The following is a 103,693-nucleotide window of genomic DNA, read 5'->3' on the forward strand; positions in this document are numbered from 1 at the left end:
AAAACTGAAAAAATATATATACTTATATTAACAATGGCATAGAGGAAATGATATGGTAGCATACTTGGGATCCTAGCACTTGGGAGAGAGGTGGAGGCAGCAGGATGACAAAGAAGTTCAATGTCATCTTCTTTACATAATGAGCTTGAGGCCCGCCTGGGATACATGCAACCTGCCTCCAAGGAAGGAAGCAAGGAAGAGTGGATGGATACAATTTTTTTTTTTTTTTTTTTAATGAAGAAAAGCCTGGCCTGTTTCATCGTCACCTAAGCATCAACACTGTTGTGGAAGCCGTACACTGAAGACTAGAACCTGAAGCTGGGAGAGGTGAGGTGACTTCAGAAAACTGACCACTTGTTAGCTGAATCACAGGATCCCAGAGACCCCTTTACCCTGTAAAATTCACTTTCCGTGAAAGTGTCTTTCAGCCCCTGAGAGAACAAAGAGCTCCATGGAGTCCTTACAGTACTGAGTTCCGAACAAGGAGCGTGGGGTTAATTCTGAGAGTGGTGATTCTTTAGACAAAAACCTTGCAAACAGAAGAACTGGTAACTCGGTGATTATTATTAAGCACTAATAAACATTTTGAAAATGGCAAGACATGTTATTAGTTCATAAACAGAATGGCAGGCATAAAAAGTATCTTGGTTTTTATCTCTAAAGGCATCAATGTTTTAAGTGACCGCTGGTCTCTTGGTGTCCATCTGGGGACCCCCAAATTAAGCTCCACTTGCATGAGGGAGAGGGTGAGCAGAAAATGGACCTTAGAACCTCCCTCTGCAGTATGCCCTCCACCACAGAGAGATATTGGCGGCTAATGGGCTGAAAAATAAATAACATTTACTGATACTTCTGCTCCTCAAGCATCGTGGCAGCATCTTCAATATAGATCTTTCTTAACTCTCAAATGATCCCTTAGGGGAGAATTTATCATTGCCGCCCCCCCCCCCCAGTTATAACGGGGAAACGGGATTGGAGGATGTAAGACCATAAGGTAATATCAGAAAGCCCAGGGAGTCTATACTTGTAGACTTAGGAAAATACACCTTGCCAGGACCACACCTAAGTCCACTCCCAAGGACCAGGGAGGCGTCTAAAGAGACATAGCTGAAGTCTAAGGGTAAGTCTAAGACATATCTGAGCATCGAAGAACTGAGATGTCCAAGACCCCTTCTTTGGCACCGATCTAATCTCCCTCCCCTTGCACCTTGCACTGGATGATTATAGCCCCCAGCGAATACGGACAGGACCCTTTTAAAGTCAACATACTCTTAGACGTAAGGAAAAGGGGGAGCTAGCGACAGGACCCCTGGGGAGTTTACAAGTCTGGCCTCCCTGGGTTTTACCCCTGGATTGACTGGCTTGGGTTCTCCATACAATGAAACATCTGCAAGAGCAAACTGGTGCTTGTTTTCTAAGTGGTCCAAGAAAACCTTGTCTGCGTGTTGACTGGGCTCTTAGAGAATGGAAGGGACTTCTCTCAAGGATAGCAGAGGCCAACCCTGGCATTGAGGCACATGGGTCCTGCTATGGCAACCTCCTCGGCCAGACCATAACCATCTGGACAGCTGTGTCCCCAGCCACACTCAACTGCCCTGGAGTCGTATTTTCTGCCTGTCCCTGTGGCTTGCTCCTCTTGTCACCTGGGAAGTCTGTGTCTTCCTTTCTACCTGCACAACCTACCCTTTTGAGGCCGGGAATCTTCCTTCCAGACACGGTAGCTGTCTGCCCTCCTCTCAAGGGTACTCCAGAGTTTTATTTTCTCTTACTAAGTGGCTTTGAAACATGGTGAGGCAAGGACCCCACCCCACCCCGCCCTTCCCGCTAGGGACACTGCTGTGTCTATGGAATTCAAGATTCTCCCTCTGTGCTCTGGGTTACCGCTTGCCTGGCCCCCTTCGGGTGTGGCCCAGCTAATCAGAACGACGATGGTCTCTTTGTAGAGTGTGAAGGGTGCACTGTCAGAGGCTGCAGTCCTGTTTCTACGCAGGCACTCGGTGCCTGACACGCCAGGGAAAGGTCTGCGGCGCCGCGGAGCGTGGTGCAGGATTGCCCTGCTCCCACCTCTGCGCACAGACCCTTTTCAAGCTGGCGCGTGCACACAGGCCAGGATGGAAGGCGCCATCCTAACTTCTGCTGTGAGCAGGTGGGAGGGAAGAGACGCGAGAGGTATTCCATTGGTTGTCTGGGAAAATCAACTGCACCTTCCCCTCACTTGCACAGGATCAACTTTTCCCACCCCTTAGGGTGGGCATTAGTACCTTGGGGCCTGAGCCGGAACGCGGGAGCCCAGGGGTCCCGTTTTCAGGGACTCTGGCTCTGCTCAGGCAGCGGGCCCTCCTAGACACCGCGGAAAGTGCTTTATAGTGTCCCGTATCCCTCGACCTGGGCTAGTGAGCCTGTGTCACGACTGCCCGGCTGTCCCGCTCGTGGCGCTGTGGCCGGCAGGTCCCTCCCCCCCTCCCCGCGGGCCCGCACGTGCCGCACCCCTGCGGGTCGAGCGCGGGTCCCGCGGTGGCGCGGCTGAGCCGAGCCTGCCGGCGGGCAGAGAGCCATCCGCCGCCGCATCCCGAGCGGGGCAGCGGCGCGATGCTGCGCTGGAATGAGGAAGCTTGGAGGCGAGGGGAGGGCCCGGGCGCGCTGCGCGCGGGGGTGGCGGCGGCGCGCCGAGCGGGCCCGGCGCGGGCGAGCGGGCTGCAGCCGCGGGCGGCGCCAGCAGGTACGGCCGGTGCCCGCCGCCGCCCGGAGTCCCTCGGCGGCCGAGCCCGAGCCCCGGTGTGGCTGCAAACTTTGTGCGCGCGCGCGGCCCGGCAGGTCGCGGAGTTACGGTCCCGCAGCGGGACCCGGCTGCGGGCGCGGGGACGGGACGGCGCCTCTCTCTCTGAGTCTCTCTGTCGGCCCGGCCCGGCTCCGCGTCCCCGCCGGTGTCCCGAAGCCGCAGGCGTTCGCGCGCGGGGCCCGGGTGGGCTGTGGGACCAGCAGAGCGGGAGGCGGGTCGCGTGCCCCAGCCCAAAGTTTGGTGCGGGGCTCGGGGAGCGCGCTCCGGGCGGCCGCAGGTGGCGGCGCGGGGACCCGGGCCAGGTGCGCTGCCCGCGGGCGGCGCTGTCGCGCGGGACGGCCGGGCGGCCCGGGGGCTCCAGAGCCGGGTCGGAGCCGCGGGGGGCGGGGAGTGCGGCGAGAAATGGGGAACAATGCGAGTGAGCAACTTGAGGAAGTCATTGTGAAAGAAAGCTGGGAATTGCTCGGCCGCCAACTTAGCAGGGCACTCTAACAAGTGCCTGAGCGGCCGCGCCCGGGCCGGCACAGCGGCAGCCCGGCGCAGAGCAGCCCATCCCGGGACGCTCGGCCCAGGCGGGCAGACACCCGGTAGGTCCCGCGGGGTGCAGGAATCCCATATTCCCGGCTGCTCTTCACGCCCCAGGATCAGTCTTGGCCCCCAAAGCGCGGCGCACAAATCCACGTGAGTCTTTTCAAATTAAATTTCAGTAGGAAAACTTGGGGTAACTGATGGATTTTTTTTTAATCTATATAATTAGAAGTAAGAAAGGAAGGAGAGTCGTTCGAAATTCATAGTGCCCGTGTCGCTCACGTCTATCTTCTTTTTTTTTTTTTTTTCTTTCTGAGGACTGCTATGACTTAAGTCAAAACTTCTGTCATTTTAGGTTGGGGCTGCAGGTGCGAGACCAGGCCAGCCTGAGGCATTTCTGAGTAACCCGGGGCCCCACGAAGAGCATGTCCTGCTATGTTTAGGCTTATATCGACATATCTAGAGAGATCACAGAAGCCAGCATTTTCAAAGTCACGGGGAAAGACTCCTTATTTTTGATGCTGCGAGAGCTATTAGCTTTTCTGGTAAGATCCTGTCTGAGTTTGCTTTGTGCAAAACAGAAGTGATCTGAGTATTGAAAGCGTACTTTGCTCATCGCACAGCGTGACCCCAGGTCAGGAAACTATCACAGAGGCATCAGGATGCTTGCAATTTATTTGAAATGTGTGTTGTTGTTTTGTTTTTAATTGCCAGGCATCACTGGTGATTCCCAAGGAATCTATGAGCTTTTGCTTTCCTTCTAATTTGTAAGTGCAGGATATGGCATCCGGTGACCCAAAGGGGTACCAATTCAAAAGGTCTGAGCCAGAAGCAGTTTCCATTTTCTTTCGGTCTGAAGCCCACCAAGAGTGAATTTTAACGTACGGTTTTGCTCAAGTTACCCACGCATAATTTCTATTCTCGGTGCAGACAAGTATTTCATCTTTGAGCTGCCTTGTTTTAAACTTCCGTAACCAAAGTGGTGTTTGGGAAATAGGAATTTACTGGCCCAACCTACCTGTAAAAAAAAAAAAAATGTTTTTAATTGTTGAAAATGTGTAATATGTATAATGTTTTTCATAGACATTGAAATGCTTTTAATGATTGGTTCGTTTTGGTTATGAATTGAGAGGAAGATGAAATCTGTAAGAAAACCCCAGCGCCTGCTTCAGCTTCTTTGTTTGAAGATATTTGTTCTATGAGATTACTTGAATTCATTCTTTTTCTATGAAAGTATTAAAGTAAAAATTTAAACATTATTCATATTATGTTAGTGTGTGTCCAGATCATTTCAGGGACAAATCAGATTATTTGGCATGTGACTCAAAATTTAAACGGGGACAAATATCCATGACAAAAGATTCATCTGCTTACATTGGATCAGCACCCTTTAATACACAGAACATGATGAGGACATAATGTAGGCACATCCATGTAAATAACAGTAGAGCATTTTTATAGACTGTACAATTTGTTTTGATAAAACATGTATAATTTCAACTTTCCCCACAAACATGCATGGCTGTTCCTTTTTAGCACAGGATAAAATGTGCTTCCAAGGCTTACAGTGCACTATTGCTGATGGCCAAAATGTTTTGAGTCTAATGACTTTGGATTTTTGTTGTTGTTATTCCTGGTAATAACTGAAACCTAGAGTTAAGAAATTCCAAGGTACTTGTTTGTTTAATACATTGGTGTTTTAATTGAAGGGCCAGACCCCAAGTATCCCCCCAAATTTAGAAGCATCATAGCAATAATAGCCCACCAGGGTGGCTACACAAGCAGACAGGGGCTACTAAGAAAGTGTGAGAGCATGGTGTTCGCCTCTTTGGGGAAGTTTGTATGTTTTCTCCTAAAGAGAAAGCAAATGGTGGCTGTTCCTGCAGCATTGCCATTGTTGAACAATCAAGATCACGCTGAAGTCATTGGCCCAGAGGTCTAAAGCCTGGCAGGGACGTAGGCCCCCGAATTTTCTTTACTTCACTCGAGGCTGAGTATAAGGATGATGTTTCTTTGGTTTCGGGAAGTTTTTTCCTTGATTTGAATTTGTGTGTTTTATATTTAGTTAATATAACTGCACTTCGTTGCTGAGAATGTCAGAACTTCTGAACTTCGAGAGGATCATATATCAGGATTATTTATATTGACATATAGGAAATAAATTACATGTGCACGTTTGTACGCCTGCTTGCACGCGTCACACACACACTCGTGTGGCGTGAGAGAGGCTTGAAAGAAGCAATGGAAGAAGTTTTCACATCAAATAGACCTGTCATGAGGGATAAATTTCCTTCATCTTATTTACTTTTCACTTTTTTTTAAGTATAACATAAAAATGGTTTCTCTGTAATGGCAATTTGGGTGTGGATCATGTTAGTTTTATAATACTAGGTAATTTTGAGTGGTTGCCAAGTTTTGCACATTCGTGTACTATTACTGCAGTTAGTCAAGATCCATCAACTCTAGTGAGAATAGCATTATATCCCCTGGAATATTTGACAGTTCAGAGCAATCTCTCTGTAAAATAAGCTTGCCATGTTCTGAGGAAAATGATGGAAGTGATTTCAGCCTCAGAAGGCAAGCCAAGAGCCTCTGACTTCCTTGGGAGCCATTAGCTTCCGATGCCTGTTTTTAAGGCCAGCAAATATTTTGGGACATTGTGGTTCCTCCTTTTAGCTGTAGCTCCTGCTCTGGCTAGAAACCTATGAACAGGACTGTTCTCTTTTCTAGCTCTCTCAGGCTTCTTCATTTCATAGGTTCATCGTGTGATCATTACATTTTATAGAAAAACACATGAAATTTAAATGCAACAGGTGATCTCTCCTGGGGATACAGAGAGAGAAACAGAAATCCATTTCACATCTCGGAAGAGATCTTGATCATTGCTCAAAAAAGGCACACACACTTTTTTTTCTTAATCTAGGCTTTAGGATCCATCACGGTGGTGCTGATGAAATATTCACACCCTTGTTCTCCATGTAAACCTCTGCTTCCTCACATTCCTTTCAATTTAGTAACTAGCTTTATACCTCAGCTTATTCTGTCCCATTGTTGGAACATATGTTCATGTTCTTAGAATTTCAGTGCCACCTCTTTGATAGTGTTTGTTTGATGTAGCCCTTAGCTGCAGGATGATAATGTAACAATTTTGTTTAAGACTTGTGTAAGCATTTTTTTTTTTGCGTTCAGTACCACCTGTTATAAGTGAACTATGTCAGACAACAAAGTATGATTTACGAAGTATTTCTGAGGGGAAAATGGGTGTTTGCCCTGGTTTTAAGGTATCCTGCTATTCTTCGTGAGAAGGTCCCAAGGGGATATGATATGTCTGGCTGAGGCACAATTTAAGGACAACTGGCAAATTATTTTCATTGGCATTTTCCCATTTTCATGTTAGACTGTGATAAATAAATGGATACCAGGGTGTCTTCAGCCAACCAGCTGCCGATTAATGTTAAAAAAAAAAAAAGAAAGAAAAAAAGCTGAAAAACCAAGTCTCAGGCATGGGAGCCATTGGCCTTTTCCTTTGCAGGCCTGGCCCTGCTGCTTTTCTCCCATGACCATTTCTCGCCAGGGGGAAGTCACAATTCCTGTTGATTAAAAGAACACCCCTTTCCACCCTCTGTCTGACAAATCAGACATCCGAATGATTTCTGAACTCATTTTGGTTAGGACAGGAAGCACAGGCTCCCTTCCTGTGTGTGCTTCCCTGAGAGAAAACTAGCTTCCCTCCTTCTTTGCATACTTGGGCTACTGGTTCCACCTATCTCTGAACCCCAGTGGTGTGTGAAGGCGGCAGTGGGACCTTGGAGGAAGAGGGATCTGAGGCCCACCCAGGGACCAGGGTCCTTCCTAGGTGGATACTGAGAGGAGACTCAGACCAAGGCTGGATTTGTGTGGCAGAGAGAGGCAGCTCTTGGTTGGCCTTGGGGAGGCACGAGTTTGGTGGTGAGTGTCACGTCGTTTGGCTTCTTGTGTTTGCTTGACTTGATCTAGCCAGTGTTCCTTCCATTTCCTGCCAGGGGTTTTGGCGAGCAGCCTTCATCCAGAGCACCTCCCTGACACCCCTGCCCAGCTCCCTGTCTTGCGGTGATGGAGAGCATCATTAGGCTCCATCTGTGTGCTCTGCTCTGAAGTTAGACCCATGCTCCACCTCCTGATGGCTTGTGGCACGGGGCCACGGCTTAATGAATTGCTTAAAATGGGCCCTAATTAGAGCAAAAGGGCTTTCTTCATTTTTTTCTCAATCGAGTGTGCAGTGATTCATTTTTCTTCAGGAAACAGCTCACCTCTGCAGCAAATATGACACTTGCCACCATTTTCAAAACAAAAGTTTAAGCTGATGGGTGGAGGGTTACGTGTAATAGACTACAGAGTCTGAAGAGAAAGCTGATGCTGTCCCAAGCTGTTTTCCTTTCTTTCTCACATTCTCTCCTTTTTCTTTCCTTTTTTCTGATGTATGTGTTATTTTGGCTAAACTATTGAAACAACCAATTCATGAAGAACATTCTTCGTAGTCCATATATACACACATACATACATACATACACGTAGATACATCAAGTAAATTTTTGTGTGTATGTGCTGTGTTTTTTGAAATTCCACACTGACTCTACGCTGTATGTCAGTTTCTGTTATGTTCAAACTGTTGGAAGATGAACAATGTGGTTTGGAATAATCTTTTGCCAAAGCTAGCCATTCTCTGAGGACCACCTTAGCAGGTTTTGATAATTTTCTGTCATATCACATTTTCACTGGTAAATTTGGAGCAAATAAAATCCCACAAGATAATTCCTTTGACCTAATGGGTGGGATATTTAATTTAGCATCTTTGAGAGACATGAAAATGAGGCACTGACCTTTTGCAAGCTTACCTGAGGCTCCCTGAAATGTGCCCCAATGCTTTTAGTGGAAACTAGAGAAAGCCATCGACCCCCTAGTGCAAGCCCCACTTTCAGCCTGAAAAAAGTGACCTTCTCTCCCTTGTTTGTGTAGAGTAGAAAACTAAAGTGATATTCAAAGAGACCTGTTGTAAAAAAAAAAAAAAACAGGTAAATTGTGTATCCCACTTCATCAAATGAAAACCAGCTTTTAATTGCCTCAGGTCCTTAAAGCAAAGGATGTCCATTACTTTTTTAAACATGGTTTGGAAAGGTCTAGTTCTTTCCCACCAAGAATGTGTTGGTACTTTATCATGAGGTTATATATGTCTGACTGAATTTAAAGGATTTCAGTTTTATTAAGAGCGTGCAGGACTTTTGTCGAAGTTGTGAACTTTTCTAAAAAAGACTTAGAGCATGGAAAACTCATTGTCCTTGTCAGCTGGAAGACGGCAGAACAGTCCTAGCTGGCACTAAAACTGAGCTCCCCTGCATTTGGCTTTCTAAAGGACAAGAGCATTTTCTGCCCAATTATAAATAGACACGCTGATTTTTGTAACTGTACAAATGAGGAAGTTGTGAGGTTCCATAAGGTTCAGCTGATGACCCTTGTCTCCTGGGTTTGCATGAGGATCCTTGCAGGCTGAAGGTGGAGGATGATAAAATCCATCCAAATGGCCTGGGTTGGGTGGACACACATTACATCTCAATCTTGTTCATGATGCATGGCTTTGGCATGAAAGTCTTGAGGATGCCCCCTGGTCTGGATGAGAGGACACTGCTACTGAGCCGTATTATACAATGAAATTAAAAAAGAAAAAGAAAAAATGAAGTTCCTTGGGATCCGACTGGAAAGCCAATGTAGATAGTCAAGTGTTGTTTTTCCTGTCGTTATTCAGTTTATTGTCCATAGTAGCTATTAGATAACTGATTTTTCCCTCTGTTGACGCTACAAGTGTCTTGTTTACCCCATCAGAAGTTGAGTGAGCAAAGTACTAAAGCCCTTAAAAGTACTAAAGTCCTTAAAAGACCATGATGTGATTTAGGGAACTCAATTTTTTAATCTAAATTAGAATACTGTGAACACAGCTTTGAAATGAGAACATATTACATGTTAATATTTTAATAGTTTTTATTCAAAAGTTATTTCATTTTAAGTGATGATAATTGAATTTTACAGGTGCTGTGAATAAAGCTAACATCAATTCCAGTGCTTTAGGGAAAATGGACACAGAGTTCATGTGGCCTACCCTAACCGAATAACAATCAGTAATCTGTCCTCCTCTCGGAAGCAGAGACTAGATGCTCCTTATTATGTCTGGGGTATGCCACAGTGGCCTTTTATATTTCAAATGATAAGAGGCCAGTGTTTGTCTCAGTGAGCTCAGTAACGATTCTGACCTGGAACGTGAACAGTGTCCCATCTTGTTGAGACGATAAGTAAAATGAAAAGCAATGTAGGATGGTACCTGGGAAGAACTGCTCAGTATCAGCAGCGAACAAGCCAAGTCAGACTGCCTTCTCGGTTACATTTGCTCAGTGTGCACGTAAGGCTTCCTGAACAATAGGATGATAGCTCAGTGAAGTTCTGCATGGTTTAACTTCTTTAAGCCTAAACAATGTAAAGCCTTGGGCAAATAAGCTGGCCCAGACCCTTTTAAGCAAAGTAGAGTTGTAGAAACAGCAGCATCAGAGGTAAACTTTTCTTAATGTTATGGATGTACAAGTGGGGTTTTTCCCACCAGATATAACTTTAAGGTTGTATTTTCAAGTGTCCACTTGACAGAATTTACTTGTATGTCTATGTAATTTCACTGCCAAAAGTCACAATGAGATACTGTGTGGTTTTATTTTTGTTGTTGTTGTTTTGATTTGTTTTGTCTTTTTGTAACACTGCATTCCTTTACCAAATTAAAAAAATAATAATAATGTTGTAAGTTTGTACTTATCTCTTTTAAAACAAACTAGAGCTAATAAAAGCTTGGGAGAACAGGGCTCTGCCATCTCTTTTTAACAATTACAAACCATCAGCACTTTGGGAACTATCTGTGTGAATCAGTCTTGTGGAAGCTGTTGCTGTATTTTAAAGATAGAAATCTCATTTGTGCTACATTTCCATTCTCTCACACTACTCCAGGCCATGCATAATGGTCTTCCACAGTAAGAGGGCAGAAGAAAATATTTCTAAACTTATACTTTTTTTTTTCCCTTAAGTGATGAAGTGTGAAAGGCAATTTATATTTGAGGAAGTTCCTTGCGAAGTGGGCAGTGACGATGGTCCAAATCAGAAAGCATGTTAATTATAACTGCGTGTCTCACCTCCGTTGCTGTGAGTGGGTGGCCGGTGTGTAGGATAGACAGGAAACATAGCTTTGTGTGTGAACATGGCTTACCTGAGGGAGGAGAGAGCAAAAGTAACACTGACTGTCATGCCAGGACACTTGTGACCCTCTTGTCCCCAATTCCATTGTCGACATTTTTTAAGCAGTCTTTCTTGTATAAATCCACCATCTTTCCTTTTTATTACTGTAGCGCGGGGAATTCACCCTGTTGCCCAGGCTAGGCTGAGACTCATAAACTCATACATAGCCTGGGCTGCTCTGAAACTCACATGCCCCTTTGAAAGTCCTGGGATTACAAGTGTGAGCCACGGTGCCTGGTTCCACCATTTTCTCTTACATGGCACAGAACAGGTGTTCAGTCATGGGTTTTTATCTTTATTTTGTGCTGTCTTTCCTTCTCTCTCTCTCTCTCTCTCTCTCTCTCTCTCTCTGTCTGTCTGTCTCTCTCTCTCTCTCATGTGTGTATGGTATGTGTGTATACATGTTCATGTATAGGTGCACCTGTGTGTGAAGGCATGCAGTGTATGTGCAAAGGCCAGAGATCAAAATGGAGAATTTCCTTCAATCTCTCCCCCTATGTCTCCAGGCCAGAGTCTGTCCCTAACATCTAGTCTCACAGATCTTTCTGTCCCCACCTCCCTAGCACTGGAATTACAGTTGCCTTACTAGACTTTCTCTGTGGATTCCTGGGATTAAACTCAGTTCCTCATGCTTGCCTGGCAGGCGCTTTATGGACTGAGGCATTGCCTTGGCCCCTTGGCTGTATTTTTTTTTAAGACTTCTGCACTTCCCTTTGACCCTTCTCCTTTTGCATATCAGTTTCTGCCCACAGAGGGAAAAATGTGAAGCCAGGGCTGCTCATCTGAGTGATTTGCCCTGGAGAAGGTTCACAGAACAAACTGCTGGAACCTTCTGCAGCTTAGCTGAATGTGGGAGGAGGGGTGTGCTGAACACTAAATTGGATTCCTGTGCTCCTGTTTGAATCTTGTTTTTCATTGTTATTTGCACCAGCAAAGCTCTGGGAAATAATCATGAAAATGTGTAGATTGGCAGCTAATTTTTGAAAAGAGAAAAGAATCAGAGATGAAATAGGAGTGAGTGCTCAGAAGTTTTTATGTTCTCCCAACCTGTTTTGTCAAATTGTTACGCAGAGCTAGAAGGTCTCTTACTAGATACAAAGACTTTGAATATTGCTGGCCTTTCTCTTGAAGCATTCCTTTTGAAAAAATACAGTGTAATTCGCAGTGATATGATAAATTTGCAAAAATGAAATCTTCAGTGTACAGATGAAAAGACATGTCTCTCACAGAATAATGTGTTTTATTAAAGAGGTCTGTGACCTAGGCATTTTTAATAGGTTATAGTCTTGGACTCAACCCTGCTCCCCATACACACTCACACACACACATTTACTTACTGCCATCAGAACAAGCACTATTGAGTGTCTAAGTAGCTAGTTCCAAGTATCCCTGGGGCAGCTTCACCAGCCATAAAGAAAACCACCAGGCATGTGTGTGTAACTAACTGTACAACCAGAATTTAATGGTGCTTCAGAAGTTCCCTTATGAAGTTTGTCTGGGTTTCAGGCTATTGAAAAGAGTGAGTTTATATTCTTGCCAAATATAAGTGGCTGCTTTTTTTTTTCTATCAGGCATGTGGATCTTGTTACCACTGTGTTACGTTTCTGGAGTTTCTAGAGCAGAAGGCAGATAGGGCCCTGAGTTCAGAGCTCAGCTCTACTGTTTGTTGGACATAGCCTTGGGCAGGCAAGTCTGCTCTCGGCCTTAGTCTTCTGTTCTGCAAAATAGAAATGAGAAAGCAGATCTCGTTGACAAATAGCCATTGGATGCTAGCTCTATGCTGGACTCTGAGCCAAGCTGTCCAATAAAATGCTGGGCAAGGCAGGGTGTTCACAATCTCAGAAAGCTTAACAGTTTAGCTCTCAAATGGCTCACGTATAATGGGCTGCCTAAAAGGTGCCTGTGTTTTTCCTTTTTTTGCTGTAGTTAAGGTCCTCAAAATATATATATACATACATACATACATACATACATACATACATAGATATAGATATAGATAGATATAGATATAGATATATGTATGTCACTGCACATATGTGTGTGTGTGTCACTGCATATCTATAATATATGTCAGCAGAGAGATAACTAGGCAGTTTTGGGAGAGGGGAGGGCATTTTCCTTGAAAATAAATACAAAAGTTAACGTACAGTGTCTGTAAATCTCAGAGGACATTTTTCAAAGCTTGTGGAAGTACAGTACAGGCCAGGTAACAGGCTAATATCTACCGAGCTCTACTCCTGCCTGCAGCAAGCTTTGTGTGCCATGTGCTTAGCAGTTCTCTGATAGCCATACCATTTGGGAAACTTGAAAAGAAAGACGTTTGTGGTTTCTGACTGGTATCTAGTTTTTCATTTTGATGTAATAAGTGTAGGCTCAGCTTGTGAAAACTCTGGAAAGGGCAACTGAGTTATGACATCAAGCACCCCCATGGGGAGAGGTGCTTGCTGTAAGAAGACCTGCCGGTGCCTCTTGATGACTTGTGTGGTCCTGAGCTCTAGTAAGCCCTCCTCTGGGCCTTGCACATTAGAAATGAGCCAGCACTAAGGTAGACCTGGCCTAGCAGCTTACCTGGAGGCAGCAACTGCCCAGGGCTGTTAAACGCTTCTCCCAGGAGCCAGCCAGGTTCCAGCCTGGTGGCAGTGGCCTCTGTGTGGCAAGAGGAAAGGCCCCTGCTCTCCCAGGAAGACTTCCATAGTCTTTAGAAGCACTGTGTCTTTGCTTCCTGCCTGGTCCCCACAGCAATGGGGCCCTTCCTTTGCATTCTGAAACCTGGCACCTATCTTCCTACCCTTCAGGGCTCTTCTCTAAGGTTGGAGATGTGTTGACTCCTATCTGAACCAAGGCAACGAAACCTGTTTGTCTCTGTTTAATCAGAAAAAAAAAGAGATAGAGAGAGAGAACAGACAGGAAGAGAGAGGGACGGGAGGGAAGAGAGAGAGAGACGCGGAAATAGAGATGAGAAAATAGTTAGATTAAAAAAGACAGGAAATGCAAAGAGGTCTGGAGGGATGGTGGGTTATGAGGGAGGCCTCAGTGCTCACTGTCCTAAAGGGCCAGCCTTGGGCAGCCTCTGTCATGCTGGCCTGCACTTATCTCTGCATCTATTTCCCTTTGTGCAAGACTCAGAACTGCTTGCTCCAAAGAAACAATAAAAGCATTCATGTTTAGAGCTGCACAGGCGAGAGCTACTTTACTGAAACTGTGGCACTTTCTCCGTTGGGTTGGCTCTTACCTGAGATTGTTTGCTTTTCCCATGAAAAGTAGACCACCACTACACGTGTCTGTGATAGACTTATTCCTTCTGACACCCACGCTGAGACCTGAAGATACTAGCATTTCAAATTGGTCAAAATTTGGGAAAGCATGCCATTAATTCGCTTTAGTCATTAACTCCTTTTAGTAAATGAAAGCTCCTCTTTTTTTTAAAGCTGAGACCATAACATAACTGAGCTTAAAAATCTTAACTTTTTAAAAGTTTTTAAAAATGTATTCATTTCTGATTGTGTGCGTGTGTGTGTGCATGCACACACGTACATGTGGAGGTCAGAGGTCAGCCTGTGAGAGTCAGTTCTCTTCTTCCATCATGTGGCTCCTGGGGAATCAAACTTGGGTTGCCAGGCTTGAGGACATCACATTTATCTGTTGAGACATCTTTCTGGCCCTTTAAATCCTACCTTTCCCCCTTAGATGCTCTGCATTGCTTCTCCATGGCAGAAGAGGTGCTTTGGAATGTGTTTCGTAAACAGCCCCTGGTAGTCAGAGTGGTACCCAGGGATGGGTTAGAGTCCTTCATGATACTTAGGATGTCCTTGGTAAACTTTGCCTTGAGAGAGGCCAAATCTATCTCTCCCTCACTCTGCCACTGGTAGATTACTTCCTCAGTCTTTACCCAAAAAGGAGCAGACCTTTGGTTTTGGAAAGTTCGAGGGGCTTGTGAAGTCACTGCAGTGATGTCAGACAGGTCCGGGTGCAGAATTCATAGGACATGGGACAGACTAATTCCAACCCTTAGCTTAAAAAGTATCAACTAGCTGAAAGTGTTGTTTATGGTTGAACTTTAAACAAAGCAAGGGACCACTATATGAGTTACAAGTCCAGAGAAGGTGAGATTGAAGATGTGCATGAAAATCAAAGTGAGGTAGACTGTATCACAAGGGTCCGCCTGTCCTAGTGGGCAGGATATCTGTCTCAAAGGGACCCAGCAGAGCAGCCATGTGCTGAGGTGAGCTTCTAAGATCCTGAAAGGCACCACTTTTGCCACAGTGCCCACAGGGACTTGATCCAAGTACTGTCAGTGGTCTCACTTCTCTGTCCCCAGAACCTGAGAGCTGCCTCCTCTGCCCATGAAATGACTGTTCAGAGAAGGGCAGGCACTCTTACTCATGGCCCTTATAAAACGTGTTTTCCTTTGAACTGGAAGTAGCTTCAGTGTATTATACTGGGCTGTCATCTAGTGAATCCTTTAATACATAGACATTAAAATATAATTAATGATGGTACTCTGTAGAAGTTAAATAAAAGTTGATATTAGAAAAATATTTTAGCAGCTCCTCTGGAATATGTTTAGTGGTCTATTTTATCAAAAGCATAAAAACACACAGACAAAAAGCTAAACGTTAAAAATATTATTAGTCCCTAAGTAGTAGAACTTACATGAGTTTCTTACCAAAAAAAACTCATTTGCATCACAAAAAGTTCAAAGCTCACATTACAAACATTTTGTGTTGAGGTCACTAAGTTCTGTTTCACCAACCAGCACTAGGGCATCTCAGAGCTTATAATGAGCTCCATAAATCGGTGTGTTTGTGGCCAGAAAGCCACAGGAATAAGGTCTCAGCTCTCACTAGCGCAGCCCAGCCCCGCCACACAGCCAGGCCTCTCCTGAGTCCACCTTTATCACTGTTCTGACAGTTTCTGAAGAATCGCATCCTTTTGCCTTTTCCACTGAAAGGCTGTAGGACTCTGGCACTAAGCTTCTGGCTACTCTTGTACTGGCAGTGATCTTCTCTGGGGCTGCTCTGTCTCATTTCAGTGGCTGCTGGGTCTTCATTGCAGGTCTGAAGCATATGTGTACTCCAACAGGACCTTTGTCTCCCTGTGGTCCTGGCGCTCTCCTAAGCCCCATATCAGTTCAGAAAGCAGGGCTGCTATTTATGTCTTCCTTATGACTAATGATACTCTTCAAAAAAAATACATATTCCATCCACATGTACCATAAAAAATGTTAAAGATAAAAAGATATATAAAGTTTTAAATGTATATAGATATCATATAATTACATATATAGCTACATATGACATGCATATACATGTATAATACATGCATATATGAATATATGCTACATATATATATATATATATAATGTCTTACACATGATTCTCTGTTGTATAAAACTATATACATATGTGTTACTGCCCACACAGTTTCCCAAACAATTGAAATCCCCCATCAGTTTCCAGGTCTCTGTTAAAAGCAGGCCTTTGCCCATATCCCATAGCTGAACCAAAGACATGGTGGTACCCAGAGAAAAACAAAGGGACTTGGCTTAGACTCCACAGTCTAAGTCTGTTGGCAGGGATAGCTATCTAGCAGAGCATGATGAGCAGATTCAATGAAGTCGCCCCAGAATCTGCTGGACATAGATTTCTTATCAAGCTACTGGGTGTTATGTACTAATAATATAACATCTAAGGGTACCTGAGTGCTTTGAGATGTGGCCCAGGAGCCACATCCCACGGCCTTCATTTCTTTCCCTCTGGCTTTCTCCCTGGCATGGCCACTATAGGACAGCCTCTTACTATGGGTGTTTTCAGCTCCAACCAAGATGAGGAGCCAGCCAGAGGCCTGCAAAACAGGAAGTTTGGGCCCTCTCCTGGCTTGTTCTGTCACTTCTCTCTGTGAGAGGGTGCTGGTGGAATCTGAGGCTATTGCTGAGGAGTGGGAGACAAGGACAGAGCTTGTATTGCCCATCTGCCAGGCTGGAGGTGTATTCATTATTGATGGAGGTAGTGCGTTGCTGTTCAGATATGCAGCCAGCCTGGGTAAATGAGACATTCTTCAGCAAATTGCTTCGTTTTTTGATTGCTGATTGTACGCGTGTCACCAAGCTGACTCAAGGTTCATCGATGCATGCTCAGTAAATTAGAAAGAACATAACTATGGATCAGCCAAGAGAATGAATTCTGTGCCTACAATGACCCAGGGCCATTTAATTTTCTGCTTAATTTTGTTGCAGTCAGTTTGCATTTTGGGTTATTATGCAGTAGGAAATTAACAATAAATAACAAATTTGGTCCTCCTGTGCTTGTAATGATATTTTTATAAATCTTTGTAATGCTGTTTTTTAAAGGATCAAGGTCTGTGCTAGTCTGATACTCCAGCAAGTATGTGAAGAGGAAAATGCATTATTCTTACCAGATAGCCTTGTTGTTAAAGAGTGTAATTTCTCTCTCTCTCTCTCTTCCTCTCTTTCTCTCTCTCTCTGAATTTTTGCTTTAAACTAAAATCCATTTCTCTCTTTTCTTTCTCAGATAATCTGAAGACAATGGATGCTGACGAGAGTCAAGACATGTCCCAAGTTTCAGGTGAGACTGTGGGTGATAGATGTATGTCCAGAAGTTGTCCTGACCATGCTTGGGGGAGCTAGCAAGGCTGCCATAAAAGAAAAGACCTGAAGACATGTGTGTCAGGGTTTTCTTCAAATTTTAAAGCATCCTAATTTGAGAACCTGAACATAAAAACCTCCCAAACTAAATCAGTTATAGTGTTAACTCTGAAAGCGACTCAAAAAGGATTAAATACTGTACTTTTGGAGAAAACTATAATGGCTTTGTCTACCAAACATCTAAAACGCATGCCAAAGTGGCATTTAAAAGATAAAGGATGGGAGAGGAAGAGGAAGAGACAGCAGCATAAAAAGAAAGCATAACCACCAACCGGGCCCAGTTCAGAATCTGAGCAGTGACCAAGTGTAGAAGGCAAAAACATGGCTGCCTGGGTCTTCTCATCTTACCAGACCTGGAGAGTGGAATACTACAGCTAGTAGAAAGGTGGAGTCAGGTTCCAGGCTGTCCAGTGAGGCAACACTGAGGATGGGCCATCCAGCAGATCCTGCCCTGTTCCTGTGTGCATATGTGTATGAGGCCCATTCCCTCCTGGCCCTGTATCTGGACAGTACCTGGAAGCAGAGTTCCTGGACGAGGAGGTTTATTCAGTAGTTCTGTTTCAGAGCCTCCAGGCAATTCCCCAGTCCCAGAAGCATGACCTCTATATGGCACTGGTCAGTCTGCCATCTGTGCCTTGGCCGCATTGCCTCCTCAGTTCTGGAGAGGTGTTTATGTGTTCACAGGTTTACATTTTGGTCCAGATGGGTGGTCCTGAGGGAACCTATGCTCGATATGTCATGCTGCTGGGCTCACTAGAGGACCTCCATGTCTACCCCTCTGGAGATGGGCCTTCAGCAAGTCACATGTGTTTCTCCTGCACTCTTCCTTTTCTTTGTCAGCTTTCAAGCTTAAATTTCCCACAATGCAAAGAACAATGAATGGCCACTTTTAAAAGGTTTCGACCTGTTGCCTTCCTAGTTGAGAGTGCTCTGTCAATCTGGTTTTAACTATGCCAAAAAAAAAACTTGTTCATGTGATACAGTTTACCCAATTCAGTTTAAGGAATCCATCTTAAAAATAGACTCTTACAAGTGGACAAAACATTCAAGCACACATTTACTGTGGTGTTCTCATTAATACTTAAACACTATGGCATGTGCACTGACCTGTACCCTCAGCTCTTAAAACCAAGGACAGTGGGAACATGAAGGTGTGGAAAGAAATCTGAAATGTGCATGAAAATGGAGATGATACCAGTGGGAAAATAAGATAAATTACACATATGTGTGCATACATACATTCTTCATGCTTGAGTAGACAGTTACAGAGATTCTGGAGGGTGTATGTTAACCTGGACTTCCCCCCAGAAGCTGAGTGTTAGAAGAAAGACTGGCCTGCTTGAGGGAGCACAAGAAAAGAGACGTATCTCTTTTAGAGTTAGACGTATTACCTTTTAGAGTTATTTGATTTTTTTTTCTTTTATGCTTCTTAAGCAAAACAGTAAAGTGAAGAGATGCTTTTTAGCTTGTCACAGCTACTTACCCATCCCCCAAAGCCCAGAAAAACAGTGTGTGTGAAACATAACTAAAGGAGGAAGATGGGCTCTACTTATGGAAGACCTCACCCTCTGGACTCACCCCTTACAGCTGGATTGCTTTGAATGTCACAATAACAGGGATGTTGAGAAACTTCAAGGGCAAGAACAGCCCCTCTTGTTGGTTCTGTTTCTCTGCTTTTCTCCACTGCTTTGACCTCAGAGGACTTCTGAGTTTATGTTTTACAAAATGCACTCAGTAGGGGTGAGAACTCTTGGTGCCCATGGCACCTACTTTCTTGATGTTCTAATGTCAAAACAATAGGCTAGAGAAGAAATCAACCCAAATGCCCATCAGTAAATAAATGGATAAAGTGTGGTATGTGTATATAATGGAATACTATTTAGTTATAAATGTTGGAATCCTGTCATTTAGGACAACGTGCATAGAACAAGAGCATTACGTTAAGTGAAATAGTCCAGGCACTAAAGGTCAATGGTATGCACACGTATGCTTGCGTGTGTGTGTGTGTGTGTGTGTGTGTGTGTGTGTATACATATACATAAAGAAGCATAATAAAAGAATAAGTCAATAAGGTAGGACCTTGAGCTGATTCCTAAAAAGTGAACAAAAAGCAAAGAGGAAAGGAAAAAGCATTTCAGACAGAAAATGCCATGATATTTTCAGTGCTTCACAAAGATTATAGCAATTTATTGAGGTAACATGGCAGCAACACAATGTTAATAACAACAACAACAAAAAGAGCATCACAAAGGAAACAGAGCCCCTAACCTAAGGCTGCATATCTTTATATAAGTCTTCATCCCATGTTACAATTGCATTTTCATACTTATTTGTAGGATCATTTCCACGTTTTACCCCATGAAGGACATGCCATTGTGTGTTCAATACTGTTTATAGTAAGTAAGCAGTATGATTATGTTAAGTGACTTGTGGATGGATTGAATAATATTTGAAGATTTCTCTAAAAAGGAGGCTGAGGGAATAATTTCTGCCAGAGGCCAGAGAGTAGAGGAGGATTCTAATGGAGAAGTTGATCAGTGGATACAAAGCCAGAGGAGGGATAAACTCCTGTGTACGTTTGCACAGTATGTTGACTGCTCTTGGCAATAATGTAGCATATCTCAAAATACCTAGAATACAGGATTCTGAATCTGCTCACGAGAAATGGTCTGGTGTGGTGGGTGTGTCACCCACACATATGTATTTGAGTGTTGCACGCTGAATGCATGACTGAAATCTCGGACATCATACTATACCACATAAACATGAACAATTATTGGGTGTCAGTGAGAAATGAAAAACAATAAGGATGCAAACACCCTCTAGCCTTGAAAATTACCTCTAAAATGCTAACTATGAGGAATAGTCAATAATCTCTTTTTTTCCATTTTGATCCCAGGGCTTGCAAATGCCTTGGTTCCTTGAACTTCCTTTTCTTGCCCTTAACATTATGCTGAATGCTTCATGTACTGTGGGCTGCTCTAAAAGAGAAGACAGCTAGGGGCAGGGACAGCAAGACAGCCTGAAAAACTCCTTCACTCTCCTTTTTGTTTGAAAAAGTTTGGTCTGAAATTTTCCCTGTATGCCCATAGCAAAAGAATGACCCTCTCTCCAACCCTGATGCAGTTGCCAAGTTCTGTTTTTTGAATGTTCTAAGCAATGGTTAGTGCATCCATGGAGTGTGTCACACTTGGGAAAGAATTACACTTCTTTTATACTTTTATATTTCTTTAAATTTCATAATCTTCAATTCAAAGCCATATTTCCTTCTTTGTCTGCCTAGACTGGGAAGAAAGTAGGAAGGATACACATTTGGCTAAAAAGGAGTTAACTTGTTTGTTTTGCTTTGTTTTTCTTGCAGCCCTGGGGATGGAACCCAGAGTTTTGCTCATGCAAGGCAAGCATAGGATTCTCCCTAATATGTATGATACTTAACAAACACAGTCCTCACGAGGCCCCTGTTTTCAAAGCCTTTGGGTTCTTCTTCCCTGGAGTGTACCCTAAATGTGGATGGTGCTCCAACTGATGCCACCTGTGGGTGGGGACAATCTTAGAGGTTGACAAGCATTGCAGATCATGCTCACTGACTTGAGCCCATTAGTTGTGGTAAGCTTACTGATAGGAATTGTCTCTAACTTGCAGGTGTGTCCAGCCTTATTACACTGTCTCCTACAGAGATCACATTCAGGGACAATGCAATTAAGCTACAAAATAATCACCAAGAACCCCTCAATGTTTTCAGCATGTTTACAGATTGGGGCACAAAATCTCTCCTGGCCTATAGTCCTCAGACTTGAGGTTGAACACATGTAAATCTAAAGAAAGCTGTCATTTTCTTCAGGCACTCCTCACTAACTTTTTTATTGAAGCTACTTTTCCTATCTTTTCTTCATTAGTATTTTCAAATTACTCGTGCATTTAGATTGCACTTTTGTGTGCCTTCTAAGGAAAGAGGCAGTCTATGTATGGGAAGAAGCTTGTGGAAGTTGTAAGACCGTCTCCACACCCATTTCTGACTGCAGCTGTGGGACCCAAGCCAGTGTTCTTGCCTCCTGAACCATGGTGTGTCTCCTATAGCAGCAGGAACTCTGCTGCTATAGCAGCCAGTGAATCTCTGAAGCTTCTCTGGCTCCCATCACCTGAACTATGTATTTGATATTTTCTTAATGCTGTTTGTAATGTATTTGTTGGAACGTGCACACAAGTACACCCTGTAGACATACATAATCTGCGTAGGAAACAAAGGAGCCTCATATATATTAAATAACAAAAGTATCCTACCTAGTTGATCCTAGTAAATCACATTGATTGAGCACTCTGAGTGACCCAAATACTATTCTAAGCATTTTCTCATTTTCACCTTACAAAAGCCCACTGCAGAAGGACACCATTATCTCCACGTTGTAGGAAGCTGAGACCCCACCCATAAGAAATTGACACGAAGTCCCACAGAGAGCCAGGGAGAAAAAGTACTGCAGCCTAGGCTATAAGCGTCTCCTCTCTCTAGGGTGGTGGTTCTGTAGTAGGTGCGTTTACTTACCCCTGGGATTATGTTCCCTTAGTTCTGTCTGCATATTAAAGATGCATGCCTTTGGGAGAGAATCCTAGAGCTTTGCCGGATATCTGGGTGAATTATAATCCACTTGAGAAATCATGTACTTTTAGCTTCAGATTAAGGGAACAATTGCTTTACTTTGACCACAAAATCTTCTCAAAGACATTACTTGACACATAGGCAACAGGCTATTAAGTATACATTGGTATGTTTATAATTTAGCCAGAAGTTTTGTTTTCTAAGCAAGTGAAATTTTACTTGCCTTTTTAGAGTCATTCCACTTGACTTATTAACTCTTACTGTCTTGCTTTCCCCACCCCACTGCTTGTGCTGCCAGTAAAGGTATGTACAAGCTATGTCCTGTGCTTCCATGGGGAACTTCAGGTTACCAAGCCATACCACGCGTTTAACAGGTTAGCATTCATGCTCATTGTTAATTTTATTTTCACCATGGATTTCTGAACTATGCCCAAGTCATGAATTTTTAACCTCTGGTTATACCTGAGGAGAGAATTCTAATATGGTGGCCATCTCTCCCTTCCCATCAGTTCTTCAGTTGCTTTAATCAGACCTGTATACCAGGTCAATCATAATTGGGATGTGTTGGCTTTACCTAGAACTTTCTTTTTGAAAGAAATAATTCAAATGGTTAGTAGGGCAAAAGCCAATATGGACAGTTATTTTTGCCTATCAGGAAGGTTTTCATGAAACAGTAAGTTTTTCCCCAGGAAGACCTCCCAGCAGTAAAAGAATGCAAAGGTCCTTGGACACAGAGCCCCCAAGGTGATGAATATGTCTGCAACATAACTCACACTGGGGGGCTTTTAGGCAAATCAGAGGACCTCTTAAAAACCATCAGTGAAGCTGGGGTGAGGCAAGGCTGAATTAATGTCGCGCCCTTGGCCACCACATGAATACATCCGGTTTTGCTCCTTCAGGTCTGGTTTCGTACTCCATGCCCCTATACACATGGGGACTGATCTGTTATTTTTCCTTCCCCCTGTGTGGCTTCTTCTGCTCTGAGAGTTCCTATTGATCACTCCAACCCACAGTATTTTAGAATCATGATCCCTACTGTTTCATTACACCAAGATGTAAGATCGGGGACACTGGTGAGCCAGCCTTTTAGTGTAATAACTTGAGCCAGTTGAGATTCTTAGGAAGTACTGTCGTTGCTATGAACATGATCCATAAGATGTAGTTTATACTGTTCTTTCAATGGTGGATCAGCCACACTTTTAAAAATGGATAGCTACGAATTCTTTTGCATGTGATTCAGCACGAATTGGACTGAAAGTATGTTGTGTTTTTATTGGCTCAGCCTTGATCTGTATCACATACACACACACACACACACACACACACACACACACACACACACACAGCTTTAGTGTTGCATGGCATTTCCATGGGCCCAGAAGCATCATGGATGACACCGAAGTTATTACAGGAAAGATCATCATAACAAAATAAGTCAAAGCGATTTCATTTCTCCTTCTCCAGCTCCCACTCAACACTAATGGCAACTGGTTAATCACGGGGCCCCACCGCTCCATACACTATGTATGTGCTGACTCTTATAACAGCTTCTTAGGCTGTGGCACTGTTGCCAGGGGCCCTGCTCTCAATTTCTTTTCTTTTATTTTTTTGTTTGAAGTTACAATGCAATTACATCATTCCCCTCTTCCCTTTTCTCTTTGGAGGTTCATTACTAGCCTTTCAAAAGGCAAGTGGTGTGTGACTCTGTTTATCCAGCCTTCCCCTTCCTCACTCCAATGTCTACATTATAAAGAAGATCTGTTCAATAAGAATTTTATGTGGTTGTCCTCTTTCAATATCTTCCTAAAGTTCTCAAACTTTGAAAACCTTTATTCTGGGCCATGACTCTGTATGCAAGTAAGAGCTGTTAAGTGCTCCGTATACCTTCTTCTGCATTCTCTTGGTTAGAGCTTTTCCTTGCTTATTGCAAAGATGAGAACCAATGCCACAAGTCCAACTACTGTTACTTTAAAGGTCTTCTATTTAAGGTGAGAGAGACAGTGCTGACTAATGCACCAGGACTCCAGCATAACATGAACACTTTCAATCAGTCTCTCGAGGCTTCTGTTTTTCTTTTGGGAAATTATAATCTTACCCCATCTTTAACTATTTATCTTGCATATCAGCTAGCCAAATATACCCAATAATGCTCTTTCTGAAAATATGCCAATTGCTCTAATCACAGATAACCTGGGTTATTACATTGTGATGTCTCTTTCTTAGAGATTGTAACACTATTCCCCAAAGCATGTCCTCTACAGCTTCTATTTTAAAGATTCCAGTAAAGCTTGTCTCGTGGATTTGTTTTACTGCTCTTATCCATCTCCTAAAATGTTGGTGCATTTCTTGTGAGTTGATCCAATCTCCATGTCTGGTCATGTTCTCAGAAATTTTTACTGATTGATGTGTTGTTTACATATGCTCTCGAAAAGTCTGGGCTAGTGTCTGTGGGAAGGTCATTTTGCCTGTAGGGCCAAGTTACCAACTCAGCAAGCACACATCTGGAGTAATGGTGCTCTGGTAGCCTACCTTCAGGATCTTGAACCAGCCTTTCCTTTATAAGTAGCTACAGTGGGTTGGTTAGCACAGGCTTAGTGCCTCACTAACCGTGTCTCCTATGTGGTTTGTGTCTGTTACTCCCTTTAAATCAGCTCCAGAAAGGTGAGCACTTTCAGCGTTCCAGCCTCCATGAGAAAAGAGTATTTACTACCAGTGACAGCTTTACTGTGTTGATCTCAATTTCCCCAACCCTAAAGGAGCTAGACAAACTTCATTCTAATCCAGCCAAAGATTGCTGGGGAGAAGGGATTACCAGAATGAGAAATGAGGGGAATGAGACGGTAACCAGGAGTGACAGTGATCAAAGAAGCTGTGTAAAAATGTATGAGATTGTCAAATAATAACAAAGAAGGGAGGGAGGAATGGTGAGAGAGAAAGTGGAAGAGAGAGATAGTCAGAGAGAGAAAACCCTACCTTTTAAATGTAACTAACTTTTATCTTTGTATGGAATATGAGTTTTCCAAAGCCTGGGAAGAGTCTCAGGGATATAGCTGCCCAGCAGTAACACTTCCAGAGACATATATAATGGTGATCTTTAAGGATATATCCAAAAGTTGGCTGGTAGGATGTTCAGTACAGTATTGTTTAAAAGAATAAGATAGAGGCTGGAGAGATGGCTCAGAGGTTAAGAGCACTGCTTGATCTTCCAGAGGTCCTGAGTTCAATTCCCAGCAACCATACGATGGCTCACAACCATCTGTAATGGAATAAGATAGAGGCTGGAGAGATGGCTCAGAGGTTAAGAGCACTGCTTGATCTTCCAGAGGTCCTGAGTTCAATTCCCAGCAACCATACGATGGCTCACAACCATCTGTAATGAAATTTGGTGCCCTCTTCTGGCATTCAGGTGTACATGCATGCAGAACATTGTATACATAATTAAATAAATCTTTAAAAACAAAAGAAAAAAAGAATAAGATATATAAAAAAAATAGGGTCAAAAATAGCAAAAAAAAATGGAACTAATTCCTCATGTTTCCGTTATAAATAAATTGTAGAAATAGGTCTGTATCACCAAAGTGTATTGAGAATATCTAAAAGCTGACTTTCTTTGAAAACTGACATCACCACATATCAATGTTCATGTAGAAATTTAGCACCAGGAATAGCTAAGGTCACAGATGCTGTTATGTCTTTTGTTGTTGTTTACCTTTTATAAATCTTTGTTCTCTGATATTGATTTAGTGCTTGGCAGTGATCCTCATTCCTAAAAATAAATGTTGGTCCTAACAGAGCAGTACTAACTCAAAGCAGGTACCCCTTCATGCTGCCCTAGTGTGCCATCAGGGTGAATCCCGGGCACTAAGCGTTTCTCAGCAGCTGACAGCACCTGCCAGAAACTCAAGCTCTGATTTGTGTCTGCAGGGAAGGAGAGTCCCCCAGTCAGTGACACTCCAGATGAAGGGGATGAGCCCATGCCTGTCCCAGAAGACCTCTCCACCACCTCTGGAGCACAGCAGAACTCCAAGAGTGAGCGAGGCATGGGTAAGTGGGTCACCCCTGCTGGCTGAGGCATTTGCCAGTTAGGAAATGGCTGCTGTGTAGGTTAAGGTAGGTGTAGGTTCATTCCCTCTTTGTCCTCTGAAGTCAGTCACTTAATATATTTCAGGGTTTCCTAAATTTGGGACTTGAGCAATCTGTTTTAACTAATGTGTTTATTTTTAAGGTTGTTTTCTGTTGATTGCAAGTGATTTTGGTGTTACTATGTGCTGTACTACTAGCTTGGTTAGGTACCTTTTGAAACATATTTACATAAATTTAAATGTTAGTTAGATCTCCTTTGTTTAGTCCAGGAAGCACCCCGTGTGGTAGGGGTTGCTTTCCAAGGTAACGCAGGCATAAACAAAGCTCAGGACCTGCCTGTGGTTCTCATCACAAAGCAAGAGGCTCTGTTCTGGGAAACAGAAGAAACCCCTTTGACCATGCCACACAGGGAGAGCCCCTACTTCAGAATCAGCCTACTGACTTGGTTCTCATGGAGAAAGAGGTGGGCTTGCCCTGAAATTCCACAGGAGCTGTGGGATCCTCTGCAGAATCATCATGCTGTGGACATGCTTTAGGGAACTGAAAACAACAAAGCTGGTTCCTGGAGAGCAGGGAAGATGTGTGTATTTCACTTGTTGCAGATGAATAGGTCATGAGGGCCCACAAAATGCTTGTCCCTTTGACCATGCAGTGTGAGAGGGGATCATCCATGGCTGGTACTGCTGCTGGCTCCTTCAGATGGCGCCCTTTGCATCCTGAGTCAAGCACTCAGTCCCCGGTGTATTTGGTATGGACAAAAGCCCATTGGACTTCCACTGGACTTGTCATTTCCAAGGGCTCCTCTCCCTGACGATCAGTGTGTACAATTTTAATTCAATTTCCTTTCAGGATGAAGTTTAGAAGGTAGAAATTTCAAACTTGAGAAATTAAAATGCCTGGTAAGCATTTTGGCCTGGCTTGACAGTAGCAGTTGACATGGCCCTGAAGACAGGGGAGGCTATTTGAAGTGAGCATCATGAAATAAGCAAGCAAAGGTTCTTATGGACAGCTAGAGGCCAAAGAATCACTTGCCAGAAAAGCCAAGCGTGAAAGCCCAGAGTACAGACAGGATGATACAGGAAAGGTGTGAGAGGATCTGCTACAGAAGTACCGGCAGTCATACTACATTGTGGCTATCTTGTCCTAAGTGATTCTTGAAGGTAATCCACCTGTTTCCACACGTAGGCTCTAAGCTGTGAATTCTGTAGCTTGTAGAATATAACATTTAGTAGAATGGTGAAAAGATAACATGTAGGGATATTCACAAATCAAAGGAAATAAAGTTGAAGCAATACCTCGACACACTATTTCCTGGGGTGGTTCATGAGAACCAAGGACTAAAAAGGACGGTGGACCAGGAGTCGGAAGAATCTGGGGAAGGAGCAAAGGGCAGCAGGAGGAAGCACGCTCACGGTGGAAACAGGGAGTTAGTTGGTATGAGGGAAGTGGTCATGCAAGAGAGCAAGTCTCAGTAGGGGTATATCTCAGATTCCTAGTATCTGGCTGTGAGCCTCAGGACAGAGCTTCTCATCTTCTCAGGGCCTCAGTTTCCTCATGTGAGCAAGAACAGCTAACGCATGCCCCAGAATGGCTTTGTGGGCCAGACAAGAAAAGAAGACAGAAGTGAAGATAAAAATAAAAGATCGGGAAAGTGTGTGTTATACACTGCAAGATTTACAGGCCTGGAGAAAAGGGGCCAGTGTGGTTTCAGTAGTGAGCAGAGTACAGGCAACAGAGCATAAGGAAAAGATGAGTTTGTTAATTAAAAATGAACCCATAATATCAGCAAATTGAAAATAGTCAGAAGAGAAAGAAATGTGTTAGAGTAGGACAATGCCAAAGGAGAGACTGACTTCAAATGGAGAGTGCGAGCCCTTGGAGGGTATAGTCCACAGATGCACAGTGAGGGCTGGCCAGCATGGAGGGTAGAGCAGGTTGGGTCACTCATGGGTGAGACTGGAAAGTGATGGGCCTGCTGTTGAGAGCTGTGAGCCATAGCGGGAGGCTCTAGCACCAGCCAAGAACAGTAAGGAAACCAATGGTAGGACATGCTAGGAACCAGCCCCCAGCTGGTTAGTGGGTCATTCCCAGGATTTGAAAAGTTAGGGTTTCACATACTGCTGCTCTATCTAATAATGAAGAAAGGACACTGTAGATCTATATCTAAATACTAGGACAATGACAGCCAGAAGCAGAGCAAGACAAGCACTGGTATTGGGCCTCCATTTTCTTCAAAGTTTGAAAGAAGAAATAAAAGATGTGAAGTGCTGCTTGAAGAATTTAAGTCAGACCCACAGGAGAACTTTCTGGAAAGTGGGGATTTAGTCATCAGAATACTTAATGACACTGTGGCTTGTTCTTCTGAAGTGGTCTCTTTAATTATGAGAGAACTCTCAGCTCTCTGAAGTGGTTGTATCTGAAACCATTTGAAGCTGAGGAAGCACTCACTGACCTCTTCAGGCAGCCCTGAGTTTACCAAATCTTGATTGTTTGCTGGAGGGAGGGCAGAGCCCAGCTGAACTGACACAGAACTTCTAAGGCCCTGTAAAAGCCTTCCTGTGGGGCAGTGTCCAGGTTGATGCCTAGAGAGCAGAAAGGCAACTTTTAAAAGAAAAACAATGGCTCTATACTCTCTTCCTTTGCTCAGTAATACTTCTTCCTTCTTTCTGGTGAGTTTCCTCCTGGTTTGGGTTTGCTCTTGCCCGGTGTGGCCTGGAAGGGACCAGAGCTGTGCTGCCATCCCCACCTGGCAAGCTGTTGACTATAGCCACACAGTGAGAGTTCAGAGGGCCATGCTATGTTAAATGCAGCCATAGAGAAGCTGGAGCAGAGGGAGAAGGAAACCAGGAGTGCAAGGGGGGGTTCCAGGCTGAAAACACAAACACCCTGAGAAGGCCCAGCCAGTGTGGGGCTTAGCATAGAATCCAAGGGAAAAGCTAGCAGAAGCATGGACACCCACGGCAGAACAGGAAACAGAGTGTTGCAGACCAAGCTGCCGGTCTTCAGGGAATGTTAGGCCCTTGGCTGAGCATTAGGACCACCAGTGCAGAACCCAGACAGAAGGAAATGGGATCGAACTCTGAGAGGGTACATTTTAGGAAACGCATCTTTTCAGTCTCTGTTTGAGTGTATCTCAACCTGATAGTCATCTGCCAGCTCTGAGAGAGGCTGACCCTATGTACAGCTTCTGAGTGCTTGGGCTGTAAAAAACAAAATGTACATTTTTCATTCCTCTAGGAATCCTGAAAGAAATAATGAAGTGTATGCAAATATTGATCTTGGTTTTTATTTTGTTTGGCTGCTTTGTTTTTTCTTCTTACACTGACTCATTACACTGGCTCAGGCATGAGGACAAGGCTGTAGCAGGAACTATAAGCAATCATTTCAAGTTTTCATTGCATATAGAACATATACATGATAAGGACATTTAAAATAAATTTTCATCACTCTGTTTTAACTGATTGTCCTGGTGCCAGTGTCCTCTCCTGTGGGGTAGGGAGGTATTTAGTGTTGGTTTTGGTTGGCATATAAAATCTGTGTTTCACTGTGGCATTGTCAAACATACTACAGCCCCAGGCTTATTCACCCCATCACTACCACCTTTGCCTTTCTCCTGTCTCCACGGTCACCTTTAGGCAGGCAAGGGTGGTTCTCGGGGTGGATGGCACGTGAGGATTCTCTTAGACCTGAGAGAGGGGAGAGGGGCTGGAGTTTCTCAGGACTGGAAGAGAGACAGCAGGCCTGGCTGGCGAGTGGGCAGCTGGCTTCAAGTACGGATATGAGTCCTGCTATCTAATCAGCAGCTAGAGGAAGTTGTTTTTATCAGTGAAGTGCATCTCCTCTGAAGCGATAGCCCCATTTCAGCTTGGAAGAAGCATTATCTAGCAGCATCTGAGCAGCTACAGCAAGTGCAGGGACTGAAGGTGCGAGCAGGCAGTGTCTCCAGGCTCAGGAGCTGCCACCACCTTAGCTGCTGGGCTTCTCTGCTCTGTCTGGGGAGGACTGAAGTATGTAGGTTGGCTTCCTGTGGGCCTTGCTTTCTCTTTCTCCCTTCCTTGCTCTTCTTCAGAGATGAATGATCTGTACTATGGTTTCAACAGGGCAGATGTGTAAAATTCTATGCTATTCATAATGTAACTTATTATCTCTACCTTGGAGTGCTTGAAAAAGCCAACGGGAGCCCCCACAGGCATATCCCAATCAGCTGAGAAGGATCCCCTGTTCATGAATTTCTCAAAACATGTGATAGTAAGTAGTGTTACAAAAACTATTTTTCTGCCTTCTTTCTCTTTCCATGCTTGGCTCAAGAGGCTAGTGTGTGGCTGAGGCCTTGCCTCCATCAGAGGAATGTGAATTGCAGACTGCCAACCAGGCCTTTAGCCTTCTGCATCTCCCTTAATCTCTCAACCAGCAGGAATCACAATGTTCCTCACAGAACTTCCTGACAGTTGGCTATGCCTGAACTTTGAAGTGACTCTGCATATCTCCTGTCCTCCTAGGGTGGGCTTGGGTGTACAACAGGGAGACTGGGCAGCAGGAATTTAAGGCTATTCCTTGGAGGAAATGGAAACTGATTTGTGTCTCTCAGGACCTGTGTGTGCATGGTTGCTTCTGGTTTATGTGCTGTGTGTGATGGGTGGATGTGTGTTTGTGTGCATGAGAGATACGTGTGTGCTTGTTCATGTGTTCCTGTGTGTGGCATGTCTAGATATATATGTATATTTGTGCACAATGTACAGTATATGTGCATATGGGTATGTGATGTTTTTATGCATGTGTATTTGTGGGTGAGATAATAAATATGTATGGTATGTATCTATGTATGTGTGAAGTATGTGAGGAGTGTATGTGTATATACATATATCTGTACTATGTGTGCATATATGTGGTGTGTTTGTACATGCTATGTATATGTATGGTATTTGATGTGTGATATGTGGTGTATATGTATATCTGTGTGATATGTGTGTGCTATATAATGTGTGTGTATGTGAGTGTTTGGGATGGTATTGTATGGTGTATACATGACATTGTATATTACATGGTGCATGCGTGTGTGTATCCAGCATATATTTGTAATGAGTGTAGTCTCATTTGTATTTGTATGATGTGTAGCAACATGTGAGCAGCATATCTAGTGTATACGTGGTGCATGTTATTTGTGTGGTATGTGTTTGGCATGTATATATGCTTATGTGTGTGTGGCTTGTTTGTGGTGTGTGTGATTTTGTGACATGTACGTTTATGTCTTGTGCAGAGTGTTTATGTGTGGGGTACTATGTGGTATGTACACGTGTGGTATATGTTATTTGTGTACAGTGTGCAGGGGGCTTCTGTGTGGTATGTATGTATGTGGTATTTATACGTGTGGCTTGTGCAATTTGTTTAGTATGTATGTTGTACACAGTGTTTGCATTATGAGTGTGGCATCGTGTTTGTGGCACATATGGTGATATGTATATGTGCTATGTGTTGTGAGGTGAATGTGTGGTTGTTGCTTCTTAAAATGTTTATCACACTTATTTTGGGGAGTGTGGGGGAATGATATGCACATGCCACTGTGCATGTGCAGAGGTCAGAAGACACCTTGCACGAGTCAGTGCTCTGCTTCCACCGAGTGGGTCGCAGGGATGTAGGTCAGGTCATCAGGTTTGGCAGCAAGCACCTTTGCCTCCTGAGACATCTCACTGCCCTAACTGTGTGGAGCTTGATGGTACACCACAGCTGTTTTCTTGGAGATTCTTGCTGTCAGCTAGATCCTTGCAGATAGTTAGAGGCCCTGGTTCTCATGTGTCCTAGCTGGACAGCTCCATGGGACCACCATCTCCGCACCTAGAAAATGAGGGGTTCACCTTACCAAAGCAAAACATGCAGGTTATACCCTGGCATGGAGTTCGCCCCATCCAACCCCCATTGTGTTGTTAATGTCTTCATGTTGTGCCAATGACAAAAGTGACATCTCATCTCAATTGGGTGACCCTGTGCCTGAGGCTCCTATTAGCAAGTGATTTGGGACAGAAGCCTTGACACTAAACCTGACATGAAATCACACAATGGGTCCCAACAAAGGGTAACTCGAGGTCCCTAAAGGAACTTTAGTAACTTCCTGTCTGAACCATTAACTCAAACTCCTGGGCATAAGAGGCCTAAGACAGCTCTGCTGAATGCTGTTGGAGAGAGACTACAGACAGACATGCTCATGGAGGGTCAGGGGAGAGCATGGCCTTGCACTTTGGGGTAGCCTCTTTCTGCACACGAAGGCCACTCTCTACCCACTCACCCCATTGTATTTGTAGACTGCTGACCATAAGTCCTGGAATTCCTTTAGTATCTGACCCAAAACAGAGACACTTATGTGCAAAGCATAGCCCCACCCCAACCCCTGCTGAATTCATTTTGGTACTGTATAGACGTAGTTTGGGTCAGGTCCCAGCATTGTGTAGGTTGTCTGGCCCTCAACCATGACTGACACTCATCAGATCCCAGTACTATTCCTAAAACCATTTAGTGTATAAGTCAGGCTCTGCCACTGCCTTGGAAACCTTGGAACTAAAGAGAAGTGGGAGTGTGCTGACTGTATTACAATGTTGCAATGATAAATTCACAAGAATATAAGTTTCTCTTAGGGTCTATATGCAAGGAAGAGTTCTTCTAACTGGGCTGAGGATTGAGGTTCACAGCAAGATTCTGATTCATGGAAGAGCTGGTATCAGGAGTATGAGAGAAAGCCAGCCCTACTTTGACTGTAAGAGGGGTTGAGGAGAGAGGGAAGGATGCTTAGATGCAAAAGAGTAGAGGCACTGAGGTACTGGAGGATCCCAGCAGCTTGGTTTTCGGTGTGAGCAGTGGAGTTGCAAGGTGCCTTTCCCAACGTGTTGGCCCAGGTGATGGCCCCAGAGTCTCTACATGGGAGAGTTTGCTCTCGTGATAGCAGTTGTTGGGAATTTTTTGTTTTCCTGGAGGAGTGTTTGAACCTGTGCCAGGAGGTGGTGTGGGTAAGAAGAAGGCTTGTAGAGGTGGTGTTTGTCTACTGACTTGGCATAGGTCTGTGGGTGTAGTTACCAACCACAGTGATTGTGGCAACAGTGACTATACTGGGCAAAGTGGGGAATCCAAAGTTGATTAAGATAAAATCTAACAATGGTTCTGAGCCAGTGAATTAGCTAGAATGTAGGGATGGAAGAAGCAGAAGTTCCATCTGTGGATAAAGTTAGCTAGGTCGGACAATGTGGGGGAAACCCTGGGCACACATTGGCAGCCTTGGGGGAACACCAGCCTTTAATAGTATAGAAAAAGAGCTATGGTAAGAGACAGAGAACAAGCCCTGTGGTTCAGGTGAAGTAGAATTTCTAAGAAGAATTGTAGCATGGAAGCTACAAAAAAGACATTTAACAAAAGGAGAGGAGAGGTCAGGCACGAGGATTTGAAGTTGGGAGGAGGAAACATGGCAAAATCTGATGCTCACCACGTTCATTACTTTAGGTTGCTGATTCACAACGGCACAACTACTATTTGAGGCAGAGGGGCAGAGTCTTTGTGGGAGGCTGTCCCTGCCACATCAGCAATGGTGCTAACCCACCCGAGTCCCTGTGATACCCACACATCCCCATAGAGCTGCCAGGTGAGAAACTGACTGAAATGCCGTCCGATGCTGCCCTCAGCATCCCCCACACATGAGAGCTTTCATGTTCACACAGGCCACCTTCGGCTGGTTAAGACTTTTTATTGTGGTCAGAATTGTTCCAGAAGCCAACGTAGAAATTAAAAGTATATAGTAAAGAAATTTGAACCAAAAAAAAAAAAAAAAAAAGATGCCAGACTCCCACCTCGGATGTACAGCTTTTCCTCTCTGTATCTCCAGATATGCAATTTAACTGTGGAGAGTGGTTTGTTTCTATAAATAAAACTTAATAGTGATCTTATCTTCCCTTTACTCTGACTACCGAAATTCAAAAATCACACCGCGCTCCATTAATTTACGGAGAGAAGTGAGGAGGAATCTAAGATTAAAGGGCTCTGAACAGATAGACAAACGCTACTTTCTGTTTCTGGGTTTTGGTCTGTCTCAGTGTTATTTTCTGCTTTGTTCTCTGTGTGTTGAAAGACTCGGTGGCTCTGTATGTAGAGCAGTCAACTGACATTCCGTTAACTTTCCTCCTGCATAAGGTTTCAGAAAGAAATGGAAAAAAAAAAAAAAAAACAGGTTTTGTGCTGCGGTTGCCAGTTGCCACCTGTCCTCCTATCTGGTTAGGACATTTTTCTGATTTGGGAAGTGTAAATATAACCCAGAGAAAAAAAAAAAAAAGCTTCCCTTCCTTTTATGCAAAAGTAGAAAGGTTTAAGCACAGACGTCAAGCCCTGCCCATCACCCTTCAAGTTTGCACAGAAGCAGTTGAGCACAGTGCAGATGCCTGCTGGGGGAGGAAAAGGGTGCAGGGAAGTTTTCCTCCTAGGGCCCTGAGGGACTGAGTCCCAGTTTCTGGCCTCCACCACATACACTCAATCTTAAGTCTTTTGTTGGGAATATTTTTTTAGGATAAGAGAAACTTAGGAAGAATTCAAAATGTGTGCTCCAGTCAGCAGGGAGCCAGATTGGATCAGCTGACTGCAACACATTCATTCATGCTGCCGGATTGTTATTGAGCAGCTTGAAGTCCCCCATGGTTAGAAGTATTTACACCACAGACATTGGCCAATGCTACAAATTAGGGATTTTTGTTTTGTTTTGTTTTAGTTTGGTTCGGGACTTGAGAGTTGCCTTAATACAATTTTCATATCTTGACAGCTACCCTGAAGTGTAAGGGAGCATATATATATATATATATATATATACTTTTTTGATAGCTATCTGTGTCCTGTAGGGTAAATTTTACTCACAGGAATTGGCTCCCAGTGGCTCTCTGCTGTTGGTATCACCAAATGGGGCCTCCTGCAGCAACGGCCCTCTGTCTCTTAATGAACAGAACAGTCCTTTTGAATCCATGAGTTATGTTCAACCCAGCCATCAGTACACAGGTCAAGAGGTGAGTTCCCTCACCCGTCCCTACAGCTGTGGTGATTGTGAAGATACTTTCTCAGTAAGGCTTCACAATATGCAAATGTGGGGGAGAATGATCAAAAGCTCAGTTTACCATGGAGGGACCAGGGACTCCTGAGGCCCTGAAGCATCAGAGGCTTGCTGGAACTCACTTCTATGGTAGAAGAGCCATTTGCCCTGCCTTTCTCAGGAGTCAGGTCAAGGCAGCCATCGCTGGCCACAGGACCGGGGTATGTCTTTGCAAGGCTGGCTGCCAGGAGAGTACTTCCCCTACAGGGGATGTGGCTGCAGGCTGTCAATTTCCACTGAAGTCACCAGGCCAGGATTCCAGGGAAGCACTGAACGTCCAGCATCTTCCCCATCCAGCAGGGTGTGGGCTGTGATCCTGTTCATCGATGGATGGCTTCCAGGCTGACTCCTGCTGCCCGGCAGGGTTCAGGCAATTGCGGACATTCACTTATACCAAATGAAAGACTGTTAGCCTAGAAGTGAAACCCTGCTGAAATGAGAAAAGGACTTTTATTACAGCCCTGCAGGCAGCTATATGATTATTGTTATTCTTAGAACCTGGCAAAATGTTGAGTGCTTTCCCAATGTCTGTACACTCCACTTGAACTTGGTGGCAATAAAAATAAGAATCAGCAGTGACCCCCAGAGCACTTCTTCGGCTTCTGTTTGCACCAGAATGTGTAATACTGATGATTAACTATTGCCTGGTGTGGTAACCACTTGTTTGATCCTAGTATGACAGTTGAAGCAACCTTTAGGGAAATTAGTGTTGGGTGGAGAATGCTGAGACCTAAGTGCAGTGGCTATAACCTTAAGAAGAGGATGCTGTGTTGCTGTAAAGTCAAGTGCATCTACTTAGAGGTGTGGAGGAGGGCGACTTCTCCATCGTCCTCACACTGGTTTTGACGTGCCATTTTGTGCTAGCGGCTATGAAACCACCTGTGAAGGGTTTGTGCTTCTCGGTGTATTATTTTAGCAACTGCTTTTACTTTTGGTGGAATGCCTCTTGAATGTTCACCCTCATCTCGAACTGCTCTGTGTCTACACCACATGCATGCCCACAACTGCTGTCATCCCCTAAACAGACAGACAGATAGGCTCACCCCAGCTCTAGCCTGTGAAGCACAGCCATGAGCAGTCCTTGTGCGAGGTTAGGAATCTCATTGATGAGTGGCAGCCAGTTTTTCTGGAATTCACCTGTGCATCAGTCTCCTTTCCTAGAGTAGCACTATCTGCTGGAAATGCAGCAAATTAATGTTATATTATTGCAAATATATACTCACCGTAAATAGTTTTTTTTTTATGGAAATGTTTACTTTTCCTTTGGACTAAGTGTTTGAGCCCAGTGTATATTTGATGCTTATATCATATCTCAGTTTGAATTGGCCACTTTTCTTATCCTCAGGAGCCAACTAAGCCAGCCATTTGGAGGGGCTTGATTTGTCTTTCCCAGTGCTGTGCTCCAGCACTGAGCAGTAGCCCCTGGCGTCAGGCAAATGGATCTTGAGAGTTCCTGCGAAAGCATATAATTACACTATAGAAAAGTATTATGTGAATGCTTGCTGAATTTTACTGTCTAGTTTTTCCACACTTTTGCTCAGTCTAAGTCCTGTCCTATTTGTGCTCTAGATATCAGCATTTCAGCATTAGGCCTCATAGGCATTCGCTTCCACACAGATAGCAGCTGCTGAAGAACAGCAGTAACCTGGAAAACACAGCCACTTCCCTGAATCCAGAACACTCACGTGTGACAAGGATCACTTCTAACTTTTATTTCCATCCCTTCATTTTGTTCTCATGTCCTCCTGTATCTTGGCATGAGTCTATTTATTTAAATAAATCTCTTCAAAACATGACAGGTGCTTCATAGCACATTCCAGAAGAGTACCACTGGAAACGGCTACCAGCAAACCTAGCCTCAGAAATACACTATGACTGCTGTGAAACTGGTTTTGAAAAATAAAATTTTAAAAAATGGTGGCACTGAATCCTCTTGCTACTTCCTAAAAAGAAAAAGAAAAAGAAAAAAAAACCTGCTGCAACCTGATGAAGCAATGGGGAGGAAGGGGTGTTGGAAAAGGATTTTTAAGGGAGAAATAGAGGCGAACTTCCTTAAAATGAAGCTTGGTGTTTGCACCAGCAACCACTGCAGTCCTGAAAGCCCAGGCACGGACGGCTCTGGCATTCCCACCCTTCGTGCTTCACCCCATGCCTGAGCTCAGCATACATAGACCCCAGCCTTGCAAGCAACACTGCCCACTGTTCTTCTTACAGTTCAGGAGACAGGGTGTGTCCCTGTGCCTGTGGTTGCTGGGTTTCCTGAGCACACCATGATCCAGAGCACAGAGATAGGATCTGTAGTTGTGGCTTTGTATTATTGTCTTATGATTTTCCCTCCCTACCTCACTCTCTTTCTCCCTCCTTCCCTCGCTTCCTCCCCCTCCTTTCCCTTTTATGTCTCCCTCTTCTTTTCTGTCATCTTTCCCTCTTCCTCCCTCTCCTCTTTCTTCTCTCTCTCATTCCTTCCCTCTTTATTCCCTTTCTCTCCCCTCCCTCCCCTTCATTCTTTCCCCTTCCCTCCCTCATGCTTACCTTCTTCCTTTTTCCTCATTCTTTGTCTTCTACCCTTGCCTTGCCTCCCTCTTTTTACTTATAATTTTCTTCCTTCCCTTCTTCCTTTCCTCCCTCCCTCCTTTATTCCTTTCTTTCTTCTTCTTCCTTCCATTCCTTCAAACATGGTGATCATAGATACATGGTCATCAAAATTTGGTTGCTTGTGTGGATCTAAGAACCAATAGATGGATAGTGTTGCACTGGGCTAACACTGCTCAGGAGGCACAAGCAGGACCATCATGAGTTGTCATGATGTAACCTGGTGTAAGCCTTGTTGTCATGAGTAACCTGAAGCATCTTTAGGTGCCCATTGGTGGTAACTAGCAGAGTCAAAGCCACATTTCTCAAGGTCACTAGCTCTTGTTTTGTTTGTTTGTTTGTTGTTTGCTTGCTTGCTTGCTTTCTGATGTGTTAGTCCAGCACTCCTGGTTCAGGATTTACTGTGGTGAGATAGTCTAGCTAGTTATATCACAGAAAGCCTGCTATCAAGTAAATAAAAACAGGGAACGTTGACTTTGCTGACTACTTCAGACTATGAACCCAACTTTATTGTAGCAGATTTTGAAAAAGAAGTAGATTGGGGTATTTTTTCCTTCTTAGTTGTGAGAATTAAAAGAAAATCTGAATGATTAGTGGCCTATTCCTCAAACCTGTGTAGCCTCCAGAACTTCCAACCCCTGGAATGAGTGTCATGAGTGTCACAGATGGACAAGAACCTGTTCCTTTAAAGAGTTAAATAAATATGCACCACACCTTGCTGCTGGTGGCTTTTCAGAGCTGGAGCTGAAGGGGGGAATGTGAGTGGCTTCAGCATTTTGGAGGTCGAGAGACACCTGAGGCAGTTTTGAGACAAACATGTTCACAGGCACCCTTCTATGCAAAAGCCACCAAGTTAGGAGATATCACTGAATGTACCCTTTGATAGAAAAGAGGAAAGGTGCAGGAATAGAGAGACAAGAAAATAACAAGAGAAAAGTAAGAAATAAAATATTGAAGAATATAGCTTGTCCCACAAACTATTCTGTTGGTTTCAGACACCTAAAATTTATTTATTTATGGAAATAGTTAGCTAGGTGTATTGAAAGTCATAGCTGCTTTTATTGGATCTTCTGATGGTGATGTGACCATTCTCCTGGGAAAGGCAAAAACTGTCATATGTTAGAAAATGCCATGTGACAGTCACTGATGGTATCTGCTAGTGTGTGGTAGCTGTCTACATCTGCAACTAACACTGTGGATGATCACGTGGGGATGAAACCACCTCAGATGCATTTCTTCTTTGAAAATATCCATGTTATTAAGTGATGCATTACTGCAATCTCTTCTGTCTGGACATGGATAAAACATGCAATGGATATGCACAGTTGGCCTTAAATGCTAATGCCTTTCTCCCACTCCCAGTACCCACAAAACAAAGTAAACAGAAGCACAGCTTTCAAGCAATATCATGTTGCTGCTGTGCCGAGAGTTGGGTCCATGAAACACACGGGATGAAAGGCCACCCAGACACCGTGTGGACTCAGCAGTCCATTTAAACCCATCAGTGGGCAGGTCGCTCACTGTAGGTGCTGGCAGCATGGGGGATGAGACCTTTGCTTCTGTCCACATCATCTCTAGTTTCACATGAGTGAGAGCTCTTCCAGTGGCAGGTGAGACATACTAAAAGGACCGCTAAATGCCCCCTTCTTCTGTCTAATTATTCCTTTCCTTGGAATGTAGCAAACACACGGAGCAGAAACTACCGTACATTTGCCTTGCCTCTCGCCACTCTCATTCATTAAAGGGAGCTTGCCTGTGTGCGTCTATCTCTCTTACATAAATGTGCTGGCAGACACCATGCCACAGCTAGCCTTGACTCTCCAGATGGTTCACTAATAATGATCCGTGAACTCATCACTTCTTAAGCACATGTTCACTGTTTATAAACTTAACAGTTCTGAGGGCAGAAGGTTGAGTAGAAAGGCCACCGCCTCCCTTGCTCTTGGTGTGCTACCAGAATGTGTGAGAGTTTTGCAGCCATGCCCTTTGTCCTGTCGACCAACAGCTCATAAGTCGTTTCCCCAGCAGAGATGTGAAGACACACATAGCTCTTGTGCATCCTGGAACATTTGACATTTGGCTGAGCAATGGAATCTGCTCGTCTTTGTCATCTTGCTTAGTTCCATGTATCTCAGCTCAGTCTGTGGAGGTCATTTGCAGCTGCCAGACAAACGGACATTGTTGAATAAGACAGGATCCCTGTCCTTAAGAGGTTCATTGTCACTACATAAGATGGCTGAAACATCCCTTTTTTTTCTGTTTTGATAGTGTGATACTCCGTGGATAAAATATGGAAACGATGAAATTAACATTGCTAATCTGCTAAGAGTTTTGTGTTGATCCCTGCTCCCCTGCACAACACAGACACCTGCAGGAGGAACTAGCTTATGGACAAAGCTTAAAGTCAAAGTCATGTCTTCAAACCATTCAAAATGCGGTTCTTTAAAGGGACCCAAAACACCTTCATACACTTCAGTTAAAGGAGTAAAAATATCTAACTGCCCCCCACTCTTTTCAAACCTCCTTTTCCAGTGAAGGTTGTTTTACAAGGAGATTTCCCTGTCCAGTCTTGTATTGAGTTTCCTTTTTACTTTGGCAAATTGATTTTCTCCTGAAATCCAGGGTTTCTGGGAGTCGGATGAAAGGTGTGGTGCCATGCCACATAATGGGTCAGATCATTCACGAGCAGATGGTATGCTGTAAAGGCAGAACAATTTCTTAGAAAGTTTAAGTGAAAGGGGAACCAGGTAGAAAGCATGCTTGGTAGCAACAGTGAGTGGAGAAGGCTGTGGCTGTGGTCCAGCCCTCCTGGTTTGTGTGAAATACCATTACCTGGCTGCTGCTGGAGGGTCTTGCCAATTCTTCAGACCACAAAAGTTTGCTTCAGAGAAAAAGGAGCTGGACAACAGGGCAGAATGTTTTTCTATAATCAAGGTGTAAATATTTAGCCTTCCCAATAGTGGAGAACTCCCACTTTCAGTGGACTAGGGGAAGGGGATGAGAGGAAGAGGGAGGGAGGGTGGGACTGGGGGAGTTGAGGGAGGAGGCTTCAATCAGGATATGTAATGAATAAATTGTGAAGAAAAAAATGAAAAAAAAAATTATAAATAACAAATATTTTGCCTTACGTTTAAAAAGAATAACACAAATCCCAAGATTCTCCTGATGTATGCCAGGGCATTTCCAAGAGAATGCATTTGCTTGATTTCCCATCTTTCATTCATATTTTCACACTGTTAAACACTGCCAGAAGTTGTTTGAGTTTGTCAGAGAAGTCAGAAGTCTCAAACTGTTGCATCCAGGGATACCACACTATCTTTTCCGAGCCACGGGGGTCTCAACAAGAAGGACAGGAGAAGGTGTGCTGATCAGAGATACCCCATAAATGGGCTGCTAGTGCATTCTCACCTCAAAAAGGAAATCAGGAGTGGGGTATACATAAGTTGTCTAGGGCACATTCTTTGAGGTAAATAGCACTTCTCTAAGGTGCTGCTTCCCCACCACTACGGCATGAAGACTTGAACAAGGGTGAAGTGGTTTTTAAGACTGTGAGCATCACTCACAGCAAGCAGGGCCCCTACCCACTGCAACAATGAGCTAGGCCATCACTTTGTTTCAAGTATCACCAACCAGACCCCTGTACCTGATATGGTCGCGGTCAGAACGGCTTCTGTAGGTAGATGGTGGAGTAAAACAAATGAGATAGGATGGAACAGCTTCAACGAGTCCTTGTTATGTGTGATGATATTACCCAATCTTTCAAAAGATGTACCTGCGCTATGCACGGTAGCTAAGAGATGACACCCTGAACAATGTACAGCTAACTGCAGGAGAGGTAGTGCCTGAGGCATGTGGAACATGGTTGCTGGAGGAGACCTTGCCTCTGTGATGCAGATGGGTGACTCCAAGCACATGTCCAAGAACTCAGCACAGGCTGGAAGCCTGGCACCATGCTTGCTTACTTGGCTGGTTTTCTGATCTTTGAATCTCCCAGGACTGTGAACCCACACTTTCTAATTCTTTAGGCTGTTAGTGACTTTTCCTTTAAGTCTATGTGTTCCTAACCTTTGTTGCCATCCAAAGAACAAATACTTGCTAAAGGGCATTCTGAGGCCGGATATTTACCATCTAGTCTAATCTTGTTTGGAACATACTTTCCAGGCATATAATGAGGAAAATGGCATAGAATGAGGAAAACCTGAGCTTTTCTGAGGGGGTGGGATTTAAAAAGAACTGCAATACACACAACAAGCAAGGGGAGAAACCATGTTGGTGAGACATATGTAGGGTCTTTAGATGATAATGGCATATTATGTGTCTTCAAATATGTCAGAGGCTGGCCTGCTGGCTTTGGCCTAGGGGCTGGCTGAAAGCCGCTGAAGGATGGTTGGCGCCAAGGATAGTCTTCCACAAACCCATTTCACAGCCATGAATATGTAATGTTGAGGCTCACTGGGGTGGCTTTCTCTTGACCAAATAGTCCCTAGTGTAAGGCATTTGTTTTGTTACAGTCGTCTCCAAAATAAAAAAAAAAAAAAAATCTTAGAGCATGCCTCATACTTATTAAAATCAGCCATGGCTAGGCTGAGGCAGGAGGATTCTAATGTCCAAGCCAACTGGGGCTACATAGCAAGATTCCATCTTGAAAAGGAGTGGAAAACTGTCACATTGAAGGTACTGATTCTTATATTTTATCATCTTTGAGTGGCTACAGGTGTGGCCCAGTGGTAGAGCACCTGTCTAGCCCTGGGTTCAATCCCCAGTACTATGAAAACACAAAGAATGGGTATACTATGGAGTTGATGGAAAATAAGCGTGGAACATTTGAAAACCAGTTACAACTTGAGTCAATTCTCTCGAAACAAGAGGGCCTGTGTGTTTCATTTTATAAATGTATTCAGAGAGCCATAGGGTGGAAAGAATCGAAGTGAAATAAAAGAAGCCAATTGTAAAAGACAGCAGGATCCCAAACCGGGAGAAGTGCTTCAGCAGATACAGAGGGCCGTAGGCAGGGCAAGCAAAGCGGATAGAGGCTGCCCTGGAGTGGACTTGGAGGTGGGATGCTCATAGCTTCTGGGTGCTGTGGCATCAGTCTCAGAACTCAAGTGTGAAATGCTGAGATATTAGACCAGGTGGGACCACGATGCATTCTGTACCTGTCTCCTTAAGCTATGAGTCTGGTCCCTGATACCTCGAAAAGACTATGAACTTTCCTCCTCGCCACTGGTCCAGCCCCTTTGACTGTCATAGTAGGTTTGCAAGCTTTGGTTTGCACCCTCCTGGAAATCTAGTGCGCTGATGAAAAAGCACCTCCCACCTCTCTACCCAGCTCCTTAAAGAACATCTTCTGCGAGGGACCCTGCACTGCACTGCAGACCCTCAGGCCCTCTGTGCTGCTCATCATCTCACAGAGATGCTAACCTTGCCCACAGAGCTCTGCTCACTCCTGACCGTTAGAAATGTGTCACCAAAGTGTGAAAACATGTACGCTTGTTAAACTTCCCATCATTTCTATTCTTTTGATCACTCTCATTTGCATGGGTTACTCATAAATGGAGATCTTGGGTATGATTTGTACAACTGCCCCGTTGTCAGTCTGTAGAAAAAGCCTTCCTGGGTGGGTTGGCCTCTGGTGCTGCTTCATCGAGTGCTAGATGCCAGTGAGTCACAGGTGGTGCCACAGGCAGCTGGCCTGGAGCCAGAGGCCGAGGAAACAAAGTGTGCATTTGTTTGGCACAGTTACAGGTTTCAAACCTGCTTTGTAATGTAAGCCTCTGGACTAAGGTGTTCTCTCAGATTTCCCAGTTATTTCATTAATCTGTGTGTTAACATCTCTGGATAACATCCTAGACGGTGACTGAGAATAAACTCTGAGTTCAGGCTGAGGAACTCTGAACTGCCTGCCCCTTGGCAGTTGTTCCGGAGTTGTGCCCTCTGTTAGTTTTTGTGATGTGGTGAATGGTTTGTGAACTTCACCATTGTGTTCTCCGTGATACTAGAGGAGTGGGTCGAGCCATAATATCAATACGACGTCTGTGTTTAAAAGGAACTCCTAACACACAGCTTAACAACCTTGATTAAACTTAGCTTTCATGGTTACACCTTAAGGTTGAAACACATTTCATTTCATCATTTCCAAGAAGTGGCTCTCAATGCACCCATTTCCTGTTTTTAATCTCTGTTGTTCTATGTTCGCTCCACATCTACTTTTGCAGTGGCACAGCCCTGGAAGTCAATGTCAAACTCTTTTGCCCCACCTGAGATTTGTGCCTTTTGCACATAGCTGCCGTCCATCCTCAACTATCTCTGCACAGATCCGTGAGAAAGGGCTGGCTGTTCCCTGGTGTCTGAAATGTAAGAGCCAGTCATGGAGTTCCTCATCACAGCAACAATGTTGTGTCGTGTCTGACCCACAGGCTCTCGTGCTTCCGATGTACCACAGAGTGTCTTTAATCAGTCACTGAGGTGGGGGTGGTGTTCAAGACCAGAGCTTTCTAAACTACTTAATCTCACCCCCATTCTATTTCCGGAGCACTTGAACCACTATGTGTAAAGAATTTTCATTGAATGTGCATGATACCTCCTGCCCTGAATGTCTTTAAAGATGTACACTGTTGTTATAATGATGAAGTTATCATTACATATGGTATTCAACTAAGCCACACTGCACACCTCCATTCATTTATCCACTCCTTCAGCAAGCATTTCTCTTGCTTCCCCTGTAGCAGGGGCATTGACCTGAGCTTTTCACTTCTGTTCAGATTTCAGATGGTTAGGACCCTGGGGGCAGAAAACATGCTGATGTTTGTTAGCTCACAGGTCCTGCCCTTCACCAAAGAAAAGCTGCTTTACCTCTGGAGCTCTTGGCCATTGCCTGAGTAATTGAATTGTCTTCCTTGTTCTCATGGTGAGTTCTGTCTCTTACTTTGTTAAAGTTCTGAAGATTAAAATAAGAAAGTGTCTTTTTCACAGGATGGTATGGAAAGAGCATGCTCGTCCTCAGAGTGGGCATCTCAGGGATTTGCCTGGAAATGCATGAATTTTAGCTCAGGACTTTGCTAGTCCTGGTGTTTGGCTCTCCTCTCTTTCCCGTCCTGGAATCCTTTTCATTGCTTGGTAGAGATGGATGTGAATAACTAACGAACGAGTGAGCAGAGTGATGGTAGCAGGGGCCAGCTATGGATCTGCTGATCTTCTCAAGAGTGTACATTACTAACTTAGCATTTTAAGGTCAGGCTGCAAGGCTGGCACGTTCAGCCTCTGATCTCTCTGGATTCTTCCTAGTTAAGCTTCTGTAGTATCTCTGTCACTTAAAACAGAAGCCTCCAAGTTGACATGAAATGCAATCGCCTCCTTATCTGATGCCCAGGTGTGTTTTTGTATTTGTTAAGAATGTGTTTTACTTGGACCCCTTCCCCGACAGAGCTTGGCAGCATCAGTATCACAGACACAAATGTTTCATCACTCCAGAATATAGCTTTGCAAATTTCATGCCATACATATTTCCCCTCAAATGTTTTAGGTTTTAAACTTTGTTGTTGGAGAATGAAGTGGCACTTGTGGGTGGCATGTGGCCTTGCCTTGTTTTCACAGTCAGATCTCTTCATAAAATCACAAGACAAAAAAAAAAAAAAAAAAAAAAAGATGGGAGTTTCAAGAGGCTGTAGCAGGACAGGCACACAGGGAGAGACTGCATTCCTATACTAGCAAGTATTTGCAGCTTATGCATTCAAGATTTCCAAGGCAGTTGGACTGATAGGCCTGATTTTCCTGACCTCAGCTTTCCCCGCCAACACAATGACAAGCTGTTTCAGCTTTTGCCACCTCTCTCAAGCTACCATGGGTGTCACAGCATGGCATGGCTGATTATCTAGTATAGTTTCTGGTGACACAGATTACGTGACCATAGGCCACAGGTGAGGATATCCTGGTGGTGTAGGTTAAATGATCTGTGTGACTTGACACAGGTAGAACATCCACATGGCACATGATTACATCCAGTGACGCAAGTCATCTACAGGACAGTTAGGACATTCTGGTTATAAATGGCACAGATAAGGACATCCAGTTAGCTTGCAAGAGTATCAAGGTAGCACAAGTGAAGATCCAGGCTACCAGAACCAGTGTGCCTACCTAAGCTTAGGTGGTCTGTGGGGTTCCAGAGACTGTGGTGTCAGACTGTAGGCCAAGGGCATGGTAAATATGGCTATTGCCCCAATATTAACTCTCAGCTCTATTGCTTTTATTACTTTTGTGTTTATTTCCATAAATATTTAAATTACTAGGGAGATTCTCACACTTCATTTAATACAGTTTCAACAACCCTCTTTTTTTTTTTTTTTTTTTTTTTTTTTTTGCCAAGACATTACACGTTCTCCAACTTTGGCCTGACTTCTTCCAAAATGCACTGTTGTCCCAAATATCCCTCCACCCAGAACTTTTTACCCTGAAGCCGAGCCTGGCACCAAGCTAAGGTGTGGGGAGGATGCAAAGAAGGCAGAATCCCCAGCCACTGTCTGGAGGGCACTGCTTCCTGCGCTGTTCTGAACCCTCTGTGATGTGGGAGTTAAAGGACCCTGTCTACCTTTTGTGTGTTTGAGGTACCTATTTATCAGCTCTGCTGGGCTGTGAGCAGCTGGAGACTGTAAGGGAAGAGGGCGGAGAGAAAAACAGTGTGAAGGGCGTGTGATGGCTACATGGCCTCTTGCCACCCTTGCTTTAGAGGTGGCATGGCAGAGGCGGGCAGCCTCCTTTCCCTACCTGCACGTGTGTGAGCACAACTCTTTCCTCACCCTGATGAATTCAGCACAGAAGGCAGATGGCAAACTTGAGGCGATGACATTGGACTGATGAGTGTGGGCTAAGAGGTACCAGGAAAGCAGGGGACACGGCATTCCAGACAGCAATCTGTATACCAGGTATAACTTTCACGTAGAACATTTAAAAAAGCAACAGTCAGAAATGAAAATGTTTGTCAGAACTCAAGAGGAAAATGGAATGCCCAAAATATACAGGTGTGGATTTTTTTTTAACACACTCCCTAGCATTCCTCTTTCATTTGGCATTGCCAAGCTTCAGTGTATGCTTCAAGATCAAAAATATGATAGTTGATATATGTGACACAGAGAAAATTCCATCCCAAGGATCTGACCAGGAGAGTGCCCATCAGAAACCTTGAGGACAGTATAACAGGTGGAAGATGAGCCTGGTTTCTGCAGAAGGTAAACACAATGGATCTTGGTCCCCAATTCTGGAAAGCCCTGTCCAGCAGCCTCCGTTAGGCGAATCTTCCCCAGCCTCCATTTCCCAGGGAAGGACTGAGACATCTGAACTTTCCTTTCCACTCCCAAAGAAACACGCTTGTCCCATGCATGTGGGTAGGTACCTTGCACAGTGCATCTTAGGAGACCTACCAATGGGTGAACATGGTATTGTCTGAGTAGGAAAGACTTGAATGAAGAATGTTCAGGGCACAGGTAAGCGCAGGAGAGCCCTCATTCACTCAGGGCAGGGCCTCCCCAGAGCTGGACACACAAAAACGCAGATGTGCAGGCACTGCGTACTGCCCTAAGGTACTAGGCTAAGGCTGGAGCTTCTAAATGTTTCTCAGCCAACCTGAGGCTTTCTCGTAGAGTCCCAACAAGGTTTCAGATGCTAGATTGCAAGACAATAAACACAAACAAACAAATAAATAAAAATCCTCAGCTACTGGCATAGTCTTTGTGAACATCAGTTTGTTGTTAGAACAACGGCAGATGTGAGGAAGCCGATGTTCCTCTGGAGCAGTGAGTGAAGGGACAGTGTGGGACAGTGGCACGTGAACTTTAAGCCCTGCCTTGGTAAGGGCACTCTCCATTCACACCAGGCCGCCTTCTAACCTCCCCAGCGGGCCCTGATGGCTCTGCCACAGCCTGTGGACTTGTTAGATAAGGACTTTTTTTCTAAGCAGTGTCCAAACTCGACCGGTGGGATGCCTTTGACTCAACTCTGGGCTCATTATCTCCACAGACAGACAGAGAGAATTTTGTTCTCTCTTTTCTAGAATAGTCTTTTGTTGTTGTTGTTGTTGTTGTTCTGTTCTGTTCTCTTCATTCCAAAACTGAGTTGTAGAGGTCTCTAAAGGTGTCCTTTGTAAATATACTTATATTTTCTGTTTCCTTAGTCATTTTTTTTGTCATCATTTGATTGCATTTGTCTCAGTCCTAACACTGGATTTTTATTATGTCAGGAAATCTTATTGTGGTGTTTACTCCAGCTTTTTAAATACAAGAGAAAAATACTTGAGTGGCTGATTAGAAGACTCAAGAGTGCCTGGATTTGGGGATTGAACAGCAGATAGAGACAAATATGCAGGGCACAGCTGAGCAGTCCCTGTCAGCCAGCAAAACTAAGGTGGCTATCATACTCTTCTTGGAGACTAAGAATGGACAGCTCAGACTCCTATTTTAAGTTCAAGAGAGGCTGTGTGGTTGGGTGGATGGGTGGATGTTCACATAAGCTCTGTGTGAGCATGCATGTATGTGTATGTCTCTTGTCATTTTTGCATTTGTACAGGTCTAATGGCATGTTTGTTGTTGTACAAGCTTGTGTGTGCATGCCTACTCATGTGTGTGAAGGTATGTACATGTGCTTGTGTGTGTGTTGGGTGTATGTATTTTTCTGTGCTTCTGTCTGTATCTATGTCTACACCTCATTGTGCCTGGACATGGAGGACATGTGTGTCGGTATTTGTTTGTGTATGGACCTGTATCTGTGTTTCTCTATGAATGTCTGTGTATTTTGTGTGTCGCCAAGCTCTCTGCTAAGCCCCTCATATGATTCCCTATTCTTACTTCCCTTTCTGTCAGTTCTCCATAATTCTTTGACTTCAGTTGGGCTGATGTCTTGGGTAGCTTCCTCTCTTCCTGTATTCCTGTATTTCAGTATTTACCCTCGTTCCTCTTCACGAGCTCTTACCATACAGCCAGGAGGATGTGGAAAGCCAGTTACAATATGACACACAACACAGTGTCCCAACTCCTGAGCATGGCCCTACCTCCTGGGGACGGTGATCTGGGTGGCGTAGGAAGGCCGGGAGGGACAAGGACAGAACAGAGAAGTTTGTCTCTGGAAGCTGGGGACTTCCTGTTGCATAGCTGCTGTTCCAGAAGTGTGGTGACTAAAACAGACCAATTTATAGCTTTTTATGATGGCAGCTGGGGTTCACACATCTGCCTCAGGGGCTAGGGCCTCTCAGTCATTGCCTCATAATCCTGTTTTTCCTCCAAAATGCCTGTTGGTTCCCAACTTCCCTGTTTCTGTGGGGTATTATGATCACCTCTTCTTGGAAGCTTCTCCATCCCAAAACCAGTTCCTACCATGTGACTCGCTGAACAAGCATCTCAGACAGTTCCTGTTGCCTGGGAACTGCAACTTCCAGAGGGTCCTAGGATGGTTCCCAGCCTACCAGCCCTCCTACCCCTGGATCTCAGAACGCTGTCTTCATAACTCTGAGCAGACAGAGGATCACTTATGTGCCCAATACAGGTCTCCCCCTGGCTTGATTCACCTACATGACTTCTAATAAACCCCTGGAAATGCAAGGCCCATGTTCCATTTCTGCTGGTGCACCTTGATGGCTCTTGGGCAGTGGCTGGTGCAGTTTGCTGTATTCTTCTAGTACTAAGCTAAAACCTTCCCCTTTCAAGGTTCTCAAGTGACCCCCTGGAGGCTTATAAGCATACTTCTGGAATGCTTGCATTCCTCCTGTGATATGTTTGGCTTATTGGAAAGGCTTTGTTTCATAAACTACTAGAAGCAGAAAGTTTATAAAAATCCATGTCAGGACTTAGGGAGTAACCAGGGATGGGGGATGGGCTATGAGGTCCCATGAACTTGGTCTGAAGCCATAGTTTGCTGAGTCTCCCTGGGCAAGTTCTGCTGTCTGTGAGTCTTCTCTCTGGTATGAGGAAGGTTTTTCTAAGGCTTGCTCCATGGATTAAAGAAGTAAAGGCACGGTAGATGCTCAACACAGGTCCCTCACCCAGAGAAAGCTCACAGGCTTCTGTGGGGGCTGTGGGAGAGCCAGTGGGTTTGGCCCAGACGGTAAGTGCCTAACACGTCTGATTTTTAACTGGGAAGAACACGTGACTTAAACTACTCATTTCTATAAATTTCCCAAGAAAGTGCTACCGGGCCATAAAATGAGAAAAACAGGAAAAGAAGAAAGAAGTTCTCCCAGTTTCAAAGAAATGCTAATGATAAGAAGGACAGGACTTTTTGAGATGCCCTGATAGCAAGAAACTGCTGGCCTCTACTAGGAAAAACATGTGGTATTTGAAGGTTCTTCCCAAGAGATGTGACATTTTGATGAAAGTGCCAGTAAGCTAGGGGTTTCTGAGTAATGAGCTGAGCTCAGAGAAAGGTAATGGCACCTGAACAAAAGGGCAGCCAGCACTTCCTGAGTGCCAGGTGTCTTCTCTAGTCTCTCAGACTGTGTGGAGCCAAGAGGCAGGCATTTTTCTGGATTTCCTTGTGAGGAAGCTATAGCTTAAGCCTTGTGACTCTTCAGTCCCATTGAAATGATGATGTAGGGAGAGGGCCTGAATAGAGCTTGCCTCTGTGGGCCCATTTCTATAGCAGCTTCCAAAGTCTGGAGGCCGGATGTTAGGACCATGATGATTGCTAACACCTGAGAGCTTTGCTGTGATGGCCAAACAAGACAGAGTGTGGTTAGTGTGTGTAATATTCTCTTCTTACAATGGGAGTCTAGAGAGAGATGAAGAGAGGACAGGAAGGAAAATAAGAAAAGGGAAGAACAAGCCTTAAAGATCTCCCTACAAAAAGAACCTTACAATGCAAGGGCTTTGTTGTGCCGAATTCAGCAGTAAGTTGCCCCTAGATGGCAACGCACTTGAACTCTCTGCATGCCCTGGCTTCCCACCGTGTGAACTGGCAACCCTCATAGAGAATCCTGCCACCAGCTGCAGCTCCTTGGCCAGAACCCTCCATAGCAGTGGTTCTCAGCCTTCCTAACGCTGGGACCCTTCGATACAGTTCCTCATGTTGTTGTGATCCCTAACCATAAAATTATTTTCATTGCTACTTTATACCTGTAACTTTGCTACCATTATGAATCATCATGTAAATATCTGTGTTTTCCAATGGTCTTAGACAACCTCTGTGAAAGGGTTGTTTAACCCCCAAAGGGGTCACGACCCACAGGTTGAAAACCACAGCTCTATAGGTTTGTGTTCCTGTTAAGAAGCAGAGGGAGTTCATGCATGACACGTGTGACTTTTAATTAGCTGCATCTTGCCATTTAAACATACTTGATATTTCATGTACTCTAAGTATATATAAAGTATTAAAATTTTTATGTAACCATTCTGGAAAAGCACTGAAACTTTAGTTTTGTTTTTTGTTTTTTGTTTTCTCAAAACGTTTGATCTTAAGCTAGGAAAGCTTTTACAGGCAGTTTATCATGTATATAACAATTTCATATGTGCGTCTTCAGTTTTACTCTTGGAGCTATGGATATGTCTCATAAAATTAAAGCATACTTCTGATTTAAAGAAAGAAATAGGGGAAACATGAGTTCATGCTGACTTCTGAATATTGCAGAGGCCCAATTCATCTCCTGACCATTAGCAGTCTCCTGCCTCCCAGAGCAGAATCCTGGGAACATGTCTCGGAGTGGGGACAAGCTGATCCCATGTTCAAAACAGTGGTGGTGGGTCTCCGTATCTGTATTGCTTTCATCCTCCATGGATGTGTCCCTGTAAATATGGGTGCTCGGCCACTAACTGAGCTGCTTCTGTGACCTTTGTGTGCTCCATGCCTGTCCTGAGTGAATACATGTGATAACTCCTGTATACACACATTGATGTTCTCCAAAGCACTAGGCCAGGTATGTTATCCCCATGCGCATGCTTTGCATCCCAGCTCATGTTCCTGTGAACATGGCCAGCCCTTGCAGATATCCTCTCTGCTCCTCACTGAGCTGGCGCTTGAGAAAAAGGCTTCCTCGGAGGCACACATGGAGAAACAACCAAAGCAGAACTAGGCTTTCATTTCCTCCTGCAGTGCATGGAGTTGCCAAAAGCCTGCCGACCATCCCCACTCCAGTTTCTCAGCCTGAGTGTGGGTAAAGACCTCTCCACAGACAACAGCCCACCCAAAGGTGTGCGCGGCAAGCCAACACCTGGGCTTGGGGCCTGAAGGGCTGCAGAATGGCAGGCCTCTTTCCCATTACTCCCTCTTCTTTGCTGAGTCATTCTTTGCTTGGAATTCTAACAGGGACTCGTTGGGCTTCTGGAAGGGGGGTAGAGAGCAGTGGATCCACCCTCTGTGTGTCCCAGGAGAGATTACATTATCTCCAGCCTCCCTGAAGCTGGGCCTAGGCTTCTGGAATCTTTGGGGCTGACACAAAGCCAGTTCTGGGGGATGGGAGAGAAAGGACATGAATGTAAGCAGAACCCACAAGGAGCTAACCTATCTGGTGTCCCCTTCAGCTGGGCACTTTGGAATCTAGAGTACCCAGCTTTGCTCTGCGTGTGTCTCCTCACTTTAAGGACCACCATATCCTACACTTCAATGATGTGAGACCTGCACATTTCTGAACTATATTTAGGAAGCAGGTCAAGTGGAGCAGTCAACATGTTATTTTCAGCCCTACCTTCCGCCAACTGGTAGCTGGCATTAACAGACAGTTCAGCTTGTTGCTCTTGGAAGCATGTTGCTGGGAAGGCCAGTCTACCACCTGTGTGTAACCTCTCCACTCAGCTTACCCCTTGCAATGGATGGAAACTCACTAGTTGGCCCATCCCTCAGTACTCTGATAAGGACTACATTTGTCATGCGACCCTTCCAGGCTGCCCCCTCCCATGCCTCTGCACACAGCCACCCCTGCATCATGTGGTGGGTGCCTCTGGCTGTGTCTGCCCAGCCCTTATAGGGCCTGGGTGTTGGAAGATAATGACAGAAACCTCCCAGTGTCCCTCCTGCCATCTGCAGTTAGAGCTCTGGTGTTAGTTACACGCTGCATCAGTGTACTGGCTTGTCCGAGCTAGTTAAATGTCTCTCACTGACAGAATTTCAAATAAGATGGGGAAAAAATACCTCAACTTTTAACTCAGATCCAAAACCTCGAACGATGTCACCCTCCTGTGAGGCTCAGGGCAAGTACCTTTCTAATAACAGATAATGCTTAGATAGAGCACCCTCATGGCAGTTCTGCATACTTAGCACCACACAAGTTAAACAAGTAATGTTTCTGCTGAAAATGTAGTGCTTCTTTTACAAATACAGAAAAAGCAAGAAACTTAAAACATTCATAAAGTATCACCAAGTTTTTTTTTTCAGTGCACCAGATTTAACCTTAATTGTGGGTCTGTGAGACCTTTCGGCCCTCTCCTAGAGGACATGAACAGTGTGTAAGAGTGTAATTTCCCCAGCGCAGGACCTGGAGAATTACAAACGGTACCATGATGATGACTTCTAACTACTCCTGTAAATATTAACAGAACCATCATCCTTACTCTCTGTTCTTTCCCTCTACTCTCTAAAGGAAATTCTGAATTCTGTCATGCTAAGTCATACATTGCTTTTTCTAGCCTAATTTTTTCACTGTCACAATGTAATACTGTGTCAATAAAATACAAACAAAAGTAGAACAGGGGTTTGGAGTGTGATTTACTGGAAGGCACCTGCATCACATCTTCAAGGCCCTGGGTTCTGCCCTCAGCACTGAAAGTAAAGTCCAGGTGTGTTACGACAAGAATAAGAAAGATGCTGCCCTCTTCCACTGTGTTCTCCACATCGTCTACTCTGGGAGCAAATTTGATGGGGGGAACCAGTAGTAAGACAAAATGACATTGGGAGCAACCCTAATGTCCATCTCCCCAACAGAAAAGATGACCTCAAGCATATCGTAGATGGGATGAGTCCCCGTTGGAATTTTGGAACAGAAGGCCACTTGCTAGGATTCAGGGTTGGAACACACAAATGGTGTTTGCCCTGATATCCTCTACCCTAGCTCCATTGTCTTGGGTGGACTGCCAAGCCCTTTCCTGCTGCTGTTCCCATTTAAAAAGTGGCAAACGGCAGTTGGGTGTAACCAATACCATAGGCCCATAGGATTCTTTGTGGACAAGAAGATAAGGTGTTATCTTCCCAGCCTGTGGCTTTGTCCCAAGCACAGAGCTAACTACTTGTCCTCTCAGTGTGGCAGCCAGGCCTTTGGCATATTATCACGAATCAACACACAAACCTGACAGAACAGATGGGATGATTCCCACTTGGTGGATAAGGAAAGTGAGCTCAGATAGTTGGTGCATGGTGTACTTTCCAGCTAGGAAGGAAAGCCCAGCATCTGATGCCTCTACTGGCCCAGGCACGGTCAGCTGCCTCTTCCTTCTGGTAGATCATGGCCATTTTGTTCAAGGACATCCATTTGATTGGAGAGCCAGTAGACACAGACTGTAGTAATGTATGACACTGAGTAAAAATAATGTCAAAAATTATTTTCCCCATTGTTGACTTTGCTTTACATATACATGTGTTCTGGAGTTGCATGTGAAAGCCAATGCCTTCTGCCATGCGCTCTCACACTTCTCAGTTACTAGGAATGGGTTTCTGAAAATATTGTGGTTATTAAGTAGGGACCTTTCTAGCTGAACCTTGTCACAAATACCTTGTGCTTCCTGTGCCTGCTGTCAGAGGGACACTGTGTGCTAGTCAGTCCTGGCCTCTTTCTAAGCATGGGTGTGCTCAGACCACATGAGTTTTCAGAGCTGGGCATTTACCTGTAATAGGCTTAGGTGAAGACCAAAAGCCAGAGAGGAAGGGAGCTTCTGAAGAAGCATCTCCAGGCTGGGGTCACCGAACAGTCCCTGAAGACTCCACAGTCCTGTGAGGACTATGGGAAGAGGGAGGAGATGGTCTGGGTATCTCCATCCTGGACCAGAATGTTGCTTAAGGCAGTAAGACATATACAAATGAGGCTAGGGCTTTGCTTTGGAACAAGGATGAGCATAGCTAAATGGAAACCACAGCATTTGCAAACATGTTTGTTTGTGGGCTTTGGTTGTTGCTTGTTGTTTGTTCTAGCATTTTCTTAAGGTTCATCCCTTTATTTATTCATTGAACAGTCTGATCTGCCAAGAGATTCTCTGAAAGCAGTTGCCAGGGGTAGAGGAATTTTCACACAGGATTTCCAATTCTCCTCTCACATAGCACTGTAGACTGGTGGGGCATCTGGAAGTCATGCATGATTGTAAAGAGCAGCAAGGAGTGTGACAGCCTTAGTCTGATGGACAGATGTGTTGGGATGGGAGCCTGAAGGCCACAGTCCACAATGCACGCACAAGCCAGGTTGGCGTGCGATGGTGAGCAGAAAGCACAGGCAGGCAATGGCACAGACCACAGCCTGGGCTGGTCAGGGGCAGGGGTGGGAGTAGCTTCACGGATGTGCTGGGGCATGATATGATTGGAGAGCAGTAGGGGAAATGAGGCTCCTGGGAGACGCTGAGATCATTGGACTTTGCAGGCAGCAATGGAGGAGTTCGGATGTATTAATTGGCTAGAACCTTGTTCACTGGCACATGTGGAGATGTAGGAAGGAAGCTAGGCCCAGGAAAGAGGATGAGCTTGGAGATGGACAGCTGTGTGGGGCCTGGAGGGCAGAGGAATGGCAGGCAGGGGGAAGTCCGGTGTGTTCTGTTCCCTGAGCCCTGGTTCTGCTGTCTGCTCTCTCCACACTTGCGTGTCTAGAGCTATTAAAGACATCCTAACTGACATGGCAGGAACCTTGAAGCCTGGGCAGGAGGATCTGGTTACTGGTGGGGAGAGGTGTGACAGCCTCCCTGCTGTTCTGACCCTGAATCTGAGGGAGCAGCAGAGCTCATTTGAGTAGGTGTAAGACCGCATGCCAGCACTCCTCTGCTCTATGTCCGCAGGCAGGACATGGGGCTTCTTTGTATCTTAGATGTCTCTTTGCAAGGCTGGAACCACAGCATCTCCTGTCAGTGATGTCAGCTAGCTAGTGTTATCTTCCCGTGAGAAAACTCCGGGCCACCTAGCCAACAGGGAGGCTTAAGAACAAATGTATCTGTCCATAAAGTGAACAGGTTCTCAACGAAGACCTGCACCAGGCGTCACCCTACACTCCTGTAGAAGATACCTACAATGTCTGTGGGGACCTAGTCTTCTTCTCTGCCTGCCCTTTGCAGCCCCAGGCCTGTCGTTCTTGCTGATTTAACCACATCTGTAGGCTGCCCCTTCTTTGGATCAATAAGAAATGCCAAAATCACTGTAAGCTGTAGACAAGTTAATAATAATCTAATGGCTTCCCTGTGACTGAAGGGTTAGCATGGCTTAAAGAATGTGTTGTAAAATCATGCTACAATGTACTTATGAATTCTCGTAGATACAAACCTGAGCCATTTACCTTCCACAGAAGACTGTCATTGTCCCTCTTAGACTTGAGAGTGGAACAGAAGTCCTCTCTCTCATTCTGAAAATCTCAAATAGTTTTCAGCCTCTCCCTTAGGTGCAGCACCAGGAGCTGCTCATGAGAAGCACAGCTAGTGCAGACCAAAGCATGTGGTTTCTGTGATGTCAACCTGTTTTCCATAATGTGCAGACTTGGCAATTCAAACAGGGTTCAGAATCTGAGGGGATTATAGTGTGTTAGACAGTGGTGATCGCAAGAATTTGGGGAACAGAAATCTCTAGTAGAGAAGCTTGATAACGATATATTTCATGATTCTTAAAAGACTTGTAGAAATACTTAATGCAACCAAGAGTGATAGCAGAGGCCATTAATCTCAGCACTTAAGAAGCAGAGGAAGATGGATCTCTATGTGTTCAAGGCTTGCCCAGGCTACATAGCAAGATCCAAGACAGCTGGGCCTTCACAGTGTGATCCTGTCTCAAAAAAGTTTATTTTGTTATCTGTACCATTTCATAAATCAGTGTCTTAAAATTGGGGATATGTCTGAGAAATGAGGACAAAACCAAAAGTATATCTCTGGCACGCTCCCTAGGTCCCTCCCATTGGGCAATGAGCTGTTTCTGATGGGACAGAATAAAGACATTATAGAGTGTCATGCAGCAGAGTAAGCCTGCACCTGCAGACTGCTGCAAAAGAGCAAGCAACTAGTAACTGTGTCCTCATTCCTCGCTGCTGAAAGCAACCTGGGAATGTTGTCAGATGACATTGTGGCCAGCCACCTCTGATAGGACAAGGCACTCAGTGACCCCTGAGCTTAACTCCTATATGTGTGCATGAGGAATGCCAATTTTATTTTCAACAACCTACAAGTTATTGGTTGGCCATGTATTTGTCATTTGGAAAACTTTGTTGTAAAAGTACTATCACCAGATGTGACCATATACAGGCAAATGTGTGTGTGTGTGTGTGTGTGTGTGTGTGTGTGTGTGTATGCAGCTACAACAGCTTACACATTTCCCAGTGCCTTACCAGCACCCAAAGAAGATTGTTTGCAGAAATGTGTCTTTTGAATTGTGAGTGCCAGATAGCTAGTTAGGAACTTAAATTTTCACATTTACATGCTAAATGCTTCAAGACCTTAAGTTTTCATATTTACATGCTAAGTGCAAATTGTAGAACTTCTTTTGAGCCAAGATCCCTTATGGCCAAAACAGTGATGGTGTCTACCTCAAAGGCCCACAGTGAGGCTTGGAGACTGTGGAAACTGGTTGCACGCACCTGATATTTATAAAGACCCATGAGTTGCTGCTATAAGAGACTGGATTTCAGCACAGATCAAGGTTTTGCTGTTTGCCTTATTTTCTACCCGCACAGCACACCAATAGAATGTTTGTTTGTTTGTTTGTTTGTTTGTTTGTTTTTCTAAATCCAGGCTGTTGCATGAACAGTGAATCTGTATCAATTCACCTTTGCCATGCCAAGTAAAACTTAGTAACTAGAGCTATATTTTGTTTTTAAGCTTTTCATAGTTTTTTGTTGTTGTTGTTGTTAAGGATGAAAATTAGCAGACTGATTTGAGTTACCATAGACAAAGGACAAATCCTTTTGGAAGCAGTTCAATATTTCATGGCAAGTAACATACCATCGTGGTCTTTACGTTAAATGGTAATGTACACAGTGGAGGGCTGGATTGCAGAGCACTACATGAGTCTACATTTTCTAGCGGTCCATAGACTAGAAGCTGTGTCATTCTTCCGCCTTCGCTCCACTGTTTGCCAGTAGGGTACCAGTACCCCCCCAACTGCCTTGTTGCTCACTAGCATACACATAGCACGTGACTAAACAGTGGCCATATGGTCAGAGGGATATGTTAGGATGCTGACTTCCCAGCCCACCATATCAGTGTATCTTCAGCACCACCACCATCTCAGCACCCTGTCACTTACTCCGAAACTTTCAAATCTTTCAACCTACTGTAATGTGCTCACCTTTAAAAGGCAATGAGAACTCTTAACCTGTAAAACACATTCACATTTTCGTCTGATGTCTAAGGTCACCGTGATGCAGATGGTTCTGGGTTTTGTAGGTAGCATTCTGTCATTGGCTGTTTGAAGACCACCATTCATAGCCCTATCTAGACACATCAATTTATGAAAACTTTACATTATTTTAGTTATTGTGTGGGGGTTGGGGGCTGGAATCCCACTGTCTGCAGAACAGAGGACAACCTGCAGATGGTTGAATTCAGGTCTCAGGTATTGAACTCAGGTCTTCAGGCTTAGCAGCAAGTGCTTTCACCCCTGAGCCCTTTTACCAGCCCAACAAGCTAATTTATAATGACTCTGATGGGTGCATGATGTTGACTTTAACAAGTAAGATTTAGACCAGGAAACAATAAATAGATGTAAAGCATGTGTCACTTCCAAAAAGGGACTGTTGTATCTCCTTAACTATGTTTGTACATTATCCCAGTATTTTATTGTTTTTCGTGAAGTGGAGGTAGCTCAGTGGATAAAGTACTTACTGTGAAACACGAGAATCTGAGTTTGGATCTCTAGCACCCATGTAAAGTCCAAGCATGGCCACAGACACCTACAATGGCAGGGGGAGAGACAGATGGATCTCTGAGCTTTCCAGCTAGCCAGCACAGTTGGATTAACAAGCTACAAATTAAGAGAAAGCTCTATGTTGTTGTTGTTATTATTATTATTATTATTATTATTATTATTATTATTATTATTATTACATGTGAGAGTGTATCTAATGTGTGTACATGTATATACACACATACAGACACATATGTACAATATGCCAATTCTTACATATCGGAAGCCCACCAGGAATTGCCCGAGAAAGAGAGTACAAGTGCGGAGATTTGGTGCCGTTTATGAAGGCGACTAGTAAGGAACACCCACAGCATTCTTTTTGCAGTAACAGTTTTCCCCATCCAACATTTTGATTAGAAAATTAATTTTTTGGACACTTTGGGAAAAAAAAAAAGAAGAGCATTAGAGGTGTAGACTACCTATGAGGAGCACGCTGGTCTTGTGGAGATGTGTGCTCGTCCATTAGATACTGTGATGTGGCTGAGATTGGGGACCAGCGCCGCTGAGTGGCTCCTGGTTCTAGAATGTCACAAGGTACACATCTAATGCTTGTTCACAGCGCCTCAACATGATGAGACCCTGGGTTGAGACCCTCGGGTTCAGAAGTCCCATTCTGTGTAGTGACTTCTCTGTTGCCCTTATGAAGACTAGCAATAACAAATTAGCAGCTAACTGGTGGTTTTATGTAATAATATGCCTTTTAAAGGCAGCACTGTCTTCTAAATTCTTACTATGTCTGTGATGATATTTCAACCTGGCTTTCTTTTTGCCTTCTTTATTGCAGTTGCATATGGGGCTGATGGCTTTAGGGATTTTCATGCACTAATTCCCAAATCTTTCTCTCGTAAGTATATGCTTTGCTTCTAGAAAACAGTAGCATGTGCTCATTTCATGGTTGGGCCCATCGTGCAAACACAACTTGCATGTTTTCTCATCAACACCTTACTTTACACTTGAAAAAGATGATATGAACTAAAGGTTTGCCATTCTGTCATTAAACACCCATCATCGGGCACATAATTGTTATGATAAAGTACAGAGGTAAAGGGTGAGGAGGTTACTTGATTGGTTTTGCATTTGTTTGTGAGACAGGGTCTCCCCTGCTCTATGACGCCCAGGCTCACCTTAAATTTTCAGTTATCTCCCTCTTCCTGCCTCTGCCTCCCTGGAGCTAGGCACAGCCACACCCAGATCACCAGTAAGGTTTTGATGGTGAGAGATGTAGAGAGCATGAAATTGAAGCAAAAGTGAAGAAATAGCTAATGTGGGTCTGCCAGCAGGGTTAGGATTAAAGCTGCCGTCAACAACTGAGTGGTCCATGCTTCCTGCCAGTATCAAACAAACCAACATCTTTTCAGATAACTTGCACAGTTTTTTGTGAAGGGGATGGAGAAAGGGAAGTGCACTCTCCTTTCCTTGCTCTGGAGTGCTAGCCTCAGAACAGAGAAGACCCACAGGTTTTCCCACATGAACACACACCCCATTGCTGTGCATGCAGGCTAGCCTGCTCTCCTCTGAGCTCTTATGCCAAAAACTAGATGCTAATTTTTTTACATTTTTTTCTTCACAATTTATTCATTTTATATCCCAATTAAAGCCCCCTCCCTCAACTTCCCGAGTCCCAACCTTCGTCTTCCTCTCATCCCCTTCCACTACTATTGCCATCTGCCCATAGCTTGTTACATCTCATCAGGACTGCTTGGAGGCTCCTCCATGGCCTGGCAAGGCTGCATCATCAGGGGCAACTGGTCCAAGATCAGTCAACTGAGGTCATGATAGAGGCAGCTCCTGCTCCCCTCACTCAGAGATCCACATGGAGACCGAGCTGCTAATCAGCCATATCTGAGCAGGGGGTCTAGGTCCTCTCCATGCATGGTCCTTGGTTGGTGCATCAGTCCCTGCAGGATCCCCTGGGCTCAGGTTTTATTTTTGTTTTTGTTTTTGTTTTATTGTTGTTGTTGTTTTAGCTTTGTTGGTCTCCTTGTTGAGCTCCTGTCCCCTCCATATCCCTCTATTCCCCCCACATACACACTCCCTTCTTCCGTAAGACTCCTTGTGCTCTGCCCCAAGTTTGGTCCTGAGTCTCATCATCTGCTATGATCCCCTGTTGGGTGAATCCTTTCAGAGCACCCTCTATAGTAGGCTCCCATCCTGTTTCCTCTCTTGTACTACTTCTGGTGTCTATCCTATTTGCCATTCTGAATAAGATTTAAGCATCTTCCCTAGGGTCCTTCTTAGGGTTTAGCTTCTTTAGGTCTGTAGATGGCTGGCCTATATTATATGGCTAATACCCACTTATTAGTGCCCACTCTTGACCGTATACACAAAAGATGTCCCACCATTCAATAAGGACAATTTCTCAACTATGTTTATAGCAGCTTTATTTGTAATAGCCAGAATCTGGAAACAACCTAGATGTCCCTTAACAGAGGAATGGATACAGAAATTGTGGCACATCTACACAATGGAATATTACTCAGCTATTAAAAACAAGGAAATCATGAAATTTGCAGGCAAATGATGGAACTAGAAGAGATCATCCTGAGTGAGGTAACCCAGAAACAGAAAGATAGGCATAGTATACACTCACTAATAAGCAGATATTATCCATATAATATAGATATTAATTTTTTAATGTATGGAAAGTTGAAAATGGGGCTGGAGAGATGGCTCCAGTGAAGAGCACCATCTGCTCTTCCAGAGGTCCTGAATTCAGTTCCCAGCAACCATATGGTGGCTCCCAACTATCGGTACTGGGATCTGATTCCCTCTTCTGGTGTGCAGGTATACATGCAGATAGAACACTCATATATGTAAAATAAATAAATAAAATCTTTTTTTAAGTTGAAAATGATAACTATATTTGGGCAACCACAGTAGTATTTTCGAGAGTAAAGAAGGCTCTTTTTAATGCAAGTGAAATTAATATGAAAGTGTTACAAGTTTTTAAACCCCTTAGATTTTCAGTCTCCAGACCTTGTATGATTAAAAGTTTTATTGTTATGAAGCAGCACCAGGAAACAGGCTGTGTTGCTATCATGTCAAGGAGGGATTTGGGTATGCTAGTGCTTCATCGCAAACCCAAGCATGTGCCCTGCCACCGAATCACACCCTGAGACCAGCTTGTTGGCATTGTACTATTACGACTATATTTTTAATACTGGGGTGTCAGCAGCGGTGAGGTTAGGGTTCTGATGTCCTACTCTCAGATGCTATTTGAGAAGTACAGGATTTAGCAGTATCCATCTAAGAATGCTCTGGTCAAAGACTAGGTTGACTTCTCCTCCCAAAAAAATAAGACGTTTATTCAAATGCTTCTGTTACTAATATTCCTTCAGGTAAACTTGAAGATAAGAACTTGGGATTTATTTCTTCGGTGTAAGCATGTCTGCACTCATAAGGGTTTTTATGTATGAGGAGGTGTGAATGTGTCACGGCAGGAAGTCGTGTTAAGTTTGAGACAACCAATCACATTTTTTTGGAATATTTTGATAAGTCACGTGCACATAACAGTAAGACAGCACATTCTAAGACAGGTTTTCATTAAGCCTGAGGAATGAGCAAAGAAAGCCCAGCATAGCCTAAAGATGGGTGAGGTTTCACGATGGCAAAAATGACAGTGGGAGATCTTCTGAGACAAGATAGATGTTTTCATGTATCTCATGTCTATATACTTATAAAAATGAGTTCATAATAGTACTATCGCTTCTTCTTTCCCTCTTCCCCTCAATATCCCTAAATTGTAATATCTTTTGGGAACAAACGATTGGTGGATGCTCAAGTCTCCACCCAACAGCAACCAAACTGTTCCGGGCCGATATCGCCACCGTGTGGTCATGCTGGAGAATTGACCCACAGGTTCCCAGGCCCCTCCCTTCTTGAAGTTAAAATAATCTTTTGGCCTCCTCTGTCATCTTTATCCCACTTTGAGTCCCTAGATTCTTAAGAAAAATTAAAATATGCCTTAAACTACTTTCTTTTTATAATTTTACACTTTGTAATATATCTTTTATCTCTGACTTCATTGTATTTGAAAGCCTAAAACATCAAATAAGATTATTTCTAAAAATATACTTAATTAGATAGAAACCCTATTATCTTAACTATTTTTAAATGATATTAAGTTATAGAAACTGCTCTAACTAGTGCTTACATTTTGTTTTTTTGTTTTTTGAGACAAGGTGAGCTAAGGGCAGCCTCAAGCTTCCCATGTAGTTAGTGGAGGATGACCTAGAACTCCTAACCCCTTGCCTCTGCCTCCCAAGTGCTAGCATTATGGGTGTGCACCACTGTACCTGGCTTCACAAATCTTTAGAGGAAGCAGAAACACACTGATCTGAACATACACATGTGTCTCAAATCCTCACTTAATTACCACAAATAAATCAAAATATACCTTACATATTTTATTCCATTTTGCTTCTTAGTTACAGTTGTTGAAAAGATATATCTTTACATTTACATCTCCCATTTTCCATTTAAAACATTTTCATTTATCCGGTCTAAGCCCATGCGGGAAAGACAACTTTGGAATTTTTTTTTCCAATAGAAAACTCACATTCTAAGTTGGGAAAATACAGTTTTCCAGTAAATATGAAGATGCATTCTGAAAAGGAAATGGCGGTGGAGACGATGTAACATCTGTAAGCCAGAGCCTGCCCATGTGCATCGCACTGCTGCATTTAAAATGTTCAGTTATTCACAGGGAACAGCACGCTTGGCAGAGAAGCCAGGCCCCTGGGCTCCTGCTGGCCTCAGTTCCTTGGCTTCTCCAGATTCTTAGATTTTAACCTTTCTCTAGGTCCTCGAGGCCGCAACACACTCTGGGGGCACCCTCTCAGGACAACGAGGTCACCACACTGGTGGTATACCTCTAAAATAATGAGGTTTCTGGTTTTCCCCATTTAAAGTAGCAACTGAGAAGCAAGGTGGTTTCTATTGGGGGCTTGAAAACATCCATGTTAATAAAAGCCACATTGGTAAACACTCAAATCTGGCCTAATCCATTATCTGTTGACACCGGGCAGGCTGAACCTAGAGCCTTCCAGGGAAAAAAACACTCACAAGATTCCACTCACTAATGGATAGTACTTTTTACCAGAAGAGAAATTCTATTGACTTCACTCCTAATTATCCTTTCTTGGTTATTCACTCTTTGCAAATTGAAAAGAAAAAGTAACTGAAAGGAAAACATTGTAGATATCTATTTATATTTAAAGTTTACATTTCATGAGCGTCAGCTGCGGAATTTGGGCTTTTTTTTTTTTTTAATTTTTTGCCACTTTCCATCAGGCCTGACTTGAGGGAAGATGACTCAGAAATAGGGTGCACAGACTAATGTGACCTGTTGAGGGCAGAAAATGACTTGCGGCCTAGAATGCTATTTTGAGATGTATGATATTCAATTCATTCACTTGATTACTTTGGTCCAGTTGCAGCGCAACTGTATATGCTGTATAACCTAAACGGATTATTTTCATTGTCTTTAATGCAGTGATTTATAATTAGAGCATGTTTAATAAATTGACTTCCTGTTAACCAGTCATTTGACTGGAAGAAAATAAAGTAATTTTAAATGGAAAAAAAAAAGATTCCATCCACGTTCTATATTTAATCAGCTCAATGAAGCACTTTATCAAGTTCCTTGTTGTTGTAAGTAGTGGAGTAAGGACAGAGTTTACAAAATATTTTTAAGCCGATTCCTTATAGTCAGAGCAACAGCAGCATTTCACTGAAGAATACCACAGCTAAGCAGTTCCAGACAGAGTCCCTCATTTCCATGGACAGCCTCTCTGGCTGAATAGAAATCTGTCAGATTTCTGCTACTTAGCTAGCACCCACTTTGCATTTATCCTCAGAGATATGAGGGCCTTCCCCATCTTTGTATCAAAAACTCCTACACTGCAGGAATCTTAAATTCCTCATGCTGACAGTGTAACTTGCTTCTCACCAAATCCTCACCTCTCTGATCATTCAGTCTCTCTCAGTCATCCAGACCTTCCAACTCAAAACATGGCCGGGAAGGTCCGCATCACCCCAGCAAGCTCCCAGCACATGGCAATTCCAGTTGCCATGGAATTCTTATACCAGAGTGTATGTGGGGCCTGCTGTGAGCCCGTGCCTTGTTTCCACACTTACAGTCTTTGGCCATGCCCACAGGCATCCGCAGACACTATGTCTTCTTTCCCAGAAATACAAACCTTCAGTCTTTTAACATTTTGATGCTGATAACCCCTCCCATACTCTCTCTCTTTCTATTTCTCTCTCTCTCTCTCTCTCTCTCTTTCTCTCTCATAATTTTATATTTGAATTACATGTAGAATTCAAAACATTACCACTCCAGTATAAATCATATCAGGTACGTTTAAAATTCTCACTATATGTCCTTAGGAGCCATTCATCTATTTCTTCCCCAGATTGTATCTGGTGCCCATACTGACCCCAAGAACAACTCTCATGCCCCTGGGCTGCCTTTCTCTTTTAGTTCTGTCACAGCTGGTGGGAGCACCATCTCCTGTAGGGCAGAAATGTCAAAGCCCTGCCTTCAGTTGTCCCAGTCACACTACTGGTGGGCACTGAGTGGCTTTGAGGAAGCCAGTGGCCTATAAAGCAGCATCCATCACATGCTTTTTCACCTGCTTCCTCCCTAACTCTCCCTCATTTCGCAAGCAAACTGCTAGAGTAGAACTGCTCCCGGTATGAGAAGCCTGCTGCCCTGGCCTTCTCTGGGAAGCACCCACATTGGCATTAATGCCATGTGCCATGGAATTCCCCAGAAGACTGCACAGGAACTCTGCTGTTTTCATTCATACAGGGAAAAAATGCTTATGATGTTTCTATGCCCTGTGTGCAGTGTCCTGAGGAAGGCAGGGTCACTTCCCTTTGACTAGCTTCCTTTACCTTAGTGGAATTCAGCAGAGTCAAGCATATGTTCTTTAGTTTTAAAAGACAACTCCCAGAGACTAGGTAACATATAAACAACAGAAGCTAACGTAGCTTGTAACTGTGGAGGAGAAGAAGTCAAGTGTGGTGTCTGCATCCGGCAAGGGCCTGCTTGTTCCACTGTAACTACCATGGGGCATCATGCGGCTGTCCAGAGCACTTGTTTTACCCAGGCCTGTCTTCCTCTTCTTATAGAACACTTTGTAGTCAGCTATGCATTACTAAATGAAATACCCAAAGCAACCAGTTGATCGAGAAATGTGTATTTAGTTCTTGATCTGGAGGTTCCAGGCAAAGAGCAGATAGGGCTTTAGTGAGAGCAGCCAACAATAATGATGTGGAGCAAGCAGCACACATCAAGAAGCAGAGGACCCAGGACCCAGGGAGAATGGAGTGCCCCTTTCTAAGGAGACACCACCAGCTATCGAAGGGCCTCCCACAAGGTCCTCAGAACAGGTTCTCACCCTGGGAACCAAGCCTTTCATGAATGAGCCTTCGGGAAGTGTTTATCCAAACCATAGCAAAGTGGGCGTAGACACTGGCGAGTTTGAATCTACCCCGAAAGATAGCTAAGAACTCCGATACTCCAGAGCCCAGTGTCCTCTCCTGCCACATAGCTAGAATCTGGCCCCTGAGGGAAGTTAGAAAGACTGCTGGTTTGCAAAGTCTCAGATCAGTCTTGGAGGGAAAAGCGGTTTGAGAATTCCCCATTACAGAATTTCTCAGTGTTGTCCTATGCACGCACTGAGTTCAGCCTCTGGGTTTGTTCTCACTGCTGCGGCCTCGGAGCCCATGCTCTGGTTTTTACATCTCACCCCATTATTTGTCAGCAGGTCTTTTCTGCAGAGAGCTAATGGGCTAATGTTGGCAGTAAGTGGGCACCTGGGACCGCTGTGCTGTGGTCACCTCCCAGGTCTGCCGTTTGCTAGCTGTGTGACCAAAGCAAGTTCTTTGACTGAACTGTCCATCTGCCACTTCAAAATATATGGTGGCAACAGCATGCCCTTGTTGGGTTGAATGGCAGGTGCCACTAAATGACCAGAAATCTGGTTCCAGGTAAGTGCTCCAAATGCTGTTGGTGCCAGGCAGAGCCTTACGCTGTGGAACCACTGTAGGATGGGTAGGAAGCTACTTGCTGCACCCCGGTCCCAGTGCTATCTACTGCTAACCTCATTTCACTCAGCTGCCCAGGCTGGCAAGGGCTAGGACAGTTTCTGCAATTGCAGACAAGTAATCAAGCATGGAGAAGTTAGGTGCCCTACCTAGGATAGTTACATCTTTAAGTAAAGGAGCCAAGCCTCTGAGCCAACCATTTTTTCTCTTGGTGTCTGGACCTCAGACGTCCCAGGCAAGAGGAATTTGGTGAATAAGATCATCTAGAGCCAGGTAGGTCGCTTCAACTATATATTCTCCATTGTAAAGTGATATTGGATTCCCCCCAAAAGTCCATTCAAACACATGCCTGAATTCACCCCAGGGGGCCCAGAAGTCATATTCTGGCTGCTACTCTGGGGACCAAACATTGAGAATCCTTGGCTAAAAATGCTGTTCAAAAATTATGTCAAATGGGGGCTGGAGAGATGGATCAGTGCTTAATAGCACTTCGTGTTCTTAAGGAGGCCCCAGGTTTAGTTCTAAGGCTCCATGTCTGGTGGCTCACAATAGCCTGTAACTCTAGCTCCCAACGATCTGACCGCCAAGCCTGCTCATGGTGTGTGTGTAAATACGCAGACAGTCCCACCTATACACCAAACAAAAGCAAATAACTGTTTCTTAACCCTGTCAGATAATCACCACACTGATTGTTTTTCTTAGCAAAATGTACCTCCTTAACTCTTACAAGTCTGTAAAAACATTTAGAGAAATTATAAATGACTTCTGGTATCGCTACAGTTTCTACTGGCCATTGCATTTGTCCCAGAACCATTAGTGTTAAAGGAAAATGTATGTGCAATGTGTTACATTTTCTTTTTTTATTTAAAAAAAAGTGAATAATAAAACTACATGATTAACACAGGATTGCAGTCAACAGCATTTTTTATCTTTGTTAACCTACAAGCATCCTTCTGTTTGAAAAACTCTTAACCTGTTCTATTCATAAACTGTTCCAGTTAACCCTTTAGCAAATGAAGGAGATGTAAGAAGGACACTGGTACCCTAGGGCACAGGTTGGACATGTCACTGTGAGATAAAAAGGAAACCAAATGCAAAGAAAATGGAACTTGGAGGAAGAAGTTAGGATCAGAGCTCGAAACAGCAAAGATTTGTTCCGAATCCATTGTGCATATGCATAAGAGGACGTTTTGGGGCCTGCAAAACAGTTCTTGTGGGTTGTGCTCATGCTCACAGGTCCTTAGGGAGGTTGATTGTGTCACCAGATATCCAGTCACTACCTACCGCTGGGTATTGTGAGCACAGAGGATTCAGTCCCAGGTCCCCCACCATGTCCTTGAGATCCCACTAGCCCCCGCTGCTCTACATTTATGCATACACATAATATCTCTATAAGTAGCCCCTCCCTAATTTACCAGATGCCTCAGTGCATCCCCTAGGTGCTGTCCACGCTGTCTAGGGGCCTGGCACATGCACAGCTCGGGCTGCCCACCCTGAGGTACCAGGCTCAGAACTGCTCAGAAGCTCAGATTGTCTATTTGATGCCTTGTTGCTGCTGTGTTGCTATCTTGTGCCTTGTTTTTTCAGTGACACTGAGTGGCCTCCTGTGTTGTCTCTTTCAGCCAGTAATGTTAAAGTAGAGACTCAGAGTGATGAAGAGAATGGGCGTGCCTGTGAAATGAATGGGGAAGAATGTGCAGAGGACTTACGAATGCTTGATGCCTCAGGAGAGAAAATGAATGGCTCCCACAGGGACCAAGGCAGCTCGGCTTTGTCAGGAGTCGGAGGCATTCGACTCCCTAACGGAAAACTAAAGTGTGATATCTGTGGGATCATTTGCATCGGGCCCAATGTGCTCATGGTTCACAAAAGAAGTCATACTGGTAAGGCCTGGCGTAGTTTTTCCTTTAGTGTCTCAAGAGGTCCTATGGGTGCTGAAGGAGCAAAATGTGCTGTCAAGGGGATACAGCTGAGTAGTATGGCACCTGCCTAGCACGTGCATGTCCCTAAGTTCAAAGTGCAAAAGGAGGGAGGGAAGGGGAATGTGGTCTTGAAGCATGTTTGCAATTGACCAGCAGGGCAGCGGCTGCACATAATTGGCTCCCAAGTTGTATTGAGGCACAACTTTCTTATTCTGGGGCAGTGTTTGAAAGGTCCTCTCAGCGTGGACCTATCAACCCTATAAACAAAAAAGGAAGGTCAACAGTATGCGTGTGCCGTATTCTGAGGGCCTGATATTATATTCACTTTAAAAAAAAAAACTCAGCCATAGTGTTGACTCTCATGTGCAAAGCATCCCATCCTTCACAAGACAACATCAAAAGCTTAGAGACACACTGCAGCTGACCTCACAAGTTTCCCACTGAGAAACTAGAAATACTTGTTTAACATGTCGACACTCGGGGGCTCTATTCAGAGGCATTAGTGGGTGGTGGCCAAGTAGCAAAACTTTTTTTTTCTTTTTTCACAAAGGGTGCAGATCAGCATGAGGTGGTTCACCCTGCAGGCTGAATCTCTGGGTCAGCTGGCCATTTGCCATGAGTTTTCGTCCCAGAGCGGTAAGGAGCTTTCTGGCAAACTCCTGTTGCAGGGACAGGTTTGCAGGAGGCTTTGGGAGAATGAGAGAATGCAATAGTCTGTTCCAAAGGGAATAAAGGTAGAGTATCTGGGGTCCAAGAGCCATGCCTACCCCTGCCGTTGGCAATGTGAGAAGTCTGCCCAGCTTCAGTTGGCCGCACCACACCTGTTCCACCTCCCTCCTGTAAACAACCATGTTTATGAACAGTCACCTACTGTTCACCATAACTGTCACTCTACCATCACTAAAGGCACCAAAGGGTTCCTGTAAAACATTGATGGCATTTGGTGCATTTGTTTACAGGGCATAAGGTTTCTTTAGAACTAAAGAGATACATTACTCCTTCCATGGAAGTTTTTTGAAGGGTAGGTATAACCTGGTGAATTCACCAACTCTCATAGCCACAGAAAGCTTGCATGTAAAACTTAGACACCCTGAGCCATCACTACCTACACACTGGCTTCTTTGGGGCCTGAGAACACTGGCATCTGCTACTGGATACCAGTATCCAGGAGGAAGAAGAAAACAAAACAAAGACGAATAGTAGCAGGTTTCATAAGACATTTCAGAAAGGTGAGGAAGATAGCTTGAAAATGAAGGCCTTGTCTGTTTCTTACATGTGTTATCCAAAAGGAAGCAGGAGCTAGAACATGCATGGAGCAGAAATGCTATCATCAATAAATGTAGGTATTTCCAAGGTTGTGTCTATATATGAACCGAAACAGTTTTTAAATGACTTATTCCACGTATAATATATGTGGAAATGATATACAAGATGAATTTTTAATAGATGTCTGTCTTCAACCAAAGTTTAGCTTTAAAATTAGACAAACTTGGCTTTTCTGAAGGGACACTTTAGTCCTTAAATTACCCACTGAAACAGACCTGGCACAGCCAGCCCTAAGAAAACCAAATATGAGGGTAAGAAAACTTACTCTTGCCTTTTGTGGAAGGTGGAAATTTACATGAAGGTGAACTACTGTGACAGATACTCAGCCTGTAGTAATATGTCCCTGATGACGAGCCAGCCTCAAGTGAAGCACTTTCCTGTAATCTATGTAAGGCCTGACTGCACAATGAAAACTTTCTTGGATAGATTTTTTTTTTAAATAAACGAATCAAATTTTGGTATACCAAACTGCCAAAATATACTGCCTATCTTGATTTAAAAAGAGAGAAAGAAGGAGAGAAAGGAAGGAAGAATTACATGATTACATGTAATGAATAAACCTTCCAAGCACGAATCTGAGAAGGCCTGACATTCCCTACATACTTTTCTCAACCAATAGTCACTATTACACCCACCCCAATATGCTAAGCTCTTCAACTATGGGACAGATAACTTCCAGGAAGAAGAGCAAACCATCCACTGTATCAATCCTGCCTCATCCCTCGCTTGAGAAACACGGAGACCATCACACAACATACACACACACACACACACACACACACACACACCCAGTTTGCTCATGGCTGACTCCACAGGTATCTTCGTATATATAAATATACAAGGCCTCAGCTAGAAATGAAAATTGCATTTAGCCAAAACTAAGTTTGAATAACTAGACAAGACAGGCAGGTTTTATTTTCCAAGTCAGGGTGGAATGTGTCAGCAAAGGTTTGGTCTCTGCATTTATGGCAGGTAGTTAGAATACCTCTCCAGTGTGAAAGGAGCTGTGAATCACTAGGAATCTTGAGAAAATGCAGGTTCTAATTCAGACCCTGGGAGAGTCGGGAGAGCAGGCATTCCTAAGAAGTTCCCAAGAACACTGGGCCTAGAATCTAGAGCATGATCAGCCTCTGGGGACATGCTGTTGAGGAACAGACAATAAGCAGAGCTGTTCGTGTGTCCTCTCAGAAGCTTATGTGGAATGTCATGCCCCAGTGGACAAGCTAGAATGCGCACCAGAACCTCTCTTTCCCCACGCCCCACAACTCAGCCAAGGAGGCTCACGGCTTCCCAGCCCCTTCCCTAGTAAACAGAGACCTCAGAGGCATAGCCCCAGCTTCTGCCCCTCTCATGGGGTGAAGTTCCACTGCTGCCATTTTCTAAATGGTTTGTGGGCACCAGTGTGTCACTTCCCCTTGGGTGCCCAGTTGGTTTCATGTTTGATTCAAGTGTCACAACCTCAATGTCCCCATTGAGGGGGTGAGTATGAGCATCACCCTGGGGTGGTAGGAAAGCGGGAGGAAGTGCAGTGGGGCCCCACCCATAACGTTATTATTCTGAATAGTAAAGACCAGGAAATGGCTTGAGCAGAACAAAAAGCCTGGCTCACTATGGTCCCCAGTCTAGTGGGTGCTGTCACAGGCAAGGTGTGACATCACATCTCTTCTTATATGTCATACTTTTTTTTAATCTATCTTCTGCAGAGAGGCCCTCAGAGGTTCTGCCAGTTTAGAAAAAAATGTATATATACTATTACCAAGTCAAGAGTCTCAGACATTATAATAGAATGCCTCTTCATGATAAGTGGGCAGTGTCTGGGATATAAATTAAATTTAAATTTTGCAATATCTAATGCCTCATCCCAGCTTAGAGAAACATGAGCTTAGCTACAGCATCAAGTTGTTGTCCTTCAGGAAACAGGTCCTGGCCACTGCAATAGAGAGGGACTCAGGCTGTGTCTGATGATCCAGCTCTTTGGACACACACACCTCTTATGAGTAACACCTCCACTGAGTGGATCACTGTGTGGTCCCTTTCGGAAACATGGTCCTCAAGACGCCGCACCTTGGGCTGTACACTCACGCCCACACAAGCAATTGGAAATCAGTAGACTTGCAGCAAGCCTGTCTCACCTTGCTTTGTGGCGGGGATTAAGACACCAGGCAAGCTGTCTCCACGAAGGTGCACTGACTCAATGGAGAAGGCAGGCCTCAGTGCCCCCAGAAATGCCCACTTTCCCATCCTGTAGAAGGGCAGTATGCTTTTAGTCATCCATCCTCTCTGCCCAGTAACCAGAACACCAGAGCTACCTTATGTTTTCCCCACCACCAAATCAGACCAGGGGACACAGCACATGGACACCTCCCCAGCTCAGGAAGGGGTCTTCCAGCTGCTGGGCATGTGACTTTGCCCACTTGGATCACCAGGGGTGTCTCCTGAGTATTTCTGTTACATGGGCTTTCCCACGTAGCCTGAGGGCCCAACCCTCTCTGAATAAAAACTGTAATACTGGGCATGCTCCAGTTCCCAGCTGGGTCTTCTTTAATACGTTGGCCACTTGTTTCTTCTCCATTCATTCGATTGGAGTCGAACACTCTGTGAACACAGTGCCAGCTGAGTGTGCACGTGGAACTCACAGACTTGGTGACAGTCAGTGACCTACTTTGGTTATTAGTCCTTGACTTTAAACGGTGTCTTCACGTTCAGCTGGGTCTGATCCAGACAGGAATTTTGGGAAATGCTGAGTGCACAGTGATTAGTATCAAGACCCTACCCACCCCCCACCACCCCTCACCACCACCCCCACCTGGCCTACAGTTCATTAAATATCATTATAAACTAGTTTTAACTTTCGTGTCTACACTGCCCACTCAAAAAGACTTAGAAGTAATTAGGAAATTCAGGTGCCAGTATAGACATTCAAGTTTTCCCTAGCATGGGTTTTAGCAGCACTGCCCCAGCTATTCTTCAGTAACTACTGAACAGTCTCTTCTTGCCCACCATCACCCAGCTGGGAAAATGTTAATTGGGTATTTCTAACACATTGTTTATTTTTAAGAGAAGCATCTCTTGGGACATGTATTTTCATACATAATGGTTTTTTTACACGAAGCATCTGTTTGTTCTTCAGAAGCAGCTTTAGGAAGGAACACGATGAGCACATCACCCTGAGAGTTAAAGACAGTAATGTTGACACCTGTGTCTGCCCAGCAGGACAGTTGCACACCCCTCATTCACAAGGAACTCCTCCACCTCCTTCAGACCCAGGGTGTAAGCTGCAACTCTTGGTCACCCCTTGCAGGGCCCTGGACTACCTCAGTCACAAACTGAGTAGGCTCCCTGGAAACTCTTCCAATGGCAGCAAAGTCTGTACCTGGAATACAACTTGTCCAACGTAGACATAAAAGTAAATTTGAAGAATTTCCAAGTTGTGTAGAAAGGAAAAGGTAGGAGGTCTCAAGGGAGCTCACTGCTGCCAAGCGCAAGAGCCTGGGGATTCCCACTGGAGGACAGGCCGTGGCTACCCTGTTTCTTAACTTCTCATTTTATTCAATCTCTCTCCAATCTCTCCCTCTCACCCTCACACTTTCTCTGTCTGTCTCTCTCCTGATTTGCCTGCTTAGGGACAGACAGGTAATGGAGAAGAAATTGAAAGGGAAAATACAGGGAAAATGTAAATGAAAAGAAGTTATTATAACTGTTATAATGAAGTGCCTTTCATTTAAATATAAGAATGTAACGCTGAAATGAACTTGTGATCCTGAAATGCATTTTTAATGAGTTTCCTTTTTATTTTGCTGCTTCAGTGGCATATTTTAAAGACCCTTTGAAAAAAGTCACATTAAAAACCCCACCAAATGCCACAACACGCAAAATTGGATATTGGTTTATTCCAAAACTGCTGATCAGGAAGAGTGACTCTTCATCACAAAATGTTGCAGTCACTTTATTTAAATGAGTTTGAATTTGCATTGTGATGTGCCATTCTGATTTAGGGGAAAAAAATTAGATTTTCAGATCAAATTGACCCAGCCAGTGAAGCGTTAAGCAGCTGGCAGGTTTAGTCTGAAAGCCTCGTGTTCTATCAAACCTGCAGCCGGTGGAAGTCACCAAGCCCATGGGAAACAACTTTCTTGCGGCCGTCCTCCCGAGCTGCTCTCGCTCAGCTCTCACCAGGCTACCCTCTTCCCTTCTTGCCCAGGTGAACGGCCTTTCCAGTGCAACCAGTGCGGGGCCTCCTTTACCCAGAAAGGCAACCTGCTGCGTCACATCAAGCTACACTCGGGCGAGAAGCCCTTCAAGTGCCATCTCTGCAACTATGCCTGCCGCCGGAGGGACGCCCTCACGGGCCACCTGAGGACGCACTCTGGTAGGTCCCCTGGGCATGGCAGGGATGCCAGGCCCTGGCCATCTCAGTGTAGGGGCCCCAGATCGTGTGCTCCATGTCCCCACTCTACCCCGTCCACAGCCCTCTGGGCACGTTGGCCTCCTACAAGTTGACCAGGTTTTCCTATTGAACCAGAGGAAATGGGTGGGGGGCACACATAAGGAAACCTCACCTCCGTAGTGGGTTTTTGAAGAGCTCTCTCCCTCCCACCATATCAGGTAAGTGGGGTTTTCTCTGAAGTGCACTGTTCATGCCCTTAACTTTCCAACCACATCTCTTTACATCCATTCTTATGCCACACGTATCACTGGCTTGTGTAGAATATATTGAATAGCGGTAATAGACATAATTTCACTTGCAGAGAGGACACAGGCAGGGTGATCAGACTATAACCCTGCCATCCCAGGACACACCACTCCAGCCAGAGAGTAACCCCCAGGCCAGAAACCAGCAGAGGCTTTGATGGGACTGGCCAGTCTGGAGCTGTCAGCAAATTGCAGACAGCAAAATGTCCCTGTAAGGATGTCCCAGATACTCTGGAGTCTCAGAGTACAATCTACATAAATGCTGGACAACCTGTCACACCGACTTGTTGTTCACTAGATCATATCTTCTGCCTCCTTGGTGGCTTCTTTTCCAGTAGCCCCATAAGCCTCCAGGTCTGAGAGAAAGGGATTTTGTCCAGCAACAGCGTGTTATCGGTGCTTGCAATACAGTCAATATGATGTAACATGCAAAGTTTCCTTCCATTCTGCCCTGTCGTCTGGTGTCATGTGCTACCCTGGCTTTGGGAGCACTAGGTTGGTGGGCCTTGTCCCTGCACTCCAAGAGTGCCCATCATAGCCAGCCATCACTATGTCGTTGCTCATTGGCAGGAAGGAGGTCCTCAGCCCATCTCCTTCCCACTGCTAATCTCTTCCCAAACAGAACAGATGCATCTCATGGTGCAAGTTATCCATCTCTGTGCCCACATTTCCTAAGCCCTTCAACAGCATCCTATGTGTGTGTAGCATGACAGAGTGCTGAGGGCCCCCAGGAGCAGAAAGAAAAGACAGTCTGCCCTGATTGGAGGATTGGGAGAGATTCCCACAGCAGGAGGGCTAGGCAGTGTGTTCAGCCCAAACTGAGTAATTTGCTTTAAGGAAACTCTAAACAAAAGCAGAGTGGGAGTATACTAGAGTGCACATTTTAGCAGGTGTGGTCCAGAGCTGCTCTTTTTTGGTTAGTGCTCGCCTCCACATAGCCATGTGTAGAGAAGGAAAGGAGCTAAGGCTACGAGTCTTCTCCCCTGTAGCCCTCTTTCCTACCTGACTGACAGGGAACATGCAGGAGACCCCCAAAAGCTTATAGCAGAAAGTTGTGATTTAGGCAAGTTTCTTGGCACTGCCCAGAAAGGTGCTGCCCTCCTTTGAGGAACTGCTCCCTCTGGCAGCATGTGAGTCAGAGGGTGTGGCAGAGAACAAGCACCTCCCTGCCCCAGGTGGGACGCGAGCTCAGACCTGGGAGGGGTATGCCGCAAGGAATGAGATGAACTGAAGGCCTCCTGAGATGGCGGTGGCACTTTCTATATGTATTTAGCATGAACACAAAGTGAAGGCGGTGCTGGGGAGGGGGTGGCATACAGACCTGTGTAGGCGGCAGGTGTGAGAATGGTGCAGTCATGCTGGCAGGGGACCTAGGAGGAAGCAGCTGCACATCTGTCATTTATGGGAAGTCACATAGACACAATTGACAGGCATCATGAAGACAGAGTGGCATCAAGCACAGCTTCCCAAGCCAGGGGAAAAGTCAAAGACCCACCTTTAGGCTGATCCCCGCCACAGCATTATCACCCTTTAATTACTGGTTTACGATATAAGTCTTTCCTGCATATTCGTCCTTAAGCTGTAAATGACAGAATAACCTCTTGTGAAATTGGTGCAGGGTTTTGCGTTTTTGCCTACATTGTTTGCTAGTTGTATTTAAGGCCTGATGGTATCCTTCTCTCAGTGGGGCTAATGACTTGAGTAGTTATATAAAACAGGTGGTGATATCCTGACAGTTTATTTCTGTCAGAGTCACCAACCAGCTGGTAGATGTCCGTTATAGACCTGGGGTGTTGGCCGCTTTATTGTTGAAAATGCCCTTGACACACAGAGCTCTGGAAGAAAGGGAACACTGTTGCTTCACAAAGTGATTTTGCTAGAATGACAAGACTTCAGCCTTTGTCTGCAAATTCCAGGGTAGTGCATTTCTTCCTGTGTGGACAGCCACTGCCCACATTACGTTAACAGCTAAAGTCAACCAGACAGCTTTCCCTGGCGTCTGGTGGCATCTGAGGTTCTAGACTCCAGTGTGTTGATAGTGGGCTTGGTCCTCCTTTGGAAACTACAAACTTTGTTAGAGACAGTTTGGTTCTTACATTCTAGCATTGAAGTAAATCATACCCTGGGGAAAAGCAGGCACCAACCATACCATTTATACAGGGGGACAATTTCGATTCACTAAATCACAGAAGTTACAAGTTTTTCGGGAAAGGACATGAGTATTACTTTCTATGAAAATAGAATATAAATACACAACTGTAGACAACATTCGTTCCATACTTCATCGTTATTTCCTAATGTTTGGGGTGCATCACTGTCTATGCAAAAATTCCGTAAGAACTGGAGAGACGTTTCAACAGTTAAGATAACTGGCTGCCTTCCCGATGGTGAGTGTTCTCTGTCACGAACAACTCCACATTTGGCTAAAGCTGAGGATCTGGCTTGCTTCCATGTATGTGGACCTATCTGCATTGCCCACGTGGCATGCTGGGGTTGGCTACCCAGAGGCTATTTAAGCTGTGGGCTGGCTTTCCCCAGGGTCAGATGATTGTTCAAGGTTCCTGAATAAACTGCATTGAAAAAAAAAAAAAAAAAAAAGATAATTGGCTGCTCTTTCAGAGGACCCACCTTTGCTTTCCAGCACCCACATGGCAGTTCACAATCATATGTAACTCCAGTTCCAGGGGATCCAACGCCCTATCATATCCTTTGCAGGCAGGCACCAGGCAAGCAAGTGGTGCACAAACATACATGCAGGCAAAACACTCATATCCATAAAATTAAATTAAATAAAAATTTATGTGGGGGATCTAGAGAGATGACTCAGTGGATAAGAGCATTGTCTGCTCTTCCAGAGGTCTTGAGTTCAATTCTCAGCAACCACTTGGTGGCCTACAACCACCTATACTGGAATCTGATGCCCTCTTCTGGCCTGTAGGTGTACATGCAGATAGAGCACTCATACATTAAGTAGATAGATAGATAGATAGATAGATAGATAGATAGATAGATAGATAGATAGATGGATGGATAGAATCTTCAAAAAATATTTTTTTAAAAAAATGTGTTTTGAATTCTATAGATGAAGCTTTGGTTTCCATTGCATCTGCTCAATTAGAAAAGAGACTTAAGTAACATTGCTTTAAACCATTTATCAAGTATTCCAGTATGGATGGCTTTATATCCCACTTAGAAATGTACTAAATCCAACACAGCATGAGGAATATAATGTTTGTATTGAGGTGAAAATGTATATTCCTCATAAAGTAATTGGAGAATGTTTTCTCTAAAAATGATCTTTACTGGAGTCTTTAAAAACAGGCATCACATGAACCCTTTGCTAGTCTTCTCCTAAAATACCACTCAAAAAAAAAAAAAACTGGGAAGGGCTAAGCTTATATAGAATAACACTGCCCAACATAGAAGCCACTAGCCTTATGTGGCACTTAAGTTTTATTAAGTTAAAATTAAACAAAATTAGAATGCTAGTCCTCTGTGGCACTAGCCAAACTTGGAATGTCCAGTGGTTCCATGTGGCTGGTAGCTACCATACTGAACAACAGTGAATGCCATGCAGAACAGACATGCAAAGGCCACTTACAGCATCATAGCAAGTTTTAATGGACAAAGCTGACCTGGAAGTTTCATCATCCTAGTGTTCTTTGGGGATAAAACAGAGGCTTTCCGTACGTTCTTCCTATACAAAATACATTATGTATCTTCATGTATATGAAAATGCAATTTGATTTATCACTATCACCTTTCACTTTGTATTTTCATATTGCATTTTTTATTACAATTTACTCACTTTGTATCCAAGCTGTAACCCCCTCTCTCATTCCCTCCCAGTCCTGCCCTCCCTCCCTCTTCCCATGCCCCTCTGCCAGTCCACTCTTCCCTCTGACCCTAGCCTATCAGGTCTCATCAGAACTGGCTGCATTGTCTTCCTCTGTGGCCTGGGAAGACTGCCCCACACCACTCAGGAAGAGGTGATCAAAGAGCTAGCCACTGAGTTCATATCAGAGACAGTCCCTGTTCCCCTTACTAGGGAACCTACTTGGAGATTGAGCTGCCACACAGAGGACCTCTGTGGGGTATCGAAGCAGATGCTAAGACTCATAGCCAAACTTTGGGCAGAGTGCAGGGAATCTTGTGAAAGAAGGGAGAGATGAAAGACCTGGAGGGGACAGGAGCTCCACAAGGAGAGCAACAGAACCAAAAAACTGGGCACAGTTTTGTCTTTTCTGAGACTGATACTCCAACCAAGGACCATGCATGGAGATAACCCAAAACCCCTGCACATATTGTGTATTTTTAAACAAGGTAGTATATCTTACAAATGTAAAATACAATTTTACTACAGAGAGATACAATTTAGAAATATTCATTTCATTAAAGTCTTTTCTGGTCATGGTTTCTTAGAGTTACCTCATCTGGCCTCCTGAATTTTCACCTTATTCTTTAAATGTCATCCCAGTGAGGGGTCAGCCTGGCGGGAGACCCTGTGATGGTTTACTTTTTCCCCTTAAAAGACACTTCAGTGATTTAGAAAAGGGGTTGGTAGCCAGCGTGATAGGTTAAGATGAAAAAGGACCATGAGTTCTTGGTACAATCAGTGAGTCACCTGGGCATTAACATTTTTAAAATTAGTTAATTTTGACTAAGGCCATAATAGCCATCACTCTCAAGAGAGTACATTTTTCATCTTTTTTGTTGTTGTTGTCATCAATGTCATGCACGCATTCCCATACCCAGAAGGCCGATATTTAATTGGAGTCTTAAACTCAATTGTGTTTTCTGCAGTTGGTAAGCCTCACAAATGTGGATATTGTGGCCGAAGCTATAAGCAGCGAAGCTCTTTAGAGGAACATAAAGAGCGATGCCACAACTACTTGGAAAGCATGGGCCTTCCGGGCACGATGTACCCAGGTAAGCAGCGCTGAGGCTCCCTGCTGAGCTGGACCCTTTCCCCCCTCCCGGCACCTGGGTCAGGAGGGGGCTCTGTGGCATGTTTGGCCATGCTGCCCAGGAGGAACTTTTTGACCAATAGAGCTGCAGCTACACTAGGGACAACTCATTGTACTTCTCCACTTTCCAAGTCCTCAACCGACCAGACATAGCCTGTCCTAAGACCTCCCTTAACAGCAGTGACCCTCCTTCTCAGGGCTGAACTTGTTGGAAGACCTGGCAGTCATCAGTACTGAGGCTGTGGGAAGGGCACTGGATGTATACTGAGCACTGCCTTGTGGTGAGAATCAGTTTCACTCTAAATTCCTAATTTGTTCTCACTGGTGGTCAGATGATTCAGAACCCTGCAGTGATGGCTTCATGCTCCAGTTCTTTCTCAAGAAGTGAGAAATTACTCTTGCAAGAAGCAGCAATCTGACCTTAACATGACCAAATAGCCAGGAACCGGCATTTAATTACTTTGGGGGCTCCTCCTGTCTCTGCCTCATGTCATATTAAGATACACAAGATGACCATAGGCAACCTATCCCCCAACAAGTGTCAGTCAACTTTCCATCATTGTAATGGGTATCTGAGGCAACCAGCTGTAATAGGAAGGCAATTGTTACTGGAACTTTGGAGGTCTCGGCCCATGGTTGGTTGCCTACATTGTATTGCTTTGGACATGCCATTCTGAGAGTGTGGGTACCCTCCAGTGCCAGGTGGATCCTCACAAGCAAGGGAGAAGGAGAAAGAAAAGGCTATGGACTCATGTTCCTCTTTGAGAGCATATCCCAGTGACTTAAGGACTTCCCCTAAGACTCCACCCCTCAAGGTTTCCAGCATCTTTTACTTGGATTGCCCTAGAGCAGAGGCCTGCAACATGTGGGCCTATGGGAGACACTCCAGTTGCCAACTATAGCTGCCAAGGCCATGTTTATTTCACCCTCCAAAAACTACCTTGTAAACATAGAGTGAGTGTAGGGTTAAGGAAGTTGACAATGACAGGCTCTGGAAATGAACTTTAGTATAAGTGCTGCCAGTAAAATGTGTACATTCTTGTTTATCTCCCTCTCCTGATTCACCATGTCCCTTGGATCACCACATTATTCCCCAGACCTATTTAAGTTGGGTGCATTAGGTAAAAACTGCCTAGCTCAATAGATTTAAGTTTGTTTTTCTGAACATTATTTTTTTTTTTTTTAGTAAAAAGGTTGAGGTCACCTGTTACACTTTTCTGATATCTTCATAGGATAAATAACTTTCTCCTGAGCCTCACATATACAAAATGCAAACAAAAAGTACTGGCTCAGAGGTGTGGTATGGAGTCACCTGGGCCAGCGACTGAGCCCAGTTCACAGAGAAAAAAAAGACTCATCAATGAGCATATTAGCTTGATAGATCACATGCATGAATGATTTCTAGAATCAGTTTTTATGACTTTCTGTATTTCCTTCTATTAATCAGAGTGTGGGCTGAATCTTGAGCTATTGAACAAAATGCACTCATAGTTCCCTGTTAAAAGAACATGCCAGCAGTAGTATTTGACAAAAAAATGTGGGTTTTTAAAGTGAAGATATAAAATACATAAGGATCCTGCTGGCATGCAGGGTACAAAATAAGGGGCAGAAAGCCACCAGGTCATCCTGGGCAAAGAAGAAATGTAGAAGATGATAAAGGGAAAGAAGGCTGGTCCATCCATGAATATCCCCCAAATCTAGGCATGGCTTTAACACAAAATTGTTTGTGCATCTTGTTAACATTTGGAAAACATTTACTATGAAGATCTATTAAAAAATAATAAATGAAAATATTGGCAAGGCTAGAGTTACATGAAGAAGTAGCCATGACTCAAGGAACTGTTTGAAAAACGCGGAGATGAGCCAGGATAAAACCAGATAAACCTATGCTAAATCAACATGACCCGTCTGAAAAGGAAACACACACAAGGTAGAAACAGTGTTGAAAGCTGATCACTTTACATTTTGAGCTCTTTGGGAATGAAGGAATTACATACTTCAGAAATCCCTGCCATGCAAACTAGAAGTCAGGATGAATGGACTATGCATGAGACAAACTTGTATCTTCACTTAAGATTAGGGAGAGTTGGTATAGAAAAGGAGATGGGTTTGGGCTAGCCTGTCTTTCTGCATTTCCTTTAACAACTGCAGGGCTTCCTACCCTGCGCAACTGCTGTGTGATTAGGCATTTGCTGTGCGGTCAGGGACTGTTCCTATACAGTTGTGACTTCAGACCTTTGTTTATTTCTGGACCTAATGATATTTGGTTCCCATAGTTGTTGATAGAGTTGATTAAGTTAATCTTGAGAAAGGACCCTCCAATGTAACACAGTTAATTTACTGTGGTCCAGCCTCAGCTGGTGGACAAGCAGCTTGTTCTTTTGTTCTTTGGGATAATGTGGGTTGAACAGGTAGAGGATGGGGTGTTAGCAATTAGCTAATTATTGGTATTGCTACATCTGGTTCTGTCAGGGAGCTGAAGGATGAGAAATAGGCTCTTGTTGGCACTTTATAAATTTGAGGTTAACACTGGATAAGGCAGTATCTTGAAGTGCAAGCATTTCTAAACTAGCCTCTCTAACTATCTTTGACTTTAGTCATTAAGGAAGAAACTAACCACAGTGAGATGGCAGAAGACCTGTGCAAGATAGGAGCAGAGAGGTCCCTTGTCCTGGACAGACTGGCAAGCAACGTCGCCAAACGTAAGAGCTCTATGCCTCAGAAATTTCTTGGTAAGAGTTAAATGTTTGCTGTCTCTTAACATACAATTATGTGGGTGTTCTAGACTCAAATGAAAATTATTTGAAAGTAGAAGAAAAGAAAAAAAATCTCACTTTTTGGAAGTAATAAGCTTAGTGTTTCTTTAATATTATAGCTTTTTTTCTAATAATTTTCTTCAAACTGATAAAAAAAAAAAACCTTTTACCAGGAATTAGGTAGGATTTCATAGCCTCTGAAGCCCTTGGCATGATGTTTCTGTGGCCATTCTGACAATGATTAGATCAATCCTCTCTGAGCTCCAATTCACATTTTCCCCCAGAAGGTCATATCACACTGCCCTCAAAGTGTAGTGAGGGCTAAAAGGAACCAGAGACTAAACCCTCTGATGATCCAATGAAGGGCTGATGCAACTCAAATTGCTATTTTAACCTTTGACTCCTCACCTGTCCTTAATACCATAAGCAATAAATGTAGAGTGAGCCCCTTGCTCCTTGAGCCACTGTTGCCTCCTGTGGACAATCGACAAATGCCTCATACCAGCCAACTAGGCAGACACTGGAAGAACAAGAAGGAAGTTGAGGCAGATGTCCAGATGGAAATCACTCATCTCAGAGACAGGCCTGAGGCCAAAGCAGAGACACTCATTAACTCCGTGACCTTGAGGAGATGACTCCACCTTTCCAAGCCTGGGTTCCATTCTTTATGTATCTCATAGGGCAACTGGAAGGATAAAATTCCCCCACAGATGTGAACACTTTTAGAAGCCTTTAGTTTGAAGGCCAGCTACTGTCATTGTTAAGAAAGAAAATTGTATGTCCAGGAAAGAAAAAGAAAAGTGTTCATGAAGCTGAGATGGACTTGGAGAAAGTGGCAGGATTTCAGTTCTGTGCCATACAAACATCGGAGGAGTCACAGAGTCTAGGCAGATGAGGATAAGTGATTATGCTGGTGGTTGGGTTTGGAACAGGACCAGCAGGACATGATAGAAGAACAGGTATGTTCCCAGCTTTTCCCAAGTACTCACTGGAAAGCAGCGCATAAAGTTGTCCCAGGAAGCTCTGACTATAACATTAATGGCCTCTGAATGCCAAACTGAGAAATGTAGTCTCATTCAGAACCACAGAAAAATCAGAGGTGTGTTCTCAGTGGGAGCAGCAGCATTGATCATAGGGACAGTCTGGGTCAGAAGTAACTGGAGTTGGGTGATGACAGGAGTGTGGATAGTAATCAAAAAGAGAATGCTTTAGTGAAGAAGGGATGGAAGGCAGGGTAGGGTTGCTGAAGGAATGGGTGTCCTTGATTAGTGCGCCATTGGCAGAAAAGATGAAGCCAAGTCTGGAAAATAAGAGTCCAGGGTTTGATGTAATTATTTTCAAGAATGCCACCCTGGTAAGGGTAGTCCACGGAAACCATACCAGAAAGAATATCGAACTAAAAAGTTGGTGACACACATGCACCTTCATACCAGGGCACCTATATCAAGGCAGAAAGACAGAGGTCAGGTTCTTAGCCAACATCCTTCCTCTTACAAATACAAATAAGGCTCCAAATTTATCTGTTGATTAAATAGAAGTTTCTCACTGATTGATGGTTGGGAGGGGGAAGAAAGACAAAAAAAAAACAAACAAACAAAAAAAAACAGAAACCATTTACTGGAAATATTTTTCATGGACTTGTCTGTGCATATGTGAGCCTTTGAACTGAAAGAATGAATAGTTCATTTTCTTATCAGAGAAGAAAGCGATCTTGGGCAAGGAGTTGGCTGTTGGGTGGCTGAGGTTTTAGGCAGTAGCAGGTGCAGGGCCTCTATCTTCTTCCTGAAGAGTGCACAGAGAACAGGAATCATGGAGAGATCATGGGTGATCAGGGAAATTGGCAGAGATGAACAGCAAGTGTGTTCAAGGGTGGTGAACAGTTACTGACCTCAAGAGGCCGAGTGTGACTTCCTCTTTTTTATTAGGAACCTAAAGAACAGCACATGCTTTAGTAATGACCATCTCCAGTGTCCTTAAGCTTCAAGAGACTTTGAGCCAAATGGGGCATCTGAAATTTTACCATGGCTATCCTGGGTGAATGGGAATTGTCTTAATTCACATGCTTCTGTGTGAAAGGGAAGCAGCAAAACTGGTGAAGCAAAGCTCAGATGAGAGAGCACTCTCCAGGGGAGAGGTTAAACACAAGGAGGAAGTGGCACTGTGGGAACAAGGACCAGGAGAGCAGAAGTGCAGTGGGCAAGGAAGGGCTCCGGCAGCTGTGCTCCGTTGGTGTTCCCCCAGAGTTGATGGACAGTTCACGTCCTGACCAGTGCCTCTTCCTGCTCTTACGTCTGCTTTCCTCTCACTGCTACGTGATGACATACCTGTCCACCCTTCCGACTGTGCCAGTTTTTCTCTAAAATGAAAAGAAGTGGACCTCACACATAGGATAATGTGTTATTGTGATACTAAGATGATAGACAGCTAATAAGAACTTTAACAGAAATGTTTGATGTTTTTCAGATAACCAAAATCCAACATCCAGAAATTAACAGTGTTAAATTAGAAGAACATCACTGTAAAATCTTCCTGACATAGATATTTCAGTGGATAGGATTAATAATAGGCAGATTACAATAGAGAGATATGCAGTAAATACCTTTTAAGTTCCTAAACTTAAAGATTTAAGTTCCTAAACTTAAGTTCCTAAACTTAAGATGCAGCTTAAGAAAGATTCCAACTGCTTTTCCTGGGATGGGTTTGCTGTGCTTCCCCTCTTCCCAGGTAATGCTAGAAGTGCCCAGTGACCATGGCATATTAGTCATATCTTAAACTCTAAGAGGTGTCTGGTCCTCTAATAAAGATTCACTTCCAGAGGAGATCTACTTCTTAAAAGAATTACTCTTGAAAAAAAAATATTTATTGTAAAACACATTAAGAGCTATGAATCACTTTTATTGCTTTTTATTTACATTATACACATCAAGAGTATTCACATTCTATTCAGGAATCATTATTCTTACATAATTTAGATATTCACCACTATATATTTTAACAGGTTGAGGAATCAGACTCAGGCCTCTTAATACCATTTCTGTTTGTTTTGATTAATCCCTTCATTGAGTAGACTTTAATTGCAAACACCCTTTCATAGACACTCCACCTCCATCATTGCTTCCAGTTTGAGGATGTCCATCTTTGTGCCTGAGGAGTATCCGCTGGACTGTGTGGCCCTGAGCCACTCTTCCTTCTTTGATACTAAAAGATTTTGCCCTGTTGCCTGGTAGCATTGCTTGTTGGATGGTGCTGGGCGATAAGTCCAGCCTAACTTTATTCTCTTTGATTATTTTACTTTTCTTCATAAATGCATAATGTTATTTCCTTGAACCCAAAAGTCAAACACCCTCAGTAAGAAGCACATTAGTATGTTACGGTCTGGATGAAACGTTGCCTTGTAAACTGGGAGGTTCCTTCCTCTTCTTTTGGAAACATTCCTTTACATATGTATCTTTTGTTTTACCTATTGTGATCTCTATTCAAAAGGGCTAATTTTCCAATTTCCATGGATAAATTGTCTCCCATGTCTGTTAGCATTTTGCTATTTTTGTTTCTTTGTCTTTTTAAGTTTATTCACTGTTATTTTAAGTTTACTCACTGTTATATTTGCCCTGTTTTGTCAGTAATTCAGTTCCTAGTAATTTTTATTTTAGTGTTCTCTATTTCTAACTCATGTATTGAGTGTGTATTGGGTTGTATTTCATTTTGTTTCCTGAGATCCAAACTCTCCCTCTGTTCTGTTGGGTTTTGTTTTTTGTTTTAGTATTGCTTTAAATATTTTCAAATTTTGACTGCTTGCATATTCCAAAAATTCAAATAACTAAAACTTAAAAAAAAGTTTTTTTACTCCAAGTCGTGCAGTAATTATGCTGCATTTCCCCTCTTCCTTTTTCCCCTAGGATGGACTTACTGGTTTGTCTTCCCTTTCTTGCCAAAAAATATTTTCACTGTAACCATGACAATTCTTTTCATCCTGCTCATTCTACTTGGTCTAATATGACTTGATTGACAGTTCAGTGTTCTTCCCATTGTATCTGAGACTTTTCCCTATGAGAACTATGACTTTTTTAAATCCTGAAAGAATGCCAGGGATGGTGTTAAGGGAGTTCAGGTGAGGCAAAGTTCGGCTTTTGTTGAAAATGTTACCCTTTGAGAGCTCTGTCTCATTTTTCAGATTTCATTAAAGCCCTAAAGCAGCAGATGTCTACACAGGGGACATATGAGGGCTTCACTTCCCCTGCAGTGCAACTCATGGAGGCCTTTGCTTCTGTGCAGGGGACCAGCCCACATGCTAAGGTCTCTGTTGTAATGTGCTGCCTGCAAGAGTATTCAGCTCTATGATCAGAAAACAGGGGTAGGGGGAAGCAGAAATTCAGCCTATTCAAACTGTTTCTGTGTCAGTGTGAGGGCTTGGGGGGGGGGGTGATGCTAGAATGTTATTGATCCCACCTGTTTCTAGAAGTGACATTACCCCCATACTTTTGTTGTGAGTCTTATGCAAGAATTTCCTGCTTTCCTTTGTCATAGATAGACAAATGTAAAGTAGAAATAAGTAGATAGATAGATAGATAGATAGATAGATAGATAGATAGATAGATAGATAGATAGATTTCACTGGGGCACTGGAGAGTTTTGTAGCTTTTAATTTTTCATATATGAGTAGAGAAATTCTATGGGTAGATTTGTCACACCATGCTCATCTAGAAGGTATGTTTCTTTCTTTGCAACACCCAGTTGTTGATGAAACTAAGTTCTTGAAACAGCAAGCTTCAATGGTTGCTTAGAAAACCACAGAACCCCGACTCTGGGGAGAAACAGGAAAGTACCACCTTTGGTGAGACAACACACACTGACAGAACTACAGCTAACAGAACTGGGCACCAGACCATGCCCTCCTCCATTGCTAGAGTTTGGTAGCAAGTGACATGCAAGTACAGCAAGAATGAGTTCCTTCTGTCCATGTAACGAGTGGTTTAAAAAAATGCAGAAAAAAAAATTTTTGTTTTGGAAATGCTATGTAATTACTTCCCCCCTTGAATGGAGAAAGAAATCCCTTCATTGTTTCTACCATCTGCTACACAGGGACTTTGTTCTGTCCAGTTTCTAAGAGGATGTAACTGGACATAAACAAGTTTTCTTTCTATAGTCTGAGGATCATTCTGCATCATTGTCAGAGTGTTGGTTCTGATACGAATAGATGAAAATAAATGAAGTCAAGTAGTCATGTGGTGCCTACCCAGTAAGACAAAGAAGCACAATGCAAAGAAAGATGCTAAATCATGAGGACTATATTATTAATGGTCTATACTATTAATGGTCTATACTATTAATGGTCACTTACAATTTTTTTTCTTCGAGGACAATGGGTAGATTTATGAATTCTACTGTAAATAAAAGAGTTTGGGAGAGGTGATGACCTCAATGTCTTCATGAAAGACACTGGAGTCATCTTCTGCCATCACCAGCTACTTTCAGGTACACCCTGACTGTGAGCAGCTCCTGGCCTTTGTACCTTTTCAGTCTGTTCTCTCACTGTGGCTGGGAATGTCACTTTCTTCAAACCGTTCGCCAGTTTCCCTTCTTATTTAAACAAAGCCAGTTTAATCTAAGGTTCCAGTATATGAGTCCAGCTGCCACTTGGATATTGCCTGTGCCCCCAGAGCTCTGACCCCTGGACCTTCTCATTGTCCCACCAAAACTCTAGCCCCACCTCCCAGTAGGGAGGACTTTCACTGCTTCTGTCCCTAGCCGTGGGTACAAAAACCTGTACACCCAGCTGGCTCCTATGAGATGAGAAGTCTATGTGACACTGACACTCCAGTAACAAGCCTTCCTGAGCTCATGGAATTTTGCAGATGGGAATGGAGTCTGCCATCACCATTTAGTGTGTGTCTCCCCTGATAGCAGCATGTGTCCAAGGATACATTCTAAGGATATGTATCCATTCTCACTGGCTTTCCTTTTAGTCCCACTGTTGAGCCAGATGTATTGAAGAGAAGACAAAGGCAGAGTAGGAGGTGGAGTGTAAACAGTCCTTCTGGTTCTGTGAGCCTCCTCATGTGTTCTCATTTATCATCACTGAGAAGGTACACAGTGGCCATCCCTGCCAATAGGAATATAATCTTTTGCTTTTATAAGTAAATTTGCTGTCTGAATCATGACTTCATATTAGACTTAACACCGAAGTATTTAGAAGACAAATCTTTTAAGGAAATTTGTTTTATTTCATTATTAAAACATTTGCTCCAAAACTAATTACCTCAAGCCAAATCCAGTCTCATCTCATCCTTCACTGGTGCCAGGGAAGGAGGTTTGTGTTGGCCAGATTTTTCATCACTATAGGGGAATATCTGAGATGTCCAACTTGTAAAAAGAAGAGATTTGAGACTTACAGCCTTGGAGGGTCCCTGGACATGAGGGATCAGCCTTGTTGCGCTGTCTCTGTAGCAAGGCAGCACAAGCAGGTCATAGACTAGAAATATTTGTCTTGTGGCTGAGGCAAAAGGGGAATACATGGGGGTCAGGATCCCAGTATCCCCTATGAGAACAAAGTCCTCAAAATCTAAGGTTTTCCCATTAGGCACTTGTTCCCTAAAGAGACAAGAACCTCCCAACAGCATGTCCAGCCACAGTCATAGCCATCCTGGGATACATCTGGTTTATAGACCATAGTTTGGACAACACCTGAAAACATTAGCTTGTACTCCTACAAGCTAATCATATAAGGGCATAAGTTTCTTGAGTCCCAGGTCTGGTCACTACTGAATTCTCAGTTCCATTCATCTTTAGCATTAGGCGTGTTAGGTAAACAGTAAATGAATGGTGCCACCTCCCAGCCTGCTCCAACAGATTCTCCGTTAACAGCTTTCTATTTCTGCTGAGCTGGTCCACCGCTGCCAACTCTGATGAGAGGGTGCATACCATTATGCTTATGTATTCATTCTACTTTCATCATGCATTGGAGCCCGTTCACTTCTGAAATATTTATAAGAAATAATTTATAAGAAATATATAGTTTTTTATAAATAATAAATAATCATGTTTTGAGTATATGTTTTTCTATATTATTACTATAATAAATGTAATATTTACACATCATTAATTAATTCATGGCTGTGTAGTTTAATTAAATAATTTTAGGATAAATTAATCAGTATACAATTAGAACAAATTTAAAATACTTAAATTAAACATAATAGTATTAATTTTACCATACTTAATGAAAGATGGGATTTAGCCCATGCACTGTTTAAGCTGACAGGGACAATCTTTAGTTTCCCTATTCATTAATGGGCAAACAGGATTTCTTGAAGCACCTACCATAGTAATTCCCTGGGCAGGATGTCCCCTTTTCCCTCCTGTGCGTAGCAAACGTGCCCTGTCTAGTGTGATACGAGGACACCTTACAACCCCCTGAACCTAGATTTCACTCATGATCACCTACTTCCCACAGGAGACAAGTGCCTGTCAGACATGCCCTATGATGGCGCCAACTATGAGAAGGACGAGATGATGACATCCCATGTGATGGACCAGGCCATCAACAATGCCATCAACTACCTGGGGGCTGAGTCCTTGCGCCCTCTGGTGCAGACACCCCCCGGCAGCTCCGAGGTGGTGCCCGTCATCAGCTCCATGTACCAGCTGCACAAGCCCCCCTCAGACGGCCCCCCACGGTCCAACCACTCGGCGCAAGACAGCGCTGTGGAGAACTTGCTGCTGCTGTCCAAGGCGAAGTCCGTTTCGTCGGAGCGGGAGGCTTCCCCTAGCAACAGCTGCCAAGACTCCACGGATACCGAGAGCAATGCGGAGGAGCAGCGCAGCGGCCTCATCTACCTGACCAACCACATCAACCCTCATGCGCGCAACGGGCTGGCCCTTAAGGAGGAGCAGCGCGCCTACGAGGTGCTGAGGGCGGCCTCAGAGAACTCGCAGGACGCCTTCCGTGTGGTCAGCACGAGTGGCGAGCAGCTGAAGGTGTACAAGTGCGAACACTGCCGTGTGCTCTTCCTGGATCACGTCATGTATACCATCCACATGGGCTGCCATGGCTTCCGGGATCCCTTTGAGTGTAACATGTGTGGGTATCACAGCCAGGACAGGTACGAGTTCTCATCCCATATCACGCGGGGGGAGCATCGCTACCACCTGAGCTAAACCCAGCCAGGCCCCACAGAAGCACAAAGATGGCTGCCAATGCCTCCCTCCCGGCAGCTGGACCCACAACAGACAATGTTGGGTGTGGATTTGCAAGAGGCACTTGTTCTTTTAAGTTGGTTGTTTGGAATTTGATTTGCATTGGAAGACAAGTTTTAAATGTTAGAGACAGGAATACATTGCATCGGTAACATTCAGAACATCCATCCTTCTAGACGGTTTTGTTGACTGCTAGCTGAGATTTCCTTGACCAGTGGCTTTCTAACACTCCCCACCCCAATCTCTTTCACCCCCAACCCAGGAAAAAAAAAAAAGAGAGAGAGAGAGAAAGAGCCTGAATTTTCAGAGAATTGAACAAAATGATTATCCAAGAAGAAGCAAATGGATCTTGCCCTAAGAACACAGTTTATGCCCCATAGATTCTCCAAATCCTCCAAAACAGCACAGCCACTGGGGTGGGGCCATCTCAGGGAACTCCCACAGGTGAGCCACAGGACCAGATATAAGGCAGCTGGGGAGGACCAGGGACATCAGCCTGTGCAGAGACCAGGGCCAAAGGCTGAACCATGAAGGATACTATTAAGTCATATACTGCACAGGAACATGGTGAAAAGGTGCTCCTCTGAGCAAGAAGGGGATGGATGGCCCTGTGCAGAGACCAGGGCCAAAGGCTGAACCATGAAGGATACTATTAAGTCATATACTGCACAGGAACAAGTTGTGAAAAGGTGCTCCTCTGAGCAAGAAGGGGATGGATGGGAAAGTCCTGCAGACTCCTCTTCATTTGCCTGACCACACTCAACCTCCTGGGGCTTGTTGCCTAGTAAGATGAGCTCAGCACTCCCGTGAGCATTTTTCTCACTACTCCCATGCCATTAGTGCTCGTCACTGCATTTTAGAACCCAATCCTGAAATCAAGACCTTACTTTAAACTTGTCATAACTGTAAAATTCCTCAGAAGCCAAAGCACTCTTCCAAGCCCCAGTCTCAGTTTCCTGGGCTCCTGTTCTTCCCTGGACTGACAGTACCTGGGATGAGGACCTGTTATCCCACCAGAGCCCCACCCCTGTCCCTTCACTGCAATCAAATCCCTGTTCCTGTTATAGCTATAGGCCTGGCTATCTTAGTCTGATAAACATCTTTTCCTACTCTTGCTGTATGTTTTTTGGTTTGTTTGTTTGAAAACCTATAAAACCATTATTCTGAATGACCATTTTTAGATCAAGGAAATATATGAGCCCAGCATCTCAGTGGCTAAAACACAGAATATCCATGTATTTAAACAAAAGTTTCAAATATTCTGAAGCTCTCCAGCATAAATGCCACGTAGCATGTGTTTTCATATAAACAAGACACAGCACCATGGTTATCAAGTAGAGGTATTTAATATTGCACTGTTTGGGGCCACAGTGTGACCAGGGCAGGTTCTCGGAGAAGAATGCCCACCAGAGACCACAGGGGAGAGTCAGGTGGTGGTAGAGACGAGATCTGGTACAGCCAGACCAAGAGAGGGATGCCACACAAAGACCAAGTCAGTGAGCTGGAGATTCTCAAAGGCAGGGCCTCTCTTAAGAGTCAGTATTAGGGTTGTTACCCCCCACCACATCAACCAAAAACATATAATTGTAAATGTTTACAGCTATCTTCGCAGAGACTTTCTGGGGTGATTCTGAACTGGAGGGGATTATCTGTAACAGCTCTTGAGCTAAAGCAGGGGTTCTTAGTCTCGGCCCTCTTGACGCACAGGGCTTGATCATCGCTGGTGGGGACTGTTCTCTGAATTGTAGCTTGCTTACATGATCCCTGGTCACTGCCCAGTAGATGCCAGTAGCATCCTAGCTGATATCCAACACTGTCTCCCAGGTGTTCCACGGGGGCAAACCACTGATCCAAATCCTTGACTGGTAGAAAGTGTGGGACGCTATCCAAAACTAAAGAGCACTTGAAGCCTTTCCCAGTCAGCAGTCTCAGGCTGTACTCGTGTCTTTGGAAAGTTGATGAATTCTATAGATGAGCCTTGGCAAATACACTTCTTCAAATGCTTCTGACTTCAGCTGCAAGGATGGAGTTCACAAAGGTATCCCTCTTAAGTGTGGATGTCTTTGCTTCCAGAACAATGTGGCATTTGAAAGTGAAAATAAAATTGCAACTGTAATGATTTACACTGAGGAAAGGGAGAATTTGTAGAACTCCAGCTGTGAACAGCTTTTGTTGGATATTCAGTTGCAGAGAAAGACTGGCCTTACCCAAATTCATATACTCCGGTGACAACCTTCCAAGCCTCCAGTTTGCTGGCAGCTTTTGCTCACTCTTGTCCTTATCCGTGACAGCCACAAAGTTAGCTGGTCCAAGGGAGATGGCTATAAGTCCCACCCCAACCCCTGCCACTGGCATTCAGAGGTTAAAGCAGAATTGTAAATAGTGGCTTCAGGAGCTGTTTTCTTTTTTTTTTCTTTTCTTTCTTTTTTATTTTTTTTAAGAATGCTTTGCCCCTTCCTCTCACTGCCTTTTTTAGCCAATATAACTGTCTGTTTGCACACCTTTTGTTGTGGTTTTATATTGTAACAGCATTTTTTGAAACTACTGTATTTAAGATAAGGTTTCATATTATGTCCACAAGTAATTAAATTATGTTTGAAGGTGGCTATATTCTGTATCAAAAGTTGATGATGTTTTTCTTTAGCTGGTAAAGTAGGGTTTTGCATGACCTCATTTTTTGTTCTGTGGTTTGTTCTGTTGTATGATGTGTGTCTTGCGTACTGCTGTGTGATGAAGTGTGCTGAGATTCCATGCCCTCATGTTGTGTTTTAAGTAGCTACCAGAGGTAGGAGGGTTCCTAGGAGCAGGATGACCTGTTGGTGACAGCTAGCAATCAGCATTTCCCATTCCATCTCCTCCCTGATACCCCAGCTTCCTGTCCCAGGTCCCTTCTGTGATTTGTACCTTAGTGTGTGTGTCTGTCTGTCCTGGTGAGAGTCAGGAACATCACTGTTACCATTGCATTATCACCAAGAGCATGTCCCAGCACCAGTTGCTTCAGATACCAGCACGTTCTGTTTCCGATTTAGAAATAACCACATAATAAACCGTTAGTCTTCAGTGAGGAGCAGAGGTGCTTGTTACAAAGATGGAGGTTTGTTTACCTATGTCATACTTTATGCTCTTTTCTTCTTTTGTTTGGTTTTGATTGAATTGTGACTCGTGTGACATCATCTGGCCAAAACAAATGAGATGAACTGATTTTATGTAGACATATTATGACGTACCATTTATTTCTTTCTTCTTCTGTTCCAGCAATAAGAATGGATAAACTCTAAAATCCAGATCTACCACACTTAACATCCATGTTCTTTCTATGTTTTTTTTACATTAAAGTGAGCCACAATTAGACTTGAGATGTATAGGCATCAAAACCAAGAAGCACACGTGCATCTGGTGCTAAGGCACTCACTGTGAATAAGTGTGACCAGATATTAATATGCAATATTGTTTCCGGTCCTTTCTAATACACTTTTTTATAATGTTGTGTGTGGTGATTGTTGAGGTTAAATCTCCGTGTATCACTACAGCTTCTGATCTTCACCTCCTTGCTGGCAGGTAGATGCAGAGGACTGTGAGAAAATGCAGCCATCTCTGCAGCCCCGGCTCTGTGGTGATGTTAAATGATCTTTGTTTAGCTGTGAACAAGTGGTTTCCACTGGAGGCATCGAGTATCTTTTTGTACACATTCTGTGTTTCTTCTGTAGTGATAGAACAAATAAATTCTACAAATGCTCTGTCTGCCCCATCCAGTGAAGTCCACACAAGCATAAAAGGAGCCCTGCTCATGTAGGAGTCTAATGTCATCTCTCAGAGACTGGCAGGTGAGCAGCACAGTCATTTAGCTCAGCTGGCCAGCGAAGGAGTCACTGGTAAGCCTTCTGAGCCCAGCATCATGATGAAATGGCGGCAGAAGAGGAGCGCCATGTCCTACCTTTCACTCCTTCCCATTTTAAATAAGCACAAGAACTATTCTCAGCATGACTTTCTGGAGTGGAGCTATCTCATTCATTTTCCTGCTTCTCTTCTGCAGAGATTTCCAGAAAACTGTTGCAGGTTTCACTTCAAGGAGTATGTAAACATAAATACTGGGTCCTTCTTTCAATGTGAGCCTGGAATCAGCATTGAGGTACAGGAGGCCCAAGGTCCCTGACCCCATTTCCAGTGTTTCTCAGTCATATGTTCTATAAGCATAAAATGATGTGAAAGTCCTATGACTCCCTGGTGAAACCTCCTTGCATTCTTTGAACACATTCAGAATCTCAAGAAACAAAACTTTGGGCCCCGGGAATATGACTCAGCTGCTAAAGTGCTCACTTTGCATGCACAAAGTCCTAGGGCTCAATCCCCACAAACTGGGTGTGGTGGCACATACCTGAGACCCCAGTATTCTGGGGCAGAGGCAGGAGTTGAAGGTGGTCTTTGGCTCTATAGGGAATTCAAGGACAGCCTTGGTACCTGACACCCTGTTTCATAAAAAGAAAGAAACACAAACTTTGGCAGTTTCTGAAAGTTGCCTTTTTGTCGTGGCTTCAACACAGAGCTGGGAGCAAAAGAGAGAATTGAGCAATTAGTGAAAGACTCAGAGGAAGTTCTCAGACGACCAAAGTGGGAACTCCATGTTCCTCCATCATTTTGGAAACTTCTGGCTCTTTCTCTGCACCAGTGCCCAAAGCAGCAACTAACTGGCACATCCCCCAAGCAGAGGTGGGGTTGAATGTTGCTGTTTTCTCACAGCATCTGCCTCTTCTGTCTTTTCCCAGGCCACTCCCTCCCTATAACATACATACCACCTCTCAGGAAACCAAAAGGGATTCCCATGGCCCCTAGAACAGCACTGCCATACCCTTTGGCTTCTCTATTCCACTGTTAACCTCCACTCCTGAGCAAACCCACTCCAGGATTAGCAAACAAGAGGTCCAGCTCCCAATTCATCAACCATAGTCCTGCTGGGTATCAAGACTGTGTCCCAGAACTGGCATCTCAGAAGCATTTCAGGTCCCAGCCTATCCCACCCCTATTGTTAGCTGCAGCTTCCATTGGTCACTTACTGAATACTCTGGAGCAGGGAATATTTATTGTGAGACAACCCCACATCCCCAGACATGACATGTGGGGTCAAGCCCTCGAGCATGCCAAGCACACAACTAGTTCACTGAGGGCCAGTTACAGCCTTGATTCTCCTGAGCTTAGACCCACAGTTGTGTGGCTAGAGGAACAATGTCTTTCCACATGGATCTGAAACAACCTAGGTATAGACAAAAGAATCAGGTGAGAAATGAAGATGTTCATTTTGCTACTCACAAAAGCCAGACTTCTGAGTGTGACCACACAGCAAAAGCAGCCAAGATGGAAGACTCACATAGCCTAAACCTCACTACCTCAGTAGTTCTGCTAGTAGAGAGCTTTACCATTCTGCCTGGTTTGTGTATTACACAGACAGAAGGCCACATGCCAGCCATCGTGGGTTTCCCTAGAGACTCCATCTAAAACAACTTAGTTCTCTGTGATTGCCCTTGTAGGCCTCCTGCCTCCTAAGTCCTGTTACTGCAGTCCAACCATTATGGGTTTTCAAAAGTGATTTGTGAAAACGGGTTACTGCCCAAGTTACTGTCCCTACCCACAGATCATCAGTGGTTCCAATGAAATTCCAGAGTAGAGTACAGTCTCCTCAGCTGGAAACATGAGGAAGGCCTTTGCCTTCCATAGGCGTTCCTCTAGACATGCTCTCAAGAGTATTGTCTGGACCTTAAGAACAGGGTTCTGGAAACTACCAAGTCTATGTTTGAATGTGCACAGTCCAAAGAAGACCAAAGAAAAAAGGCAAATGAGAGCCTCTGAGCCAGATGTCTAGGATGTTCCAAATGACCCTGAAGGTAGATAGTAAGAAGAGGTCTATGAGCAGAGGTAGGCTCTGACCTCAGGCCTACTTAGTAGAGTAGGCTTGAGTGAGCTATCCCAGAAGCAGAAAGACACACACAGTATATATTCACTCATATAGACACATAATATAGGATAATCCTACTAAAATCTGTACACCTAAAGAAACTAATCAAGAGGGAGGACTCTTGCTAAAATCCTCAATTCTTATCCAAAGATAATGGACATCAGAAGAAGGAGAAAAGAGGGAACAAGTCAGGAGCCTGACACAGAGGGCCTCTGAAAGGCTCTGCCCTGCAGACTATCAATGCAGATGCTGAGACTTATGGGCAACCTTTGGGCAGAGTGCAGGGAATCTTAGGAAAGAAGTGGGAAATAGTAAGATCTGGAGAGGACAGGAACTCCACAAGGAGAGCAACAGAAACAAAAAATCTGAGCACAGGGGTCTTTCCTGAGACTGATACTCCAACCAAGGACTATGCATGGAGATGACCTAAGACCTCTGCACAGATGTAGCCCATGGCAGTTCAGTATCCAAGTGGGTTCCATTGTAATAGGAACAGGCCCCCTGAGGGGGAAGCAGCATTACCAGAAGAAGACAATGCAGCCACTCCAGATGAGACCTAATTGACTAGGATCAGAAGGAAGGAAAAGAAGACCTCCCATATCAGTGGACTTGGAGAGGAGCATGCATGCAGAGGGTGGAGGAAGGGAAGGATCGGGACGGGAGGAGGGAGGAAACCACAGGGGGGATACAAAGTGAATAAAGTGTAATTAATAAAGAATTAAAATAAATAAAATTAAATTTAAAAAAATAGAGTAGGCTTTAGCAGCACAGTGCCAAAACTCAACTGGTACCAAGTTCTTGGCCAAATTTTCCAAACAAGGAAGAAAGGTCTCACTGGGATGTCTCCTGGCCTTTTCCACTTTTTAGGAGGGCCAAGAGCAGGAGCAAAGTAGACATCCTTTTGACTTCTGTCTCCCTCTCCAATGAAAACAAACTCTGCATGTCTGGAGGCAGAAAGGGGTTGGGGGTGTTGCTCATAACAGGATCCCTCAAGCTCTTGCTCAAAGACCAAATCTGGTAGATCCTTGTATGGCAATGAGCCCCTGGTCCAGGCTCCCTTTAGCAGCAGGCACTTGGCCTGAGGCAGGGCAGATGGGCCCTGGAGATTCAGTGAATCGGCACAAAGGGAAGCAGATGTGCTCACCATGGTCCCCAGGCACAACCGGGAACCAGCCACTAGGGGAGGAAATTTGCATAATAGGGATAATTTGGTACCAAAACTGTCCCCTGAAGTGAACTGCATGGATCTCGGTATAGTTCACAAATTTCACTTCTTCTTTCCCATGTTTTCTCAAGCCAACTAGATATGAGGTAGTGTGTGTGTGACTTGTCCAAAGGTTTGGGGGTGGTGTTTTATTTTTATTGTTGTCTCCCTTCAAGATTTGGTCCCAAGCTTTTTTTTTTTTTCTTCAACCCGCCACTCCCTTGTGCCCAAAGGTGAATTTCTAAAGTTTCTCAGAGACTCTCCCAAGCATGTAACCCAAATGCTCTTACCCTGGATACAACCAAGTGGTATTCCAGACTCACAAATGGCATTAGTGGTCATTTACCTCTTTGCTGGTGTTCTTGACCAATGCTATCTCACTCTGCTGCTTCCCTACAGCCTGCAAGAGCTTCCTCATTGATAGTATCCCTGGGGCTTTCTGTGGGCAGAGGGTGGACCAGTCCCAGAGTAAGAAGGGTGTGTGGTTTCAGGGCTCCCCAGTTTCATTCCCCTTTCAGGCCTCCTCCTTTCGTGGTACCGCCCTTATCCCCACCCACAGAAGGCACAGCCCTTCTCTAACGCTTGCAGGGACTCCCTACTACCCCCATAAATTCCCACTTCTGCAAGCATCATGAGCTATTTTTTAATGTTAATTTTATAATACCTACCAAATTTTGAGGTGACAAATACTCCAAAATAACAGATCTATACAGATGCTACCCAAAGGAAAGACCAGCCTAAGACAAAGTCCCTAAGCCACCAGCAAGATGGCCGGATTGCTGTTAAAACTGCCCCCCACCAACACACATACACACCCCTAAGCATCCAGCATGGTTTATATCAAAATTTGGGAGAAAATAATCGTAAAGCTACAGATAGCAAGGACAGAACAGTACAATGAAGACATTGCCTACACTGGGAGGTTGGGCCTAGAGGGAGCTTCTACCTCTTCCTGGTTGGTTGGTCCCAGAAGCAAAATATGAAGTGGCTTTGATGACTGAACAGCACACACAGTTGCTTTAGTTCTAAATGGAAGCCTTTTTTCCTGTTGCTGCTGCTCCTGACTTAGCTTGTGGCTGTGGAGAGTCACATGAGTTAAAACAGGCTTCTTCTCTTTCCTCACTCCTTTGTTTAAACATTTAATTTAATTTAATTTAATTTAGAATATCTCAGACAAAAGTAAAGCAGATTTCCTTATGAGTTCAACCTCAGGACCCCAGGAACCATGAAGTAGAGGGAGCTCATCTGCAGTTAAAATTCATTCTCTCCAGCCTGACAATCCTGTTCCCAAGTCATCTTCTAAACCACAACTAATTCCCCCACAGTCTTACTCCAAGAGCCCTACTTGCCTTCAGAGTCCCGACACTACACTAGCTAAAACAGAACTCACAGCACCCAAAGTTTAGAACATCCTCAAGACCAGATCTGTTCCTAAAGTAACTTTACATTTGGGCATTCCTGGTACTGGCTAAGTGATAGACTCTCCCCATCAGACTGTGAGCTTAGAGAGAGGGAGCTGAGCTGGTTCCAGGCTTCCCAGATTGTTCCCCATGATAATGGTATCCAGTGAGGTGGATTCTCCTTGTGTCCAAGGCTCCCAGATGGGTCTTGTTGAAGGTAATAATCTGGACCCTAGTCCCTGTCTTTTCTTTTGTAAGTTCCTTCCCAACTTTGCACTTGCCTTCCCATAAGGAGAGTGGTGAAGACAGCAGCACGCACCTCGGGATCTCCAGGAGGGGCCTCTCCTTGTCCTGGCATTAAGACCTTCATCCAAAGACTCAGCCTGGAACAAGAAGTGGCCCTGGTGTGATATAAGCAGAGAGAGGGGTCATGAGGCAGAGAAGGAGGGAGCAGCACCTTGAAAACACAGGGAAGCTAGCTATTGCAATGTAAGTATAGAGGAGAAAGTGTCATTCACAGATTGGGACTTTTGTTTTCTAACTTAAGTGATTGTTGTTCCTATCAGAATACAGTGGTATAATCCTGACCTATAAGCATGGTTGAGTTCCATCCCACTGACTCTGATCAGGCCAGCAATTGACAACATCAGGACCCACAGCCAGTGAGATGTGAGAGGACAACAGTTCAATGTCAAGGAGATGTCAGCGTTTTGCCAGTGACTGCAAGGTTGAGTTGGGTGTCCAGAGTCAAGTTCAATACTACACAGACAGGACCCAGCAACCAGTCAGTATCCACAGACCAAGTGCATCTCAGCTGACTCTTGAAAAAAGGACAGCAAAAACAAACAAACAAACAAACAAAAAACAATAATACAGGCATAGAAGAAAATTAAAAGCAGAGGTGCCAAACAGAGGAGAAAATAAAAAGAAACAAAAAAGAGGGGCAATAAATTGATTACAAATCAGTGGCATGTGTAGTACATGCTAATAAAACTATATCAACAATCACATTAAATGCCAGTAAACAAAACACATCAATGAAAAGACAGACACTATCAAAATGGGTCCCAAATAAGACTTGTCTAAATTTAGATATAAGAGCACATACAGTTTAAAAGTGGAAGAAAGAAAGAAAGAAAGAAAGAAAGAAAGAAAGAAAGAAAGACAGACACAAAGAAAGAAATGATAAAAGAGAGAGAAAGAAAGGAAGGAAGGAAGGAAGGAAGGAAGGAAGGAAGGAAGGAAGAAAGAAAGAAAGAAAGAAAGAAAGAAAGAAAGAAAGAAAGAAAGAAAAGAAAAGAAAAAATGTGTTTGAACAAAAGCTCACTGCATGGAGGATTTGCTGCTCCAATAAAAGGTGTGGAGTTCTTCTCTAGTAGTTAGGGAAGTCCCAAAGGCCTTCAAAACAGTACAGGTTAATCCCATTGCTTTTATTTCCCCCAAAAAACTAGATGGTAAGACTCTATTACTAAAGACATGATTTGTCTACAGGACATAGAAAAATTAAGGTAGAACTCAGGTGACAACTTCCTCCCCATGGACTATTTCCATAGTTCTGAAGGGTACTATGTAGATTACCAGGTGACAAAAGTTACTTATGATTTTACACAGCTGTAGACCGACCTGCCAGGCAAGATGTGCCCACTGGTATAACAGTGCCATGATTGTTATGATGATAACCAGTCACATTTTGATTGGATTTGAGGCCTACTCCACTAGAGGAAAATCATACCTGGTCTAGGCTCTCATGCCGATGGCCAGGGAGGTCACAGGCCCTAGTGAAGAACTGACAAAGAACTTAGGTTTTACTAGATGGATGTGTCTACACAGAGTATGTTTATACCTGTAGAGCAGTGCTGTTTTCAATCTCAATCAGATACTTCATTTTGCAGTGGGTGGAAGTAAGGGCAGAAATTCGTGAGTGGTCAAACCACTAGGAATTATTGATGATTAAGTTCTGAGCCTTGAACAGACTGTATCACCCCGCCAAGATTCAGAGAACATCCTAGAAGAAGAAGTACAAGGAAAGTCCACGAATAGAAAAGAGTGCTGTGAAACTCTCTTCTGTGAAACAACTTACAGGAGCAGCGCTTAAGCTGCACAAGAGCAGCTACTGAGGGGGACCCATCAACTTAATGTCATGGAGGCAGGAGGTGCTCATAAGGCCCCATCTCGCCCTGAGGAGCTGTTGGCAATTAATGATTGCTGGGAGAGGAGCAGTCACGTTTCTCAGTGGCGTACCCACTGAATTGCCCTTGCTCAAGTTGTCAGTCCCCAAATATGGCTATGTAAGCAACCCTAATGAAATGCAATGGGTCATGCACACACACAAAAAAAGACATGAAAAGAGGAGATGGAGTAGCTGGAAAGAAAGTGTTTAGGAGAGGGTGATAGGAATAAGGGGACAGTAAGGGAAACATGATCAAAGCACAAATATGAACAAAGTACATATAGTTGTGAATGAATAATAAAAAGGAAGTGCTCACAAATTTTTAAAGAAAATTATTGTCATTAAGCTAATAAAAGACTATACATTAGAACACCAGAAATGTGTTAGACCTCTGAGGACAGAGTTAATTCAGCTTGATCATGTTAGCATGCTCATTTTCTCTGTATTCTGTTATTAAAATCATGAACTCTCAAAGAAGAGAGAAAGAAGTAAGATGTTAATTTGAAAACACAAATGAAAAACAGGAGTTTTTATAATAATGTCACACAAGCTGACTTCAGAGTAAGGCAAATTATTGGGAGTTAGAAGGGGCATTATGTAATGAACAAGTAGTCAACACTCAGAAAATATAACAGTCTTGAATATGTATATGCCTAATAAGTAGGGCCTCAAAATACATAATAGAAAACAAAAATACATAAACTATTATTTAAGCTTTCTATATGAAGTATAGGTCAGCAAAATGGCTCAGCTCCTTGCTGCCAAGCCTGAAGGCCTGTGTGGAACTGAGTTCCATCCCAGGCAATCACTTAATAGAAGAGAACAGTCTTGAAAGTTGTGCTTTGGCCTTCATGTGTGCCTGCACACTACACACAGTGAAGAAACAAAGAAAAGAAAAAAGAAAAAAAGCCTGACACTGTGGTGCATGCCTAGAATCCTAGCATTTAGGAGACAGAGGCAGATGGATCTCTGTGAATTTGAGGCCAACCTGGTCTACAAAGTGAGTCCAGATCAGCCAAGGCTATACAAAGAAACCATGTCTCAAGGAGGAGGAAGAGAAAATAAAAAGAAAGGAAATTGAGGGGGGAGCAAGGATTTTTGGTTTTTGTTGTTTGTTTTTTGCTTGTTTGCTTGTTGATTTTTTTTGTTTTGTTTTGTTTTTTCAGAGACAGGATTTCTTTTTGTAGCCTTGGCTGTCCTGGAACTAGCTCTGTAGACCAGGCTGGCCTTGAAATCACAGAATTCTGCCTGCCTCTGCCTCTGCCTCCCCAGGGGTGCTGGGACTAAAGGTGTGCACCACACTGCCAAACTCAAATCTTTTTCTTAAAAAGAAGTAATAAATTCAGAAGTCAAGAAGTCGCTAAGGATATACTTAACCCGAAAACTAAGGATGAGTCGGTCAAAGAAAGATGGTGAGGAAATTTTAGGCAGAAGGGCCAGCAAGAACCTACACATCACGGGCAGGACTGCTGTGCTGAGGTAAGCCAGGTAGTGCAGTTGGAATGGGCACACCTCCCAGGCCTGCTGACTTCAGTGGTCCTGAGCAAGACCAGAAGAAGTGACCACCACTCAGCTGCAGAAGCACCACTTAGCACCCCGGCCAAAGACAGACCCTGGCCTGTACTGCAATTTCTGTGCTGTTACGGGTGGCACAACCCCTGGAGTAAGGGTGGAAATGGGTGTGATCTCTGGTTTCAGGTAGTGAAACTAAGGCCAGGGAAAAAGAGAGCCTTGGTCAAGGTCACAGGGAGTCACCCTCAAGCCACATTTCCTAAAGCTCATTATGAACAATACAAAAAAAAAAAAAAAAGAGGAATGAGGCCAAAAGTATCAGGAAAAGTAATGCACTCTTGTCCGCTCATAGAGATTCAAAACGGCCCTGTGAAATCCTGAGAATGAACTATGAGTGACCCAATGCAGCCTTCCACAAACGTTTTTAACGTGAAAAGTCCCTAAGACAGTTTTTAAATCATTTTCAACATGAATGTTGCTGTAGGCAGAAAACAGTTTAGGTAAATGGGGCCCTAGAGGAAGAGCCCTGATCCATGACAAACCAACAGCAGACTGACCCTATTTCTCCCAAGCCTGGCATAGTCATACACTACTGCCCTCAGGACATGAAGGTCCCCAGAACTGTTGCTCCCTTTCTGGATAACCAGGCCCTGAATTATGAATGAAAACAAGCTCTGATCATAGAATGGCTTGACCAATGTTGGGGTAAGGGCAGGTGATCCTTAACCTACTCTATCTGTGGGCCACTTGGCATGTGTGTTCTCAAGAGGTTCAAGACATAACTGTTTTCTGGCCCATTTTCCATGCCATAGTAAGAAAGCTGGGATAGTTCAAAGCTGAGATTAGAGCCACTTTCCTGTTT

General features: G+C 44.1%; 1 protein-coding gene across 25 annotated transcripts; it reads left to right on the top strand.

Annotated features, from left to right (window-relative positions):
* Positions 1 to 1,969: 1,969 nt before the first annotated feature.
* Positions 1,970 to 93,271, top strand: Ikzf1 (IKAROS family zinc finger 1). 25 transcript variants are annotated; one of them, XM_060365667.1, is made up of 9 exons: positions 2,662 to 2,719; positions 17,140 to 17,193; positions 25,792 to 25,911; positions 59,472 to 59,531; positions 68,365 to 68,625; positions 74,192 to 74,359; positions 79,486 to 79,611; positions 82,247 to 82,381; positions 89,856 to 93,271. In XM_060365667.1, the coding sequence occupies exons 2-9, from the start codon at positions 17,154 to 17,156 to the stop codon at positions 90,557 to 90,559; spliced, it is 1,614 nt and encodes a 537-aa protein (XP_060221650.1). In that variant the 5' UTR covers positions 2,662 to 2,719; positions 17,140 to 17,153; the 3' UTR covers positions 90,560 to 93,271. The 25 variants fall into 25 exon arrangements, with proteins under 25 accessions (XP_060221655.1, XP_060221656.1, XP_060221659.1 ...); XM_021647188.2 differs by lacking the exon at positions 2,662 to 2,719 and adding an exon at positions 2,975 to 3,460 and having other exon boundaries at positions 82,247 to 82,351; XM_021647196.2 differs by lacking the exon at positions 2,662 to 2,719 and adding an exon at positions 2,984 to 3,460.
* Positions 93,272 to 103,693: the final 10,422 nt, after the last annotated feature.

Source organism: Meriones unguiculatus, chromosome 12, assembly GCF_030254825.1.
Source record: "Meriones unguiculatus strain TT.TT164.6M chromosome 12, Bangor_MerUng_6.1, whole genome shotgun sequence".
NCBI classification, from domain to species: domain Eukaryota; kingdom Metazoa; phylum Chordata; class Mammalia; order Rodentia; family Muridae; genus Meriones; species Meriones unguiculatus.

Bases quoted from the DNA above. Each gene is read 5' to 3' on its own strand.
- Ikzf1 (XM_060365671.1), top strand. From the start codon at position 2,112: ATGGAAGGCGCCATCCTAACTTCTGCTGTGAGCAGGTGGGAGGGAAGA. The intron at 25,912-68,364 runs GTAAGTGGGTCA...TGTCTCTTTCAG, and splicing joins CAAGAGTGAGCGAGGCATGG to CCAGTAATGTTAAAGTAGAG. The intron at 74,360-79,485 runs GTAGGTCCCCTG...TGTTTTCTGCAG, and splicing joins CCACCTGAGGACGCACTCTG to TTGGTAAGCCTCACAAATGT.